Source organism: Nematostella vectensis, chromosome 11 (assembly GCF_932526225.1).
Source record: "Nematostella vectensis chromosome 11, jaNemVect1.1, whole genome shotgun sequence".
Taxonomy (NCBI): domain Eukaryota; kingdom Metazoa; phylum Cnidaria; class Anthozoa; order Actiniaria; family Edwardsiidae; genus Nematostella; species Nematostella vectensis.
In genome coordinates, this window is record NC_064044.1 from 4671114 (window position 1) to 4806746 (window position 135633).

At 42.7% G+C, this 135633-nt stretch overlaps 10 protein-coding genes, 1 long non-coding RNA gene and 1 pseudogene across 13 annotated transcripts in view; 7 read left to right on the top strand and 5 right to left on the bottom strand.

Annotated features, from left to right (window-relative positions):
• Positions 1–5063, bottom strand: part of LOC116612661 — a 7817-nt gene extending 2754 nt beyond the window's left edge. Inside the window, exons 1-5 of one of the 2 annotated variants that reach the window (XR_007314207.1) lie at positions 4774–5063; positions 3785–3959; positions 3220–3436; positions 2873–2965; positions 83–158 (exon numbers count right to left, since the gene is read on the bottom strand). This is a non-coding gene — a long non-coding RNA (uncharacterized LOC116612661). Of the gene's footprint in view, positions 1–82; positions 159–2872; positions 2966–3219; positions 3437–3784; positions 3960–4186; positions 4595–4773 lie in introns of those variants that run through there. The other variant, XR_007314206.1, reaches the window with a different exon arrangement.
• Positions 5064–19513: 14450 nt separating this feature from the next.
• LOC125573769 lies at positions 19514–20545 on the top strand. Its single transcript, XM_048734534.1, has one exon. It carries the CDS (start codon positions 19514–19516, stop codon positions 20543–20545), a length of 1032 nt encoding a protein of 343 aa, XP_048590491.1.
• Positions 20546–24172: 3627 nt separating this feature from the next.
• On the top strand, positions 24173–25710 carry LOC5501216 (annotated as a pseudogene).
• A 13940-nt stretch (positions 25711–39650) lies between these two features.
• LOC125573627 (collagen alpha-2(I) chain-like) lies at positions 39651–41629 on the top strand. Its single transcript, XM_048734254.1, has 4 exons — positions 39651–39863; positions 40103–40300; positions 41048–41308; positions 41399–41629. The coding sequence occupies exons 1-4, from the start codon at positions 39758–39760 to the stop codon at positions 41557–41559; spliced, it is 726 nt and encodes a 241-aa protein (XP_048590211.1). The 5' UTR covers positions 39651–39757; the 3' UTR covers positions 41560–41629.
• On the top strand, positions 41429–45027 carry LOC5501217 (collagen alpha-2(I) chain). The gene is made up of 7 exons (XM_048734253.1): positions 41429–41939; positions 42369–42611; positions 42885–42920; positions 43132–43203; positions 43312–43347; positions 43421–43456; positions 44688–45027. Exons 1-7 carry the CDS (start codon positions 41567–41569, stop codon positions 44939–44941), a joined length of 1050 nt encoding a protein of 349 aa, XP_048590210.1. The 5' UTR covers positions 41429–41566; the 3' UTR covers positions 44942–45027.
• A 328-nt stretch (positions 45028–45355) lies between these two features.
• On the bottom strand, positions 45356–54109 carry LOC5501215 (hypoxia-inducible factor 1-alpha inhibitor). Its single transcript, XM_048734251.1, has 9 exons — positions 53890–54109; positions 52061–52174; positions 50258–50406; positions 49690–49956; positions 48635–48826; positions 48184–48279; positions 46974–47110; positions 46224–46530; positions 45356–45694 (listed from the first exon to the last, which is right to left on the bottom strand). The coding sequence occupies exons 2-9, from the start codon at positions 52161–52163 to the stop codon at positions 45626–45628; spliced, it is 1320 nt and encodes a 439-aa protein (XP_048590208.1). The 5' UTR covers positions 52164–52174; positions 53890–54109; the 3' UTR covers positions 45356–45625.
• Positions 54110–60085: 5976 nt separating this feature from the next.
• Positions 60086–80495, top strand: LOC5501214. Its single transcript, XM_048734108.1, has 19 exons — positions 60086–61013; positions 62440–63229; positions 64922–65178; positions 65544–65705; positions 66918–67028; positions 67812–67953; positions 68378–68520; positions 69496–69665; positions 69733–69864; positions 72286–72477; positions 73050–73170; positions 73719–73979; positions 74539–74678; positions 75102–75320; positions 75737–75857; positions 77621–77754; positions 78607–78967; positions 79392–79541; positions 79858–80495. Exons 1-19 carry the CDS (start codon positions 60504–60506, stop codon positions 80071–80073), a joined length of 4332 nt encoding a protein of 1443 aa, XP_048590065.1. The 5' UTR covers positions 60086–60503; the 3' UTR covers positions 80074–80495.
• An 841-nt stretch (positions 80496–81336) lies between these two features.
• Positions 81337–83814, top strand: LOC116609371. The gene is made up of 2 exons (XM_032370201.2): positions 81337–81766; positions 83435–83814. Exons 1-2 carry the CDS (start codon positions 81559–81561, stop codon positions 83638–83640), a joined length of 414 nt encoding a protein of 137 aa, XP_032226092.1. The 5' UTR covers positions 81337–81558; the 3' UTR covers positions 83641–83814.
• A 168-nt stretch (positions 83815–83982) lies between these two features.
• Positions 83983–88145, top strand: LOC5501904 (epidermal retinol dehydrogenase 2). The gene is made up of 4 exons (XM_001623106.3): positions 83983–84521; positions 84878–85122; positions 87369–87494; positions 87796–88145. Exons 1-4 carry the CDS (start codon positions 84069–84071, stop codon positions 87887–87889), a joined length of 918 nt encoding a protein of 305 aa, XP_001623156.2. The 5' UTR covers positions 83983–84068; the 3' UTR covers positions 87890–88145.
• Positions 88146–97669: 9524 nt separating this feature from the next.
• Positions 97670–100053, bottom strand: LOC5501905 (growth/differentiation factor 6-A). Its single transcript, XM_001623107.3, has 2 exons — positions 99457–100053; positions 97670–99282 (listed from the first exon to the last, which is right to left on the bottom strand). The coding sequence occupies exons 1-2, from the start codon at positions 99773–99775 to the stop codon at positions 98294–98296; spliced, it is 1308 nt and encodes a 435-aa protein (XP_001623157.2). The 5' UTR covers positions 99776–100053; the 3' UTR covers positions 97670–98293.
• A 13833-nt stretch (positions 100054–113886) lies between these two features.
• Positions 113887–120769, bottom strand: LOC5501906 (graves disease carrier protein homolog). 2 transcript variants are annotated; one of them, XR_004292921.2, is made up of 8 exons: positions 120469–120769; positions 119501–119593; positions 118269–118328; positions 118021–118094; positions 116276–116519; positions 115530–115686; positions 114195–114956; positions 113887–114090 (listed from the first exon to the last, which is right to left on the bottom strand). XR_004292921.2 is itself a non-coding variant. In XM_001623108.3 (7 exons), exons 1-7 carry the CDS (start codon positions 120512–120514, stop codon positions 114731–114733), a joined length of 900 nt encoding a protein of 299 aa, XP_001623158.3. In that variant the 5' UTR covers positions 120515–120769; the 3' UTR covers positions 113887–114730. The 2 variants fall into 2 exon arrangements, 1 of the variants encoding a protein (XP_001623158.3); XM_001623108.3 differs by having other exon boundaries at positions 113887–114956.
• A 14780-nt stretch (positions 120770–135549) lies between these two features.
• LOC5501376 (galactosylgalactosylxylosylprotein 3-beta-glucuronosyltransferase 3) overlaps positions 135550–135633 on the bottom strand; it is a 7326-nt gene continuing 7242 nt past the window's right edge. Inside the window, exon 5 of the mRNA XM_048734277.1 lies at positions 135550–135633. This exon is cut by the window's right edge and continues 119 nt beyond it. The gene's annotated coding sequence lies outside the window, so the exon portion shown is untranslated.

Consider the following 135633-nt stretch of genomic DNA (forward strand, 5'->3'; position numbering starts at 1 on the left):
CTGAAAGAGAAGCCCCTCGATATCGAATAAATATAAAGTTTAACACAGTTTAACGCAGTCACCAGAGCAATTACCTACATACCTTTTAAACACAGGAGTAATTGCACCACTACCTCATTATTGATCTCCGTTACTCTCGGGCTTTTGGCCTCGGACATCTGCAAGATCAGTTAGACAACACTATTGTTATTAATCTCTGTTGCTTTTGGGCTTTTGGCCACGGACATCTGCAAGATCAGTTAGACAACACTATTGTTATTGATCTCCGATGCTCTCGGGCTTTTTGGCCACGGACATCTGCAAGATCAGTTAGACAACCCTATTGTTATTAATCTCTGTTGCTTTTGGGCTTTTGGCCACGGACATCTGCAAGATCAGTTAGACAACACTATTGTTATTGATCTCCGATGCTCTCGGGCTTTTTGGCCACGGACATCTGCAAGATCAGTTAGACAACACTATTGTTATTAATCTCTGTTGCTTTTGGGCTTTTGGCCACGGACATCTGCAAGATCAGTTAGACAACACTATTGTTATTGATCTCCGATGCTCTCGGGCTTTTTGGCCACGGACATCTGCAAGATCAGTTAGACAACCCTATTGTTATTAATCTCTGTTGCTTTTGGGCTTTTGGCCACGGACATCTGCAAGATCAGTTAGACAACACTATTGTTATTGATCTCCGATGCTCTCGGGCTTTTTGGCCACGGACATCTGCAAGATCAGTTAGACAACCCTATTGTTATTAATCTCTGTTGCTTTTGGGCTTTTGGCCACGGACATCTGCAAGATCAGTTAGACAACACTATTGTTATTGATCTCCGATGCTCTCGGGCTTTTTGGCCACGGACATCTCTTTTAATCTTTATCTTTAATTGACTTTGCCCACGGAGAAAAAAAATACACATACATAATACGTTATACATGAGAAACAGAACATAAATACATACAATAACGAAAGGGCAGGGTATCCGCCACAGCTAGGCCAATTACGGCGGACCCGAGTTTAAAATGTGTAAAAGTTACAAGGTCACAAAAACTAAATTAGAAACAACATGAAATTTGGTGCGTTAGCACCCTGGCCCGATTGCAGGTGAGGCAGACAGATTTCCATGAGCGCGGATCCTCTGGATCGTAAGTTATCGAAAGAGCATTTAAGTAGTAATTTAATAAAGCGCGCTTGAAAGAAGCATGGTCAGAGTAGCTAGAACTATTTAACAAATTAGTGAGAGTGTTCCATATTCTTGTACAACGGTTTAAATATGATTTTTGAAAAGCAGAAGTTTTGCATTTGCGAGCGAAGAATTGTGGTGCGCTTGAGTTTGTAGATGATCTAGTAGGACGGACTGAGCGAACTTTGGGAACAATTGATGGATTAATATTGACAAGCCCATTTATGATTTTATAAAAGTATGACATGTCCAAATATTCGTGCCAATACAATAGTGGCAATAATTTAAGTTGAATAAGTCTTTCTTTGTATGTTTGGCTGCATCTAAATGGGAGTCCTAACATGTACTTGCTAGCTCGTCTTTGGATTCTTTCAACTCGTCTAATCAGGTCCTTTGTCTGCGGTGCCCACAGTTGTGTTGCGTATCCTAGGTGAGGACGTACTAGGGCGAGATACATCGATCTTCTTATGTTGGTTTTCTTTATGGATCTTGAGTGTCTTCTAACGAACCCCAGCGTCCTGTTGGCCTTACTACATGCCTCGTCAACTTGCTTAGTCCAAGAGAGGTCGTCTGACATCCAGACGCCGAGATCCTTCTCCGTCTCAGTGCAGGCTAAAGGCAAACCGCCAAGCGAATATGTTTTGAGAACTGGTTTACGCTTTCGCGAAACCCGCATGACTTTGCTCTTTGTTTGATTAAATGTCATGCCTGTCGATGCCGCCCAGCCATTTAGACTGTTCAGGTCAGATTGTAACACATCCGTGTCGTCCGCCGAGTTGATAACATTAAAGACCTTAGTGTCGTCTGCAAATGTCGCAACACTGCATGAGCAAACTGAATCTGGCAAGTCATTTGCGAAGAGGACGAACAGTATAGGACCGAGAATTGACCCTTGCGGGACGCCGGAAGTCACAGGTTGACATGTTGAGACCCCCCCTGGAATAGCTACGCGTTGGCTCCGATTGGTGATATATGATGTAAACCACTTCAACAGATTTCCGCCAAAACCATATTGGACTAGTTTCCGTGTTAGCATACGGTGGCTTACTCTATCGAAAGCCTTTGACATATCAAGGTATACAACATCAATTTGGTTCCCATTGTCTAAGTGAGAGCCAATAGTGTCAAGGACTTCCACCAGCTGGGTGACACAAGAGCGGCCTGCAATAAACCCATGTTGACACCTCTGGATGAGGCAGTGCACCCTCTCTCTTATCTTATTAAATACACAACGTTCCATAATTTTCGACACAACAGACAAGAGTGATATCGGTCTGTAATTTTCAACTTGTTGAGCAGAGTCTTTCTTGTAAACAGGAACGATATGAGCAATTTTCCATTCAGAAGGAAATTTGCCAAGCATCTGCAAGATCAGTTAGACAACCCTATTGTTATTGATCTCCGTTGCTCTCGGGCTTTTGGCCTCGGACATCTGCAAGATCAGTTAGACAACACTATTGTTATTGATCTCCGATGCTCTCGGGCTTTTGGCCTCGGACATCTGCAAGATCAGTTAGACAACACTATTGTTATTGACCTTCGTTGCTCTCGGGCTTTTGGCCACGGATATCTGCAAGATCTGTTACAAACATTCAAGATTACATACATCCAAGATTAGTTTTTCCTTTACAAGATTTTCTTTCACTTCATCTCACTAACATTCAATTTTTTATGTGAGAAAACATTGTTCTCAAACAAACCTTGGGAGATGCACTCGCTGGCTTTAACAAACTCATATCGCAAGAACAGCTTCATTTCTGACAACCAGTGGGTCATTATTTATTCAACTGAAACTAAAAAAAAAAAAAAAATTCAGTCATCAATAGCACTTAAGGGTTTCATTAGGCCCCGGTGGCCGGTGGAAGCGCCGGCTATTTTCCACCTAGCCCCGGCTACTTTTTTAGTCGAACTAAGAAGATAAAATAACTTCCACTCCCTTCTTATCAATCTCCACCACCTACTCTGAAAATTAATGAAAGCCCTGGCACTTATTATAACATATCTTTATATCATTACTTTTGTTAGTATTGTTGTGATGAATTCTTACTTGACTGATTAACACCAGCCTGGTCATGGCTGGAGGCTCTTGAGTACAAGGCCCTGTGGATGTTGTGGGAAGCCTCGAATCCCTGGTTCGAATATTTGGCGAAAGAACGGTGCTGTCGGAACAACATAGCACTATGTTCCACTGTCAAATGGCCATAGTCACCAGTTCCTAGACGTCCTCGGAAAAGGTGACGTAAATGCAGTCCCCACAGCTTGCACTGCAATAAAAAAAACCCAGCAATTTCAAAATGTCGTTATCCAGATTACATATTGAGACAACCTTATTGAAGCTGATCTTGATTAAAAGGCTCGTTCAGGATTATAAAACGAGACAATCCACATTGTCAGTGAATTTTTTTTCACTACAAACTCTTCAAACAATTGATAAAATGCACCTTAATATCATACACATCAATGTTATCATCTTCGTCTTCATCGAACGTCTGCTCTCTCATGACAGTCGCTAGCTCCACCCATCCAAGAATTGATTAACACCAAAACTTAAAAAAAAATCTTAAGGCCTGTGAAAATGACATTGATTTTCCAGCAGTGATAAGTGCACACACCGAGTGAAAATTTCCGAACTGAATATCAGCAGCAAGCTTGGTGGTTGTGTTTTCAAACGTTTCTTGGATAATAGAGAAGGGAGGTTGGACTGTTCTGCCTTCAGGTATTTCTCCTCAACATCCTGTAGCATGAGTGTCCAGGTAGCATGCTCTTCTTCTAGAAATGTTCTCAAAACTGAAAGAAACAAATTATGAAGAAATTATCCTAGGACAAAAGCTTCATACAATCTTTCATATCCTTTTAGTTTTTGTTATCAAGAAAATCCACTGAAAAAAAGTGCATAAAATTTATATACACCTATTTTAATTGACTTTTTTCACTACATAGGGACAACATCCTGTACATATTAGAAGTATATTTAACGTAAATTATGATTCAGTTAATAATACATAATTATGTACCAGGATGATCCAATAACTGGATTTCATCTTGGTGTGTGCCATGATCTCTCTGGAATTTACCACTGTGTAAAATACTCTCAAGGTACTGAAAAAAAACTATAATTATTTTCATTATTTTACTTGAAAAGAAGTAAAGAATAAACATAAAAGTGGTTATTATAAAAGTGTTTATTATAAAAAGTGGATATTATTACTATTATCTAATGAAGGTTTTACACATCTTGTAGATAGGCTACTTGATTGAGGACAACATCTTGACTCCTGAGAATGACATAACTGTGATGTTGTTCTTGGTGACAGCAGTCGTCTGGCCCTTGTTAAAGCTGCATTGTCACCAGTTTATTTCCGGTCGATTACGTAACGATATCCGATGATTTTAAACGGAATTTTTTTTTTTAAATATTGAAAGCGGTGTGTTTATTGGAAGTTTGTTTCAGGATGTGATTGATAATTTAGAGCGGATGGCCTGTTTAATATCTCGGATTTTAATATATTCTTTTGTCTTTTAACGGTTGAGGTTTCCGTTGGACCTCCGGAAGTAAACTGGTGACAATGCGGCTTTAAGCTTGACTTTGAGCCTGTCATACTTCCTGGTATTTTCAGGGCCAAAGTCAGCCAATGCCTCATTACAGTGCTCCAGGGTTCCACACTTGTAGGCGTAGAGCCCAAGGGATCTAAGGAGTTGCTCTGTATTTCGCATCTCACAGTGGAGGGCACAAAGGCATATGCTTGTGAGTTTCTTCATCAATTAGGAATTCAAGGTCATCACGGATACCAGTCAACCTAAAAAATGTATATTGGCAACCAGCAAAGATGTGTGAAACAATTCAACTGAACTTTTATTAAAGTGATCATGTAAGCATTAAGTGATTGACTATAGTGACTGTATATAGTGATTGTACTGAACTGAATGTGATTTTACTCAAACAGTAAAACCAGGAACAAAATGTTCCTATATAGTTTTGAGAAGAAAAATATTGCAGCATAACAGTAGATCCTTATTTACTTTTGCAAAACAGAGGTGTTAGACATGTTGCATATTAAATAAAACAGAACATACTTTCCAATGTTTGCTTTGGATGCAAGACAGCTCAGGCACACTTCCTGAAAATCTCCAGCCATGTGATCTTTGCAAGCCTAAAATAAAACCACTAAGAATTAAAGATATTAACAGCCGTTAACAGCCTCAGCAACATCAATAGTGCTTTGTAGTCCAATGTAACTGAAAGGGAAACAGTGACATTAAGTGTGTGTTTGTGTGTCTGTGAGTAGGCATATGCGTGTGTAATTCATTTACTTAATGAATAATAGTGTACAGTATATATCTGTTTACCTTTAAAGCTGATGCTGTACTTGACTCCATCAACAGTAAGTCCTGCATCTTTGATTTCTTTTTTTTCCCTATTTAGTCTTGACAAGAGCTTTTTTACCTCAATCCTTAATTATTTAAAAAAAAATTGCATTAGATCCATTCTAAAAGTAATGACCACAGAGTTCATAATCCTGCTTGATGGATGGATGGATTTAGGTTTCAGCAATTCTCAAGTGACCTACAAATTTTAAATTCTTTGGAAAGGCTATCATTTTAATAGATCTGCACAACTTTTAATAGAATAATTCACTAATTGTTTCTTTGTTATTAACTATGGAATGCTTGACTTATACCTTTTCTCAGCACAGTTTGCAATTGCAAGTGGATAAACAGAGAGGGCACTCTGGTGTCCAGCTTTAGTAGCCCATTGACTCCTGGCTTTTTTGGAGCTGAATTTACAAAAAACAGACTGAAAACAGATACCTCCCCCCCTATTCTGAGTTTTATACAGCCCGTCAAAGTCAAACACAGCTGCACCTAGTCAGCGGTATCCAAGCTTTCCAACAGTGCTTTGCGGTCCCCACTTTTAATCCCTCGTCGATGTGCTGAAGCCAGCACAAGTTGATGGTTGCTTGTATTTTTCATCAAAAATACAGCTATGAGCATATTAGGAGAGTGTCTCAGGACATCATGAAGTCTTTTGGGGCATAATTGAGTGCTTTGCTTATGGATATTTGCAAGCAAAGGTGGATTCATGATGATTTTTTCTTGTTTGGCTTTGCCCGGATGAGAAAATAATTTTCTAATGAATCACCACAGCTCTCCTAAATGCTGTCTTTTCTGAAACCAAATTGATTCCAAAATTGTTTACACTGCTATTCTGGGTCTGTATGGCCTGGAATTGATTCGTTTGGCTTCGGGGTGAAAAGACTTATAAAAACCCATCTGACTTTGGGGAGAGGAGTGTTGACTGGCCCTCCCCTCGTGAATTTTCCCCTGGGTCTCCCAGAATGCTTTGCAATACGTAAAGATATTTTCGTGGATGTACAATCCTTCAAGGAATGGACATTGTGTTTTGAGGCCAAGGAAATGTACCTGGAGGATCAGAATAAAGGTATCTATTTGTGTCTTGAGCTGTGTTTGCTGATTTCTCTCCCTTGTGTGGTATTTTGAGCGTTTTATTGAGAGGGGTGATTCTGCTTTTCTCTCCTTGTTCGATTTGAGATTTGTCAAAGAACCTGTGCTATTATTTGGCTTAAGAGTAGATGGCAACACCTTGGTTGGATGCATATCTGCAAGACCATTTATCCCTTAGACTGATGCCTGAGTATCTTCATCTTGTTGTGTTTATTTTGAATTTATGAATTTTTTGGGTTGTGGGTACTTCCCAAAGCCGGTACAGGCCGGTTGAGGGGTCAATGTGGTAGGGATCATTGGGACTATTCCTAGTGATACTTAGTCCCAACTACAATTATGGAAGGGGAAGTTATGTAAAGGGAAAGAAGTTATGTAAGGGGAAAAATTTAAAATAACAGAAAAAATAAAATAAGTACCTGCTAGAGGCCTGCCATCCAGCTTCAAATTCTATCTGTCATCAGTCATACGTCACTACGGAGTAACATGAGAAGCACGCGCGCTTGCTTATCGAGCCATTGTACGCTCGCTTTCACAGCAGCCACACGCCTACCTGATCGCAGATCAACTACTTCAAAAAATTCTACATCTACTTCAACTATTACCTTTGGTAATCGTGAGTACTTCGGGGCTAACAACCAATCCATTGTGTTTTGATATTCTTTATACTAACTAATCGTCACTTGTTCTATATATTTTTAGTACCTTACTAAAACATGTCGAACAAAGCTGAAAATGCCTCCCTTGAGCACATGCTCGAAGATGAGGCTAGCGGTCCATCGGAAACCCACACGGCATCACCGATGCAAACTGAACCCCACCGGGGTAATGGCGAAAGCCACGAGGTACTCCGTACAACGGCCATCGCAGTTCTAAACCACATGGGAACGAACCACTCTCCAGAACTTAACCTATTGGGGAAGACTATTTGGGAGTGGTGTATAACTAGAGGCATATGGCTTAGGGATCGCTAACTGCCTCGCAGACCGGGAATCTAGAACCAAAATACGGCAAACAGGGTGGATGCTCAATACAAATCTAGTGTCATTTGCACTTTCTGAGCTGGAATTCAGCCCTAACATTGATCTATTTGCCAGTAGGCTTAATAAACAATTCACTCGTTATGTGTCGTTCACACCCGACCCGGGAGCGCTAGCAGTAGACATGTTTACACTGACGCTATCATTGAAATTCTATGCGTTTCCACCCTTTAGTGTGATCAGCACTTTTCTGCAGAAAGTCCAACAGGACCACGCAACGGGAATCTGTCTTGTCCCCGACTGGCCGACACAGGCTTGGTACCCGAAAGTCAAGACCATGTGTCTCAAGCAACCGATCACCCTCGGCCCACAGAGGAACATGCTGTCATTGCCGGGTCACCCTCACGAGATACACCCGCTGCACAAGTCCCTTCGCCTGCTGGTCTGCCTCTTATCCGGCAAACACTAGAAGGTAACGAGCTAGGAAAGGAGACTATCGATATCATTATGGCGTCCTGGAGGACGGGCACGTGTAAACAATACAATGTGTATTTACAGCGTTGGTTGGCATTTTGCAAAGATAACGCAATCTCATTGGAACGCGCAACAGTGCAAGATGGGCTAGCTTTCCTCACACGGCTATACCATGAGGGTCTGGGCTATAGTGCTATTAACACAGCCCGGTCCGCGTTATCTACAGTCATAACCACTATCAACGGCACCTTCGGTGAACATCCCCTAGTGACACGTTTCCTGAAAGGTATTTTCGAGCTGAGGCCTTCGCTGCCTAGGTATAAACATATCTGGGACATAGGGGTAGTGTTTCGGTATCTTCGATCTATGCCGCCCCATATGGAACTATCACTTAAGGAACTGACCAAGAAACTCACAACTCTCTTGGCGATATTAACAGTTCAACGACGATGTCAAACTCTAGTTAAACTTGACACTCAATACATGCAAATTATGGATAAAAAGATCGTGTTCACAATTAGGGAGACTCTAAGAACTTCAAGACCAGGAAAGCACATACAACCAATAGAGCTTCACGCTTATGAGGCCGATAATAGATTATGCCCTGTTACACTTATAAATAGCTACGTTCAGCGTACGCAAACATTACGAGGTCAACACACGGCCCTACTGATTAGTCACGCAAAGCCGCACAACCCTGTCACGAATGCCACTGTCGCCAGATGGGTTAAATCTACACTACAAGACAGTGGGATTGACACGAACGTATTTTCTGCGCACAGTAGCAGAACTGCAGCCGCATCTTGTAGCGCTAGTGCAGGGTTACCCTTGCAAGATATTCTGAAAGCAGGGGCCTGGTCAACAGAATTGACATACGCTAGATTTTACAATAAGCCTGTTGAACCCCTTAACATTGGGAACGAATTTCTACAACAGTTAAATATGAACAATTAATTTCTACTTCACCTTAGAGTATTTTATAGGGGAATGCTATAGCATCTCATTGGTATTTGTTATTATTGCTAAATTATCACATTGTACGCACATACTTGTGTTGTTTCGTGGTGCAATTGTTCTGATATGGATACTCGTTATACCACGCATTTTGTGGTTGACAAGCTATTTGGCAGATTTTGTCCCCACGATGCACTTACTGGCTCTCGCGCTCTTTAAAGTCTCATGTTACTCCGTAGTGACGTATGACTGATGACAGATAGAATTCTAAAATTAAACGAGACTTACCTGTAAGTCGAAGTTTGATCCCAATCAAACTTCGACTTACAGGTAAGTCTCGTTGAATTTGAGAATTAAATTCTATGTTTGTCGGGATGTTGGCATGGAGACGGCATTCTCTGATGGCCCATACCAGAATCATCTCAAGTGAAGCTCCATAGCCACGCACACCTTTAACTCAACTTTAAACAACTGGCGTGTTACAGAAAACACAAGCTGTTTTTGGGCTCGGATTTCGTTGTTTGTAAGGAGAATGTCTACATCAGTTGATTTCTGACAAGAAAATAAACAATTGCCAATCTTACTTAAAAGAACTAAAAATATTCTGAGCTTGAAATTTACTAAAAGCAACCAAATGCTTACCCCACTTTTACCAATACATAGGTAGCTGAGCACAGTCTGCCAGCAACGATCTGGGAGTTTCGTCGATAGTTTGACCAGCAACTGGACCCAGTCAGGCACTTTCATGGTGGAATTGTATTTTTCCAGCACATCCTCATCAAGGATTTCGGCAAATCCTTTCCGCGGCTCTTTCTTCTCACATACAACGTTTGGATCAATTGGACTTTAGGGCCACCAGGTATTGGCATTATAAATAAAAGGTATCTGGTATACCCGATGAATTTGGTGTAGATTAAAACAGTTACATTTCATCGGGCAAAAGTAATAGATGTCGGGTAACAGAAAATATAAATACCCGATGTAGCGTTATCGGGTAAAACAAAATATAAATACCCGATGAAGCGTTATCGGGTAAAACAAAATATAAATACCCGGTAAAGCGTTATCAGGTTATCGGGTAAAACAAAATATAAATACCCGATGTAGCGTTATCGGGTAAAACAAAATATAAATACCCGATGAAGCGTTATCGGGTAAAACAAAATATAAATACCCGGTAAAGCGTTATCAGGTTATCGGGTAAAACAAAATATAAATACCCGATGTAGCGTTATCGGGTAAAACAAAATATAAATACCCGATGTAGCGTTATCGGGTAAAACAAAATATAAATACCCGGTAAAGCGTTATCAGGTTATCGGGTAAAACAAAATATAAATACCCGATGAAGCGTTATCAGGTTATCGGGTAAAACAAAATATAAATACCCGATGAAGCGTTATCGGGTAAAACAAAATATAAATACCCGGTAAAGCGTTATCGGGTAAAACAAAATATAAATACCCGATGAAGCGTTATCGGGTAAAACAAAATATAAATACCCGGTAAAGCGTTATCGGGTAAAAGAAAATATAAATACCCGGTAAAGCGTTATCAGGTTATCGGGTAAAACAAAATATAAATACCCGATGAAGCGTTATCGGGTAAAACAAAATATTTTTACACTTCCGTTCACTTTAAAACAACCGGAAGTGCGTTGCTCTGGCAGGATAATGTGTTCATCAGCAAGGCAAAACGGATTATCTATCGGCTATCGCCTACGTTTGTTTTTTCAACCTCGCACTTACTTTTGATCGTATCCGAGTTCATATACTTATGCAGTTGTAATACATCTAGCTCTCAAAATAGGGGGGAAGTTCAAATACATACGGCAAAATACTTTTTATTCACTTTGTCTCGATTATGACTATTCCACGTTAAATTGATAAACTATAGATATATTTCTACGAGGACAAGAAAGCACCCTTTACAAAAATGTAGAGTTATTTTTTCATGTAGTTTTCTTGAAAAATAGCTCGTTTTGGGATCAGGGCAGATCTAGGGGTGGGCTGAGCGAGTCGCGGCCCCACTATTTTTTACCTAATTGTCCTAATCGTCCGTCCGTCCGTCCGTCCGTCCGTCCGTCCGTCCGTCCGTCCGTCCGTCCATCCATCCATCCATCCATCCATCCATCCATCCATCCATCCATCCACGCAGACCCCATTAAGAGTGTACAGTCGTGCCGTGGAAAGAAACGGTCCACGCGGACCCCATAAGAGCGTACACACATACGCCGCAAACGGTAGACGCGGACCCAATAAAAAAGTACACACGTATTTCACAAACGGTCGACGCGGACCCAATAAAAAAGTACACACAGACCCAGCAAACGGTAGACGCGGACCCAATAAAAAAGTACACACGTACCCAGCAAACGTGGCCCCCGGCACAGGAGGAACGGGCAACACTCCTGTTGTTGGGGTTTTAAAGTTGCCTACTAGAGTTGATGTATTCTCGGAAGGCAAAGTGTATGCGAGAAAAAGTTACAGGCAATAGATTCTGGAGTAGATTACATCAGGGCATTGAAATGTTTTCCTTTGGCGCAATAGTTAAAGTTACAGGCAATAGATTCTGGAGTAGATTACATCAGGGCATTGAAATGTTTTCCTTTGGCGCAACGGATTGGGAAGAGAGCGCAACGGATTGGGAAGAGAGCTGTTGAGAGATGGAAAGTTCGGATCCGAATGATCTAAAAAAGTGGGATATCAGTGAGAATAACAGTCCATAATTATGGACCTGATGAAGTATGTGAGACAGTCTGAGAGGTAGGTTGATGGTGAGAATGATGTGAGTGGGGCTGACTTGGGCAAGAAAGAACACTTGTAGATTCGCAATTTGTAATAATCGTCGCAATTTGTCATACCTGTCGCAATTTTAATAAAATTGACGGAATTTGTTATAACTGATGAAATTGTGAAATTCTATGAACAGGCATAATGAATAACATTTGCATAATCTTCTATGATATTTTTCTTGTTTAATTTTTGTTAGTGCCTCGAAATTCTCAGGCGAGTACACAGGGGGGAGCGCAGGGTGCGCGCGAAACCCCCCCCCCCCCCCCCCTGGCAGCTAAAAAGTGGGTCATTTCTTATAAAGGAATCTTCAAATACTATTCTGGTCTGATTCTGGTCAGAATTATGGAGTACACCTGTATATTATGATGATACAAAGCCATGGAAAAGAACACCAAAACCTTTATAGAGATTATGCAGATCCCATCCATTGACATCTTAAGCCAGCTAAAAGGAGAACCAAACAATTTCCAGGCCCTGATGGGATCCAAGGGTTCAGATTAAAGCGTTTTACGAACTTGCGAGCCTTAATTCCTGCACCCAGGCAGGACAAGTACCAGAATGGTAGTCGAGGGGAGACCAATCCACATCATGAAGGAAAAGAACAAAGGAGTTTTGGTTGGGAACATCGCCTGCCTCAACCTCCGTCTGGGGAAACTCTTAACTGGCATCTTTGCAGAAAGGGTCCACGATACCTTTCTGTAAACAACCTTTTGCATGATCAACAAAAAGTTTGCCGCGAAAGCGCTAGAGGTACGAAGGACCATCTTTCTGTATAAAAGCTGTTTTGAAGAGCAATGAACGAAGGAAGACAAATCTATGCATGGAATGGGTGGAGATTTAACAAAGCTTATGAATTTGCTACCCACTCTTGGGTAGTTAAGTGCCTAGGAATAGGTGAGCATGCCCGGGAGAGGGACTTCGAGAAAAACAGACGGGGATGCTCGACAGCAAAATCAGTTTTAACCCTAAGGGATAGTGGCATTAAGGGCGTGGTAAACAAAACTTCTTACCCCTAAGAGATAGCACATTGGGTAGGAATTTTTAACCCTAAAAACAATGCCCGTTTTAATTCGCTGACGTACCCTGTATTCTATGTTACCGACAATAAAGCCGGAAGTATCAACCGATCAGATGACTTGTGGTTTATTGTAGAATACGTTTCGAGCGGAAGGGCCACTATTTTGTGAGACACCCTAAAAGATAGCAGCATCGGAAAAAATCCTAAAACACCCCCCCAAGAGATAGCATAGAAGACAGGTCGATCTCCTCCGTCTACTTTTCTGGAGAGCCCCCCCCCCCCCACCGGAGAGCATGCCCACTTGGAAAACTAATTTGTATACCAACAACCAACTTACTGGATCAGTCAGTATAAAAAGAAGTATTTTCCAAGGTGATTCTTTCTCGCCACTTCTTTTTGTCATCACCATGTTTACAATGGTGAGCTCATAAATGATTTCTCTCCTTTTTTTATGCATTTTAATGTTCCTCTTCACAGTTCTTGATCCCCTTAGACAGATTAGGGAGGATCGGATGGGGATCCAGGACACCGTTGTCGCGTAATCCTCCCCTTTCTTTGCGGCGTTTAGCTAGGCCAGCCTACTATGGTACCTCTCACATTCCTCGCCCATTCCTCCGGTGGTGGTGAACACTAATAGGGTGAAAGTTCCAGTTTTCATGGTTGAGGTGGGGGGATCCAGGTGGGATATGGTCCTTGTGGATCCGTCCTTGTTAGAGGCATTTTGTTTTTACCCGATAACGCTTCATCGGGTATTTATATTTACTTTTACCCGATGACGCTTTATCGGGTATTTATATTTTCTTTTACCCGATAACCTGATAACGCTTTATCGGGTATTTATATTTTGTTTTACCCGATAACGCTTTATCGGGTATTTATATTTTGTTTTACCCGATAACCTGATAACGCTTTATCGGGTATTTGTATTTTGTTTTACCCGATAACGCTTTATCGGGTATTTATATTTTCTTTTACCCGATAACGCTTCATCGGGTATTTGTATTTTGTTTTACCCGATAACGCTTCATCGGGTATTTATATTTTCGTTACCCGATAACCTGATAACGCTTTATCGGGTATTTGTATTTTGTTTTACCCGATAACGCTTCATCGGGTATTTATATTTTGTTTTACCCGATAACCTGATAACGCTTTATCGGGTATTTATATTTTGTTTTACCCGATAACGCTTTACCGGGTATTTATATTTTCTTTTACCCGATAACGCTTCATCGGGTATTTATATTTTGTTTTACCCGATAACCTGATAACGCTTTATCGGGTATTTATATTTTGTTTTACCCGATAACGCTTTACCGGGTATTTATATTTACTTTTACCCGATAACGCTTCATCGGGTATTTATATTTTGTTTTACCCGATAACCAGATAACGCTTTATCGGGTATTTGTATTTTGTTTTACCCGATAACGCTTCATCGGGTATTTATATTTACTTTTACCCGATAACGCTTCATCGGGTATTTATATTTTGTTTTACCCGATAACCTGATAACGCTTTACCAGGTATTTATATTTGAAATAACTTTTACCCGATGAAATGTTACCGGGTATTATGCTTTTAATCTACTCCAAATTCATCGGGTATTAATAACCTTTACCAGATACCTTTTATTTATACCTGGTGGCCCTAAAGTCCAATTGATCCCAACGTTTAATGTTGTAGAAATAGCTTCCTTTATGAAAGGCCGCTGGTCCTCGTCATGAAGAAAGCTATTTCCAAACAGCTGACCGAGCGCTTCTCCGCTCTGAGTAAAATCTCTCTTGAGCTGCTGAAACAACACCGATGACGCGCCTTTGGCGCGCTTTGCGCTCTGACGCGGCCCAGCGCTATTTAGATTCTCAATATCTTGGAAACTCCTCGAGGCGAAACACCGTTTAAGATTACCCACGGAAGTTGCTGGTGGAGTTAAGGGCGAGGGTGATATCGGCTGCAGTTCACTCTCCTCGTACTTGACTCCCGCCAAATCGCGATCTTGATCAAGGGGAGTCAAATTCGATTTATTTAGTAGCTTTCTAGCAGCTTCTAGAATTCCAAAGGCGACATCAGTTTCTTTTGGGTGTTTCTTCATCCTGATTATTCAGTGGCTCGTCTTGGTGCTCGTGGTCCGAACCAATCGGTGGGAATTTGCGCGCCATTTTCTTGCCTCAGTTCGTCGAGGCTCAGCTCGACAAAATCCCTATTTAAATACGTTCGGTTTTCTTCCATCGAAAGAAAATCATGAACTCTATAGCAGATATCGACATTGATTGCGTACCACGCATTTGATGCATCGAGCGAATCGCTGTAAACTAAGATCTTAAACTAAGATCGGGTCGCTTCCCGCTCTCCTTCGCCATGGACGAACTCGAAACTTCGAATTTGGCGCGGAACCACAATATTTATACGGATATTTCATATTAACTATTTAGGATTACTGTCACACACACTGGGTTCACTCTCTGTCATTATACAAGTAACAGATGCCGCTTCTTGGAGTAAAGCAAAGTACAAAACAGAAGTGCTTACTGAAAGAGGTTTTAATTGGATAAGGATCGTTGCAACCTTGAAACTGATACCCCGCTCACGCTGAGTCGTTCAGAGCGCTAAACAATCACTTTTCGTGGACGTTGTAACATAATTTCTATACTTATATGTCGATCGTTCTTAAATATTTTACCTTTTACCTATTATTTTTAACTCTTCATTTATGCTCCAACCGACAGAATCTTATAGTAAGACTCCAATTTCATTATTATTGATTCAATATTGAGAACTCTTTTGTTAACATAATGCATGTAATGTCCCTGAACAAATATAGACAAGTACTGTATATAAGGAACCACTTATAATCATTATAGTACGAACTCTGAGCTCAGAATAAACCACGTTGTGAACCACTTGGTTGCCCGTGTCCTCCCTCCCGCGTAGCAGTTTGAGCTAGTTCACCCCTATAGCAATTGGTGGTAGAATTCCGGGTACCGACAGGTATTTCTTACCAGTCGCTACACTTTACAAAATGTAGATCATTTTACTGGGCACAGTGCGCAAAGTAAGCAGAAAAACCTCTTATCTTCTTTTATCACAAGAAATGTCTTGTCGGTCATTTTTAAAAACACTCATCCTAAAAACGTCATCTTGCCGAGGCTACCTTGAATTCTTAACTTATACGTTTACGAAATAAAATGCTATAATATGATATGTTATGAAAATGTATGATACGATATAATAAATGAAAGATTACATGCCCTTCCCATACCCACCCCCTATTATGTACAACACATTTCATGATGGTTTTGCTTGGTGTTTCTGTTGACACACCTACTAGTGGTCAAAGCGTGACTGGCCAGTGCGCGCGCATATCTCATGTAATCTCTCAGTCAGTAACAGATCTGTAGAGTTACAATCAAACATCTACTTATAGGTAAGTTTCCTTTAATTTTTAAATTTTCGCGCCACGCGCACGCAACACGTTTGACTATCAGCGACAAAGGTGTTTAACAGACTGGTATATTCAAAGGTCTGTAAAAATCGGGGATTATGGGAAATCGGGCGTATTTGGTAATAGAGATTATTCTAGCAGAGGATAATATATAAGACATCGATGAACTAACCGTTTTAGAGGATATCGGTTTTATTCCTTCAGATGCACTTAAAAGTAGATGATTGGAATCATTTAGTTTGCTGATTTGTATGCTGATTGTACGTTTTTTTGCGAAAATAATTCATCATACTTTTTAAAAATTCCCGGTAATAAACCTGTTATACGCAGGACCCCCTTTCAGTATCTATCCGCCCATTTTTGTAGTAGTTACGCCATCTGAAATCGCACAATATAAAAACCCCTGGGACTTGTTTTTTTAATGTATCTAAGAATTTTAAATATTTTCAAATATTATTTTCCGTTTAATTCCATCATTTATTATTCTTTCCATTTTTATTTGTTTATCCCTTTCTAATTTCTTACAAAATCGTATTTAAAGAAGTCTTAATCTCATAATATTTTCAAGGTATTTTGGAGTTTACTGAAGCCCCGAAGTAACCCGTAAAGTTTCTTGAAGGCATGGAGACCCAAAACTTCGTAGTGATTTTTCGATCTCGTTTTCAGATCCCACGTTCCTTGTCGCTGGCTCTAAGGTACGTGGGGCTCTGGGAAGGAGACTGAGCCCGTATTTTTACAATAATCATTTTTTTCTTTACTGTTTGCAATTCCCTTCTATAAGCATTAACATGTTTACAGTCTAATTGTCTATCCCAATAACATGCTTAACAATGTATTGCATTGTAACGTATTACATTGCAACGTATTGCATCAAGGATTTTGTGAGAAGTGGGGGGGAGGGTGGGGAGAGATTGCGCCGGCATAGGTATCCTGTGCATCCTCCATGTACCTATGTACGAGCCTGTATCATTTATGCGCCATAGGTGAAGAAAGAAAACACCCAGACAGGGAGACCATGAACCTGGGATACACCCAGACAGGGAGACCATGCAGATGGGATACACCCAGACAGGAAGACCATGCAGATGGGATACACCCAGACAGGGTGACCATGCAAATGGGATACACCCAGACAGGGAAACCATGCAGATGCGATACACCCAGTTAGGGAGACCATGCAGATGGGATACACACAGACAGGGTGACCATGCCGATGTGATACACCCAGACAGGGAGACCATGTAGATGGGATACACCCAGACAGGGAGACCATGCAGATGGGATACACCACCCAGACAGGGTGACCATGCAAATGGGATACACCCAGACAGGGAAACCATGCAGATGGAATACACCCAGACAGAAAGACCATGCAGATGGGATACACTCAGACAGGGAGACCATGTAGATGGGATACGAGGTTTGCCTCTTCAATTTTTAACAAGCTATTTTATGCACCGGAAGCAGTATGTTCAGTTGGAGGAAACTGTTTTATCAGCGCAACAAATAACCTGTGGTATTCCTCAGGGTAGCTTGTTAGGACCGATCCTCTTTCTAATCTATATTAATGATATGCCTAGCTGCACCGATACTTTGACTTTTCGAATTTTTGCTGACGACACTAACGTGTTTGCGTCTGCAAGTGATCTCAGAACCTTAGAAAAGCTCATGAACAGAGAATTAGGAAAAGTCAAGGATTGGTGCGACATTAATAAACTATCCATCAACTTAATTAAAATTAATTTATGATAATCAAATCAGTTAGGAAAAAAGATGACGCGGTAGATATGAAAATCGGTAGTCAACCTCTAGAGCGTAAGAAATATATTAAATATTTAGGAGTGCTACTAGATGAGACAGTCTCCTTCAAGCACCACATCTCCTACGTATGTACACGAATCTCTAGAAATAACGGTATCCTCGCGAAACTCAGACACTTTTGATCTCTCATGCAAATGAAACAAATTTACTATAGTTTCATCTTTCCATATATATCCTATGCAATTTTAGCCTGGGGCAGTGCTTATCAAACACACATTAAAAAAGTACAAACTAAGCAAAACCACACAATAGGACATATTTTCTTTGCAAAGACTTTTGGTACTGATACAGATAGTGCATTGCCCCTGTCTTTAAATTACAAGCACTGAAATTCATTCACCTCTGGCATAAGGGACTTCTGCCTTATTCCTTCTCTAATTATTTTAATTATGCAAGCGGAATCCATGGTTACAATACAAGATATGCCTCTAGGAAAAATTTATACAAAAGTAAAGTACGAACAAACTCCGGTAAACAAACTTTAGAATATGTTGCAACAGATGTTTGGGCTGATCTCCGCACTGAGTTGAAAGAGCTTTTAAGCTCTTTGTAAGTATTAAAATACTTACAAATTTCAAAGTACTTTGAAGCGTCATTTACTGGATGAGTAATACTAGGTCACGACTTTTTTACTCTAAATAATTATCTGCGTTACGCAGTTTAGCAGATAATTGTTTTCTGCACGATCCACCTGAATATGATAGTTATTTAATCTTTATTATTTTCATTTTGTTTGTTTATTCTAGTTACGTAATATTTCGCATGTGTCAGGCTATATAAGCTACGGCGCTTATGCATTCGTTCCTTCGATTCGTGAACTACATGCACACTGTACGCCACTGTCACCCCCCCCCCCCCCCCCTCCTTCGCGGTTCTTTTGAATTAATGCTATTTTATTTTTTATCCTCCTATATTATCTAGTGTGGAGAAATAGGTAATTCAATTAAGAATGCAGGAAGCCCACGATTCTTCCACCAGCTTACCAGCAGCCCAAGTCAGGCAGTACCTTTGGCTCCAGTTCTCCCGCCGGTCCTCACGCTTAACTATTGGTCGCGACGATGAAGCTGTTAAGGATGACACCAAAGAAGTTGAGTTCGTGCAAATGCTTTCATTAATGCGAGATGAGTTTTGTGGTGGTAACGGAAACGCTAATGTTAAAGGGCGGTTGAAGCACGCTATTAGTTTTTGGTCCGATACTTTGAATGCCAGAGATTTTGTTATTCGTATGATAGCAGAAGGCTATAGGCTTCTGTGACAAGTTGCGTGACAGAGCACGTGCTCAGAACGTGACCCTGGACCCTCGTAGATTGTGCAAGACTCATGGCTCGTTTCACCGTTGAATAAACGTCTACAAAACTTCTTATTATCCTCTTCTTACATGGTAGCAGCGGTTAACTATGGCCTCAGGATATGTCTTACCGCCGCCGGCGCCGCTGGAGATACACAATAGCAATGCTGCTGACAAATGGAAGCGATTTGTGCTCGCTTGGAAAAACTACTCGTTGGCGACTGGGTTGAACGAGAAAGCTGAAGCCGTACAAGTAGCTACGTTGCTAACAGTTATCGGTGAAGAGGCGAGAGAAGTCTACTCGACATTTACCCTGACCGAAGGAGAGACAGACAAGATAGAGCCTGTCATAAAGAAATTCGCCGAGTACTGTCAACCAAGAAAGAACGTGCCGTTCGAAAGATTCCGTTTCAACCAGCGAATGCAAGAGCCTGGAGAGTCCTACGAGCACTATAGAACAGCGCTGAGAAAATTGGCCGAGTCCTGCGAGTTTGATACGATTACGCCAGACGAAATACTTCGAGATCGGTTGTTATTTGGAATACATGACACGAAGGTCAGAGAAAGGTTGTTACGCGAGTCCAAATTAACACTAGCGAAAACAGATGAAATTTGCCGAGCGGCTGAGAGTATGCTTGCTCAGATGAAAATAGTCAAAGATACATCTGAGACAGACGTCAATGCCGTGAGTAAATTCGAGTCGAAGAAACCCAACATCAAAAATTATCGGCGAAAGCAACGAGGTCAAGGCAAACAATGTGACAACTGTGGATACCAACATATGGCAAATCCGGAATCGTGTCCCGCACGAGGAAAGGACTGCCGGAAGTGCGGAGCGAAAAATCACTTTGCCAATAGATGCAAACAGGAAGTCAAGGCTACCGAAGTCGAAGAAACAGATATGTATCCTGAGGAGACATATCAAACGGAGGAAGTATTGGCCGTCTGGTTGGATGATTCGCAGCTGGTCACATTTCAATCAGAGTCTGGAAGTTTCATCCGTTTCCAACCTGATACTGGTGCACAATGCAATGTGTTGCCAGTGCACATATACAAGCAGGCGTGTAACGACCACAAGCTAGTAAAAGTGAAACCCGTGCAAACGTCCTTAGTGGCGTATGGGGGATCAAAGATCCCATGAAATCCGCCCGATTCTGGGGCGTAAGGCATGCCTAGGCATGAACATTATACAGTACAATGACAACGACCAGTTTCACAAACCGCAGACAGATGGAGCGACAGTGTTCACCGTTGACCCCAAACCAGGAGCTGCACTAACAAGAGAAGAAATATTGGCTAAGTTCCCAGCAGTGTTCAGTGACGGGGTTGGCAAACTTGATGGAGAATACACCATCAGACTAGACACAAACGCTCAACCAGTACAACACGCACCACGTAGAGTTGCAGTAGCCCTAAGACCCCAGCTCAAGAAAACCTTGAATGATCTAGTGGACAAAGAGATAATAGCACCGGTGACCACACCCACCTCGTGGATCAGCTCTATGGTAGTAGTTCCCAAGAAAGATGGAAAACTGCGAATATGCCTAGACCCAAAGGATCTCAACAAAGCCATCCAGAGTGAAAACTATCCCCTACCAACCATAGAAGAGGTTGCAACACGATTACACGGTGCCAAGGTGTTCACGTTGTTGGATGTCCGCAACGGTTTCTGGCACGTCCAGCTAGAGGAAGAGTCGACCTATCTAACAACTTTCCATACACCGTTTGGCCGATACCGATGGAAGAGAATGCCTTTCGGGATCTCCTCAGCACCAGAAGTGTTTCAAAGAAAGATGCATGAATTTGCCGAAGGTCTGACTGGAACCGAAGTTGTTGCTGATGATTTCCTGGTAGTGGGCTATGGCGAGAGCTACGAGGAGGCAACGGCGGATCACGACAGGAACCTCCTGGCATTCCTAAACCGTTGTGATCAACGGGACATACACCTGAATCCCGACAAGATGAGACTTAGGAAATCAGAGTTACTCTTCATTGGCCACATAGCAACTGACAAGGGACTTAAAGTCGACCCTGCTAAAGTGCGAGCAATGGTGGACATGCCCTCACCGACCGACAAGCTTGGGGTACAGCGTCTGTTAGGCCTAGCCCAATACCTTGCAAAGTTCCTGCCCCAGCTGTCAGACATCACAAAGCCGCTGAGGGATCTCACACAGAGCGACGTGCAGTTCATCTGGGATGATGCGCAACAGTCTGCGTTTGAAAAGCTAAAGGATGCCGTTACAGTCACTCCAGTATTGCGGTACTACACCTAGACGAGGAGATTACACTTCAGTGCGATGCGTCGCAGAGCGGATTGGGTGCCGCATTACTACAGAATGGCCAACCAGTAGCCTACGCATCACGTGCACTCACGCCCGCTGAGACGCGTTATGCACAGATTGAGAAGGAGCTGCTCGCGATTGTCTTTGCGTGTGACCGTTTCCATACGTACGTCTACGGCCGCGAAGTCGTCAACATCGAGACTGATCACAAGCCTTTGGAACCAATCTTCATCAAACCTCTGGCGACTGCTCCGAAACGCCTACAACGAATGCTGCTGAGTCTGCAGAGTTACAGTCTCAATGTGAAGTACAAGAAAGGCAAAGATCTTTACTTGGCTGACACCCTAAGCAGAGCTTACCTACCCGAAGTCAACGCCTGGGAGTTTACCAGGGAGCTGGAGGAGATTGACCATCGATCATGGATGCCAGTGAGAGAAGAGACTTGGCAGCAACTCAAAAATGCAGCAGTAGATGATGCGGTGCAACAAAACCTTCGAGAGGTTATAAAGAGAGGTTGGCCAGAGAGCAAAACAGACCTGCCGGAGTGCGTGCATCCTTACTTTGATATTCGAGACGAGCTAACTGTCCAAGAAGAACTCATCTTTAAAGGCCAACAGTTGGTGGTTCCTAGAGCCCTGAGGAAGGAGCTTATGGAAAAGACACACTCATCCCACATCGGTATAGAAGGCTGCATAAGACGAGCAAGAGACACGTTTTTCTGGCCGCGGATGACTGTCGAGTTGAAGGAGTACATCACAAAATGCGAAGTATGTTTGACTCATCGCAGTGGCCAACGAAAGGAGCCAATTCTCCAACATGAGTTTGTCGCTCGACCTTGGGGAAAGGTCTCAGCTGACCTCTGTGAGCTCGACAACCGAACACTGCTAGTGGTCAGTGACTACTTCAGCAACTACATAGAAGTGGCCCGGCTTAACACAGTGACGTCACGAGCAATAATAAAGGAGCTGAAGGCAATATTTGCCAGGTTTGGCATCCCAGACACCCTTATAACCGACAATGGACCGCAGTTCGCATCAGCGGAGTTTAGTGTATTTGCCAAGACCTGGATGTTCGAACACAAGACGTCATCCCCAAGATATGTCCAAGCAAATGGGAAAGCGGAAAATGCTGTACAGACAGTAAAGAGGCTGTCTAAAAAATGCAAGACATCCGGGGGGTCAGAATTCCAAGCACTTCTCGACTGGCGGAATACTCCGACTGCTGGAATCGGAACTAGCCCGGCCCAGCGCCTTTTCGGACGTCGATGCAAAACACTTCTCCCTGTGGCTGGTTCCCTACTACAGCCTAGCTACAACACTGAAGAGGACACCAGGAAGTTGATAGGTACCAAGCAACGCCAGAAGTTTTATTACGATAAGCACAGCAAGCCCCTGGAGCCCATCGCTGTCGGCGAAACTGTGCGCATGAAGCTACCAGGACAAGACACGTGGACGCCTGGTACGTGTTTAGGTCAAGCCGGACCTAGGAACTACAACGTCGAGACTGAAGGTACCACCTACCGACGAAACCGCCGACAGTTGATCAGCACTGGAGAAACAAACAGCCAAGTACCTGATGTTCTGGAATCACCAGAACCCGATGATGCTCAGCAGCAACCCAGCCAGGTTGCCCTGCCACCAGATTCTTCACAGGCTATAACAAGGCCTCGGCGGGAGGTGAAGCCTCCTGCATGGCTCAAAGACTATGTGCCAAAATAACATTGAAACTGTTAGGACACTGAACATTAGTAATAATCCATCGTATGATTTTAGTTGTAAAATTTCGATTTTTACCCTTTGATTATTATAATGTTGTTTTAACCAACCGTTAGCGTTACTGTTAAAAGAGGGAAGATGTGACAAGTTGCGTGACAGAGCACGTGCTCAGAACGTGACCCTGGACCCTCGTAGATTGTGCAAGACTCATGGCTCGTTTCACCGTTGAATAAACGTCTACAAAACTTCTTATTATCCTCTTCTTACAGCTTCCTTTTGCAGAGTATCCAGTTAAGTGCTACCTAAAGAATAATAGATCTTCTCTGTTACATACGGAATTTGTCAAAGATGCCATTTCAGAACTACTCGCCAAGAACCGTATTACAGAGCATGCTGATCCCCCTTTTTGTGTTAACCCATTAACAGTCGCAGAGGGTAAGAAGCTTCGTTTGGTTATTGTCTTGAGGAACGTTAACTCTTATCTAATGAAGGTTAAATTTCAATACGAAGACCTGAGATCATTGTCGCAAGTTTTGGAACAGAACGATTGGTTTTTTACATGGGACTTAAAATCCGGATATCACCACGTCGATATTCACCCAGACCACCACAGATATCTAGGCTTTGCTTGGGATTTCGACGGTTGCACTAGATATTTCACCTACTCCGTTCTTCCGTTCGGCCTTGCTAGCGCCTGTTTTTGCTTCACTAAGCTAATGCGTCCATTGCTTAATCGTTGGCGTTCTATGGGACAGCCATGTTTTGTTTGTTTATCTTGATGACGGATTTTCTAGTTCCCCAGTTTGGAATCGGCCAAAGAAGCAAGTCAAATTCATCAGAAAGATCTCAATTCCTCAGGCTTATTATGTAATTTCGAGTCTCATTTCCGACCCATGCAGATTGGCGAATGGCTTGGTTTTACCATTAACACCATCGCCATGGAATTTTCCATTCCCTCGAAGAAAGTTGTTAAACTTAAGAGCCTTCTCGACCGAGCCATTACCGATGAGCATTCAACATTTAGAGAGTTAGCGCGTATAGCCGGTACAATTATTTCAGATGCCATTTCTGTCGGTCCTATTTCTAGGCTTTCACTAGACAAATGTACCTTGCTGTAGAATTACGGTATGGATTGGACTGCACTCTTTCATTTTCCGCTACACTTTTGGAAGAGTCGAGGTTTTGGTATTGTAACATTGATATTTTTAATGGCTACGCTATTCGTTACCCTAGTTTGAATTTGGCAATAGTGTTCTGCGACGCCAGCGATGTAGCGTTTGGCGGATATATTGCTCCTTTAAGAGGATCGCACATTGTTAGCGGCATGTTTACCGGTATTGAAAGTCGAGGTAGTTCTACGTTCAGGGAAATGAAAGCTATCTATTACGTCTTGTCTTCACAAATTGAATCTCTACGGAACAAACAGATAATTACAGATAACCAATCGGCGGCAAGGATAGTTACCTTTGGCAGCACCAAGCCTCATCTTCAGTCCATCACGCTAGAAATTTTCAAGCTATGTTTCATGCACGGAATCTCGTTACAGTCTCAATGGATCCCTAGGTCTTCCAACGATACAGCTGATCAACTCAGCAGATTTATAGACTACGATGACTGGTCTAATCCAGCTGTATTTCGTCTTCTAAACATCAAGTGGGGTCCTTACACCATTGACAGATTCGCTACCCATTACAATGCACAGCTTTCCCGTTTCAATTCTAAATTTGCTGCTCCCGGTTCATGTAAAGTTGACGCATTTACACAAGAATGGTCAGGTGAAAACAACTGGATTTGTCCCCCAGTTCACTTAATCGTTCAGTCCATCAGAGCACTGTCTTCGTCCCAGGGTTATGGTACTGTGATTATCCCTGAATGGCCCTCGAGCTACTTTTGGCCATTTTTGCATTCTAGCCCTACCCTATTTGAGTCCTTCGTTTTGGAGTCTTTCCGATTTCCGCGCATTCCTGACTTAATTCTGCAGGGTCCCGGACAGAGTCAGATTTACAAGTCGCGCCCTTCTGTGTTCTCTGGCTGCCATATTTTTTTTCCATGCTAGCTTTGCGCGTAGATTTTAGGTGAGAATTGTTTTAGTTATTTTTGCGTATGCCAAGAAGTTAGCACCTGAATTGTTATTTGCATAATGCAAGCATATTTACAAAATGCTTGAAGTCGAGCCTCTAGTTTGAAGCGTGCTCGTATTTTGTGAGGTATTTCACGTAATTCGCCTTTGGAGAGTAGATATATATGAATTTGCTGTTTAGCATTGTTTTGGTATTTATTATAGGGGTGTATTAATATTGTGATGAGATTCAGCCCCTTCTGTTTTCACCAATGACAGCTTACTTGTGTTGTTTTCAGGTCTACCTGAAAAAGGGTATCTGGAAAGAGGCCTTACATTTAGATCAACCATTTTTTGATTTAGTACCACAACTAAAAGATCTACAGTTGTCTTCTAGAGCAGCCTTAACCGTGAACAAGTACAAAACTGGATGGGATCATTGGATAGCTTGGGCTGATCGTAGTATGTTGATCACCCCTACCGGCCAACCCTTTGCATGTTGCTCTCTACCTGACTGATAGCATAAGATGGGGCCACCACATGGCTGGGATAGACAGTCCTACTGACCACACCTTCGTCTAGTCTACACTGGAAGGAGCAAAGAGAAAGCTTGCCCGCCCTATCAGTCCTAAGGAGCCACTTACCCCTGAGCAAGTGCACAGCATTGCCAATCATTACATAAGTAGCACTAGTCTAGCTCACATTAGATTTCTTTTTGTAGTTCTTGTTGGTTATGCTGTTTTTTTTTGCGCATTAGCGAGATTCTAAATTTAAGACCTAAAGACATCTCTGTTTCCGGTGATTGCATGTCATTGACTATTCCAAAGAGAAAGAACGATCAATATAGAGAAGGCCGTACTTCTATACTAGTTAGAATTAGTAATTCAACTTGCCCTTTGTCAGCTTCTGAGCGACTTTTACCATCAGATTCCTCTGATGAAGCTCCTATATTGAGGCGTATTGTTAGATCTAAAACAGGCGAGAATTTCCACCGTTCAAAATCGATATTTTACTCTACTATGAGAGTAGAATTTCAGAAATACATCGCCCCTTTTGTTGATGATGTCACTAAATATTGTACGCATAGTATAAAGTCGGGAGCTGCTTCTAATCCAGCATGTCGGAATGTTAGTAGTGACTTGTTAGATCTTCATGCTGGCTGGCGCTCCTCAGCTACCAAGTTTAGGTACATTAAATTTCGCAAAGAAGATCGATTGGGGTTGTCAAAAGCGATCTCACTTCAGTGATTTGCTTTGTTATATATCAGCATTATTTTTTTATCTTGTCGGGGGATCTGGAGTTGTCTTGGCCCGACCCTGGTTTCCTGTGAATTTCGTCCTTTATAAAGGTTTTTTCAGGCCTCCCTGACAATCCAGTAATTTTCCATTTTTCACCATTTATTAAAGTTCGTTATAGTAATATTGTATTTGTCTATTTCATGAATTTTCTAGTAAGCTTGTACATAGTTGTTATTATAACTTTTGCGTATTATAAACAGTGTTGCGTTATGATCACACACGAACCATAACCACGATAAGTATATTTGTTTATGTTTGTTTAATATTTCGAGGTAAGTGCAGAATAGAACTCTCCTAATTCCTTACTGATTTCTCCTCTCCTCACAGTTCTATCAACAATAAATATTTAACTGGAATCCGGCTCGGAAACTACTTGTTATTCCGGATTCCAGACTCAATGTACTATAATTCTTATTTTCCCTTTGATTATTAACTCAAACTGTGTAAAGTACAGAGTGAATAAAGTTATTATTATTATTCATATGTATTTTAAGCATGTCAACATTCTTGAAATTCGCAAAATTGTTATTGATCGTTTCTTGATGAATAAGCGTGTTTGAACGAGTTTTGTTTGATATTTAGTACTTAACTTATAAAAAAAGAATTATGAAAGAAACAACTTACGAAAGTCCATACTTTTTTTCTTGACCTGCAAACAGAGGCTTTCTTTTATTACCCTGCAAAGAAAGGCCCTGCTAACAGAAGCTTTTCCCTTGTGTTTCTCTGACTTTAAAAGTCGCAGCTTTGGCTATCCGCTCTTTCAGCACAAATTCAAACAAATAACGCGAAAACCCAGAGACGCGAATCTTCAAGTACTAGAACACGGAGAATTAAAAGCTTTGCTAGCATTTTACTTGTTTTGTAAACTAACAACTTGAATTGGAATGAACCGTAGAAGATCGATTGACGTCAGTGACGAAGGCGCATGCGCACGCTCAACCCACATCGAAGACTTTTCTGTAAAAAGTAGCTTACATATATACTTTACGGCTATAACACGTAATGACCGTAGCGGTCACAGGTTGATGACAAGGCTCTATTATAGTACTGAGCTTTAACCGGAAGTTGGTCACCGGAAGTTTACAGGAAGGTCTAAAAATTGCTGTGTTTGCGAAAGCACAAAAAGTTTACGGATGATCGATCCGACGATCGAGTGACACAGAAGTCCCTCCAATAACGAGTTAAAAAGCTCAAAATGTAATTGTTATGTATGTTATCGATTGATGTTACCATGGAGATAGCGTGCTTGCCCGGAGAGAGCACGCCGAATTTGTAGAGCTCGGTTGTTGAAAGTAAAAGCTAGTGTTGTGTTCAGAGTAGCGCTCGGAATTGTGTCTTCAGGACTTGACAGTAATAGCAACAACAACAATATAAAAGCTTTATTCAGTTAAAATAAATGTACCTATCATATTGATTAAGATTCCCCTAATCTACTGTTGTACTGTACTTATCATAACACTGTTTTTACGTTTACCTACCTTAATCACACCATTCGCGTCTGGGTAACTCTGCCACTGATCTCCCGTGAGACTGTATTCCACAGTGTACTCAACCCGTACCATCGCGCGAAAGCTGTCAATATGCTAATATGCTTTGCATGGGTTTAGTCGGAAATCATGAATCACACTCCGGTTAGCTCTCCTCTTCGAAAAAAGAAAACAACTGTTCAATTTCAATCACCTAAAACGTCACTAAAAAGATTGAACAACAAACGCAGCAAAGACGAGTTTTGTCTTGTTTGTGGGATTAATTTCAAGACATCTGGGCAGGCGAGTTTCTTCGATGTAAATATCGCACAGTTGGATTCGAAGAAAATGTTACAAAACTTTTTGGTAAACTTAGATCAGCTATTCCCAGAAGAAAATATATGCAAAACCTGTAAACAGAAGATTGACTCGTTAGTCAAAAGAGAGAAAATTCTGAATGAAGATAAGGCATTGAATGGCTTCTTTTATAATTCGTCGCGTGATATTTCTACGGAGGACGCCGTTTCGAATGCGGGCTTATTATCCCGCAGCGGATATACGTTTCATGCATGCGCTAGTCATTGTGGGCTCAAATAGTGGCCAGTAATTAATGAACGGAGCATGCGCTCTGGATCTCGTCCACGATCAAACGAACTTGCGACCCATGGCAGAGGTATCTTTTCCACGCGAACGCCAGCCAAGCGAAATACAGAGAAAAGAGGCCTCTGCTAGCAGGGAACTACGAAATCTACTGTGACTGTCACGTTTGTACATAGAACGAGTCTATATGTGATAATATATAGATTTAGAAAAGCGGAGCCAGCATAAACACCTTTTGTGTTGACTGATCAAAGGTATTATTGGGGGGATCTAGGATCCTGCTCTCTACTGAGATTTATTTATTGTACCAACCAATTGTACCAACCAATTTAAATTATGCAGTACATCAACGTTAACAAACACAATTCCTGGTGTGGATATGGCTGTCAAAGTTGTCAAGAGTCTAATGGTAAATTCTTATGTCCCATCATAGAAGTTCCATTATGAATATCTTTTTTTAATCAAAACAATACTCCCACAAGCTTTGCCCTTGTGCAGAAAATGTCATGGATGTAACAGCATTCCAAAGATTCGAAATAATATATTTAGACTGTTTAGATGCCATACTGTGATTTTTATGTATTGATTTAGTGGCAATTCTCTCCTTCATTGGACCGAATATTCAGAAAAATGTCTGGAAATTAAAATCCAAAAATATATCTCCTTTCATGCATTACATATTGGTGCACCCAACTTCACCATATAGTGGCCTTGTTGTTGGTGGCCTACTCCCAAATGAATGCAATGAAGAAAAAACAGATTGAAAATGCTAACTTCTAATTTCAAACGAAACCCTTTCATTGATCTATGTTTGGGGTAGAGAGGAATCAAAGAATATCAATTGACTAAAAAATAATCGACGGGAGAGGAGATAAAAAGTGAATTGACTCAACTTGAAAGGTTTGGTGAAAAAAATATAACAGTAATGAAAATAATTTGATTGAGCTTTTTTGACATCTCCCCTTTCCCATTATCTTAACCCTTTCACCACCACAGGCCTCTAAAGAGGCCATGTCTTTGCTATCCAAGCTATGTGAACAGAATTCTATTATTGAAAAAGAACAAGGTTGTTGCTAGTGTTATAAAGTTTAAGTATCTTGCCCTAAAAAACTCTTCCCCTTAACACATTGACCCCTCAACCGGCCTGTACCGGCTTTTGGAAGTACCTAGAACCCCAAAAATTCATAAATGCAAAATAAACACAACAAGATGAAGATACTCAGGCATCAGTCTAAGGGATAAATGGTCTTGCATATATGCATCCAACCAAGGTGTTGGCATCTACTCTTAAGCCAAATAATAGCACAGGTTCTTTGACAAATCTCAATTCGAACAAGGAGAGAAAAGCAGAATCACCCCTCTCAATAAAACGCTCAAAATACCACACAAGGGAGAGAGATCAGCAAACACAGCTCAAGACACAAATAGATACCTTTATTCTAATCCTCCAGGTCCATTTCCATGGCCTCAAAACACAATGTCCACTCCTTGAAGGATTGTACAACCACGAAGATGTCTTTACGTATTGCAAAGCATTCTGGGAGATCCAGGGGAAAATTCACGAGGGGAGGGGCAGTCAACACTCCTCTCCCCAAAGTCAGATGGTTTTTTTTATAAGTCTTTTCACCCCGAAACCAAAGAAATCAATTCCAGGTCATACAGACCCAGAATAGCAGTGTAAACAATTTTGGAATCAATTTGGTTTCAGAAAAGACAGCATTTAGGAGAGCTGTGGTGATTCATTAGAAAATTATTTTCTCATCCAGGCAAAGCCAAACAAGAAAAAATCATCATGAATCCACCTTTGCTTGCAAATATCCATAAGCAAAGCACTCAATTATGCCCCAAAAGACTTCATTATGTCCTGAGACACTCTCCTAATTTGCTCATAGCTATATTTTTGATGAAAATAAGCAACCTTCAACTTGTGCTGGCTTCAGCACAACGACGAGGGATTAAAAGTGGGGACTGCAAAGCACTGTTGGAAAGCTTGGATACCGCTGACTAGGTGCAGCTGTGTTTGACTTTTACGGGCTGTATAAAGCTCAGAATAGGAGGGGAGGTATCTGTTTTCAGTCTGTAAATTTTGTAAATTCAGCTAAAAAAAAGCCAGGAGTCAATGGGTTAATAAAAGTTCCATTAATGTACATTTGTAAAGCTACATTCTGACAAGCTTTGTTCTTGCGAAGAACAATGGATGAAACAGGATTTCAAAGATGGAATATAGTGTCAGACACAATTTTAGATAAGATGTAATGCTGAAGATTTAATGTACCATTTTAAGTGGTGATTTTCCATCCCCATGGGAATTAATATCTACAAATATACATCCAGTAATGCATTATATTTTGGGGTTTTGAGAAACCCTGGATCTAACTATTCCAATGAAATAAATATAAACATCTAAAATAAATGTAATGGGCAAGAGACTTGGAAAGAAAATCCTAAAAAGAAAATATAAGTGAAAGTTATAAATGAAAATTTCTAATTTAAAAATCAAATCTGTTCATTAATTTATTTTTGGTGTAGAGGGGAAATAGTAAAGAGCATCAATTGCATAAAAATAGTCAACAGGGAGAAGAAAAAGGAAGAAAATATAATAACAATAATGTGATAATTATATACTTACTTTACTTATATACAGTACTTTTCTAAAATATCCCCTTTCCCATTATCTTTAGGTTGATAGAAAACTATTTTCTTTACAGATTTATTATTTAAAAAGCAAAAGTTTGTTTTTAGTTCTATATTATATAAGTATCTTGTTCTAAAAAAAAAACCTATGAGTGTGTACTGCTGAATCACATAGTAATGAACTAGTCATTTGCACCCCCTCCCTTATGGTCCTGCAGAAGTCAGGGGTTAATGGGGGTTTTAGACCACTTTTTAACCATAATATTTCAAGAGGGGTGGTGGTATTGACTGTTTTTGACTCTTAACTTGGAAACAGGCTTTTATTAAAGTTTAATCCCCCTCCCTTCCCTGGGACCATGGGTGTGGGGGTATCAAATGACTAGTGAATAAGAACATCCTACTGTTCTCTTCAAGACATGATTTTTAATTCTCATGTCTTCCAGTCTTTAGCATTCATCTTGGCCCTCAGGTAGTTCCTGGTTCATTAAAGAGTGAAAACAATTATTTATTATTTCTTTCTAAACAATCTTTTTATCAAGCCATTTATAATCTAACTAATTTTCCACAACTATTTGAAAAAAAATAAACACATGAGATGCAAGATGCAGACAATAACAACAATACATATTGAAAATAGGGTTTTTTTGATCCTCGGTAAGGAAAATTTCTCTTGTAAGTTGAAAAAGCTGCTGTATCTTCTAAGGATATGTATCTTCTTAGGACTAAGAGCACAGGATATAAAGACAAGAACGGTCTTCTTTAGCAGTATTTGACAAATGCAACACGATATTGGTTAGCCTTAATGAAATATCTCAACACAATCAATCTGCCCTGAAGAAGTCTTATTAAAGACGAATTCCAGTTTTTGTTGTATCGTATTTTATTCAACAAAATCAAGAATATAGATAAAACGAAGAATGTCAAAACAAAACCTGTTATGCTCAAATAATTTGAGTATTTAGTCGCCATTTCGGGGCCGAGTGGGGCCTGGGAGTCGCGCGGCTGACTGACTGACTGGCTGACTGGCTGGCTGGCGAGTGACACCACAGGGTACCCGCGCGATGACCACAAAAACCAAGTCGCATACCTATACCATATTTCTATGCCTATGGGGCTACGCGCGCGGCCTGCGGCCGCGCTCAGCTCCGCTATTATCTGATATTATCAAGTCATGAGATGCAATAATCAAGGTTCAACACAGCAGTTCTAAAGTTATAGTATCTGATGTATATCAGTAATTAGCTGGACTTTCTGTTTAAATCTTGTGATATTATCTGATATTATCAAGTCATGAGATGCAATTATCTAGGTTCAACATGGCAGTTCTAAGGGTATAAGATCTGATAAGTATCAGAAATTAGATTTGTGAGCTTTGTTATAATATCGACTAAATATCTGATACTAGAACCCTGTGAAAGAATATCTGATTTATATCCGATTTTAGATGAGTGATAAATATCGTATAAATATCAAAGTGCCAGAAAAGTTCGATATCGCGCCTTTTTTATGCTTTTGATACTTCGGTAGGGGCATACTCGCAACACTACCAAGAGGCCATTTTTAATATCTAAGCTTTTTAGCAACTTGGGTTTTACAAGGACATGCTCTATAAGTTGATAACTGCTTGTATTTTATTTTCTGCACAAACAACGACAAAAGTGTGATTGAAAATCAATTGATGAACGAGTGGAAGGTATCTGGTACTGAATCGCAAGAAGATTCCAACATATTATTTAGATACTGACCAAAAAGGAACAAAAAAATGTCAGCAACGCAAACTGTTGTCAGTGGGGCTCTTATATAAGCAAAAAATTGGATCAGTATAAAGGGTCCTCTAATAAGTTCACATCTCTGTTGTTGTTATTTCCATAAACATTGTATTGGTTGGCAGATGTGAACTATAGGCCCTTGCATAAAAAGATAACTGTTTTGTTTAAGCTTATTTACCAATACTGTAGCATTATGGTATTTCTAAATAAAATCTATACATGTTAAAGTCAGGGAATATGTTTTTTTCTTAATCTACAGGCCAGTGTTCAGTTAACATCATTTTACTCTGACCATGTCCAGATAGCTGGTTGATAAACTATTGTTTATCAACCACGAAATGTCTCCTTTTACATGATTTACCGAAATCCTTGTCTTTCTTTTTTCTCATTATTAAGTTACACTCGCTGGTTGATAAACTGTTGTTTATCAACCAGCAAATATATCAAGGAGTTGGAGAAATAAATGTGACAAACTTGAACAGCTCAGCTTATATACATTTAACTCATTTTTTTAATTCTTGATGGATGGGAGTGGTCCATGCATTTTGTAACCTTATAAGTGCTTAAAAGCACTAAAAACATTTTTTTCTGTTTTTCCTGCTTTTCTTTGATACTGCACATCTCTTTTCTGACAACTTTCATGTCCAGTTGTTCTATTAGGATATTATGATCCACTAGTCAGGGCTTCTGGAATTACGCGGAAAAAAACTTAAAATTACGCGGGATTCTTGGCTAAATTACGCGTTAAATTACGCGGGATTTTGCAATACATTTTTCTTTAAAAATCAAAATTTTGCGGGATTCTTTACTGAATTACGCGCTAAATTACACGGAATATCAACTGTTACGCCCAAACAACATGTTGTACCGAAGGAAAGCACGAAATAACTTGAAAAGGTTAATTTTTTGCGTGAAAATAACTTAGGCGAGTTTTCATTGGCTCCTAGCCACCAGCCAATTAAAAAAAGTATTTTATTATTAGTCCTAGGCCTTCGCGGTTTAGCAAAGAACGCCTAGTCATTTTATTTGTTTTCGGAAATTCAGTTCGAAATATCGCACTCTTACGAAGAATATCTCTCTTTTTTCACGAGAAATAGAGGTAACAACCCTAAAAGAACACATCAGCTGTGCAATTAAATGTTTTGTCTTTCAAAATTTAGCCAAATTACGCGGGATTACGCGCAAATTTGTGGATTACGCGCAAATTTGTGGATTACGCGGATTACGTGGAAAAAGCCTAATCACGCGCTTCCGCACAAGCGCGTAATTCCAGAAGCCCTGACTAGTGTGGGGACCCCTTAGGGATAACAGAGATGGAATAATTTTTTAATACCCCATAAGGGATAGCGATTGGTAGGATTTTATAACCTAAAAGATAGTGATCACCCCTGTCTACAACATTTTTTTCATCGAAAGTACTTATGTCACAATTCAAGCTCACATAATAAGTTTATACGATGTGAAGACACACAGTCATTCGGGGTCGAAGGATACGCTCAAACCTAGTTCCCGTTAATTATTACCAATAAAAAGAGTTTAATTATTTATTTGTTCTAAAAACGTTTTTTTAGATGTTGTTATGGGAGACAAGACGCAGATGTATTATTCCCAGAACCAAGCCAAGAAGATCAGCGGCAGAGACTCAAGCATCTGTCACGCAACTCCCGTCACGTGACGGGACATTTTCACTTTCCAACTACTGAAGCCTGAAGCACCTGAACTCTAACTTTAGCTAGCTAATGATGATAGACAACCTGCACTAACTTTGATCACATAACATTTTGGGTGCCAAAGTAGCGCGCACTCCGGCTGTTGGCGCGAATTAACAACAAAAAAGCAGCTTATCCAGCTCTTACGGATCAGCCAGAAGGTTTTCGTGTGTCAGATTTATTTATTTTTGATTTTCGTATGTCTTTCCCTGCGATTATCACGGCTAGCGCGTCGGCGTTGTTCGTTCGCCAGCGATATAAGCAGCTCGGAGTGCGTCACACTTCTGATTCTTCCAGTAAGTTTCTTGCTCTGATTCTCCTCGTGAATTTTTTTAATGCTCCTCATAAATTTATCTTGTTCTAATGTTCTCTGTAAATTTACCTTGGTCTGTTGGTACGAGAAGCATCAGAGAGCATGGTAAATTTACGAAAAGCATCAGAGAGCATGGTAAATTTACGAAAAGCATCAGAGAGCATGGTAAATTTACGGACTGAGAGCGTGGTAAATTTACGGAGAGCCTCAGAGAAAATTGTAAATTTACTGAGAACACCAGCGAGCGTGGTAAATTTACGGAGAGCCTCAGAGAGCATAGTAAATTTACGGAGAGTATCGAATAGAACGGTAAATTTACGGATAGCATCAGAGAGCGTGTTAATTTTACGAAGAGCACAGAGAGCATGGTAACTTTACGGAGAGCATCAGAGAACATTGTAAATTCACGGGGAGCATCAGAGAGCATAGTTAATTTACGGAGAGCATCGCAGAGTATTTGTGGGTGCTTTTTTTTGGAGTAGCAAGGATAAAATGTATATAAATAGTATGTATACATTATGGTCTTCTTGAATAAAAGTTGATAAAGTAGAACATGTCCACTTTGAGTCAATGGTTTTATATAACAAACCCTTCAAGCGGTCGATAAGTCCGTTATGCTTAATATAGATATCAAGCGGTGAATACACGTCATCAAATTAACTACATAGCTACAGAAAAGACCGTATTCAACCAGGTCAAGAGACTGCAAGTAATCGTCCATTTCGTCGACAAGTTTCGTCCAGTTATTCGCAGATTGTCGAAATGGACCATGATTAAACAGAATGAGACTATTTTTGATCTCGAAAAAGTCCAAATGGACCATAGAATGGTTATATCCGTGCTTTTTTGAAATAAGCGTATCGGTAAAAAAATGACAACTCTGGATAGAGTAAATTAAGAAAACTCCCGTAAAAGCCTAGGCGTACTAGCAGATTATTTCTCGTAAATGACCAGATCTTATATCAAGGTACAAATACCGCTAACCACAAATTTAGAAAAAAGGCCGAAAAAGGCAAATGATGCATGTTTTTCTATATCATTTTATACCGTTACTAAGAAAATAACACGTAAGTGCAAAAGTGCAGATTTTGATTTTATGTTAATGCAATTTTTTGCTAATCAAACCTTGTCAAGAGTTCAGAAAATATTTCTGACTTTTTCCTTTTAAACCTTTTTCCTTATTTAAAAATAAGTTGATAATTTTTTCTCTGGCTTTTCCTTGGATTTCTATCTCCTTAAAAAGGCACGATATCGCTAATTATTCTCTCGTCTCTAACAGAAATGTAGAAGCCTAAAATTACTGGTAGTTTTTCCATTTCGCGGTAACGAAGAAAACAAGAAAACGGTTCCGGTCTACTTTTGGCAATTCACCTTCCTCCGTAACAACAAGACACTCGGTGGTTTGCGCGCTTTTTGGGTCTCGGAAAGATGGACGCCCTCGACTTAAGGAGAACAAAAATGTTGTAATAAGCCTTTTTTAAAAGGCTTTAAAAAAGGCTTTTATTTTTTTTTAAATTGGTACCTGTTTCTTTGAGGCTTTTATAGGAGTTTAAAAACGCCAATAAAACTCACCAAGAAACAGGTACCAATTTTTAGCACTCAGTTGATCCTCTGGACGCAGTGTAGAGCTCTTTGCTTCCATTTACAACGGTATATAACACATGCAGCTGCTGCATCGCATATACAATATAATGACGTATAATAGACTTGTTATGTTATAGTCAAATTCGTTGTCTCGTTTGGGAATAGCGCGTAGTGAATCAGCCGTCTAAACCAATATTCGATTGTTTTTTGACTGTCCCGTTATAAGCCATTTGACTTCACACAGGTAGATAAGTGATTGGTTACGGCGGTATGATTTACTACGCGCTATTCCCAGACGAGAAATGGAATGATTAAGAATTTCTCTCGATCGCGCAACAAAGAGTTCGGCTATAATCGTTGATTTTTTGGGTATATTGTATGAAAAATGCTGTTATAAACTTGAGGCACGAGATATTCTTAGTGACTCTCAGGCTGTATAAAAAAAACTCTTATAAAAAAGGACCACAGACATCAATAAATAATAATTGCTGTCGCGCTGTAGAGCTTGGCTAAGTTTATTCAAAGGCTGAAGCCACGGAGGGGAGAACCTGATTTTCAGCCGATCAAAAAAATACATGGAAGGGGGATGAAAATCAGAGTAGAGGGTGGGAAATAAGCAATTGTTCTAGGTCTCGGGGAGGGTTACCCACCCTGATAACTTCACAACGTGGTTATTTTTCATGTTAAAAACGGAGGAGCCACAAGGATTCGGGATCCGCTTGGCCTTAGAAGCTGTGTCTTATGGGACATGAAAACATGCGTTTTATTATATCGCTTCTCTCCAACACGTCATCCAAACGGAATTCAGCAACAGAGCGGCGGAACAGTCTTGAATTTGAGAATATCACAAATTCAATGTGCCCAAAGCGACTATCCTACATGTGCACTACTGTGGTGGCGTGGAGATGCACTCCAACCGCAACTGATAGTTCCCTCTAGCTCCCTATTGTATGCCAACGATTGAGCGCGCGTTCTGAGCGGTCGATTGCTGGCCCGCGGGGAAATACGGGAATCTTTCTTTAAAAAACAAAACAACAAGAAGACGCAAGAAAGTATATTCTAGAAAACAGGAATAGAAACCCCTTTAAAAAAGAGATGTCATCAAGTAATTAGCTACAATCAAAGTAATTAGCTACGTTTCTTACATTATGTAAACAGACCAGGCCTCTCAGTATCTTGCTCGTTCATACGGCAAGGGTCGAACACTGGACGATCGAAAAATCGAGCCTACGTCTATCCCTGAATGACTTGCTTTAGAAATTTGACCGCAAACATAAAAAAAACAGGCCCTTGGAATGTTAAAAAATGACCCACGTCATACGAAACGCACCGAAATCTTAGTGTCTGCAGACGAATTGCCAAAAGTGGACAGTGACTTTTTCCTTGTTTTCTTCGTTACCGCGAAATGGAAAAACTATATTGCTATTAATAGATTCCTACGACTCCAGCACGTATATATTACCAAATTTAATAAGAACCATATATTTTTCTTTGTCAAAGCAGAAAAAAACGAATAAGAAGAATATACATTTTAAGGCAAAACTGTGTGTGTGTGTGTGTGGGGGGGGGGGGGGGGGGGGGGCGGATGAAAAAAAGCGTATAAAAAAGAGTATAGGATCGAAGAGGAAACCTACTGTGTATATTTTAAATGTGTTTCAATACGATACTTTCGGGGCTGAGATCTTTTGACGCTAATGTTTATACAACAAATAGAATACAAACAAGCGGAACAGTTCTTCACTTTTACTGTCATCATACTCTTATACTCACAATTGAGCGAGGAGAAAATTTCCCCGAAATTTCTATCTTTTATTTTTTGGTGAAGACCAACGAGCATTGACTACTGGAGAAAAGTGCTAGTATGCGAGATTTTCCATATACGAAAACCTTAAACATTTCTCTTTTTAATTTTGATGGAAATAAAATACACTTGAGAGCTGCCGAATTTTGTGCTATCGATTAATCACGAAAATTTGAGCTAACAATGGCCTGTTACGGGATATGAAACCAAACATGGTTTTCTTTGCAAATCACCAGCATCATTGCGCTGACGAGAAAATAATGAGAAATAACTGCAAATAAAGTCAGGGTCGTAGCGGATGTGGCGCACTTCGGGCCCGTCCTCCCAACATTTCAAAAGATGATTATTCGGCAATGAACAGTAGGGACGGGGCTATGCCCCCTTCTTTATAAATCTGTATTGTGCCACCCCTCCCCCCCCCCCCCCTCCTCAATCTTTCGAGGTCTGCTACAGCTTTAAAAGTTTATCCTCCATCGATACCTATGTGTGTACAATTAATTTTCGGGTCATCACTGAGTGAAATCTCAGGCTTACCAAAGAAAAGATTATTTTAAAGAGATTGTATTTATACTTTCCTTTGGAGAATGCGTTTAATTCACTTATAGCCCGAACCTCAATAAGGGAACGAAAAACTAGTTATCTAAAAGATTGCAGTTGTGTCTAATACGGTTTTCTGGAGTTGGATTTGTCGAGAGTAATGATATACAGAAAAGTATTAGAAACACAGAAACCATAAAAGATTTAATTGATGGGGAATATTATAGTCCTGCGGCTAACAGGAAAACTCCTTGGAATTTTTTAAAATGTAAATAAATAGTTATTGTTTCTGATTACGCTCAGTTGTGAGTGTTTCAAAGGGAAGTTTGCGATACCATTAAGAAACACGAAAAATCACGATAATCACTCCCACTCCTTCGCGCGCAATTCTGATGGGCCACTTAAGGATATCGGTCTCCGTTGCACTATCAATCAAACTCAGCGTATAAATAGAAGCCATTCTTGACTATTACCACACACTCGCTCAAGCTGGTCACAAGAAGACGGGTTAGGCGACGAGTTACGAGCACGAGTTAGAGACGAGTAGACGAGTGAGAGACGAGAAGCCTTAGATTACGCTTTAAAAATGAGGCGTTTGATTGTCTTGGCGACACTGTTGGTAGTGCTAGCAATATTGCTCGAAGATCATGGCGCGGAAGGACTATTTGGTCGGCGAAGGAGGCGAAGTTCAGGTAGGTACTGCAAATAGGCAAAAACGGCATATAATATGAAATGGTTTATACTTAAAAATAATTATTTGTTTGGTTACAAAAGAACATCTCTGCCTTAGACAAATTGATTTTTTTTTACTGTTTTTATGACTTCTATTATCTCCTACATTATTGTCTTCTTTTGGGTCTGTTTCATAATGTTATATAAATTCAAGGCCGAACATGTATTTTTAGTTGATTCACCATTTTCTGTATTACAGGAGCCCGCGGTCCCCCAGGTCCAAGAGGGCCTCGTGGTTATAGGGGCTTTCCAGGGCCACGGGGACTTCGCGGCTATACCGGCGCTAGGGGCCTCAAGGGAGCTCGGGGATACCAAGGCTTGCGAGGACTGCCTGGTCAGCGTGGATATCGCGGGCTCAAGGGCGCAAAGGGACAACGGGGCTTGCGAGGCCTCACGGGTAAGTGCCATTGACCGGATATAATTTGGTAGGTTTATGATTTTGCTTGTTTCCCTTCAGATTTTATTCATATTTCAGCTTTAAGTTTTTGGTTTTTGATATCTATCTTTGCATCGAACTCAAAATCTGCAAAACTCAAACTTGGAGTGAATCGAAATCTGACATCGCCCTATGATAACTATGAAGTTAATCTGCGCCCTATGATAACTATGAAGTTAATCTGCGCCCTATGATAACTATGAAGTTAATCTGCGCCCTATGATAACTATGAAGTTAATCTGCGCCCTATGATAACTATGAAGTTAATCTGCGCCCTATGATAACTATGAAGTTAATCTGCGCCCTATGATAACTATGAAGTTAATCTGCGCCCTATGATAACTATGAAGTTAATCTGCGCCCTATGATAACTATGAAGTTAATCTGCGCCCTTTCACCTTTGTTCTAGTCGCTTTGAGGAGCTACCAAGCCCAGCATTGTATTCCATTGCACATCCCAGTTCTTGATCCTTGAATTGAAATATATTAGAGGCAAAAGTACTATCACTATCACATAAGACATAGTATTAGGCATTAGATCACAAAGGGATGGGGGGGTGGGGAATTCATTATCTAATTATTTTTCATTATCTAATTATTTTTCATTATCTAATTATTTTTCGTTATCTAATTATTTTTCATTATCTAATTATTTTTCATTATCTAATTATTTTTCTTATGTCAATAATCAACGATTCTCTCTTCCCAGGCGCCACCGGTAAACAAGGACCGAGAGGATGGACTGGGGCTCGTGGTCCCAAGGGCATTCGTGGTCTCAGGGGATTGAAAGGACCAATAGGACCACGAGGCTTGAAAGGATCCCGAGGGTTCATGGGACCCAGAGGATTAAGGGGCCTCAAGGGGACTACAGGGTCACGTGGCTACAGGGGGCTGAAAGGGAGTCGAGGCTTAACAGGCCCACAAGGGAAGACTGGGGCGAGAGGACCACAGGGACTCCGAGGATACCGAGGTAAGCAGGGATAGCAAACAGGAAACAGTCGCATCCATTCCTTATTATGTTTGCCGCCACCATTAACAAATCATTGTATTTCTGTGTTAGGGTTTACCGGAAAGCCTGGGCTCACAGGACCACGTGGTCTAAAGGGCGCCAGAGGAGCTACTGGGCCCAGGGGCTATACTGGTAGAACAGGGCTTCGCGGGGGTACCAGGCAAATCGGGTCGAAACGGCACTCCTGGGAAGAATGGCAGACCAGGCGCTAAAGGAGCCATGGGACCAAGAGGATACATGGGCCTCACAGGGTCCAAAGGTGCCAGAGGAGCTAGAGGTAAACAGGGCCTTCGCGGTGCTACTGGAGGTCCCGGACGAAATGGTGTCCCAGGAAGACCTGGTTCTAAAGGCAAGACTGGAGCCAGGGGAGCAACTGGACCCAGAGGTCTGAGGGGCCTGCGTGGACCACAGGGAAACCAAGGGTTGCGAGGGTTGAAAGGAAGTAGAGGCGTACAAGGACGACCTGGTAAAAATGGTGCCAAGGGAAGGAATGGTGCCCCTGGCAGGACTGGCGCTAGGGGAAAGATTGGACCGCGTGGTTTCACGGGACTGAAGGGAGCCAAGGGCGTAAGAGGAGCCACTGGACTCAGAGGTGTGTGACGATGCTGTCACGTGACACAGCAGTTGCGTACTGTATAGCCTATTACCCTGAGGATAGCCTATTAACAAGGGGTTAGGGGGGGGGGCAAACTCAGAAGCTGGTAAACCTAAGCCTGGGAGGGAAATAGCCTGGTAACCGATGTAGACTACTTGTGTTCTTTCTTAATATTTCCATTACGTTACACAACAGAACAATTATAAATTTTGTTGTTGTCATCCTCAGGGAACTTTCTGTGTCCCCGATCTCCGCGACGCCCTGGGTCCCCGATGATGTGTTGTTGTTAAAACTAAGGAATTCCGTCCATTTATAATTTTCATTTAAAATGAATTATTGAATCACTTTTGCAAGAGCAATACTTTTGCTTCAACCACTGGGCTGAGGAATCTTGTTTTGTTTCTATTCTTGTTCTTTAATTTGCAGGACCTCAAGGACCGCGAGGCTTCACAGGAAAACAGGGCCTTCGCGGCGTACCTGGGCGAACCGGGAAAACTGGTGCAAATGGCAAGCCTGGGCTAAGGGGCCCTCAAGGACTAAGGGGCCTTAAAGGCAAGACTGGAGCAACAGGACCACGAGGACTCAGGGGGCTGAAAGGAAGCCGCGGCTGGACAGGACCTAGAGGGAAGACTGGGGCGACGGGACCACAGGGGCTTCGTGGATACCGAGGTAAAACGATAGAATCAGTTTTTCGATAAGACCTTTATAAAACTTTAATACTTCTAACATTAAAGCAACATGATATATGTGTGATCCTGTCTTAAGGTATCTCATTTATGTGTGATCCCCTCGTAGGGCATTTGATTATATGATTGATTCATCATAAACTATCTGACTGCGTGTTCCTGGGTTTATGATATGTACGTGATATTGTGGGTAGGGTGTATGATATATGTTTGATCCTGTAGTAAGGTGTCTGATATTTGCATGGTCTTGTCGTAGGTTATACTGGTGCAAGAGGATCACCAGGAAAAACTGGTGAGTAATATAAAATGAATGGACTCCTTATAACATTTCTTTTCATGTCGTGAAAGCACAGATTTTGAAACGTGTTGGCCAATGATGATGATATATGAAGCCCACATTAAAAATCATGAAAAGCTGTAAAAGAACATCAGATGAAAAAAATTGATTTGGAAAAATAAATATATCAAACTCGAAATCACAAGAGCAATGCATTGTTTTCCAGGCAAAACCGGCCAAAAAGGCGCACAGGGAGCCCGCGGTACTCAAGGTGTAAGGGGACCTAGGGGCTACAGAGGTGAGTAAATATCAAAATAACTAAAAAAGATTACGCATAGTCACGTGACAAGCTGGATACACATTACGCTCGTTGTGGCTCTTCGCTAACTACATTGGATTATTTCAGGGTTTACAGGCGCGCGGGGACTGACGGGACGTAGAGGTGAGTCTCTATCACGTCAAACGTGCATATATGTGCATCTTTTGCGTGACTGACTCATATTTCTCGTCTCTAGGCCCTCAGGGTTTGCGCGGACCACAGGGAGCCAAAGGTACCAAATTATTTATGTGTTCTGAATACCATTCTTTTTATGGTTTTGCTTAGTTTATAATTTAAAGTGTTGTGGGCTTAGTGAAACATAGGTACGCAGGGCGTGCGGGAAGCTATTTGCGGAACGCTGCTGTGTCACGCGTGATTGAGATTGATTGGCTGTTGAAGAAACTTACCCTGGAAATTCTAGTCTGCCCCCCCCCCCCCCCGACTGAACAAATTTCCCTGCATAGTTGATTTGTACCTCATCTCATGGTTCTAGGAATCATACCTAGACATTTTTTTCTGTTCAAGTAATAACGTCCCAGATAATGTTATACATATTATGAGTACGAAACTAAGAAAACAAAAACTTTTTGATGGTTTCAAAGTAATTTCACAAGCATTTAATCTCCCCTCCCTATCCAAGTACAATAAAAATACTTCCTTTTCAATAGCCTGAGATTTTACAAGTACGATCCTCCGGCGTTTATTTTTCCGTCGATTTTGTGCCATCAAAATAAAAAGATGACTCGGTGACGCGACGTACAAACAGCTGATTGGACGCTCCCAAAAAAATACACACACACAGTTGAAAGCGCTGACAACAATGTCAACGTCCATCAATCGTAAATGCCCTATTTTGGAGGCTGGATTTTTTTTCTCAATAAAATGCTAAGTAATTTAAGGGACATGACGGAAAAACCTGGAAAACGCGCAATTCCAGATAGAGAGAGAAGACACAATTTCTTACAATGGCTATAGGTTCCTTGTATTACAGACTGATTTTCAAAACACAAATAACGTAAGGCAGAAGTGCACATAACCAGATTTTGGCTTTTTAAGATAATTTTTCCTTGATCATCATTGCCCTGTGTATCAGTTCAGGGACGGAAAGCTCAAATTTCAATGACACTTTACAAAAAGTCGCATCAATTTAAAAAAGTCGCATTTGATATTTTGTTTGCTATAAGCTACTAAGTACTCAGACAAATTATCCACCTTATTCGATGTGAAATGGGCTTATTTGAAGCGTCACGTCATGGTTTTCCGTCATGTCTATTTAAGGCGGATATCAACAATTCAAATCTAGCAAAAAGGGATTTATAAACTCCAATACTATACACACAAAAATTCCCCAGTATCTTGATATAAAAGAAAGGGGGCTGAAAGTCAATGGCTCCGAAAATCTCTTCTTTCCGTTAAAAAAGAAACCTGAAAAAAACTGCTGTTTGAACACCTTCTTGTGATAGGAGCCCAAGGTCTCCGCGGCCTTTCTGCATATCCCCAAGGCCTGCAATGCATCTCGTACCCGTCAAAGACCCATTACGTCACGTGTCCACGAGTTGATCACATGCTGACTTCGTGCCACTGCAGGCGCAAGACTAATAGGGGTTGCTCTCGTATCTATGACGTCGTCGGAGGGCGCAAGTGCAAGTGCGCATGCACAAAGGCTACCGCTATCGCTAGGTGCTGCAGGCTCGTGATGCTGAGGAAACCACAGTAAAGATAACAAAAAGTAAAAGAAGATTTTATTTGAAGTGTAATCTTGTAGTAAGAGAGAATGTAATAAATAGTCAAAGGCATTGTAAACAGCGTACTGTTTTTTTTCATCTCCAGCTGTGTTATTATCCCTTTTCCTTGTACCAATGTACATTATCCTCTTAATGAAAAAAGTGTGGCTTACAATGGAAGAGAACCACAATTATAGCAACTCAAACATTTGAATAATATTACTTTTGCTGGCATGAAAAAAAATCGACCTTGGCAGCCACCAAAAAGTGGGTCATTTTAAATGCTGAGCTTTTCCATAGGCTATGACTGCTACCCCACCCCCCTCCCCCCATCAGCTAATCCTGCGCCTGAGATGATTCAGTAACCTTTTGCTATCCGTGTCATGATTTAAGGCACAGCACAGGCAAAGCGTTCTTGTACTTTTATTTCTGTCAAAATATAATATTTTTCATATTCTTGGTGTATAACCCTCTTGATGTCAGCCTATTACGGAAAGTAATATATCATCTAGAAGGTTCGTTAATCAAGACTGACAACAACAAAACCTACTTTCGTATGCACAGCTTGAGTCTCTAACTTCATTTCCTCCATAGCTTCTCCTATCCTTCTTTCTCTGATTGTCTATTCTATCATTTAATTTAATTTAATTATTTTTTTTATATTTTTTACTGAAAATTCATCCGTCATTTTTCCGATCGAGAAAGTCGAATCTTCCACTGAGCATTTCATCCAATAATTGACGAACCTAAAAACAAAATAAAGCTAAATGTGAATTTGGGGGCCTAATTGTGCATGGTCATTTTATTTTTATTTTTTTTAGACTTTCGCTGGAAAAGTTTGTCTGTTTTCAACAAAAAGGCGTTTACATAATGAAATATTTGGTTGCATGTTCCAGAAGGCATTTTTGATAAATCAAGTTATCAAAATCGAAGTTTTATGTTTGAATATAGTAACAAGACCTTCGAAAGGGTCCTGGAACTTTAGTTGTCCGAATACATCATCAAGAGTTTTCTATTTTTCTCATCTAGCGCAACAACAAAAGCGAACATTGGAAGGTCCACATACAGGCCACCACACAGTTTATACACCTATTTCAATTAAGATTGCACTCGGAGAACTTGCGTATCATAACCCGCAGTGCTTCATGGGTATCAAGTAAATAAGCAATTAAGCGTAAATAAAATCAAGGTGTCAAGCTGTATAATTCTTGTTTATGTTCTTATGAACTTCAGATAGGTGTAAATAGCAACCACAAACTATTTAGCCATTCTAACCTTGGAATGGTCAGCGGTAGCTTTGAACAGTGACATCTCCACCTGCCGCCTCAGTCTCAAGTACTCCGCAGCGGTCAGCGGTTTTACATCAGTATCTGATTGGTTCTTCAGGTTTTCAGAACTAGATAATCTAGTGTTATGTGAAGCAATGTCTTGCTCGCTCGCTTTCCCAGTTGACTCTTTGTCTGTATTCGCACCATGCGTTTCGATGTTGTCTATTTCTAGGTCATTCTCGTTCTCTCGGTCGCTCGGAAGTTCGTCTGTTTTGTTACGAGGCTCAAACCAGAAGTTCACCGATATAGTCATGCTGTCATCAACATCATAAAAGATGAAACATCAGGATCATGTGACATCAAGCTTCCTTACATTGATGTGACATCTTACAACAATCATTATTATCGCCATCGCCATCGCCATCGCCATCGCCATCGCCATCGCCATCGCCATCGCCATCGCCATCGCCATCGCCATCGCCATCGCCATCGCCATCGCCATCGCCATCGCCATCGCCATCGCCATCGCCATCGCCATCGCCATCGCCATCGCCATCGCCATCGCCATCGCCATCGCCATCGCCATCGCCATCGCCATCGCCATCGCCATCGCCATCGCCATCGCCATCGCCATCGCCATCGCCATCGCCATCGCCATCGCCATCGCCATTGCCATCGCCATCGCCATCGCCATCACCACCATCATCATCATAATGTGGTTTTTAAATGCAAAGAATAATTGACACGCTTCACTCACTTGTTTTTCTCGCTTTCGATGTAATGCCACCAAAAGCTCGGTATGTAAAGTACCTCCCCAGACTCCAGAACGGTCTCCATACCCGTGATGTCCTGGAACCGAGGAAACCGCGCGAAATCAGGCTCATCAAAATTTACCTGAAATGACATAATTTAAAGAGATTTGACATAACAAAATGCAGAATTGTCTTGGTGTGGTATAGTCAGTCACGTCATGGTTTATACATGTTTTACTTTGCTTGTAGCACTGGGATGCACTGCCCGGGACCGGGGTAATGTATTCGCATCATATCAAACATATTTCCCACGGATAGTTTCCTTCGTATGTATTGCCTTCTATGGACATTGATGGCCATATTTAGAAGAGCTAAAGCTTAATATCCAGAAAACACTGTGAAAAATGCTGATCCCTGTCAATTTGAGACTCGCGGCAAGAATTTGTCAAGATAAACTTTATCGCTTGGTCAAATCTTTATCTCAATAATCTTGAAAAGTCCCCAGGTCTTCAAGAGATTGACCGAGCGGGTTTGAAGGTCACCCAAATGTTGATATGTAAAGTTTCTTTACTGAATACTGCATAGATTAGCTTACATTACTAGATGAGCGTAGTGAATGTACAGCATAGATTTGTACCATTACTAAATGCAGGCGCGTACACGGGGGGGGGGTGTATATATTACTGTGTAAGTTCATTTATTGTATACACACTCTCGAGGATTGACTATCCAACAGTCTCACTAGCAAAGGTCTCATGCGTAATCGACACAATTTGGGATCGCGCTAGCCCGTTCGCAGCTTTAGGTCTAACATGGATCTAAACTGTGGTTTAAAGCACTTCGCTCGAGTCGCACAGCAGTTCATTGCTGATGAAGTCTACTTGGGGAAAAAACCGGCTATACCATGCTGATGATTTCTGATAAGGACGAAACAGCTGTCCATGGTTGCCGAACTGCACGGGTAATAACTGCCCAAGCTTCCTATCTTTGCCCGACTGGTGCCAATGTGTGTATACTAGTTTACTTTTAAAGTCAATTTCTATTGATCTCAAAGGATCATCAAATACTTAACTTTTCTCATATCACACCTAAAACGCGCCTGGAATGAGTCTAGTTGTACATGCGCTCGATGCGCAAGACATGGAATGCAACCGGGTGTGTATTTCCCCTTAGACGTATTGAGTGTTATAAGTCTAAACATATTTGCTGGGTTACCTGTGTCTGTCGGTCGTGGGGATGCGCCACCGGAAATGGATAGAGTGACCGGAAGTGCTCAGGACTGAATAAAATAACCCTTTTGTATCCAGAGACCTGCCAAACATACAAATTCAAAGAAAAGTTTTAAACCTTTAAAATAGTCGTAAACATAAAACATGTCAAACATGTGTTCAAAACTCTTCGTCTTAGTGCTCTATCGGGGCGAGACTGGGTCAAGCAGGCGTGAATTTTTTTGGCAAAAAGAAACGAGTGTTCCTCGGGCCAATTCAAAATAGATGCCACAAAAAACAAAGAAAAACAAGATTCCCTGCAAGTTTAAATGACATTTCACCATTCAGATACCATTTAGCGGACAAAAAAGAAGCAAGAAAATGGTATGCCAACTCTTTGTAAGACCTTGATATGGCCTCAAAAAAGTCGCAATTGATTTGATTTGCATTGTGATCACCTGTACATAAAAGTTCTCTAGAATGTCGTAATGAGTCGGAGTGACCACATCGCGCATGCCCACAAGGAGCAGGTTGACGACCTCCGTACCCCACCCCTGACGTTTCACCATGTTTAGTAGCCACGGGTAGTCAAACGAGTTGATGTCGTGCTCCATTGACGCGCTCATGCCCTCGGTGATGGCCAGCGGTGACTAGGGACAACACGGAATGGACAATTAAATACGATCATTTGTTATTCCTTTGAAAATATAGGGGATATAGGGTTTTATTTGAAAATCTTAAAAAAATTAAAATAACCATCCACGATTGAAGTCTGACACTTTATCAATGATATTTGATTAAAAGGTTCTTAGTTACTTGCTTGAATTAGCTGATGGAAATGGATTCTTTGAATCAATCGGTCAAGTGCGGGAGCTTAAATATGGCGGCATGATTGGCTCTTTAATATTGCGCGGTGGAACATGCTAAATAAGATCGAGTGCTTAACTCAACTGTGTAGACTAAAATAATTAAAATGGATTGGAATTTGAACTGTCCAAACAAAACCTGATCCATCACTACTACATGAGTTACGCCCTCTTGTTCTCATTTCCATAAGGGGTGATGGTAGGGAGAGGTGTGACTGTTAGATCTGATTGGAGACAACACAGAATGGACGACTAGATTTCTTCTCCTTTTTTGCATATCAATCAATGGCTGTCGTTTTTTTAATGGTCTAAAAGAGTCTGGGGCGGGCATGCGGGAGACCTGTGATATTCTAAAAGGTCAGGGACTAGGCTTCATTTCCAAGATGACTGCCGGCATATCGTCGTAATTATCACGAATTCCGCAAGTTTACGTGGAAATTCTCGACTTACAAAGTTCTAGAGCGATAAAAAAGCGAAAAACTAATTGAAGCGGACTCCAAAATATGGTATGTAATGCCTAACAAGGAAATGACAAAGCGAGCTAGAAAAACGTCAGTTTTAAAAACAAGATTGACTGATATGGGGGAGGGTGGGGGGGCGAAGGGGTGTACGGGAGTAGATTGTATGCAAAGAAGTGCCTGGCGTACCTGGAAATACGACCTGGTCCCGTTATCAGACGTTTCCATTTCTTTGACCATTTCCATGAACTCCTGAAACCCTACAAGTTTGCGTACATGTGGTGGCTTCCACTTGGCGTAATCACCAGAGATCCTATCCTCTTCATAGAAAAGAAAGCGTCGGTTGCGTGACACATATGTGGGGTGCCCCTTGTCACGCAAGTTCTCAAGGAGGTAGTCAATGCTCCATTTTAGAGCGGGATTCGCGAACGTACAGTTGAGAAGAATAACAGGCGTCTAGAAAACAATGAACAGGGAGGAGTGGATAATACAAAGAACCCGTCGATTTATCAATATAATCACCCCCTGGATCGGCCCTTGGGAACACCCCTTTGACCCTGAAACAGGGGGAGAGGGACTGGGAGAGAACCGCTCCTTGAGGGGGGTGCCTTCTCTTCGAACGGAAATTTTCAAAGTATGTTTTGTTCTTTACCCCCTCGAGAACAAACGGATAAATGGTACAGCGTTGCAAAAGGTCTACCTACACACCGCTTTTAACCTGCTAAACATGTTAATGTTTCTTTACTCTCTTACTTACACCATTATCGATGGCAGCTAACGCGTCTGGGTCATCACATTGCATTCTGGGTATGGGGTTTACTGGGAAAGTGTAGATACCTTGGAAGCGCGGATCGTACTTGTGGGGGGACCCCCTGGTGGTAAATTGCTCTGTCGCCGTGTGGCACTCTTGATTAATAAGAAAATTTGAATACAGTATAAGAGTTAAAACCGCATTGTCACCAGTTTACTTCCGGAGGCCCGACGGAAACCTCAACCGTTAAAAAACAAAAGAATCTATTAAAATCCGATATATTAAACACGCCATCCGCTCTAAATCATCAATCACATCCTCAAAGAAACTTCCAATAAACACACTGCCTTCAATATTTTGAAATATTTTTCGCGTTTTCCGTTAAAAATCAATATATTGTTACGTAATCGACCGGAAGTAAACTGGTGAAAAGAGATAGTTCAGCCCTCTTTTTTGCATGTTCTCGCGCCAGTCGTCATACATTCACAACTAGATTTCGTTGAGTTCGGACCTCTGTTACATTGCGAGAAGCAAAAGCCTAAAAATTAACTACGATAGCTAACTATGATAACTAACTACGATAACTCTAAAGTATTTGAAGTCTTTGAAGTCCATTCGTTAGCAAATATCTAGTAAAAAGCTAGCTCAAATTTTTCTAAAGCACGCCACTTGTTGGCGGAATTATTTTCCGATATTCAGTTCGTTTTCGGATGCACTATTGTTAATTTATTGCGTGTTCATTAATAAGATAAATGCCCTGAATGTTTAGATTGTTTACTGGGATTTGCATGCTATAAAAGGTGACATCCCTCATAAAGATATTGACTCGACTCTGAGCAAGGCTCTATTTTGAGCGTGATTCGTACGATTCTCGTGCCTTTGCTTTTTCTGTTTCAGAGCCTTGCTTTTTCTATTACTGTTTTGCTTGTTCAATTACTTTAGTTCAAAAAGCATTTTAAATATTTTGCTACCCTCCCCCTACCCCCCCTGATATTGTATGACGGTGCCAATGTGGTCGACTACGGCAGAAAACAATAAGATATTACAATATATACAATATTCAGGATTCAATAGCAGCACGTGAAAATGCCTTCTGTCTAATAAATTCGAGCCGTTTTCACTAATTTTTACGGTCGACATTAAGACTCCACTGTCAATCCAGTCAATCAAGGACGCGCACGTTTGCTCAGTTAACTTCTTTGACTACGTTCGCTTCCGTGAATGTAATGCCCTTCGTTTATTTTCATCTGTTTTTGCTCCTAATGTCCATTGCAACTATATCGGAATTAATTGTCATGCGCGAACACACAAAGACGCAACCGCAAACATGCATACTACCAAAAACATGTGGTGAGACATGTTGCGCACTACATGTTTCTGGAGAAATGTCGCCTAGTTTAGCCAGGCCTTATAAGTGCTCAATTGTAAACTAGTTTCTGTAATGATAACTAACATACTTCCAAAGAAACAAAAATAAGAATTCGGTGAACACAGGTAGCAGACCCTATCGTCGCTAGACCGTGAAGACTTTGTGTTCTCGCGTCGTGGTTTGGAGGAGAACGGCTGAAATGTACCAAGCAGCGCATTTCTACGTGCTGTTTAGAATTTCCGATCCATTCCCATTTCCATTCATTTGGGGAAGCCAATGCCATATTTTCGATTAAATAAGGTAAATAAAGTATCAAACTTTGTTTTCTAGATTTTTATTTTGAGATTTTATCAAATCATGTGCCTTCCAATACTAAATAAAAAAATAACAAAGGTGTGGCTGACAACGGCTCTTTAATGATTTTAGATCACACAACTTACCTTGATTCTGTGAATAAAGTGAGCAGTGGTCTTCTGCGAATGCTCGGCAAACCATAATTACACACATCACGATAACTTGGAAAACGTTTATCACCATCATCATGACCAGTCGATCTAGTTTTAAAAATAACGCGCGCGACAAATTAAAGAGATGATAATCGAGAAATGCCAATATAGATTTGTCGATTTTTTACATCTACAAAATGCATAAATCTACATGTTTAATAAAAAGAAAAAATTCACGATTAAAAAGAGGAAAATTCATGAATTATAGGCATTCTATTTCAGCTGCTTGTTTTTTTTACCCTTCCGAGATAATCAATTTCTCCCTCGTATCTTTCGCAGTTTGGGGTAAACAGTGGGTTAAACATTATAAGGTGTCTGTGTCGCCTACTCAAAACATCAAGGCCGTAGCTAGAAAACTCTTTTGCAGGGGGGGGGGAGGGGTGCATCGGGGGCAAATTCCTGCTTTTCAAGGGGGAAACTGTCCCCCCCCTCGCTACCTCTAGCCCTGAACATTACTTATCTTTTGCAAACCTTTCATAAATCCGATTCCTCGGAGATTTCAAATGTTCTTGGAGATGGCATGTGTAGGTGTAATTGCTAGCATTTGCTCAATTCATTAATTTTTTCCCTTTTTTTTCGTTTTTTCAATTAAGCCGACAAAAGCATGCTCATCAACATAGAAAACAAAATGTTAATGCAAAAGGACCTGCTTTGGAGAATTGTAATAATGACACAAATGGAAAAGCTTGAAAAACGCGTTTGTTTTAATTATTGCAATTTGTGTTATTGAAAATCGCCAAATTCGTGGGCGTCCTGTTTTTCAAGCATGCTCAATACTTTAGCAGATTGCTGATTGTAATTCAGCACTTCATTAATTAAGCTATTATCTGGGAAAGATAACGAAATCGCTAACTCCAAGACCTATAAATTTTCGCCCGCGATAAAATTTTACTTTTTTTTACACTTTTTTCATTTTCTTTTTTACTGCATAGCGTGATATGATTTCTTAATTCATCCATCCTTGAAATGACATTCTTATCCTCAATTATCTCTCATTTGATCAGCAATCTTGCCCATACAGGATCCCTTTAGTTTTACCAAAAAAGAACTGGAAATCGATTTGACAGGTTTCCCAGTAGAGTATACCGTCTTTGCAGATAATCCTATTCACTTGTAAATAATTAAATCAGCTATTCAAATTCTCATTTATTCTTCAAATCCCGTGCTTTATGTACCTCATATTACGTTAGTATTCTTCAAGATGTAGGTTTCTTTATCGTAATAATATTTTTTAGAGATATGTTGAATTTGGCTCCTTTTTTTCATTTTTTTTTTCATTCCCTGAGGTCAGGTTTGCTCAAAACAAATTAAATGATCCCCCGTTAAATGGCCCGGTGTATTAAATCATGTTTATAGTGTAGTCTTTTTTTCCTTTATGAAATTATATAAACACCAAACTCCCATTCAAATCCTAAAATAACTTTTATGTAATATAACTCCTGGACTAAAGACTCTCTGAATGACATTTTATATAAGAAATACTTTTGGATTATCTTGACATTTGAATATGCGATAGCTGGGAACGGGAAATTATTAAAAAGCGTGCAATACCAAACTCATAAAGATATGTAGATTTAGAAACTATAACAAATGTTAAACTGTATATTTGGATAAATAAACTATGAAGGCACTCTTTTCAAAGTCTATTTAGCCCCAAAATTGGATTTATTTAGAGGTATTATTAGAAACAGTTGTCAAAAAAGACTCGTCGTGAAAGAGAGGAGAAATATTGTTATCGTTAGCACCATCGCCATTATACTCACCTAGATTCTTACAGTTAGCTGTGTTCGGGTGTTGAAGCTTTGCTTTGTTATTAGTTTCTCGCAGGTCACCGCTTCACTTATTCAGGAAGTTATGTTTTCAAGGACTGAGAGTTTAAAAGCTCTGACTTCGTATATACTGATTGCCGATGAAGCCTGGGTACTAGATCCATCTGGTATGCTTCCGTTGTCCTTTTGTCTCAAAGACAAACAATTTGAAAACCTTCACGATGAAGTTGAGATGGCTATCATTAACATGACAAGCTCGAAAATAGATGACTTGGACATTTTATATATTTGCTTGGTAGACATTTTGTCTATTGACATTTAGAGTATAGTTTTTTGTGGTCATTTAAGTACGGCTTTGTTGTTTTTAAGATGGACTTCCGCTATCTTTATTTCTCTTCAAGTCGTGGTGATGTCGAGAAAATGTGAAATCTCTAGCTTATCGATTCAATCAGAAATCAGGTAGTGTCGCCGCCATCTTGTCACTACCTAGCAGCGATGAGGAGGCTCTGGTAACTATTCGCAGCAAAGTCTATTACATCTTTTTGTTAAAATGCGCATTTTGTCATTTACTTAAAGTAAAACCTTGTTTTTTTAAACTGAAACCTTCAAAAATTTGAAAGTGATTGAATTTGGATGGAAGATATCTTTATAATCTTTTCACTTCTTCATTTATAAAACATAGGAAAAATTAGAATTAAGGAAGTAGTTTCAATAATTTCCAAAAAGAAAAAAATTTGGTTGTAGACTGATGTCAAAGCTGTCTGTATAAGAAATAATACTATAGCAGTAATATCTGCAAAAGATTAAAATTTCGGAACAACCTTAGGGCATATTATATATCGCGGCATGAGTGTTCTTTCGCTCGCCAAATCGTCATATTGAAGTTCCATTGTACCATATCGTACCGTAAAATGCCATTAAACAAATTTATAACCTAATAATTATATGTTCTGCCCTGTGTGCGCGTGAGATATTTTTATGTGAGATGTTTCCCTCATAAAACATTCTGTTTTACCGACGTTCTTTCCATTTCGCTATGAGTTCTTTATAACATTGGTTTGCTTTCATAAAAGCCAGTTTATACAGATTGTCAGTTGGGGGTTAAAAATAAATTTGACTCGAACATGTCACGACTGCATCATGTTTTACCCATTTGACCATGAGTGCATCTAACAATGAGAAGAGGAAGTCGGGGCAAACAGGTGTACCCCAGAGCTCCATCAGCCGCGCAGTCAGAGGTGGATATCACATTATGAAATTATGAATCATGATCGCAGACGTGATGTCTTTCGTTGATGTTACCGAATTTAAAGGGGCAGCGTCATGGTACTGCGCATGTCTGGAGTCAGTGTTTATTGTAGGATTTTAATTGTCTACAACAGTTGAACTTTAGACTGCCAATGTTAAAATAATATGCAATATTTAATAATAATAAACTTTGTTTATTGACAGTTTGTGGTCACTTCCTTTGAAGTGGCCCACATGTACCAAAGGCTCATAAGTCAATATTAGAATTTGACTGAAATTTATTCTATTCGAAAAAAATGTATGTAAAAATTAATATGCAGGACACCGCAAGAAAGTACTTCTCATTTCCTATCTGTTTTCTTATCTGTTTTGTAGATCGTGCACTTTCTCTCATCCGGGGGTATATGTGATCTGGCGTGTCTCCCTGTTTTAATGGCCAAATTGTGGTTGCTAAGCCTCAATTTTGTGAGAGCAACCCTGTGTTGTATATTAGAGACATTGTTATTATTACCTTATTTTTTAATAATCATATATTACAGCGGCGTAGTAAGGATTTTTAACAGGAGGGGGTCCAAAAGGTCATTTCAAGGCATTTTTTCCTGCAGTTTAGATAATGTCTCATACATTTACTGTATTTTTGGCTGCTAGAAGGGGGGGGGCGGGCCCCCTGGGCCACCCCCCTGGCTACGCCCCTGGATTGCTAGATAAGTAGAAAAAGGACTCAATATTGGCTCCAACTACTCACTTTGATAGATATCACAGGCATTTCTTTTAGTAGCCCTTTAATAGTTTGGTGTACTTACAAGCTGATATGTGTCATTGTAATGGGTTTTCTGATGTTGTTTCTTTGAAACAGTAATGCACTATAGTAACAAATATTGAAACAAATGTTTTCTTTTATTGTAGTTTCTTTTATTGAAAGTGGAATTTTGTTCTGGTGTTCTTACATTGGCGATGTTCAGATGTTCTTAAACTCAGTATATAGATAACCCCAGTGGCAGATCTAGGATTTTGAAAAGGGGGGTGACTTTTTTGACAGGCTGTCTTGTTTTTTTTTAAAGATTTTAAGGAATATATATTTCATGTTACAAAATCGTCTACAAAATTTCGAGAATACATTTATTTTTCCTGTTTATGAAAATCACGTTACTTATTGAAGTTTTGAATAAGTAGAGAACCAAAAGCATAACAGCTCCTCTTACTACGGACTTTACTGGAGGAACACTTAGAAAAGAAGATAACGCCATCCGCCATGGTTGCGCTGCAATAAAACGCCTACAGACCTCCATTCTGTCGATCGACACTATTACGTATCCTATCGTGCAACCAAGCAAATTTTGCGAAAATCTTCCAGTTTTCGCTTTCTATTTTCGGGTGCAAGTGCATAAATCACAACACAATTTAAAAGGAATTCTGTCGGCGGGTTGTCAAAAAAACTTGAAAAGCACATATTGCGTGCTATATGCCAGGCGGTGGCAAACGACTTTATTCAGTGAATAAAGGTAGCATCCTTTCGGCGTCTGGTGCTGGGTTAGCTATTCCCACATAACCTCCTACGAGCTCATTTATGAACTCATATGTCTATGCCCGCGGCAGTTGGTTGAAATCTAATTTTTTGCCAGGAATTCTTGTATCGCTGTTGCTAAAGCTTTGCCAGTGGGGCATGTTGATAAGTTCCTCGCAGCTTCAGTTTGCTTATCCACTCTACTATGTGCTAGCATGAATTTTCCGGTTGCACTCCGTCTAGCAAGTGGTAAGGGGGAGGGCTCTCCATAAAAGTAGACGATATGGTGATCGCCCTATCTTTTAGGGCATTAAATTCAACCAACTGCTATAAAATTCTTACGCTTTTACTATCCATAAGGGGGTCTCATCGGTCTCACAGTGATTTTAGGGCTTTGGATTAGAAATTGCTTTGACCAAACCCAAATGCTATCTTTTAGTGTTAAAAAATAATGCTGGAAAGTGCTTTTCTGTTCCGCAAGTCAAAACATTCTGATTCAAAATGCATGCCTTGTTTCGCCTAGTGCAGTTGCCTGGCTTTCTGTCACGAACATTGTCTGTTTTTTGTCCAGTGAATAGTATTGCGATACATCCAATTCGGCCATAACAATTTGCAACGATTTATCTTTTTATGTTTATACGCTTTTTTTTTCGCCCAAAAGGGGGGTGACATGTCACCCCCGTCACCACCCCTGGATCCGCCACTACCCTGAAGTGTTAGAAGAGACTAATTACACAATCATGTAAATTGTTTCAAATTGTTAATAAATGACACTGAAACTTACACTGTGTTCAGCTGTTGGTGTTTGTTAGTGCCCTGATGGAGACAAAATTATCGGCTCACCCATAGGCACAGTGTAAGTTTCAGCGCCTTTTATTAACAATTTCATACAGATTTCTAGTACTACTTTTCCCCATATAATTACTGTACCCACTGATCACCTATGATCTTGGGTTTCCCTTTGGGCAATTGTTTTCTAAATGATCACACGCCATCGTAGCTATTTGACCGCACGGTCGCAGCCGATCGCAAAGCTGGTGTTTCCATAATAAGCTCACGCTGCAGGCCACGTAAGATTTTTTTGGAAAAAAAAGATTAGGGGGCACAGCCACGCCTCTTCTGGTCATTTCATTACAATTTTTGAAAATATTGGGGGGGGGGGAGCACATGCCCCCAGTGCCCCACCCCCTGCTACGGCCCTGCATGGCCGCACGATTTGTTTGCTACGCACTATTGAATGACTTGAATGACCTACGTTATCATGTGCCCAAAAATTGCTAGAATACAAACCACGGGCTATAGTGTAACTTTTGTCCAAAGTGATGTCTGATGCTTAAATGTGGACTTTAAAAGCACACTAGCATACACACATTGGCACCAGTCGGGCCAAGACGGGACGCTGGTGCCAATGTGTGTATGCTAGTGTGCTTCTAAAGTTCACATTCGTCTGATGCTTGTTAGTGTTGAATACATCACGCATTCCTGTATTTGCCTTGTTTTCTCTCCTATTGAGCTCACTGCGCTTACGATCTTTCATACGACACGCTTGGTAACCGCCGTCGGCCGCTGACTGGTGAATTAGTAGCCTCGACCACCAGCGGCGGCGTGTGTGTGTGTTGGGGGGGGGGGGGGGGAGTGGGGAGGCGGCGCTGGTGATCGAGCTCATCATTTACCAGGCGGCGGAGGCTTACCCAGCGCGTCGTCGTAAGCGCAGTGAGCTTACCCTGGTTACCAGGCTTCGGGCTTCGTGGCGATAACGAAATCATTGTTGCCGCGAAGCTCGGAGCCTCTGGTACCCAGGCTCGGTATAGGAACGAAACAAAGGCAAATAATACAGTAAGGCAAATGCAGTAGGGGTGCGTGTTTTATTCAACAATAACAAGCATTAGACATTAGACATCACTTTGGACTAAAGTTATACAGAACACGTGATACAGAACACGTGAACAGACAAGTTAGGGTTTGAGAAAAACCGGGGAGTCCTAGGTTGAGGGCCGGAGAAAAAAACTTGACTGGGAGCAAGGGCGGTAGGAACAGAGTTTGTTAGGGTAAAATTCTGATAACTTTTCTTAGTCGCACAGATTTCGGCAAGCGCGTGGAATTGAATGTTTTTTCTCGCTTGTAATACACAATAAACACCTTTCTCGACTGTGTTATTGTAGGAGATAAAATTAGGGCCGTAGCAGGGGGTGGGGAACTGGTTGCACTCCCCCCCCCAACCTTTTCAAAAATTATATGGAAACGACCAGTAGGGGCGTTGCTGTGGCCCCCATTGTTTTGTTAACTTTCATTGTTTTGTTAACTTTCATTGTTTTGTTAACTTTCATTGTTTTGTTAACTTTCATTGTTTTGTTAACTTTCATTGTTTTGTTAACTTTCATTGTTTTGTTAACTTTCATTGTTTTGTTAACTTTCATTGTTTTGTTAACTTTCATTGTTTTGTTAACTTTCATTGTTTTGTTAACTTTCTGTATCGTGCCCTACCCCCCCCCCCCCCCCCAATAATCCGAGTCCTACTACCTATGCTACGGCTATGAAAATTCAAATGTTACTAAAGTGACGATTTTATAGTTTATAAAAGCACAAAAAAACTTCAATTTCAACAACAAGAATTTAATCAGATTCTCTTGCCATTTCTCAACAAATATACAATAGTTTGAGCTCAGTAGTTTGACCTGCCGAGACAGGGCAAAAAATGGCAAAATTTAAATTGTAAGGTTGTGTTAGCTTACATTTTGATTATATTTTGCCTAGAGGTTCCTTTCATAAAATAAAACAAAATAAGCTTTAGTATTTTTTGGTAGATGATCTTGAGATATGATTGAGCAAAGTTGCCATAGACTTTGAAAAAAGCAGCAATTTCGCCCAAATTGGGCAATTTCAGACAAATCAAGAGTCTTACATTTTGCAAAATCTCAAGAACGGATTATCTACCAAAAAATAATAAAGCCTATTTTGTTTTATATTACACAAGGAACACAACCTTACAATTTGAACTGTGCCATATTTTGCTCCTTTCAACTGCCGATATTAGCAGCATGAAGAAAATTGGTGCCGCTAAAATTACGATTTTATAGTGGACATAGACAACGGAAAACATTCAATGCCTACAAAAAAGCTCAATTCAGATTTGCCTGCACTTTCTCAACAAATATAAAATACTTTGAACTTACATAGGCTGACAATTTACTGGGTTATTTGAATAAAGTGAAAACTGCGAAAGTAATAAAAACTATTTTCATAAAATTCAAGTTGCACAATTCATTAATATAATTACTTTGCGGATAAGGGAGCTTGAGGCTTTTATAACAGCACTTTTATTATTTTAGCTCTTTATTTTGCCATGTTTATGTCAAAGGTGCTAGGCAACCCAAGATTTGTTTGGCTAGCTACACAGGTATCCCGGCCATGTGACCTCGTATGACGTCACGACCCCCGACACCTAAAAAAAAAATGCGACTTTTTGATGTATTTCTAACCAGCAAGATCCGGACAAATTGACTTTAAAATGCTTGGATTCTACTCCTGTGTGAGCATTCACTAAGTGAGGGCCCTAGACTCCATTGAATGTAACCGTAGATCGCAGCCAAGACAAGAAATCGGTGGTATTTGACTTGGAATCAAATCGAAGTTGTGCAAACTTTGCAAGCTGCATGTTAATAATTGAATTTCTACGGCAAAAAGCGCTTCCGTTGAGCTCATTTATTGCCCTTGCTGTACTAAGGTTCGACAGAAGAAAGCTATGCTATAGATTATAAGACAGACAACAAACCTGAGACACTGAAAACATCAGATCGCGAGGGTGCGAAAAAGAACCCGAAGTTACATCCAAGAATAAGAAATCAAAAGGCATAACATGGTGAAAAAAGGGAAGAAGAAATCATATAACGTCGAAGATGCAGAAAAAGAGTCTGACATTCCTAAGAAGGGTAAAGGAAAGGTGAAGAAATTAGCGAGTTTAGACGGCGAAGGGGCTTCTACCGGCGCTTCTAATCATGGCTCGGAAGAGAAGACTATTGGACTCGGACACGAAGAAGAACAAAACATCGTTAAAGATCCTGAAACTAGTGATTCTGTTAATCCAGAGAATGTTATTGAGGTCCTGGATGCCGAAATCGGAGAGAAACCTGAGGAAAACATGTCTAGAGAGGGAACCAAGGAGAAAATAGGGAGCAAGCGAAAGGTTCGCCGCAAAAGTAAGAAAGATTCCGTAAAGGAGAATGTGCAAACGGGAGACAGTTTACCGGAAGAACCAGAGGAAGCAGATGGGAAGGAAGCTAGGAGAAGGCCTACATTGACTGAATTGAGAGCTGGAAGCATAGAGGAAGGGGATAAAGATGGACCAGAAACTCTCCTAGAAGAAGAGGTAAACTATTGCAGATTTGTTGTTGTATTGTCAAGTGGAAGAAAGTGTTAATGGTCCCCCCCCCCATTCACAGGCCCCATCCCCCTAAACACATCTGCCAACCACCCCCCCTTTACACTTATCCCTCAATCGTATAATAACTCCATTTATTTGATTTTAAAGTACCTTAAAAATTCATCACCTGAAATTATTTAGTCCTAGAGACCTGGGGCGGATACAGGGGGTGGATATCCACCCCCCTTTTTGAGTAAAAAAAAAAAAAAAAAAATGAAAAGTCCCTTTGTTTGAAGAAAATAAATGTCTGAGGGTTTGGGGGTACTGTCCATGTACCTTCGCCTGATTGGGGGTACTGTCCATGTACCTTCGCCTGCTTGACTTTGCTGATGCAACAAATCCTTGAATTTAGCATGAAGTATTGTTAGATCTATGTGACCTACCAAGAACCACTGGGTCAGTTATAAGCCGTCTATCCGGCCATTATCCACCCCCCATTTTGAGGTTCTTGGTCCGCCCCTGGGGACATTTATACCTTTATTTTTAAGGCCTATCCCCACCATGCCTGCTGTATGCCAAATTGTATTCGTTTCCAATAACTGACCAATTAGAATCATTTTCCAGAAAATTTTCCCGTCAGTAACATGGTGTCGCTAGAGAGAGTATTTGAAATGGTTTCCTTTAAATTCAATATTTTTTTATTCCTTTAAGCAACAAGATTTCTTTCATTATTCCCATTCACAGTCACAAAGGCAGGTCAAGACTAAAACTTCACTTTCAAAATTATTTTTGGTGAATGTCAATCAACAGGTTTCCATGGAGAATAAAGAGCCCTGTCACATAATAAACCCTTGAAATGCTAACTCTAAAGTGACCATTTTATTTTTGACATGGTAAATGTTTACCAAATTGGCTTTGAGGAAGAGTTTTTTTAAGAGACTGGTAACTTTAAGCATGAGTGAAACCAGCAGCAGTAGCCAGGATTTTTAACAGGAGGGGGCCCAAAAGGCCATTTCAAGGCATTTTCCCCTATATTTTAGATGATGTCTCATACATTTACTGCATTTTTTGGCTGCTATATAAAGGGGGGGATCCGGGGCCACCCCCTGGCTACGCCCCTGGAAACACTCATTCATGAGCAAAAGCAAAGACTCGCTCGATTGAGCATTTGTTTGAGCAAATATTTTTTATTCAACCCTGAGACCTGTTTATTATAGTTCATTGAAATAATTGTGCCATGTCTTCACTTGAAGTTGCCAAGAAGAGTTTGAGCTCTAAACATTTGATTGAGCATTTGTTTGAGCAAATATTTTTTATTCAACCCTGAGACCTGTTTATTATAGTTCATTGGAATAATTGTGTCATGTCTTCACTTGAAGTTGCCAAGAAGCTTAGCAAAATTTTTATTCTGTATTTTGTGTTACTCTCTTAGGGTTTGGCTGCTGTTGAGGATGCCAAGGCAGCAGATCAACCTGCCGAACAACGTGCTGATGAAACGGACACTAAAGAGACTAAAGTAGATGTTGGTCTAGAGCGTAAGATCTCTCGTGACCGACTCACATCAATTAAAGTCCCCACCACTGATGCCAAAGATCAGGTTTCTGTGCCCTTACCTGTAGAGGAAGAAAAAGGTGGAGAACTGGAGGAAGTTGAGGTGCAGAAAGATGCCAAAGCCTCTGAAGAAGAAACTGCTGTTGTTGATGTAGAGGGTGTTGAAGAGGATAAAGTTGAGGGTGTTGCAAAGGTTCAAGATGAGGTCGAAGAGCAGAAAGAAGTCAAAGCCTCTGAAGAAGAAACTGCTGTTGTTGATGTAGAGGGTGTTGAAGAAGATAAAGTTGAGGGTGTTGAAAAGGTTCAAGATGAGGTCGAAGAGCAAAAAGAAGAAGTCAAAGCCACTGAAAAAGAAATGGCTGTTGTTGACGTTGAGGGTGCCTCGGAAGATAAAGTTGAGGGTGATGTTGTGGCGCAAGATAAGCAGGATGACTTACCAGCTGAGGTTGCCGTTGAGTTGCCCCAGGAGGGTGAGGATGCAGCTGATGGTAAAGTGGAGGAATCTAATGTTACCAAGGATGAAGATGTTGCAAAACCTGAAGCTTTTGTAGAGTATGAAGTAGACGATGAGCTGCCATGGGCCATGTACAGATCTCTTGATCCACCTCAGGGAAAGACCCCCATTGAGGAGGATGATGACTGGCCAAAATCTGATGAGGAAGAGGATTACGGTGAGTCTGGACAAATTATAATTATATTATCAAGACACCTTGATAATATGATATGGCAAGGAACCAAAAGATGGTTTTGTTACAGATCAAAAATATTGTTGAATCAAGATTATTTCGAATGTATGGTTGGTGGTGGGACCAGAAACCTGGTCTTACGCGCTTGTGCGGAAGCGCGTAGTTTGGCTTTCTCCGCGTAATCCACAAATTGCCGTGTAATCCCATGTAATTTGGCTAAATTTTAAAAGACAAAACATTTAAGTGCACAGCTGATGTCTTCTTTTACGGTTTCGTTCTTTGCTGAACCGTGAAGGCCTAGGACTAATAATAAAATAATTTTTTTAATTGGCTGGTGGCTAGGAGCCAATGAAAACTCGCCAAAGAAATTTTCGCGCAAAAAATACACCTTTTCAAGTATTTCGTGCTTTCCTTCGGTACAAAATGAAGTTTGGGTGTAACGGTTGATATTCTGTGTAATTTAGCGCATAATTCAGTAAAGAATCCTGCAAGATTTTGATTTTTAAAGAAAAATGTATTGCCAAATCCCGCGTAATTTAGCATGTAATGATTAATTTTCCACGTAATTTAGCGCGTAATTTAGCAAAGAATCCTTTGTAATTTTGAGTTTTTTTCCGCGTAATTCCAGAAGCCCTGTCTATATTGTAATGCAAGATATAAATTTATAGACAGGCCTCTGGAATTATGCACTAATGGGAAAATGCTAGCCTCGTTTTCTGGATTCTATTGGCTGAGCGGCTTGTCGGTTAATGACGTCACTTTTGATATGCCGCCAGACCTGAAGCAAAACACTCAAAATCAGGATATTGGCATGTCTTTGGGCTTGTATGGAGCTGGGTTGAGATGTCTATGGCTTATAAGGGAAACTGTTTTATGAGCATTTAAGCATAAAATCAATTGAGTATAGTACATACTCACTGCTACTGAGATTTTTTACTTCATCTGAGCCTGGTTTTGGTAGATTCTCCAAGTGACAGAGTACTGTATATTTTGCGAGTCCGGAACACACAGGTCTTATTCGTGAAGTATTTGTTGTTTAACCCCACCGCTAGATATCGTGTATATAACAAGCGATCTAATAATAGCTTACATATAATATTTGCTAAATAATAATATATTCAAATTCGAAGGGTTAAAGTCACAGCTTTGGCTTTTTGGAAAGATAAGTCCTTTAGTGTTTTGCCAGGCATCGGGGATAGCCTATCGCAGAGAATATTTAACAACAGAGGGCTGTCACGAGATGCAGGAACCAGGCTAGTAAAATGCATAAATTCCCTCTCAGCACATAAATCACAAAATTCTGAAAAAAATGCATAATAGTGCATAATTTAACAACAACAACAAAAAAACACTTTAAAGAAATAAAGGCTAGTTTTGCCATACATCAAAATGTCTAGCTTTTTGTCCATTTTTTCGGCCTTATTTGTAAAATGATGAAAACACAAGATTTTAAAACTGTTTGAGTTTAGCAAATTTCATTTTTTGTATTTCTTTTTGATTTCCATTGCTATTAAAGCATATCTTCCATATTACCAAAACTTCTGGTTTATAACTGTTATTTTAGCTCATGGATAATTTTGAAAAATGGTTTGTATCTTTATTATAATATTAATTAAATTATTTTAGCATCACTCTCCTCAAAATCAGATTCCTTATTTGTCCTATGTCTATTCCCAGATGCACCAGAAAACCCTGATCTCTCAGACATTGATGAAGTCATGGGAAAGCTTGATGGTGGTGAAACAGAACTAGAAACTACTTCCCCACCACCTCCTGTTATTAAACCAGAGGAGAAAGAACCACAGACCAGGAGGATCCAGGAATTGAAGCAGGGTCTTGCAGAAGAACCAATCTTGGAGTACATAGAGGAGTTTGAGAAGAAAATGCAAGAGGAAATTGTGATGATTGGGCAGATATCGCTTGAAGAGATTCAGGTGGGTGTCTGTGTGTGTCCATCCAGGTGTTTATCTGTCTGTTCATTCGTCCATCTGTTTGTCTGTACAGGGCTGACAATTGCATCTTTAACTAATTTTGCTTTACAAAAATCCCACCATTTGTTTTTTATTTGATAATATTTTATAATGTGTATGTATTTGTACGATTGTATTTGGCCCTTCTATAATAAGTCTGTTCATGACCTTATTTTCAACCCTTTTGTTTCCTAGGACCCTGTAGGAGCATAAATTTCGTCCGTTTTTTGTCCTTATTCCCAACCAATAGTAGTGTTTCCATGACAATAGGCAATAGGACAATAGTGTAAACTTTGTCTGTTTATGTCCTAATTTCCAACCTTTCTAAGGATGAGGAACGTCACTTGCGCGATGAGCACATCGCCTTCCAGCAACAACAGGCTAAGGTACAGAGACAACGTCTTGAGGAGATCATGGAGCGCATGGAGGAAGCCAAGAAAACTGTCATGCATAAGCTGAAAGAGCGTCGCAAGCAACTGCAGAGTAGAGAGGTGAACGCAAAAGAACAAAAACACATAACTATTCCACATCCCCAATACTCTTTAACAATGACTGCCTTCTTTAGCCAAAAGTTTAGTATTAACCGCTTGATGTATAAATAATGTGTTGCCATTGATAGTTGCATATGTACATTGTTCATTGTATATAGGAGAGATATTTACAGAATGTTTGAGAAATTTAAGTACAATTAATGAATTAAAAACATGAACAAAATTAAAAAGCACCTGCTTCTGTGTCCACAAAAACCCAAATAAAATTTTGTCTGACAACACAGATTTTCATGTTTGTTTAAGATGAGGAAGTTTTTCTGTGCAAGTACAGTTATTAACTGGTTCAAATTCAGAAGTCCAACTAATCATCTATGATTGTTGAAGTATTTGTTGTTGTCTTTCTCAAACCTTCTTATGAGGGAGGAAGCTACATTAGTTACTGTATCCATTTTTTTTATCTGTAAAATAAATCTTTGACTTTTACCTATTGTACAATTTGTACAATGCTTATGGTTTTACTAAAAACATTTTGAAACAAAGTACAGGAACTTGTGATTAAATTTCTAGCAACAACAATGTACTTTCCCAATAATTGTTGTTTTGGAAAGAAAGTGCTCAAAATTTGTTCTTGAAAATACAAATTTTAAAAGAGTATATTTTTTTACATTAAATGAGAAAAAAGTCACCTACAGAACCTGTTTTGGATGGTTGTTATTTTTTTGCAAATGCTGATAGTAAAATTTGATTATCTCTTGTCAATACAAAAACACATTTATCTGACTTCCAAGTATTATTCTGTAGGACATATAATTACTGAAGACAGAAATTTGATCTGATAGCCCAGAATATGTCATCTAAGACATCAAACCCCAAACATCAGCAGTATTTTTTTAACTGGCGAAATTGAAAATGTCAATGACAGTAATGCATTTCAGCTGTTTCGAATTTTTTTTTATTCATAAGTATTTATTAGCTGCAGACTTGCCATAATAGCACTGAATATTAAACAATAAAAATGCTGTAGAACTTGCCAATTGAATTCAAGGTACAGTACAGTGTAACTTAAAATTGTAACACTTAAAACCAAATTGTAAAATTGATACCCATGAAATAGGTAACCCAGTCTCTAGATATAACACATAACATTTAACTACTCTACTATTTGTATTGCATTTTTGTGTCTTGTGTTAAATATGCCATTGTTTGCTTTAGGAGCATATTATGCAGCAGGATCGACTTATTCAGAACAGAATTCACCGAGCATTCAGACGTGCTGAGGGGCAGCTGTTGAAAGCACTGAAAGCTCGCAAAGGAGAAGTCAAGGTTGGTCTATTTTACAGGTTTCCTTGACTAAAAGATGTGAAAGTAAAAATAGTATATCTAAAAAAAACTTATTTTTTGATGCGCTTTTATGGTAGGATTTTGTTTAATAAAAGTTTCAGCAGCAGTAGAGAAAGTTCTAAACTCTAAGCGTTTATTATTGATTCATACATATTTCTTTATGATCTACTGTATTCTATCACTGTCCAAATTGAAGTACAGTAATTGTAATGCATTTTCAATCCATGTACAGTAATGCTTTTTCAACCCTTTTTTTCGGCCCTGATAAAAATCATTGTGAGTTTAAATGAAGTGCCATTTATTTTTTTGGCTCAGGCGTCTCTGAATGAAAATAGGTTGATATTTCTCAGTAGTAATGCGTTAGTTTCTAAGTGAAGTTAGGCTTTATTTACACCCATTTTCAGTCACATGTACGATTGCTTTAGTTTCCTAGATGCAACTGTTTTTGTGGATGCCAATCAACCGGATACCAAGGGAACCGCAAGCTGTCAACTCTTCCGCATTAGGCGAACGTTTGCGTTTATTCACTCGAGATTGCTTCGATTTTGTATACAATTTACCACTTTGAAAAACGGTAGATAACAAAGGTCGATTCAGTATGAAGACCCTCAAATTTTATTTCCCGATTTAGATACACAATCTCACATGTAACGATAGTTACAGTTCAAAAAGTTTTTTCTTGAAAGTTTGTTTTGATATTGTTGTTATTGGGTTGGCTGTTATTGGTCTCTCTTGTTTTTACAAACCATGTGAAACTATTTTTAGACGATGTATGGTGACCTAATGCTTGCCGACGGGCAATATGGAGGCAGCAAAGGGCGTCGCTGGAAAGTTGATTGGAACAGAACACCCCAACCCATCCAGATTAAGCTGAAGTGCCTTAGGGGTGTCAAGGACAAGCTGCCAGGTAAAGTCACGAAGGAAAGACTATGAGGGTGCGGGGGATAATCTACTAGTGCTTTTTCCCTGTTTGTTACTAACTGTTCACTTTGCGATGTTGGGCTTCTGTTCTTTCTGTGTTTGCCTGTTTATTTCCCGGGAGAAAAGAATGAATGAAACAAATAAGGCTGAGTGTGCGTTCGGCAACTGAAAACTGTGATTAGGGAAATAATCAACACCTACACAGACCACTCAGTTATTTTACAGCATGTAGTTTTTCTAGTCATACCACCTAGTTATTCTACAGCTTGTCTGTAGTTTTTCTAGTTGTACCACCTAGTTATTCTACAGCTTGTCTTTATAGTTGTTTTCTAGTTTTACCACCTAGTTATTCTACAGCTTGTCTTTATAGTTGTTTCCTAGTCGTGCCATAACTGTGATCGTCTTTGCAGCTGGTCGATATGTGCTGATGGTTTCTCTCTATGACCGCCTTGGTGGCCATGTTCTTAAGTGGTCCAGCCTGAAGGGACAGCAGTGGGGCGGGGCCACCCTTCCCCTACACCATGACGGCGACTTCTTCAACATTGAAATCAAGGTATACCTAAACAAAAACTTATCTCCACTGGAGAGAAAGACTGTATTTTGATAAACGCTTGCTCGAAGAGTAATTTTCTTGTTATTTCCAACCATACAGGTCTATATCACGACCCTTAATCTTAAATTAAATATTGTGGTTAAATGAATGGCTCTCGATGAGCGTAATGGATTGAAAATAGTGCTTGAAAGTTTCGGTACAGGATGCACTGTTTACTCATGCAGTATATAATCAATTTCATGGGGAATCTGCTCCTTTCTATTTATCGATCTTAAATTAGGGATTAGGGGATTTTGCGTTGTTCTGTTTAACTTTTTTTTTCTTATTCTTTCAAGCGCCTCATAAAAATCCCAGTTATGACTTTCGTGTGTGTATTTACATTCTATCAGGGAACTTGAAGAAAGCCAATCACTCCATCAAAAGAATCACTCCAATCACTCCACTAAAAGAATCTATTCAAGATATTTTCGATCAAATATCATTAATAAGAATCAGACTTCAATGGTGGATGGTAATTTTGAAGTTTTCTCACAAATGAACCACTGTTCATTCACAACCAATATTCAATTTTAAACAATAACAAAGAAAGGGTTGATTGCCATTTTTAAACAAATACGTTTATTAATGACAGACAGTAACCTGGAGTAAAAGTGTTTTGTGTCCGATGCTATCGTGTCACTAGCAGGGTAAACTGCGTTGTGGAGCAGATGTGTCGTCTTTTCATTGGTTCGGGCCTAAAACCTTACAGAAAAAAAAAACGTTTAACTCCCGGTCTCCGTCCGTCGTTCATAAACGTGTTTGCTTCAGTTTCAAATTCGTGTACTGTATATCCATTGGAGCAGGTGCTTGTGTAACAAAAGGTTTCTTGCTGTTCAACAACCATTAATCAAGAATTGACAATTCTTTTTTTATTTAGAAAGTGCGAGGCAACAGTCAGATAAGGGTGATTAAATTACTGGTTATTTTAATTTCCAGATCGACCAAAGTGTATTTACAGTGTGTCCAGCAAAACCTGATGTGCGTCCAGGGATGATCCTGGTGTTTGAACTGTTTGTTCTCCGTGGTAGCATCACGGCAACAGATAGGGTGGTCGGATGGGGCTGCTTTCCAATCTGTGACGGAGAATTCAACATAGTGGAGGGAAAGTAAGTGGTTAGATAATGTTTGCTGTGTTTGACAGTCATTTGCTTATCTGGTCTCTACCCACCTCAGGTACAAAGCACCATTTTTGCGTGGCGACATGGATCCTAGTATTGACAAACACGAGCGCATTGAAGAGTTACTGGCACAAGACCTGGAAAACTGGCTCTGCAACATGTACTTTGAGGTGGTGAAACTGCCAAGGTATGTCTTCATCCCAGGAGGGCCTACTCAGTTATGGGAGGAGGGGGAGTGGGGGACGAGGGAGGGAGGGAGGGGGGCCTATTCAGTTATAGGAGAAAACCTGGACAAATTTTGGAGCTTAGGCGAGAACCCGTAACTAGCAGTCTGGACTTCTACCTGGCGTACTAGCGTCAAGCTCATAGCTGTCTCAATGTTTTCAGGTGTTATTATAACTGTCATGTCTCTATGTTTCCATTTCATGTTTCCATCTCATAGCGGTTGCTTCTCTATGTTTCCATCTAATAGCTGTTGCTTCTCTATGTTTCCATCTCATAGCTGTTGCATCTTTATGTTTCCACTTCATATATCTCCATCTCATAGCTGTTGCGTCTCTATGTTTACATTTCATAGCGGTCGCTTCTCTTTGTTTTTATCTCATTCAGGGCTTCTGGAATTACGCGCTTGTGCGGAAGCGCGTAATTTGGCTTTTTCCGCGTAATCCACAAATTTCCACGTAATCCCGCGCAATTTGTCTAAATTTTGAAAGAAAAAAACATTTAATTGCACAGCTGATGTGTTTTTTTAGGGTTCTTACCTCTATTTCTCGTAAAAAAGGGGAGATATTCTTCGTAAGAGTGCGATATTTTACCCTGGGTTCCAGAGGCTGAACATCCGCTTTTCGCTTCGATCGAAAAATCTCTCGTTTCGCTCGAAAAATCTCGGTTCGCTTGAAAAACTCTCGGAGCCTCTGGTCTCCAGGGTAGCGATATTTCGAACTGAAATTCGAAAAACAAATAAAATGACTAGGCGTTCTTTGCTAAACCGCGAAAGCCTAGGACTAATAATAAAATACCTTTTTTAATTGGCTGGTGGCTTGGAGCCAATGAAAACTTGCCTAAGATATTTTCACGCAAAAAATTAACCTTTTCAAGTTTTTTCGTGCTTTCCTTTCGTACAAAATGTAGTTTGGGCGTAACAGTTTATATTCCGTGTAATTTAGCGCGTAATTCAGCACAAAATTTTGATATTTAAAGAAAAATGTATTGCAAAATCCCGCGTTATTTAGCGCGTAATGATTGATTTTCCGTGTAATTTAGCGCGTAATTTAGCAAAAAATCCCACGTAATTTTGAGTTTTTTTCCGCATAATTCCAGAAGCCCTGCAATAGTGGTTGCTCCTCTACGTTTCCATCTCATAGCTGTTGCGTCTCTATGTTTACATGTGATAGCGGTCGCTTCTCTTTGTTTTTATCTCATAGTGGTTGCTTCTCTACGTTTCCACTTCATAGCTGTTGCGTCTCTATGTTTACATTTTATAGCCGTCGCTTCTCTTTGTTTTTATCTATAGTGGTTGCTTCTCTACGTTTCAATCTCATAGCTGTTGCGTCTCTATGTTTACATTTCATAGCGGTCGCTTTTCTTTGTTTTTATCTCATAGTGGTTGCTTCTCTACGTTTCCACTTCATAGCTGTTGCGTCTCTATGTTTACATTTCATAGCGGTCGCTTCTCTTTGTTTTTATCTCATAGTGGTTGCTTCTCTACGTTTCCACTTCATAGCTGTTGCGTCTCTATGTTTACATTTCATAGCGGTCGCTTCTCTTTGTTTTTATCTCATAGTGGTTGCTTCTCTACATTTCCACTTCATAGCTGTTGCGTCTCTATGTTTACATTTCATAGCGGTCGCTTCTCTTTGTTTTTATCTCATAGTGGTTGCTTCTCTACGTTTCCACTTCATAGCTGTTGCGTCTCTATGTTTACATTTCATAGCGGTCGCTTCTCTTTGTTTTTATCTCATAGTGGTTGCTTCTCTACGTTTCCACTTCATAGCTGTTGCGTCTCTATGTTTACATTTTATAGCCGTCGCTTCTCTTTGTTTTTATCTATAGTGGTTGCTCCTCTACGTTTCCATCTCATAGCTGTTGCGTCTCTATGTTTACATTTCATAGCGGTCGCTTCTCTTTGTTTTTATCTCATAGTGGTTGCTTCTCTACGTTTCCACTTCATAGCTGTTGCGTCTCTATGTTTACATTTTATAGCCGTCGCTTCTCTTTGTTTTTATCTAAAGTGGTTGCTCCTCTACGTTTCCATCTCATAGCTGTTGCGTCTCTATGTTTACATTTCATAGCGGTCGCTTCTCTTTGTTTTTATCTCATAGTGGTTGCTTCTCTACGTTTCCACTTCATAGCTGTTGCGTCTCTATGTTTACATTTTATAGCCGTCGCTTCTCTTTGTTTTTATCTCATAGTGGTTGCTTCTCTACGTTTCCATCTCATAGCTGTTGCGTATCTATGTTTACATTTTATAGCGGTCGCTTCTCTTTGTTTTTATCTCATAGCTGTTGCGTCTCTATGTTTTAACTTCATATGTTTCCATCTCATAGCGGTCGCGTCTCTTCTTTTTCAGGTACATAGCTGTTGACTCTGTTTGTTCCCATGTTTTCAGGTACATGGCTGGCCAGAAGGAATATGAGGTGGAGCTGCAGTTCTCGTCAGGTTTGGTTGGTTATCCTGCTCGCACCAACACAGGGGAGGAGTTCATAGACGGCGAGGAACCCATCTACGGGTCACGGGCTGACCTGAAGAGCATTGCATCGCCTAACAGCAGCAGACGGGCTAGCCGGATTAGTATGATGGGGTGAGTGAAGGCTTGTTATATAGCAGACGGGCTAGCGGATGAGTATGATGGAGCGAGTGGCTTGTAATATAGCAGACGGGCTAGGCGGATGAGTATGATGGAGCGAGTGGCTTGTAATATAGCAGACGGGCTAGGCGGATGAGTATGATGAAGTGAGCGAAGGCTTGTTATATAGCAGACGGGCTAGCGGATGAGTATGATGGAGCGAGTGGCTTGTAATATAGCAGACGGGCTAGGCGGATTAGTATGATGGAGTGAGTGAAGGCTTGTTATAAAGCAGACGGGCTGGACGGGCTAGGCCATCTGAGCATTGGCATGTTCTTGAAATTCAGTGAAATCTCAGGCTCATTTAGTATTTTAATGAATTGGGGTTCCTGTGGCGAGTCCCTCTTTTCACTTATCCAGGCCCCCACTCTTTCTTGATTACGCAACAGGAAGCCCGAAATGAAACAAAGCCTTTTCCCACTAGAGACGCCTGCGGAGGAAGGCTGAACATTCTTATAAAAAGGTTCTTATAAAAAAGAGTGTAAAGCGCTCATGCGATACTAATTATGATGCGTTTATGGAAATAGCGGTTCTAGTTTCCTTGGGAGCTCCATGGATGTGAAGGGCGGAGAGGACAAAGCAAAGGGATCCACGGTAGACTTCCAGGTTGAGGTTCCGGATATGGCCACCATGGCGAAACGCAAACAGGTAAATGAAAACCAGCAGTCTCCCTGACGCGCATGCCCCACGAATGTATTACTTACTTCAAATTCACACGTTTTACTCCATGCTTGGCATTTTTGGATTGGAAATTTCTTCTTTATTTCACGTTCACCATGCGTTTGCAAAGGTCAACATGCATGGTGGACCGGTTTCCAGATGTTTTTTTAACGTGAAGGCTTGCAACTTTTTGCAACTTTGTTTTTACCAAATTACAACATTTTGAGCTCTTTTAACAAGATTTTTAGCTACAACCTTGAATTAAAAAAAGTTGCACAAATTGCAAGATTTCTGTAATAATATTTCCTGAAAACGTCCTATTTCGTTGATTGTCTCTATTATAGTTATCTTCGTCGATGTAAGTTTATTATAGTCAAGAAGGTTTTTAATGAATGTGGCTTTCTTTCAATTTGATAAATTTCGTACAAGTTTATATCGCGTTTTGCTGATTATGCATCAACGGCCTTCCCACTCCTTACGAACTTAAGCGCGCAAGCAGATCATCCCGCCTTAATCTTCTTTTTAAACCTTTACAGTCCTTATTTGTCCCTGGCGATCTCGATGTTGCCAAACTCCGCCGTTCATCTGTTATATCCCAGTCACAACGGCGCATGTCAGCTGTGTCCTCCAATCGGCGCATGTCACGGCCTATGACAGTGCACATGTCACGCAAGGTGATGGAAGCCGAGGCCTCGAGTGATGGGTCTGGGACCGACTACTCCGATGATGAGGTGTTGATGTTGAAGAAGGATGATGGCTTTAAGCCAGTCAAGGGTCAGCCCGGCATGTTCTATAAGGTTTGTGAACTCAGAGAAAACGGGGAAAACGGGTATATTTTAGGAGGTTTGTAAAATCAGCCCGACATGTTCTATAATGTTTGTTCCTTGAGAGAAAATGGAAATATTTTAGGAGGTTTGTAAAATCAGCATAAGGTCCACCCAGTTTGTGGACTCAAAGAAAACGGGGATATTTAAGAAGGTCCGTAAATTCTTGTTTTAGCGCCAAAAATCGAATAGGCACACCTTCTCAAAATCATCATCGCACTATATCAGTAGGTCTCTTAGGGATGTTACAAAAACTCGCCTTGTAAGGTTGCACATTATGGAGCATCTCCAAAATTAATAAACCAAAAACGCTCTATGCGAGGCGCTCAATCACCATAGATAGCCCGGTACTCCTTGCTTAAGTTTCCATGGGGTCTAAGAGGAAACAAAGAGCGAGTAAAGAGTATGGCCACGCGAAGAATGGGGAGAAGGGGGGGGGGCTGTCACTCCCTGTATAAACCCCCCGTCCACCCCCCTTCACCCTCACACACACCACCTCAAAAGTAAAGCAAATGTCATTCAATGTAAACAGAAACACCATAACAACCCGGTGGATATCTACGCCAAGAAGATGTTCACCCTTCTTCCCAAGACCCCAGTGCTCACAAAACGGAGGAGAAAGAAGAAGCTGACCCATCTTGAGGAGCTTGACGAACACTCGTTCTCTGTCAAGTAAGTGGTCTACTTACTGAGGTATGACTCTGTTGAAATGAATAGAGAAATGATCTAGGTTTAGCTTTATGGTCAACTTACCAAGTTCTGAACCAGTCGAAATTAATTTGAAAATGCATCAGGTCTAGCATCACTGTGTGAACAAGACTCTTCAATCCTCCAATCATCTTGGGTTTTAGCTTGAAGTCGGATGGTTGCCACCTAAAAAAAACTTGAGAATACGACTTTTTTATTGCATTTCTTTTCTCTCTCTGGATTTGCTACTACAATTTATCATCCCCTAAAAAGTGCAAAGCCCCCGGCTACTGTATTTTGGACACCCTTTATACGAGATCCACTTTCTCGAGTCTCAATTTGAAGTTTTCATCCACATTAAGATAAAAACTGAATGAAAATGAAAATCCTCAATTTGTAACATTCTAGGAAGCCTTGGTCGAACAAGGGGCACATTCATCACAGGGGCCGAGAGAAGATGCAGTATGTGGGACGTCAGATGATGGCCGAGCTGGGCCTGTCACAGTGGCGGTCTCGGGAGTTCTGGGCCATGATGCTGATGATCGCTATCACGTGGTGGATACGGCTGTACGCACACTATGGCGGTCAGTGGTTGTACCTCACAGCGCTAAGGATACCCATCAACAAGTGAGTGTATTGTAGTTTCTCTACAAAAAGAGCCCGCCAAGTTCGAATCCTCTTGGATTTCCTTCACACATGAGTACGCCCCCCCCCCCCCCCCCCCTACAAAATAATGATAATAGAAAAAAAATAATAATAAACCAATAAATGAAAATAATATAATATAAATAATAAAAAACTTGAAACTTTCATTGAACCTCTCTTTCCTTAACTGTGAATTCTTTCTACATGCAAGTACTTTACAATTTAACCCCGATAACCTACTTCTTTTGTATTATCGCATTTAACGTGTCGCCAGTTATGCTAGAGCTGTTTGCACGGGGTTTTAGCCATCTTGTTAAGGAGCGAAGCGCTGTTTTGGATGATCATTTTTTTATATTACTTGTGTGTCGGTAGGTTTGATCTTATTTATGTGTCTGTAGGTTTGAGTTCTTGCCTTACTCTGTCAACCTGAACTACCAGAACACTCTACTGCACACAGAAGAGGAGATAGCGCTCGTCATAATGGGACCCTTCTCCAATATTATCATCTTCTGTATACAGGTATTACAATAGAAATTAAATGTGTTTGTTTGGGGCAAATTATACCATCGCGAGATACGAACAAATGCTTCACATTGACTGTCTTTACTCATCAGTGTGTGGATAGTATGCGCACTATTCCACGTAGTTACGAACAAATGCTTCACATTGACTGTCTTTACTCATCAGTGTGTGGATAGTATACGCACTATTTCACGTAATTACGAACAAATGCTTCACATTGACTGTCTTTACTCATCAGTGTGTGGATAGTATACGCACTATTCCACGTAGTTACGAACAAATGCTTCACATTGACTGTCTTTACTCATCAGTGTGTGGATAGTATACGCACTATTCCACGTAGTTACGAACAAATGCTTCACATTGACTGTCTTTACTCATCAGTGTGTGGAAAGTATACGCACTATTCCACGTAGTTACGAACAAATGCTTCACATTGACTGTCTTTACTCATCAGTGTGTGGATAGTATACGCACTATTCCACGTAGTTACGAACAAATGCTTCACATTGACTGTCTTTACTCATCAGTGTGTGGATAGTATACGCACTATTCCACGTAGTTACGAACAAATGCTTCACATTGACTGTCTTTACTCATCAGTGTGTGGATAGTATACGCACTATTCCACGTAGTTACGAACAAATGCTTCACATTGACTGTCTTTACTCATCAGTGTGTGGATAGTATACGCACTATTCCACGTAGTTACGAACAAATGCTTCACATTGACTGTCTTTACTCATCAGTGTGTGGATAGTATACGCACTATTCCACGTAGTTACGAACAAATGCTTCACATTGACTGTCTTTACTCATCAGTGTGTGGATAGTATACGCACTATTACACGTAGTTACGAACAAATGCTTCACATTGACTGTCTTTACTCATCAGTGTGTGGATAGTATACGCACTATTCCACGTAGTTTATGATGCAATCATGAGTGTGCAAGCATTGTCACTGGGCCAGCGGTTCATTCACGTCTCTCAAGTGAAATGTGGTGAGAAACGAGGCCCACAGCTTGACATCTTTGTTCTAGAAGACGAGTGATTCACAGTCCCGAATAGAGAAGGCGGGGTTTTACACCTCAGAAAATCCCAAGTTGACCTGACCTGGGTTAGATCTGGTCCTCTTGCCTCTAAGTTAAAACCCGTATCGACCGTATCACCGAGCTTTCCTGCCACTCTCATATAGTACACATAAAACCACAGAGACGAGGTTACACATTTATGCTCGCTGTAGCCTCACACCACAGTCACTTCCCCTTTTACGGACATTCTCGAGTTGTAAATTTAGTGTCCGTAATGGCAAGAGACTTTAATAACTGTGGGATACTTTTCTGTCATTTCTTATTATCTTACTCGCGTCGGGGATTGTATTCTATCCGTGATAATGAGGTGCCGTTGTCCGATATAGCGGGGTTTCCCTAATATGAGAATTGATTGTCGTAAGGTGCCCGTAAAAGCGAGGTTTAGTAATAGCAGGGTGTCCATAGGTGAGAGATGACCAGGGCCTTGATATATGCGTTATTCTTACCGGGGCGTCAGGCCCTTATATAACTGGATGGGGCTGTTTCTTGTGGGTTTATAATCAAGATGGGGTTACAGTGTGGTATTGAGAGTTTAGGATTATACTAGTAGTGATTAGCTGGAGGTAAATAACGAATAGGATAAATCGTTTGGATAAGGAGCTATGGTATCTTACTTTGGAGGAACCTGTTAATTATAATCACATGCATTCTCTTCTTTTGTGCTTTAGATTATCACGGCATGGGCGATCCAGAGCCTGTTCGGGATCTTCCCAAACATCTTTTCCCGGTTCATCATGGCGTTTGGCATCAACACTTTGATAGACCCTTTCTGGATCGTCATAGTGGACGCAGCCCTCTTGAGGTACGCACCGCGCCATATTGCGTGACAGTGTAAACATTTTGCGTTACAGTGCGTCGCGTGACAGTGCTTTCATGAGGCGTGACAGTACGGTGATATTGCGTTACAGTGTGGTCATGTTGCGTTACAATGCGGTCATGTGGCGTGACAGTGCGGTCGTGTGGCGTGACAGGGTTGTCACGTTGCGTTACAATGTGGTCATATTGCGTTACAGTGCGGCCATGTGGCATAATAGGGTAATCTTGCGTGACGTGATGTGCCTGTGATTGTGTGACTGTGGGGTCATATGACATGACAGTCGGGATAAGCATGTATGTGAATGTTGCTATATTGCTTAACGTGATATCGTGTTGCGCTTGCGATTGCGTTCCAGAAATTAGTTTTCGTCGATCCCCTCTTAATCTAGATCATCCCCTGCACGTCGACGGGTATGCTCTTATGAGCAGCGGAAACTATATGGTACCCACCTGTCTTACTATAGGTAGCTGAATATAGGAGGGGATCTCCCCAGGCAACGCGAGAATTATTATTTCATATCGATCCTCCTTTTATGTAGTCACCTAGATGTCGGGTGGGGGGTGGTGGGGATCTCGTAGGCAACGCGAGAATCATGATTTTTTTATCGATTCTCTCTCACTGTACTGCCCTGGGTTCCAGAGGCTGAATATCCGCTTTCCCAGCATACTAGGGGGCGGGGGTTCAAATGGGCTGGCGGCGTAAAAATCTCGCTTCGCTCGGAAAACTCTCGGAGCCTCTGGTTTCGAGGGTAACACTGTGCGTACCTGAATATAGGAGGGGATCTCCCCGGAGGCAACGCAAGAATCATGATTTCATATCGATCCTCTCTCCCTGTAGGTACCTGAATATCGGAGGGGATGTCCCCATAGGCGATGCGTTCAAGCTCTACTGGCATTTTGACCGCTACGAGAAAAATGGCGCCGTCGGCATCGTCCTCACCCTCTTCTTATACATCGTCACTCTCTTCACCTCATCCACAATCCTTTACATGTACTTCCTACGTCTCCATAACAACGGGCGCTTGATGGACGTCTATCACCGTCTCCATGCCGACGAGGACAACTTCCTGATTCCGTACGACTTGGAGGTGTCCAACGAGGAGTTGAACTTCATCTGCAAGAAGGCGGAGCAGTGGAGGGGGGAGGAGGGGGAGCGGAGGAAGACGGCGGTGTATGACTACATATGGGAGGAGGAACAGGTACAGGAGCATCTCAAACATAAGATAACGCCCCATTTGCCTATGAAATAGAAATGATGATGAAGCTGATTATGACGATCTTTATGATGATAATGATAATGATGATGATAAAATGGATGGCGATGATTATGATGGATGAAGTTGATGATGATGATCTTTATGATGATAATAATAATGATGAAATCGATGACGATGATTATTATGATGATGACAATGATAACTTTGATGATGAGGATGAAATCGACGACCGTGAAGATAAAGCTGGTGATGACGTTTATGATGATTGTGAAATTAATGACGATTATTTTGATGATGATTTCTAATTTCTCTATAGCTTTAACACTTGAATATCTCCCCCTGCGCACACTCCTAGCTACACACCTTTGCTTTTGAACACACAAGCTAAGCACATTATAATCTCTAGGTGGACGAGTCAGAGATGGCTGGCGCCAATCACAAGAAGACCGGACACCGTGAGATCACCACCCACGTGTCCATCCACACTCTCCACCTTGATGGGCTTAGAGAGCTGTACAGACACTTCCTCAGGCTGCCGGACGGCGCTATCGTGGAGGTATGCGAGTGAGCCTTAGAAGGGGGGGGGGGGGGAGGGGGACTTAAGGGAGGGGGGTTGGGTTCAGGGAGCTGTACAAACACTTCCTCGGGCTGCTTGTCGGCGCTATTGTGGAGGTATGCGAGCGTGCTTAGGAGCCGTAGAAGGGGGGAGGGGGAGGGACTTACGGGAGGGGAGCGAGGGGCGTTTTGCTCAGGAAGCTGGACAGACACAACAGGTAGTCTGACGTCACAGGGAAACCAGGCCCCACACTTCCAACGGCTTTCTAACAGCAACATTTGATCTGTCCCTTGAAACACCATATTTTCGCCCGCAGGTATTCAACGAGATGGGTCTAGCGGGTATGGACGAAGGGGTCAAACAAGCCCTGATCAAAGGAACAAGCTACCAGGGGATGGATAATACTGCTGCCTCACGGACGAGCCTGCGATCACGCATGCGCTCTCCATCAATGACAAGTGATACTTCGTTCACTCGTCCCTCTGTCATGCTAAAAGTTCCTAAGACCGCTATGGCGCCACTACCGGTTTAATTGTGCGTTACACAAGTAGAAAGGACAGTTAATTAACTTAACTTATTACGGGCCCTGTCGGGGGAAGGGGTGGGGGGAGCGATTGTCCGTATTGCATTGCTCGTCTTTTGGCTGGAGAGGTTTTAATGAACGGTTGTCCCATTGTAAATAATGTAGATATGAATCTTTGTTAAATCATACTTGCTGTTCAAGTCAGAACGGCTAATGCATAACAGTGGTGTAGTAAAATATAAAAACTCTACACCCTAAAGCCATAAACATATCTCGAAGAGGCAGCATCGTAAGATGAAAATCTTTTTTTAATAGACTTCTCCTTTTACGCTTTTTTTTAACAGTTTATCTAGTTGGTTTCCTTTTTCCAGTTTTATTCCTGGCGCACGATTTCTTATTTTTACTTTTATTAAGATGGACTGACATGACGGAAAAACATGACATGACGCTTCAAATAAGCCCATTTCACATCTAATAAGGCGGAAAACTTCTCTTAGTACTTAGTGAGTAATAGCCAACAAAATATCAAGTGCGACTTTTTTTAAATTGATGCGACTTTTTGTAAAGTGCCATTGAAATTTGAGCTTTTCGTCCCCGAGCCCATAGAGCCCATACATAGCGCGAGAATGATCAAGAAAAAAATATTTTTAAAAGCCAAAAACTGGGAATGTGCATTTCGGCCTCACGTTATTTGTGTTTTGAAAATCATTTCGGAATACAAGGGACCAATGGCTATTGTAAGACATCGTGTCTTTATCTATCTCGAATTGCGCACTTCCATGTTTTTCCGTCATGTCAGATGGACTAATATGGCTAAATTTCACTTTTTAATCTAATGTCTATCATATGATTTTATAGTTATTTATGTTTTAGTCATGTAGATATCAAAAGGAAAGACTCCTTTATTTAAAAGATGTTAGCTAGCGTGTTAGCTGAAACGAATAGTGACCTCATAAACGTTCCTTATATGGCAGTGTTCTCGTGCATCGGTATTTTTATACATATTTTAGTTATATTTTTATACTTTATACATCAAGCCACTATTACATATATGAGCAAAATATCAACAAACGGTCTATGTTCTGTTTAGACGTTGTTTATTCTTATCCATTTTAACCAGACATGCCTTGAACTAGTTATGGTAGAACCAAATCTCGGTCCCAGGGCCTTTCTTATTTCTGCGCACGCGTCGCCGCTGGCTTAAAGGTTCACAGGCTCCGGAAGAAAGCAAAGGATTGTGCGCGCACGACGTTCATGTTTCGTCATGTCGCTGAGACCTTAGCGGAATTATATCGTTCGAGGTCTTGATTGATAAGGTTGAAAAAATCTTATCATTTATTTTACCAAAGAAATCACAACCTCTTTTTCTGATAATAGCCCTTTGAATCGTGGTAGAAACCATTGCGCGCGCCCTTAAAAGTGACGTCACAAACATTCCCGCCAAGAACAAATCACATGACCTATTGTGCGCACTAAACGCGAAAGAAAACAAAAATGGCAGAGCTTCCGGTGGTCGGCTGGAAGCAATTCCTCTGCGACGCAAAGCACAAATTAGCTAAGTCCCTCGGGTTGGGTTCAGACAGAATGGATAAGTACAGAATCGCGCCGGAAGTGGAAGAAAACAAGAAAGACCCAGAGGGGGCAGCTGAAACAACCGTGCGGCGACCACGACAGCAGCCGTTTGATGCAGGAGGACTGTGGGGTGGGTAGTGTTCGCTGTGTGTGTGATTTTCTTTAGCTCATTAGTTGTAGAGCCTCGTGCAAATAGCCCCAATATCGGCACGAATTTCTGGCAGCGCCTTGATTCAGCTGACAAGACGAGGGATGGTCAGCGAGCTACTTCCGCGAAGCAGCCTACCCCAAAAAACTTGAATAACAATACTTGCTGTTTTTGCCATGGTGTTGAAAACAGCGCACTATGACGATACACAAACACAGCAAGATCACGGTGCACGAACACTGTATGATCATGGTACACGAATACTGTACGACCACGGTACACAAACACTACGATCACGGTGCACGAACACTGTATGATCATGGTACACGAATACTGTACGATCACGGTACACGAAAACTGTACGATCACGGTGCACGAACACTGTATGATCATGGTACACGAATACTGTACGATCACGGTACACGAATACTGTACGATCACGGTACACGAACACTGTACGATCACGATACGCGAAAACTGCACGGTCATCACGGTACACGAACACTGTACGCTCACGATACGCGAAAACTGCACGGTCATCACGGTACACGAATACTGCACGATCACGAACACTTTACGATCACGATACGCGAAAACTGCACGGTCATCACGGTACACGAACAATGCAGATTACGGTACACGAACAAGGCATGATCACGGTACTTCACTTTAATAAATTGCGCTACCTATTGTACAATATGTCAGTGCGCAGCGCAGAGCCGAGTCTAAAGCCCAGCGTGGAAGGCCTCTGGGCAGCCTCTCATGTCAATTACAGGCAGTAGAAGGTTGTTCCAAAGTCTCAGTGCCTGGGGCAAAAAACAATATATATGTCAGTTCTAGCGTTAGGAATAGTATAGAATTCAGAGTGTTGAGTGCGGGGCAAGGCGCGAGACGGTTTCCTCAGATCTTCGAGTGGCAGGATAGAGGCATTATTTAGGCCACTGTTTAGAAGCACCAATGATGAGGTGCGCCTGCGGTCTTCGAGTGGCTGCCAACCCAGTTTGGAAAGGTGGCGCGTCATTGAGCCGGGTTCGAAGGAGAAGTAGTCTGCCGTAACAAAGCGTGCTGCGCGCCTCTGGGCTATTTCGATTCCGACGATGAGTTTGCTGGTATGCGGGTCCCAGATAGCACTTGCATATTCCAACAGCGGCCTAACGAGGCCAACGTTTGTGTCACAAAAGTACATGTACACGAACACGGTACACGAACTAGGCACGATCACGCTACACGAACACTCTACGATCACGATACGCCAAAACTGCACGATCACGGTACACGAACACGGTACACGAACAACACATGATAAACGACCACTGTACGATCACGGTACACGAACTAGGCACCATCACGGTACACGAACAAGGCACGAGCACTGTACGATCATGGTACATGAACAAGGCATGACCACAGTACACGAACACGGTGCACGAAGTAGGCACGATACACGAGCACTGTACATTCACGGTACACAAGCACCAGTAGCGGATCTAGGAGGAGTGTTTAGGGGGTTTAAACCCCCCTTCCCCCTTTGGGATGCCAGAAAGCCATATGTAACAGAAAAAGTACAGATTTGTACTAATTGGAGAGAACAGACCTGACCTGTTGACCACGCCGATCGCTTATACATGTGACTTACTTTGCAAATTCCAGTGCAAAACCTTGATGATTGTACTGACTGGACAGACGAACTATGTTCGCTGGAGCAGATTATACTAGAGGACGAACAAAGTACGGAGCCGACCAACACGACACCACGCCATGGGGACACCGCTATCAACACGGAAAACTCACAAGAGGAGGCGCAATGCATGACGGGAGACTGCGCGCGCACCCGTGAAACGCCCGAAAACGTGTGAACTGTTTGTTTGTGTACTTTTGTACATTTCTTGTTTCCTAAAACCGTTGATATACCCCGTGTTTCATAGTACCATATATTAGGTATAAACAGACAACTTGCAATGGATACATATATAAATAAAGATTTATTTGGTCAGTGTTCACATCGAGAAAATAAACAACACTTAAGAATACGCGGTGTTTGCATTTCATTTTTTTCTGCATGGCGCTCGTTTTCCCAGACCAAAGTCTGGGTTCTCTTTGAACACGGGGAGATCGCTTAAGGTCTTTTGAAGGTTGATCAAGGGCAGACTCGTTTTGACGCCAGAACAACCAATCAAAACAAAGATCAAAGATTCTGCGCAGGTTTATAAAATTCGACACTCGCTGAACTTTGAACAAACGTCACGGAAGCTCTGGGTTTGTCGCTAAATTTTCCTATTTCACGATGGCTAACCTAGTTCTAGAGACACTTCAACTACTTGCAACCTTATTTCTACATTATGTAATTGCGTTCGCACGCCTTTTTGTACCTGTTCCGCGAAAATCTATCCAAGATGAAATCGTCCTTATCACGGGAGCTGGAAGCGGAATTGGGAAAGGAATGGCGATTGAGTTCGCGAAAATTGGGGCTAAAATTGTCTGTGTGGATATCAACAAACAAGCGAATGACCAGACAGTGGAGGTAATTAAGAGTTTGAATCAGAAAGCGTTCGGTTACAAGTGCGACTGTAGTAGTCGGGAAGATATCTACCGGGTTGCCGATATTGTGAAGAGAGAAGTTGGCGAAGTGACAATCTTGGTAAATAACGCAGGAATCGTCAGCGGGAAAAAGTTTCTGGATACCGAAGATTGGATGATTCAGAAAACCATGGAAGTCAACACGATGGCCCACTTCTGGGTAAGTTATTTTTATGTGGTTGTTTTTTACGTACAGTACATGTGGGCTTCAACTCCCCTCCTTCGTAAAAAGATGAGAAACCGAACCCCCCCCCCCCCCCACTCCCCCTCTAAAAAGTCTTCTGAATAATACCCATCTATAAAAGCGTATTCTCAATAGAAAAGACGTTCATTAAATAAACAAAATATTCGCATTTCATTTGTGTTGCGCTGGTGCTTGTGTTTGAGTTTGTTTTTGCTCTTGCATCCTAGTGAGAACCAAACTAAATATAACCTTTAGATAGCATAGCCCATTGTTGTATTCTCCTGTTGCAGATTCTCGCCCTCAATCCTGACTACATTGTGTTTACATTGCAGACTGTCAAGTCCTTCCTGCCAAGTATGCTGGCCAAAAACCATGGCCACGTGGTTAATATCGCATCCTCAGCCGGTTTTTTTGGTGTCCCTGGAATGTGTGATTACTGTTCCTCTAAGTTTGGTGCTGTCGGCTTTGATGAGTCCCTTAGAATGGAGTTGTCCTCCTTAGGGAAAACTGGCGTGAAGACAACTGTTGTTTGCCCTTATTACATCAATACTGGCATGTTCGATGGAGTGAAAACTAGGTATGGGACCATCTCTACAAGTATGCTTACATTAAATATTATCTGTCAATATTCTTTGTTATCCTAGGACAATACCCAGTATACTACATCAAGCTTTCATCAGCTGATTTAACACATTGACCCCTCAACCGGCCTGTACCGGCTTTGGGAAGTACCCACAGCCCAAAAAATTCATAAATGCAAATTAAACACATTAAGATGAAGATACTCAGGCATCTGTCTAAGGGATAAATGGTCTTGAAGATATGCATCCAACCAAGGTGTTGGCAACTACTCTTAAGCCAAATAATAGCACAGGTTCTTTGACAAATTTCAAATCAAACAAGGAAAGAAAAGCAGAATAACCCCTCTCAATAAAACGCTCAAAATACAACACAAGGGAGAGAGATCAGCAAACACAGCTCAAGACACAAATAGATACCGTTATTCTGATCCTCCAGGTTCATTTCCATGGCCTCAAAACACAATATCCACTCCTTGAAGGCTTGTAAAACCACAAAGATGCCTTTACGGATTGCAAAGCATTCTGGGAGATCCAGGGAAAAATTCACGAGGGGAGGGCCAGTCAACACTCCTCTCCCCAAAGTCAGATGTTTTTTTTTAAGTCTTTTCACCCCGAAGCCAAACAAATCAATTCCAGGTCATACAGACCCAGAATAGCAGTGTAAACAATTTTGGAATCATTTTGGTTTCAGGAAAGACAGCATTTAGGAGAGCTGTGGTGATTCATTAGAAAATTATTTTCTCATCCAGGCAAAGCCAAACAAGAAAAAATCATCATGAATCCACCTTTGCTTGCAAATATCCATAAACAAAGCACTCAGTTATGCCCCAAAAGACTTCATGATGTCCTGAAACACTCTCCTAATATGCTCATAGCTGTATTTTTGATGAAAAATACAAGCAACCATCAACTTGTGCTGGCTTCAGCACAACGACGAGGGATTAAAAGTAGGGACCGCAAAGCACTGTTGGAAGACTTGGATACCACTGACTAGGTGCAGCTGTGTTTGACTTTGACGGGCTGTATAAAACTCAGAATAGGGTGGGAGGTATCTGTTTTCAATCTGTTTTTTTGTAAATTCAGCTCAAAAATAGCCAAGAGTCAATGGGTTAAGGAAGTGCATGCTTTTGGCAAATTAGGCTTTGATTTTGGATTGTTATTTTAAGATTCCATCACAAGATGTATCTTCCAATGGATAATGAATAGAATCAAAAAGCATAAACTGTCAAACAATGGATAATGAATACAATGACAAAGATCCCTAAGATTGATCCCTAAGTGACTGACTAGTCTATTTTCTCGGGACTTATGACTTTGTCACATTTGTATGTTTTCTCTATTGCAACTTGTCATGCAATAGAATAATTACAAGCTGCACGCCCATTTTCTTACTTGTGACATCCCCTTTGCAACTTATTTTTCTAGAACTCACTTCTTCTTTCTGCAACAAATTTCTCAAAGTCACAGAAAAAAACCTCTTATGTGACATGGCATTTGTGACTTTTGAAATTAATTCTTTGTGAGACAAGTTGCAGGCCCTTACCCAGGATTTGGGGTGTGAAATCCGAAAAAGTGGACCTAATTTTTCCAGGGGGGGGGGGGGATGAGTTCTCTAATAAAAGTCTGACTACCCCAGAGAAAACAACAATGGGATTTTTTTATGCCTTTGCAGTATCTTCACGGGACGTTTATTGTCGAATTTGGCTACGTACCAGAGTGATCTAGTTTATGCTTTACAGTTTTGTCTATTGAAAACCTAAAGTAGACATTCGGCCGTTCTGGGCACCCCCAGCACCCCCCTGGGTATGGGCTTAAGTTGCCCCTGAAAAGTGCATGTGTGAACAGGGCTTAAGAGATGCCTGTCCTAAAATAATGTTATCTATAATTAGTAAGTCACTTATGATTATGTCAAAGGATCTTTTACTACATGGAACCTGCACTTTAGGATACTGGTTCAAACATATATTTTTTAATGTGCATATCATAGAAATAAATAAAATATAAATTTAATTTTCATTGTCATGATTGCCATATAAGGCCTATGAAAAGAAAAGAACCTAATTTGCCAAAATTATTGGCAAATTCCTCAGTACATATATAAGAAACTATTTAGCAAAACTTGAAATTATGTACTACGCTCTTATTTCGGATTTGTACTTATTCTAGTATTCAGAAATTTTATAACAAAATGATTAAATAGAAAATGTCGAAGAGTTCATAACGACATCATTTGCAATTACAGGTTTCCATTGTTGTTGCCAATCCTCGACCCTGACTGGGTGGTGAAGGAGATTGTGGATGCTGTACTCAGGAACAAAGAAGTCCTCATCCTGCCAAAGATTCTTTCTTTCTTCCTTGTTATAAAATGGTAAGTGGCTGACTGCATGAAAGTGGTCTTTTCTTGAATCACCAAATTTACTTGAAGGAACCCCTCTATTCAGTAAATCTCAACAAATGAGGTTTGACAGTCTCCTGCACTTTTGTCGTTAGCGCCTGAAAATAAGTGGTGAGGAATTTCAGACTGTTTTGCAGGAGACAATCGGGGTTACCAGTTATTCCTCAATTCTCTTCTCCTTGAGTATTGCACTAAACAGTTTCATAATATTATATAAGGATTTAAGGATTCTTTATGTTTTGTTCTGAGTCCATTTCTATTATTCTTCTCATAGGATTATTCCAAGCTCTTCGTATGTACTTCTTGCTAATTATTTTGGCATAAGCAACTCGATGGAGAGTTTCCGCGGCCGTGCCAAGAAAGACTAGGTTGGATTGGTCAGTACATAACAAAGTTGCAATAACTAAAGAAAAATGTCAGAGGTCAGCCCTCTTATAACCCAAATGTACAAGGTTTGAAAGTCTTTCAAGTTCTAATTGAATATAGAAATGTTTAAATATAGAGTCATTTTTTGAGTTCAGAGTTTAATGCAGTTCCAAACAGGGTTCTCCTTTTTTTGGTAGCCTTGTAACAAATAATTTTACTACTGTTTCACTCCCTTAAATAAAAATGAAATTGACATAACAATAAGTATTCCATAATTCCTGCATTGTGAAAGTGCACTAGTGCGCTTTGTTGATTTGCTCCCAGCCTTGGGTAAGAATCTGCAGGTCGACCCACCCACCCATCCCCCATGACGTTATGCAATGCACACCCCCTCCATATGTCTTTTTTTTTTTCATAAGTATATAGGAAGAAGAAATATAATACTGTCATGATAGTTACATCTCTGTGTAGAGCTTTTCATCTTTGGCTGAAAAATGTATTGGTCCTTATATGCCATGTCCAGAGTGACTTTGCCTTGATCATAGTGACTTTGCCACAATCTTAGGGACTTTGTCATAGCCTGCGTATGTAGCTGGTGGTTATGTTGAGTTTTGTGCGACCATTCAAAACAGACTACTCAACCAGCTATGCAGGCTATCTTTGCCACAATCATAGTGGCTACCTTGGTCATAATGACTTTACCTTGTGTAAAGAGACTTTGCAACGATAATATTGACTTTGCTTCAGTCATAGTGACTTTGCCACGGCATAATGACTTTGCCAAGGTCATAATGACTTTGCCTTGGCCATAGAGACTTTGCAACGATAATATTGACTTAAGTCAAAGTGACTTTGCACGGTCATAGTGACTTTGCCATGGTCGTTATAGCTTTTCCTTGGCCAAAGTGACTTTGCCTTGGATAAAGAGACTTAGCAACAATGATATTGACTTTGCTTTCATCATAGTGACTTTGCAACGGTCATAGTGACTTTGCCTTGGTCATAATGACTTTGCCTTGGTCATTACCGACTTTGCTATGGTCATATTGACTTTGCCATGGTCAAAGTTTATTTCTGGCTACATGGACCTGTTTGTTGTTTATTTTCTTGTGTAACTAACAGTGTTTCTGTAGTTGCTTTTACTGGTTGTCGCCCTGCAGTTATTAGCTCTTGCTTTCGCAACTTTGCTGCTTTTTCTGCTTCTGCTGTTTTCGTTGTTTTTCTCTACAGGCGCTTACCCAGGACTGCCATGTCAGACATGGAAAAACCATATAAAAACAATATTTTGGCGCTTCAGGCTGATATTTGGTTCTTATATAAAGTGTAATAATCTGCCAAATCAGCCTGTAAGCGTTTTTTAAAAAGTAAATAGAATAAGCTTTTTCAGGAAATATGTGATCTGAAGTACTTTGTTTTAATATTTTGTTACATGTAATTGGTGGAACTTTTACGATGCGAGCAACGAAAAGTAGTGTTTTGATCTCTGATATTTTCTCATATAAGAACAACTTTCATTTTTCTAGGCTCGATTTCAAATCCGGCGGTAGGCCTTATAGTCATTTTGCGGGCTTACAGAAAAGAGCTGGAATTCGAGCCTATCATTTTTCAGGTTGGATGTATTCTTATATAAATGGTACTTTATTCCCTAAAATCAGGCGTGGGTGCTGTAGACCCACTTGTTCTTATACGCGTGTTCTTTACTGTGTCATTGCCTAAAATGACTCTGCTTTTATGGCAAAAGGACCCGATTTCTTGAATCTTTTTAAAAGTTTTTCAATCTTTTTTTTACCCAGTGTCTGACCTCACTTCCTGTATGTGTGATCTCAAGGGTGTTTTTGGATGTGACTTCGCATAAAACTGCCACTGGACGTGCCTCCGTCCTCTTGCTTGTTTTTCGCCAAGAATTTGACAAGTAGCTTCCTATTCCAACGTAATAACTTGGATAAGCGCCTCGTATAAGAAGAAAAATATGAATAAATGGACCCTGGCTACCAGAGGCTCGAGCTTTTTACTCTTTTATTTTCACGCCGATCTTGGCAAGAGGAGTTTTTGCTAGAATAGGCGCCTCGTCTAGAATGAAAAAAAATATATGAATTAGCTCCTCGCCTAAACCGTGGTGCCCTTTACGACTCTGATGACGAGGGCACTTTACATTAGAAGAAAAGTAACGAACTTTTTTTTTTCGGAGCACATTCAACCCATAACCCCAATCTACTATTAACGCGAGCATTGAAGGCGCGAGCATGCTATCCTCCATTATGAGGACGTTACTCTGCGGCATTTTCAATTATTCGGCGTTTTTGGACGACCCACAGTGACCGAGTCATTAGCGCGTGCCGCCAGATCGTTACAAAATAATTGCGGCGTCATTACGGGGTAATTACCTTTCAAACGCTCACTTAGTCGTTAACTGTGGCCCATTGACTTGTTGTTATGCGTAATAGCGCCCGCCAAATTAACCTCAAATATCAAAATAGATTATTAGATTTTTAGAGCGTGGCGACCTCTTGTAAAGCTAAGATTTGAGGCTAAAGTGAGGTTCAATCTTGAAGTGTCTTCCTCGAAGACAGCGCAGTCTTTCTTGCTCGAAAAATTCTGTGAAACCTATTTCTCTTGCTCAATAAACTATGTGAAGATGCATTCTTTCCTGCTCGAAAATTTATGTGAAAACAGGCTTTCTTGTCCGAAAACACAGTATTTTAATGCTTAATAAATTATGTGAAAATAATTTATTAAAAATACCGCTCAGCAGGTATTTATCGCACAAATTTGTTGCTGGAAGCGCTTCAACGAAACATCAATACCATCAAACAGCCAAAATGTGCCGAATGGTATAGGTTCATGCAAACCTATCTACAACGCTGGCTCAACGGCGAAATGATCGAATATTATTTTTGAGCGCTAGCATCATTTATTTTACATGTATGTGCATTATTAGGGCACAAATAAGCGATAAGTAATTGAATAATTATTTTAGGATATTGTTTGTCATAAAGGGCTTATTGTTTGTACGGAGGCGCTAACGTTTGTAAGAAGCACGCAAATGACTTTCGCAAAATACTATTGTTTGCACTTGCTGTAATAAAAGTGTTAATGAATGTTTCGTTCACTGTATTGATTGCGAGTTCTCGTATTATTGATATTTTGTTTGTGTTATTGTTATGTATCAACGCGCAAATGAAAATACATTTTTTATTCCTGGTTGTCGAATAATGTAAATGAATGTGAAGAAAATGCAATTGTGTTCACTCAATTATGAAAAGCAAATTATGAAAAGCAAAGTAATGAAAAGCAAAAGGTGTACTACCAATAGTGAAATTTGTTTTTGGATAATGGATCTTGCGTTCACTGAAGAAATACGCGCACATTTTATTCGCATAAGTCTTTAAGTTAACTTTGACTTGCAGTATCTATTTTCTGCTAAAAACAATAAAGTAAACTAGCTCAATTGCATGTCTTGGAAATTCAGCCGGATTCGCTGAAGGATTCGTGAGCAAGCTAAGTCTATAGTGAACAATAAGCTTTTGCGCTTAAATGGGATAAATTTAAAAAAATCAAACTTTGAATTTGTTTGCACAAGTCAACACTGATTTATGAGTCTCTGACAATGCGCATATAAGCTCCTGCAAACAGCAACGCAAGAGATTTTAATTTGATTATAAACCATGCTAGTGAACATCCATTACACGGAATCTTATCCCTATTTTTATTCTTTATAACGGCCATTACAACGTTTCTAAGTATGTAACGGAATTTTGCAATCGCCGCTAGAGGCTTGCTTTCCGTTTTTGTTTGTTTATGTGTTTTATTCGCAAGATACTTTAATTACTGATTAATACGGAGGCATTTTTCCATGTGCTGAGCGGTTTCTATGTTTATTGTAAGGTATATGAAATGCCGTTCGTTTGTTTGCCTAAACAGAGAACCTAACGCAACATTGGCGGCGACGGCAAGGAGAACGTGACCAAAAAATGCTTTAGCGCTTATCTTTCATGGACCGTACGCAAATAGAACGACGATGCTAGAACACACACAAAAAAAAAACTGAAAAAAGCCAAACATGAAATACACCGTGAAATGAACTCTGTCTGATACATTTCAGCCGTTTTCCACAAACGATGACGTAAAGCGAGGACAAAGAAGACTTCTATTTATTGGCAAGCGTAGAAATAAGTTTCTACTGTTTCAGGTTCATTACATTTTTGGGACTATACAAACGAGTTAATTTTATCAAAACTTGTTTTGAATTGGGCGTTTATGATAGCGGAGAACGGAGAACATCATGAAGTCTTTACGAACAAACTTGACAACTCTAAAGGGATAAATTTTATATTTTCCCATCCCCACCTGCTTCTCTACACAAATTTCTGTGTTTGTTTCTTTTTCTTCTTTTGCGGAAGCCGAGGATCCAGTCCCCTATCCAGCTACCCACTGCTAGGGAAATAACGCCCCCCCCCCCCCCCCCCCTCCCCCACCCACCCGCGAACGAAACAGAAAAATGTTTACCAGAAAGACAACGATTTAGTGTCTAGTGAATTCTGACGCTTTAAAAACGATATTTGATTGAAAGCATCTCGGTTACTATTTGAATTAGCCAATTGAAACAGATGCTTTCTTGGTATCTTACGGTAGAGCCTAAAAAAATTGGCGGCATAATTACCGTTCTTAGGGCAAAGTTCATAGAATATCCCGCTCGGCAGTGTTGTGTATTTAACGACTGCCTAATTGCCTGTCCACTTGCTGGGTAAATCTCTGTGGTTTTAACTTCATCGTTTCCGCTAAACTCTAGGACTCATGCATCGCTGCTGTGATTTGTGTCAAAGGCTCTGGGTGAAACCTGCAGTGATTAAATATTACAAGTGGTCGCCAAAAGGTCGTTTTAGAACTTCCTGTTTTAAAGAAATCCCCTCATTTGGTAGAAGTCGGCGATAAGTGATGCCGCGACGGCTTGCTGTCCTCTCGTATCCCCAAAGTGGTAAAAAAACAAGGCGTGGAGGATGAAAGAAGCGCACCCATACCAAACAATTTTGTTTTTGTAACGGGGCGTCGTTACAAACCATATTTGGAGTTTTAAATCGGGAGCTATTTGGGAGCCCCCCTTCAATTATGCTATTTATTTTCTTATCCGCTTTTAATGTCCTAAAAATGTACTTAAACGGTTGTCTTAATTTCGATTTTTTTGCCCCGCCGCACCTCAAAAGAGGTCTGGACGCTAGATTGCCACAGGTTTCCCGCGCACAATTTATCTCCAGACTCTTAGATGAATTTGATTGGTTTTCCCTCTCCTCCAACAATGTACATCCCCCGCCCCCTTCTACACACATCCTCTAGCAGTAAGCAGCAAAGAGCTAATCTTGTTTAACTTGCCTGACATTCTAACATATCAAACAGTTTTGTTCCGTCGTTTTTCATATTTAGATATTTCATGAAATATTCGGAAATTCGCATTTGTTTTCGCTTTTTAACCTCACCGAACAATGTCGAGAAATCTCACGTGATCTAAAAGGGATTCCTTTTGCTGCTACGTTTGCTGGCCGACATATTGAAAAAATGGGTCTGAAAGCTGTCGACGACAGCTGGTAATGGAAAAAATATATTTTTTCACATATGACACTGATATAGTATCAAGCCAGTTGAGAATCCTAAATTTCACCTTTAAATGGCGTGCCTTTCTCCTCCTAATAAGGCCAAAACTTCAGTTAATCGACCCTTATTTGGAAATTTGAAAAGTGTTTTAACATCGAGATTAAAATGGCGCCAAAAAACATGACAGACTCAAGGAGACCAAATTTTGATGCTATAAACATGACCCTAACGAGACTGCCTTTTGCTCTTCCCATCGCTTTCTCATTGCATCACTAGTACCCACTTTACGGGTCAAATGTATAACTTCATCAGGGTTATAACAAATGCTCGGGTGTTGACGTGTTAAAAAATAGTGAACTTTGGTTACTAAGAGGTTTATTTTTCTGATCAAGGATCAAGTGATCTTTCGGCGCTGTTTTTGAGAAAAGCACATATACACGCGACTGCTTGAGATTTGTAGGAAAAGGTTTTGAAATGTGACGCGCAATACTCGCGTCTCCAAGTTATTTCTTTTATAAAATTTGTCAAGTAGAAGCGGGTATCTATAAATGCCTGTAAAAGAATTAGGGATCGCGACCGTTTGATCTCTGATGGGGAGAAAACTGATGATTGCCCTGCTCTTTGCTCGTTGTGTTGCTCGATACTGGGCCTTTTATCCAATACTCGCTCGAAATTCTGGAGATTTTAGCTTGCTCGAGTTTTCTGGGGGGATTTTCGTAACCCCTTCAGGTATCAAATGTTCGAGCCCTAATATTTTTGTGGAGTGGAGTGAATGCGTAGGTACTGGTAGCCCTCTTGGATACTACCAGGCTGTACAGTCGAATGATATCAACTGTCAGCGATGATCCCATTCTGACGCATTTTGAATTAATCGGTATTATTTTATCATAAACTCTCGCGATATTTAGTAGGCACATTAACAACATCTGCTCAAAAGATCCTACTCAATCAATGAAAAAGGGGAGGCGCCATTAGGTAGGAAAGCATTATGTATATTTTTAATCTAGCTTTCATCTTATTTTGCCTTTCCTCATTCAGAAAGCTACAACAAATGAAATGCAAAAGAATGACATAACAAAGAAAATTAATTAATAAAACCTTCAAGTCTTAGCCAAGATTTCGTATCTTCTTGTAGTTTTAATTAAGATAACTTTTTTATTTGTTCTCACATTTTTTCGCTAGTGCTCGCCCGCTGGCTCTGGTGAGCTTAGGATAACTGTCAGGTAAGCTTAAACTTTACAGACTCGCCGATACTATTTTTCATTCTCAACGCGCCTCGCATTTTATCAATTTATTGTGTCTATTGAATATCATGTTATATTGATGAATCTTATTTTGAATGCTGATAATCTTTTTTTGAAAAAAAAAAATACTACAAATGTGATTTTATTATTTGAAACTGAAGAATCAAAATTGATGGATTGAAAGCTAGATGAGGATGTTGAAAGGAAGAGGGGATGGAGAAGGGAGGAAGGAGACAGGGATAAAATGTATGAAACAATTTCTTTTTTAGAACAAAAAAAACCTCGTCTGTTAGATATTGGTTTACATTTCCTGTATCACACTATATCAGGATTATATTCTTATCTTAGTATTTTGTGTTTCAATTTATCACACCCTTTTCACATGGAACTGCAAACCACTCTAAATCACACGGACGATTATAGCTAGGATTTGCTGTGGGGGATAGAGGGTGTAGTGGTTATATGTGTTGTGAAAATATGTCTGGCATTACTTGAATAAGATAAGACACCCCGTTTTTGGGGGGTAGGGGTGCGGGGGTGGGGGCGCGATCAACATTAGGGACCTTAAGCAAGGACGACTCGAAGACGGCTAGGACAACGAGATGGATGTGTCCGCGCTTGGCGATCAATTCCAATGTAGTTGCAATAAAATAAGCAAAACATTATAGTCAGCCTAAGTTCAAACGTCGTATTATCCATGAGCCTTTTCAATGCAAATGCATGCAAACGAATCGAGTCGATTGTTTTATCTTCATCTGCACGCATGTGCATTGAATACAGCTCATGGGTAATGTGACGTTTGAACTTATTCTCAGAGACATAAAAATAAAATAAGGGTATTATTTATACGGTAGTGAACGTAGTTAGAGGAGTTTAAAGTGCAACGTACGCGTCCTCGATTGACGTCATGATTGGAAAACGGCTGAATTTTATAAACATGAACGCATTTTCACGTGCTGGTATTGAATTCTTAATCAAATTCCATTGTTTTCTGCCGTCGTTGTCCACGTCGTTGCTTTAGGTTGCTGATGATGATGCTGGAAGATCTTGATTTATATAATTCGTGAGACTCTGTAGACGGTGCAGTCCATCTTGCATCACAGGGAGATAATCTCGCTAGAGTGTCGATATTCTCAACCCTATTTTCTCAACAACAGCTGAGCTCATTCACGAGTTTATTAAGTATAAGCTTACAGAACGCAGCAGTTAAGTTTAGTGACCGACCATATGATATGATAGCCCTGGTAGAAATATATTTTATATTTTCTGTTCCATCATATATACACCTATTTCAATAAAGGCTGTCAGTGATTTGGCAAATAACGATTGGCAAATGGCACTTCTACGATCGAGAGTAACCATGCGTCTCGAAGAATTTGGATAAACCAAAACAACTATCCATTATAGGTTACCAATTCTTGGCTTTGACATTTTTTTGCTGGGCTTTATTTAACACCTTTAATTTTACGAATAATTAGTACCCATAAGCCATTTAGCATTTGCCATTCGCAATTTGCACTGACAACCGAACCTTTTGTGAAATAGGTGTATATTATATTCGTTACCAATCCGACGTCAGTATCAAAATGGTTAGTCCAATTCATGTGTAGCCAGTATTTGTTGGACGCGGGGGTGCAGCCATAGATATCATATGGAAAAAGTATACTATTTGACAGCCCCAGAAATGACCCAATTGGGTTCACGCCTGCTAGTCCATTTACGTATAGGCCCACGGGTCGCACGGGATTCTTCGTTCACAAGTTTATTTACGTATAATAGGCCCACGGAACGCACGAACACTTTCACGAGTTTCTATTTTGAATACATCAGCATGTACCCATCAAACGTTAGCGCTGAAATCCTCTTGTCAACACCGGCATTCCTCGAAGGGATCAAGCTCATGTCAGTCGGCCCCCCGTCCGGGATAAACTGTCAACAAACGAGGCCGAGTATTATAAACTGCAGCCATCGTGAGAGTTGAAGCCGGCAAGAAGGCGTTATTACTAAGGTTAGACGTGCACTCAACGCGAAGCTGAGCCAAAAATAACGGTACAATAAAACAGACGGGGACGTCTCGTTTGGATTTTAGACAGAGCGCCCGTCTTAGGTGATGTACGTTCTATTTGGGCCTTGAAAGGACAGAGCGGGAAGGTCCAAAAATAATCGCTTGTCACTAAAAATAAAATCTTGAGAAAAAAAAAACGGGAGTGCTGGGCAAGAAGCCCCAGAATGTTTTGTCTCTGAAAAGAGTGCGTAGAAACAGCCAAAATCTTTTTGACATTTTCAGAGAGAATGTCCAAAACATTTCTGAAGATAGATGAAACTAAGGCTTAGACAAAACAAGATTAATCCACCTCAATTGAAATTAAACATGACGTTTTGGCGGCTTTTTCGCACGCTATTGATTAATTAGCCGATGATGGGAAGGCAGTATTTGCGCACAAACACCAAAGCAAGTGCGCTCAACAGTGAGTAAATATGTCCCGGGCGACAAACAGTGGAAGTTTGGCAAATAGCTTATAATCACGTTACTCGATTTCTGTTGAAAGTATTTATAGCTGATTAGATTTAAACTCATAGCATTTCCTGTATGGCTATAGCTACATGACGTCTTTATTTGCTCGCTTGATTATTTCCCATAGCATGAGTGAGAGGTTGGGATTGTGTTTGTCAATGTTTGTGCTGATTCTTTGGACAAATAAGCGCGCTAGTTGACGATTGAAAAGGCCGCATGCGACGACAATTGGTCCGATATGCTGCGGAGTGTAAACTTTGTTAGCATGAGGCCTAACACTCGGCTAATGAGAGTAATCCACGCACACAAAACAGAAACGTAATACCTTTTTTGCGATGGCGCGGGTGCGTTGATCCTAGTTTGGGGCAAAGAAGTCAATTTAGTTACAAGGGCCCCTAGGGCGTTCTAAAGCAAAAATGACTTGCCTCCCCTGCAGCTACATCATCAAAAAACCTGCCCTTTAATACGATTAAAACACCGCTAACAACTCGAGTATCAATTTAGAGTTAATTCTGATTAAATTCTCTGTAAATACGTTTGGTTTTGCGCTGTCGCAGCGCTGAATGTTTCAGATTCTTGGCGCGTTTCTATGCGTTTCGTGTTCTGTAGAGGTATAGGTCGGTGTTTGGTCGACCGAGTGATGACGTCTCAGCGCGCTTTGGCTCTCGGCGGCGCGTGGTGATCACTGAGAGTCCTGTCGACGAGTCATCGGCTAACCCGGCACAGATACGTCCAATACTATCGTTGACATATGTTTCCTGTTCAGCTCTCTAGAATCAAGACCCTTGTATTGAGAAATACGCCGAGTACTTACACGACTCACAAATAATCCAGCCCACTTCCCGGACTTCCAATTGGCGCGATCCGCGATTCTCGTCCCTTCTTCCGTTACGTCGTGTTTAGTCTATTGCTGGTTTCCGCACAGATTCAAAACATCGCCTTGTTATAATGTCATGTATTTCACTTGTGCGTGAGAACAAGCGTAGCCCGATGCTCTCTGCTCCACCTCATTTTGGAGTTTTCAAGTCGGAGACGAACCCCCAAACTCCTGTGTCGCCCCCTTAACTGCATCCACATCTCTCCACAACCATGTCCTTGTAGTTCTTATAAACAACGTTATTGCTTCCATCCTCAGTATACAAGATACTTATAGGGCTTAGTTCATTGGGCGTACAACACGCCTTTGGAGCAATACTAGGATCTAGACTGTTCACTATCGTCTGTACTGTCGCATGATTGGTAGGGCGCAAGTAGTTATCAATCGGATATTTACACTCCCCTTCGCATAAGTACGCGTCATACCCCTGCGGAGCGATGATCCAATCACTCCAACCCAAAAGCCGAAAATCCACGTACATTCTTTTTCGTCTGCATTTGCGCTTTTCTCGCTGTCTCCGTGACTTTTTCCGTCGCTTTCTACTAGTGTCTATGGCGCTAGCTACCGCTTTTGGGATATTCCGATTGACGCTTCGCTTAGCTCGGGTCGTTCTCGGAGGTGAGTTTTCCTGCGTTTCGTAATAATCCCTTACGTGGTTTTGACCACCTATAGGTCTGCCCAAGTCCCCATCACGCGTCCCCTCCTCGCTTTTCATCTTCCCGTCATCCGCGAAGAGTACGAGAAGGGCCCTTTGGTCGTGCACACGGAACTCCTTCGAGAAACCCATCCTCACAGGAGCAATGAGCTTCCCGCTTGTTAACGACATCACCTTTAGTATCAGAAAACAAACATTTTTCCTCGATTCTCTCAATCTTTGTACTGCTTTCGTTACGGACATCACAAACCAGCGCTTGTCAGTGTCAGTGATGTCAAACACGAACGAATCCAGCATCTCTAGTCCAGCGCTCCCGTAAAATGAACTCCGCGTGTTTTTGGCGTAGATGCCGGCTCTGTACGCAGTCCCGTGTTCAATCACGACCTCGTTATCCGTATTTGTGGGTATCCTTAGCAATCTTAACTCCGCGGAGACCAGTTTCTCTGAGTATGGGATGTTTGAAGTGTTAAACACGTAGAGCTGATCTTTAAGCTCGAGTACTGACTTGTCAAGCGACTCTGAAACAATGATCACAAATAAACCGTTAGATGCGCATCGCTGCACGATCAGCCCTAGAAACCTACTTAAACATTACAGCAAGGTAAACACACAGCAAAAGTGCGCGAAAGAGTCTATTGTCACCTATAATAAGCCACTGAGAGCCTTGCGGAAAAAAGGTTATTTAGCCTGACCTTGATCGACAACTCCGCGAACTGTGTTTACGAATGCGTGTCGAGACTTTCTCGCTTTGTTGCGGTCCATTTTGCGTGAGAGAGTTCTATACAACTCCAACATAAAACTATGGGGCCTGACTCGACGGCGATGCACCCGTGGCATCTCACTCAAACCCAGTACATTTAACATGTGTTTTTGAGTCAACTCCAGCGCCCTCTTTCTCAGTAAAGGTCTATGTAATGCTTCCCATTTGCTATCCAAGTTTTGTGGTTTGTAACTTTGGATGAAAATCCGAGTGAAACAGATAACGCTGAATGCCCTAAACCACGCTTGCATTTTGACAGTTTGTCCACACTAAAGTCCCACGCTCCCACGATCACAGCAGAGTGTAATGTCCTCACGCAGCTGTGTAATAGCGGCTTTGCTGTAGCGATTAACACAGTCGAGTGAGCCAGTGGGGCTCTCTTTTTGTCTTGTAATTAAGGCTACAGACACCATCCGCCCATAATAACAATACAAATCTTTCCCTCTCCTAATTGCTTGTCGTCCGGTGTGTCTCTTGATGACTACTAAAAACTATCCGCTCCTCACTCGCATCTACAGGTATATATGTGACTACCTGAAACCTGATCTAAAGAAATTAAAAAGCGGGTTTATGATTGGCGGAAAAGCGTCACGATAGCCGGGTAAAGCCTCAAGGGCTTCAGTATGGAGAGTGGCTATTGTGTCCTTGTGTAATGTTGTTTGTTAAAGTTGAGCGCTACTCAAGAGGGCCTATTCTTCCGCTATGAATACCAACAGATATTAACATAAATTCGAGCTAATATTTACAACTTGTTCAGGTGACGATCTTGGACGAGGGCTATTCTCGAAAATTGACGCATAACAGAGAGACGAGAACTTGTCAATTTTTGCATAGCTCACATTTCTGGCGAAAAGTCGGTTTGAGAATTGCCGGAAGAAGACCAACGTTTCCGATAGTAATAGACCCCACCGATTTGCTTCAAATGGTCTTTGTCTCAAAACTCTATACCAGATGTAAAAGCTTAGCTTACTGCGTCGATTTAGAGGGTTAGGAGACAAGTATTATAAAACAAGCAGATTTTTCTGCTATATAATTAAAGAATTAGGACAGGAAGTTAGAGCTAAAGTAATTAGGTAATACCCTCACCTTTAATAACACGGACAACCACGTAATTTGTGTAATTGCAGTTTGCTAATCCTTTGGAAAAGAACCGTTGATCCCTTGTTCCAAGTGCTCAAGAGAAGACTTGATCGCAGTTCTCATTCAGATCAACTCCAGGACCACAAATAGAATTTCATTTCTGTATTCTGAGCGAGATGATTCAATGTGAATTTTCGGAGCAGCTTTTGAAAGCTGATCCAGCACATGGATTATTCTAGAGATCGTTTGACAAGGCACCTTAAATCTTAGAGTAAAGAAAAAAAAACTAGTTGTCTTTATTCAACATTAGCACGCACTGAATGGTCAAGGAAAAATTCACCTAAATTTCATGGGAAGTTTCGATTAATGCCACACACAGACGGAAATATCTCGAGCCACAGAAAACCACTAAATTATGTTAAAGGGAATCCGCAGTATCATAAATTTCCCACGATTTATTTATTATTATTATTTTGTTGCTTTATGTTGACCATACACAAAGTGTTTATCAAAGATTCATAAAGGGATTGCTTTCTTGGCGGGGATGCCGCAGGAAAAATAAGTTTTTCACAGCTAGTTAATCAAAAAGTTTGACACTTAGGGAAGTTGTGAAACCGTCGTATTGAATGATACGGAAGCTGACTTGTCTGTTAATATTTATGAACCAAGGAATGTTGTGAAGGAACTAGTTTTATTGTTTCTCAAGGGCCGTATTCCCCACCCCCTCCCCCCGGATACAAATAGCATGAAAGATTAAAAGAAAAAGGATAAGTAAAGTACATGACCGGAGAAGGGGAGATCGTGTCATCAGGTTTTTAAGGCATACCGCGTCCTATAAGTTGGTAAGTTTACTCACTCCATCAAGTTAAATATAATGTTATAGTTGTTTTCTTGAGCGCGATCTGAATTCTCGATGGTATTCGATATCAAAGCTGAATTCAATGAAAACAGGTTTTTTTTTGCGACAGGAAAATTTGATCCCCTCTCGGCAAAACGCATAAAACTCAATCGTAGAACGAGGACGAATGGGAGACGAATCTCTCTCTAAAAACCTGACTTTAGTTGTCACATGCTCCCATGCTCAAGGGGGAGGGGTAACATAGTAAGAAAGCAAATGGCGTCTCCATCTATAAGAAGTCCTGGGTAGGCCTGTTAATATCCTCCTGAATATACACAGAACCACGAGTTGTGCAGTTGTACCTTCGTAATTTTCCATCCAATCTGCCAAATTATGATAAATGGTTTCAAAAAGGGTGCGAACTTTAATTATTTTGCCCTCGCCCTAAGCCAATTACCACATCATTTTTTTACTCAAATTAATCTTGTTACTATAGTGAGATCCTGTGGTGGCCATCAGGAATGGATCTTTTCGAAAATTCCGAGCAATCGATAAATAACAATTGCATTCTCCCACGAAACTGCTCGAATGGAGCGAAGACTATCACTCGAAAAAGATCGACCCTAGAAAGTAAGAGGGCCCCCGAATGGCATTTGGCGAGCACTTGCGAGCTTGCGGGCACCCCGTTTTTTATGCGAGACCGAGCATTTTTAGTTGTTGAATAAATCGAACAGCGAGCACATCAAAAAATTCAATGCGAGCAACGCGGAAAAAATTGCCCTAAGAGGGTGTCTTGAAATAATTTTATAACCTAAAAGATATACCTGTTTTCTTCCTGTTCGATTAAAAAGGTTACCAACAGGTTAGCAGAACTTGTCCCATACTTGACGTGGACAAGATAACAGCTTGTATTCCTTGAGAGTGTTTTGTCGTCGTGTTAGACCTCACAAGAAATTGTTTTCGTATTCTGCGAATTCAGACAAGAGTTATGGGTCTACGAGCCATTGAAACTTGAATCAGTGCCACAGTTCTTAGAACATAGGCTGACAGGTTCATTTTCGGTTGTGGTTGACTACACTTACGTCAAATTTTCAGTTGAGACTGGACCGTGTTTATTTTGAAGCATTTTAAGGCTGTATATGTTCATAGAAATGTTCCTCAATTTCATTGCATAAAAAATATAATACCTAATGAAGTACCAGTAAGAGTACGTACACAATGGTTGATATTTGAACAAAATTAAATTCTGTATTTTAGAAGGCATCAGACTAACAAAGCAATATTTTGCTGCTCTCTGGCACTATGTTCTTTGAAATTTGGTGAATGACGTTAGGGTGGATGACGTTCTTATAAAACAAAGGTGAACGGTATACGTTCCCAGTGAACAATTCATAATAAAAAATAAATTTATTTGTGCATCTTTAGTACGTATAACGTACTATCGGTGTTTGTTGCTGCTTGCTTCTATCTGTCTATGCCTCTATACTTCTGACGCAAAACACGCAAAAGACTTTACCTGATGCACGAGGGATCTTTATTTTCATGATGACAAGATTATTTGGGATGTAAGGTCAAGAGTATTACAGACTACATAGAGGCCGTTTACAAATCCTCTTCCAGAAACAACAGAGCAGGGAGATAAAGTCAAAACAGACATATGTTATGTCACAAAGGGTTTTTAGTACCTCAAAAATTGCAAGAAGTTCTCATTAAAATTATATATCTTTATAATATGGTGTCCTTAACGGTCGAGAGGAGTTAAAAATAACTTTAGGATAGCACAATTCGAGCACAGTTAATTATAGTAAAAAATCTTTGAATATAAAGGTATGGACACCTCTTCACAAACCTTACAAACCTCACTAACAGTGCGCCTGGGGGGATGCTGAAGCTACTGTCGCTTGCTGTTTATTTTGCCGAACATTTAAAAACGCTATGAAAAGGATTGTTCAAATCAAAATCTAATGTTACCCATTTTTGGAAGCATGATTGTACGATTAAAAAAATGACTAAAAATCTAAATGTTGTGGGGTCACCCATGCATCCCAAATCAAGATTCCATAACATCAATATCTTTTCACACAAAAAAACAAAGTTTTACATGCATTTGTTTTTTCATATATAAATAAATTACCCCCCCCCCCCCCCAACCCCAAATTTGTCGTATAATCCATTTAGTTATAATTACATGCAAAAAAAAAAAAACAACTTCCGCAACGCTCAAAAATAGTGCGAGTGTGTGGATGGGGGTGGCGAAAATTGTTTACTTATTTAATGGGTAACGATTGTCATATTCGTATCTGTTTTTGATAAACAAGCAAATAAACATCCTCTTCCTCGCCATCTCAAGTTCATCAAAACAGACAATACAATCGAAAAACACACTGATAACGCGCTCTAATTTGTCTCCGGTTGTCTTTTCCAAGAGTGCACCATTTCTGGATGTTGTTTTTGGCGCAATAGCTCAAAGGACGCCTCTCAGCATATCGTTTCCGAATGGTAGCCATTAACCTGATTGAAACTCGCCTTGTCTGGCTTATCTCAAGTAGGGGGGCTTGTAAAAACTAGAAAAGCTATAGCGTTGATCATAGCCATCAATAACAAATTTTCATAAGTGCGTCATGTGATTCGTAAAATAGCTTAAGAGCGAAAAAATAGGGACGGTTAGGAAGGACAACGAAACAAAAAAATGTGCTCTTAAAAGAACTTTGTTTCTAGTACGTAACACAAGGAAATAATCTGAGATGGCACAAGAGGAGAGAGAGAGTGAGAGAGAGAGAGAGAGAGAGAGAGAGAGAGAGAGAGAGAGAGAGAGAGAGAGAGAGAGAGAGAGAGAGAGAGAGAGAGAGAGAGAGAGAGAGAGAGAGAGAGAGAGAGAGAGAGAGAGAGAGAGAGAGAGAGAGAGGGGGAGAGAGAGAGAGAGAGCGATGACATGCGATAGACATGTCATACGTCCCTTCATCATCAACTCTCACTTAGGGTTCTTGGCGCGCTTTTAGAGAGCCCGGTGTATTTTAACCGCCACGGGTAGTGCTGTATTGGTGCATTGTTGGGCGAGAAATGTCTTTAAGAAGGAGGATCAGATATGACGAGTGCTAATGGTTAGGTAAATTGATAAGTGAGGGAGAAATGTCTCTCTTTGAACTAATGTCCGCCAACATGTACGTTTGTGCAGGCTTATTTCCATATGAGGAGAGGGAGGGACAATCAGTGCAAAAGTGAGCATATAGCCATTAATCAAGCCTGATTACTTTTCCAAATGGAGTTGTCAAGTTTGTCCAAAGCGTATAGACATTCATGAGTTCGATGTTATCCCCCGGACACTTTAAAGAAAATTAACAAGTGTTCATCGACTTGTCAGGAAATCGAATTACACTTCTCGCGCTTTTTAAGGGGTACTCTAAAATTTAATGTCATTCCATTCACAAGGAATGTCTGAAAGCTTGTCGAGGCATTACAAGAATGTGACAGTTAAGGTAATCTAACTCGATTTCCAATTTGTTTGGGATATTTGTTTATCAAATCTTTCTCTTAAGTTCGTTTCTGCCTGTGGGCTAGTGAACAATAAGACATAATGAAAAAACTTCGAAGTCGGGGTAGTCCCCTGGTTCACGGGGTTGTCTGGCTCGTATGCGCATGCGCGTACGTTCTCTTCTAGCGTCCATGCTTAGTCTCATCACTGATTTGCCCGTAGGTTTCTAGACATTTGATTTAGCGCAGTAGGCACACGAAACGCAGCTCCCCTTTGCCGAAGAAAACGGTATTAGTTCCAATAGATAAATCGACAAATACTTTATTTTCTAGCATCAATTGCTTAAGTACATTCTTCTTATAAGAGTTCTGGCTCCGAAGAGCCTTTGTGGAGACGCATGACGTTTGCGAGGCCGTCCATTCGCACAGCCCGAAAAATCAGGGATAAAATGGAACCACAAAAATATGCGCCTAGGGTAAACAGTGGTGTAGTATTCGTAATATTGAGGGCGCGAAGACATTGAAATCTGGACTATGGATTGTCCGGAGACGTAAGAGTTATTCTTATTTTGTTTTATCTTACTGCTTTTGACGTTTTGTTTTTTTTAGTTTGACAGTGGCTGGTTGATACTCCCAGAAGTGTAGAATATTAAAAAAAAATAAAACATCTTCCTCACAGCCATGAAAAGCCACGCCATCATGTAAGCCTTTAGCTTTGAGCTCCAGGGTACGAAAGCTTCAGCGCGTTAAACGACAGCTTGGAATATTTTCTAGAACGCAATAAAATCGGTCGCGGGCGTAATTTTCGTGGCCATAGCAATGTGAGGAATTCGCGCGAATGTGCATTTTACATGTTTACGTGCTTGATATAGACACCCCCTCTGCCCCCTCGTAGTTCGTATCGATATCTGAGATTCCTTACATCATTACCAGCGCTCATATTTATGTGAGCAAGTTGCAATACAAGAGGTTTTGTCATCACGCTTAATGAACTGACGATAGATCTCACTCTCTTCCGCACGCGAGACAAATCATCAACTCAATTGATCTCCCTAAATACCCCATAGCTCGCAAGCCTAAAAAAAGCTATAAAGTTTGCTCTAGCACTCTAATGTGCTAAATTTAGACACATTGCTTTTTCTGTTGAAACATATCCTCCGTGCGTTTGCGGCGGATCTTAAACCGAGCGAAACGTGAAAACACATGCAATAAAACTGTTGTTTTGTTTCGCTCGGCCCTTGTTGTTATCGAAGCTTAGAACAGCTTATGCCCAACCACGTACTAATACCAAAAAATTGTATTAAGGTCAAGAAAGTTTAGCTATAACAGAAATAATAATCCCCTCTTTTTATAAAATCATTTGTCTTGTTCTTTCACCCAGTGGACTGTTCCCCGGAAGATAAAGTCATGGGGTTGTGGCAAAATTGTTATTTTCTAATAGCTCTGGGCTATAAAGCAGGCAAGTCAATGCATTGAGAAATTTCTGCAGTGCTAAACATAGTTATTATTAATATAATCCACTTGAAGGAGTCAAACCATGAGATCTTTTTAGCAGGGGTCGGCATAAAGAGCCAACGCAATGGTTTGACAAGTCTGGATTTCCTTGCCTTAATTCTTTGGATGTTTTCGTGTATATATTAAGGGGGTAATTATGTGTTGAGTCGCGAGCCTACTGACGACAGCTATTCTCTTGTAAAGCGACATCGAACTCTATCGCTTTATTATTTCCATACCGAAGGGTGTGAACCCTTGCATTGACCCTCTTGTACTGGTATTGATACAAGGTTGTGTTACCTTGCAACACCTAGATCTCATTGATTGATTCAAGTTGAACGAGGACTCTTTCCTTGCGTTTGAAATATGCTGCGAACATCGCCCTGGCTTGTATCAATCAAAATCATTTTAGAGTTTTCATTGGTCAGCATTGAAATGGTTTCAAATCAAACGCCACCTCATAAAGCGTTGATCAAACAAAAATCACCAAATGTAAATCCCGTTAGTTTCAAAACGGTAAACTTAGACCCGGAAAACACAAGAGGGTGTTATAGGTATAAGATAGCTTAGCGATAATTATGAAAACACAAAATTTGTTGTTGGAATTTTCAGTTTCCGCTTTAAGACCATAAAATCTTCTAGAAGGATCTGATGTTTTAAGTCTTTTGTATCAGACATATAGTCCAGCGACAGCATCGACAAATTAAACACGGTATCATTTTTATCGGGTTGGTATTTTTTTTTAAAGGGTCTAATGTAGAGGAAAAAAGGCGCAACTCGAAGTGTAGACAGAGAGAAGGAGAGGGGAGGAGCGCAACGCCGGAGAGTAGAGTATAACAGAGGGAAGGAGAGGAGAGGTGCGCAACGTGGAGAGTAGAGTATAACAGAGGGAGGAGAGGAGAGGTGGCAACGCGGAGAGTAGAGTATAACAGAGGGAGGAGAGTAGAGGTGCGCAACGCGGAGAGTAGAGTATAACAGAGGGAAGAAGAGGAGAGCTGCGCAACGCGGAGAGTAGAGTATAACAGAGGGAAGGAGAGGAGAGGTGCGCAATGCGGACAGTAGAGTATAACAGAGGGAGGAGAGGAGAGGAGAGGTGCGCAACGCGGAGAGTAGAGTATAACAGAGGCAGGAGAGGAGAGGTGCGCAACGCGAAGAGTAGAGTATAACAGAGGGAAGGAGAGGAGAGGTGCGCAACGCGGAGAGTAGAGTATAACAGAGGGGAGGAGAGGAGAGGTGCGCAACGTGGAGAGTAGAGTATAACAGAGGGGGGGAGAGGTGCGCAACGCGGAGAATAGAGTATTACAGAGGGAAGGTCAGGAGAGATGCACAACGCGGAGAGTAGAGTATAACAGAGGGAAGGAGAGGAGAGGTGCGTAACGCAGAAAGTAGAGTATAACAGAGGGAAGGAGAGGAGAGGTGCGCAACACGGAGAGTAGAGTATAACAGAGGGAGGAGAGGGGCGTAACGCGGAAAGTAGAGTATAACAGAGGGAAGGAGAGGAGAGGTGCGCAACGCGGAGAGTAGAGTATAACAGAGGGAGGAGAGGGGCGTAACGCGGAAAGTAGAGTATAACAGAGGGAAGGAGAGGAGAGGTGCGTAACGCGGAGAGTAGAGTATAACAGAGGGGAGGAGAGGAGAGGTGCGCAACGTGGAGAGTAGAGTATAACAGAGGGGGGGAGAGGTGCGCAACGCGGAGAATAGAGTATTACAGAGGGAAGGTCAGGAGAGGTGCACAACGCGGAGAGTAGAGTATAACAGAGGGAAGGAGAGGAAAGGTGCGTAACGCGGAAAGTAGAGTATAACAGAGGAGAGGAGAGGAGAGGTGCGCAACGCGGAGAGTAGAGTATAACAGAGGGAAGGAGAGGAGAGGTGCGCAACGCGGAGAGTAGAGTATAACAGAGGGAGGAGAGGGGCGTAACGCGGAAAGTAGAGTATAACAGAGGGAAGGAGAGGTGCGCAACGCGGAGAGTAGAGTATAACAGAGGGAGGAGAGGGGCGTAACGCGGAAAGTAGAGTATAACAGAGGGAAGGAGAGGAGAGGTGCGCAACGCGGAGAGTAGAGTATAACACAGGGGAGGAGAGGAGAGGTGCGCAACGCGGAGAGTAGAGTATAACAGAGGGAAGGAGAGGAGAGGTGCGCAACGCGGAGAGTAGAGTATAACAGAGGGAGGAGAGGAGAGGTGCGCAACGCGGAGAGTAGAGTATAACACAGGGGAGGAGAGGAGAGGTGCGCAACGCGGAGAGTAGAGTATAACACAGGGGAGGAGAGGAGAGGTGCGCAACGCGGAGAGTAGAGTATAACAGAGGGAAGGAGAGGAGAGGTGCGCAACGCGGAGAGTAGAGTATAACAGAGGGAGAAGAGGTGCGTAACGCGGAAAGTAGAGTATAACAGAGGGAAGGAGAGGAGAGGTGCGCAACGCGGAGAGTAGAGTATAACAGAGGGAGGAGAGGAGAAGTGCGCAACGCGGAGAGTAGAGTATAACAGAGGGAAGGAGAGGAGAGGTGCGCAACGCCGAGAGTAGAGTATAACAGAGGGAAGGAGAGGTGCGCAACGCGGAGAGTATAGTATAACAGAGGGAAGGAGAGGAAAGGTGCGTAACGCGGAGAGTAGAGTATAACAGAGGGAAGGAGAGGAGAGGTGCGCAACGCGGAGAGTAGAGTATAACAGAGGGAAGGAGAGGTGCGAAACGCGGAGAGTATAGTATAACAGAGGGAAGGAGAGGAAAGGTGCGTAACGCGGGGAGTAGAGTATAACAGAGGGAAGGAGAGGAGAGGTGCGCAACGCGGAGGGTAGAGTATAACAGAGGGAAGGAGAGGAGAGGTGCGCAACGCGGAGGGTAGAGTATAACAGAGGGAAGGAGAGGAGAGGTGCGCAACGCGGAGATAAGAGTAGAGGGAAGGAGAGGTGCGCAACGCGGAGAGTGGAGTATAACAGAGGGAAGGAGAGGAGAGGTGCGCAACGCGGAGAGTAGAGTATAACAGAGGGGAGGAGAGGAGAGGTGCACAACGCGGAGATAAGAGTAGAGGGAAGGAGAGGTGCGCAACGCGGAGAGTAGAGTATAACAGAGGGAAGGAGAGGAGAGGTGCGCAACGCGGAGGGTAGAGTATAACAGAGGGAAGGAGAGGTGCGCAACGCGGAGAGTAGAGTATAACAGAGGGAAGGAGAGGAGAGGAGCACAACGCGGAGATAAGAGTAGAGGGAAGGAGAGGTGCGCAACGCGGAGAGTAGAGTATAACAGAGGGGAGGAGAGGAGAGGTGCGCAACGCGGAGAGTAGAGTATAACACAGGGGAGGAGAGGAGAGGTGCGCAACGCGGAGAGTAGAGTATAACAGAGGGAAGGAGAGGAGAGGTGCGCAACGCGGAGAGTAGAGTATAACAGAGGGAGGAGAGGAGAGGTGCGCAACGCGGAGAGTAGAGTATAACAGAGGGAAGGAGAGGTGCGCAACGCGGAGAGTAGAGTATAACAGAGGGAAGGAGAGGAGAGGTGCGCAACGCGGAGGGTAGAGTATAACAGAGGGAAGGAGAGGTGCGCAACGCGGAGAGTAGAGTATAACAGAGGGAAGGAGAGGTGCGTAACGCGGAAAGTAGAGTATAACAGAGGGAAGGAGAGGAGAGGTGCGCAACGCGGAGAGTAGAGTATAACAGAGGGAGGAGAGGAGAAGTGCGCAACGCGGAGAGTAGAGTATAACAGAGGGAAGGAGAGGAGAGGTGCGCAACGCCGAGAGTAGAGTATAACAGAGGGAAGGAGAGGTGCGCAACGCGGAGAGTATAGTATAACAGAGGGAAGGAGAGGAAAGGTGCGTAACGCGGAGAGTAGAGTATAACAGAGGGAAGGAGAGGAGAGGTGCGCAACGCGGAGAGTAGAGTATAACAGAGGGAAGGAGAGGTGCGAAACGCGGAGAGTATAGTATAACAGAGGGAAGGAGAGGAAAGGTGCGTAACGCGGGGAGTAGAGTATAACAGAGGGAAGGAGAGGAGAGGTGCGCAACGCGGAGGGTAGAGTATAACAGAGGGAAGGAGAGGAGAGGTGCGCAACGCGGAGATAAGAGTAGAGGGAAGGAGAGGTGCGCAACGCGGAGAGTGGAGTATAACAGAGGGAAGGAGAGGAGAGGTGCGCAACGCGGAGAGTAGAGTATAACAGAGGGGAGGAGAGGAGAGGTGCACAACGCGGAGATAAGAGTAGAGGGAAGGAGAGGTGCGCAACGCGGAGAGTAGAGTATAACAGAGGGAAGGAGAGGAGAGGTGCGCAACGCGGAGGGTAGAGTATAACAGAGGGAAGGAGAGGTGCGCAACGCGGAGAGTAGAGTATAACAGAGGGAAGGAGAGGTGCGCAACGCGGAGAGTATAGTATAACAGAGGGAAGGAGAGGAAAGGTGCGTAACGCGGAGAGTAGAGTATAACAGAGGGAAGGAGAGGAGAGGTGCGCAACGCGGAGATAAGAGTAGAGGGAAGGAGAGGTGCGAAACGCGGAGAGTATAGTATAACAGAGGGAAGGAGAGGAAAGGTGCGTAACGCGGAGAGTAGAGTATAACAGAGGGAAGGAGAGGAGAGGTGCGCAACGCGGAGAGTAGAGTATAACAGAGGGGAGGAGAGGAGAGGTGCACAACGCGGAGATAAGAGTAGAGGGAAGGAGAGGTGCGCAACGCGGAGAGTAGAGTATAACAGAGGGAAGGAGAGGAGAGGTGCGCAACGCGGAGGGTAGAGTATAACAGAGGGAAGGAGAGGTGCGCAACGCGGAGAGTAGAGTATAACAGAGGGAAGGAGAGGAGAGGTGCACAACGCGGAGATAAGAGTAGAGGGAAGGAGAGGTGCGCAACGCGGAGAGTAGAGTATAACAGAGGGAAGGAGAGGTGCACAACGCGGAGATAAGAGTAGAGGGAAGGAGAGGTGCGCAACGCGGAGGGTGGAGTATAACAGAGGGAGGAGAGGAGAAGTGCGCAACGCGGAGAGTAGAGTATAACAGAGGGAAGGAGAGGAGAGGTGCGCAACGCCGAGAGTAGAGTATAACAGAGGGAAGGAGAGGTGCGCAACGCGGAGAGTATAGTATAACAGAGGGAAGGAGAGGAAAGGTGCGTAACGCGGAGAGTAGAGTATAACAGAGGGAAGGAGAGGAGAGGTGCGCAACGCGGAGAGTAGAGTATAACAGAGGGAAGGAGAGGTGCGAAACGCGGAGAGTATAGTATAACAGAGGGAAGGAGAGGAAAGGTGCGTAACGCGGGGAGTAGAGTATAACAGAGGGAAGGAGAGGAGAGGTGCACAACGCGGAGATAAGAGTAGAGGGAAGGAGAGGTGCGCAACGCGGAGAGTAGAGTATAACAGAGGGAAGGAGAGGAGAGGTGCGCAACGCGGAGGGTAGAGTATAACAGAGGGAAGGAGAGGTGCGCAACGCGGAGAGTAGAGTATAACAGAGGGAAGGAGAGGAGAGGTGCACAACGCGGAGATAAGAGTAGAGGGAAGGAGAGGTGCGCAACGCGGAGAGTAGAGTATAACAGAGGGAAGGAGAGGTGCACAACGCGGAGATAAGAGTAGAGGGAAGGAGAGGTGCGCAACGCGGAGAGTGGAGTATAACAGAGGGAGGAGAGGAGGGGTGCGCAACGCGAACAAACTCGGTTTATTGGCTTGTCATAACCAGCACCGCTACAAAAACTGCACAAATACGATAATTCAATCTTTCATCACACGCGCTTTCTTCCTTCCGGAACCTTTAAAGTAATAATTATATATAAACACGCGGTAACACAGGACGCTACAAGTCCAATCTAATCTGGTAGTCATGTTATTTGTATAGAAGTCTTGCTGTATGGATCAGGGAATTCCTCAAAGAAGCTCACAGACTTTTTAAGTAAGCCTGCTCTTGAAGTTCTCTTAGCGTCAGGGAAAGGAGCACATCTAGAGCAAGCAGTCTGGTTCAAATACGGAAGCTGTATGCTATTGCTGTTTTCAATAAAGTGAAGATCTCTATCTATAAATGAAAATGCAGACCTAGGCTTTTCAATTGTCATTTGTTTTTTCAGTGCTACGAAGTTTAAGGGTTTTGAATAAGAAATTTGAAAAAGTGCTTTAGTACTGTTCCTTATGCTTGGAAGCCTCAAGGATTTGCTGGTCGAATTTTGAGACTGAATTTTCAATGTCCTTAAAAATCGTCGGGATTTCCTAGTGACAAGTCTATACCTGTTTGATGTACAACCTCTCCAGAGATTCGTTTTTGCGCCGCCAGAATTATTCGCTTGTTCTTCTAGTCCAAGAAGTTGAATGAGCCTCACGAGGGTCTCCTGGGCTTGGTCAACACTGCCAAGATCAATGACCTCTGGTTTGGTTTCCTCTGGTACGAAAAGCTCGGAAATTTGACCAGGTACGGCAGTGGTACCCTGCTTTCTACCGAATAAGACCTCAGACTTTGCTCGTCGCTTTCTCTCGAGGTTAGGCGGTAATGCCTTTTCTAGTTTTTCTTTTGAGTTGCTCCGTTTTGATGGCGTTTGTTTGGTAACAGTAGACGAAGCGCTGGATTTGACTCCTGGGTTCAATACTGAACGACTTAGTTTCTTCATGGCAATGATCTTTGCGTTTCATAGAATTTTTCTTGACTTCTTGACGATTTGCACCTGCTCCTATCAAACGATTACCACTTTCATCTAAAAAGACGTGAAGTTCGGGCAAGTGATTCTACAGATCTTTCGGATAGCTGCCACTATCGCAAATAGACCATAGAATTTCGACACCAAACGAAATTAACGCAATTAGTCGCCATGGTAACCCGGGATGCTTAAATGGCTCTTTAAAAAGCTGGCCCTGGAACAAAGACGGTAATCTGGTGGTATTATACCCAAGAATAATACGTTAGAAATGATACCGTAAACAACTTTTGGCTGACACCCAATTCTTGCCGAGGAAGAGGTTGATATATATGAGGGTGTCATGGGAGTAAAAATAATTCAACAACAAAAGCCTTGCCTTGTGATTCGACGGTCAAAATAGCTATCTGAGTATAAGTGATCCTCACAAGCATACTAATCCATTATCTTAAGTTTTATTGTTTGCGTACTAGTCTAGAATAGGGTATAGAAATTAACAGGTCCTAATACCCTAAAACAAACAAGCTGGCACGTTTCGGAACTAAATCGCTGATTTTAAAATCATTCTCGCCGGCGTCCTATATTGAAATTTATTCGTTTTCAAAAAACAAATAAATGTGAAACGACAGGAAATTGAAACCTCTGTTTCACGCAGAACTATTTCTTAGTAAATTTTCTTCCCTCAAGGTATCTGGCTGGTAATTAGGTTTTTAATCAGGCAAAATACTGAAAAAAAAACTCGCTGGCTGTATATTTTCGCGCATGCGCATGCAATTAAGACTAGACTTTTTCTTTCTGGCGATAAGCCAGAATGCCGCCCGCAAAGAGAGCGCCGGAGGTCTGGACTGCCTAGCCCCAGGAGTTTATTCTGGAGAGTGGGTTATCGGTGCAGTATAACCATAACAATGCGTTCAAAAACGTTTATTCGCAAATATCGTGCATATTATATTCATTGTAATCTGTATAATTCTGTATTTTTTTTACAACTGACCAGCAGCGGTAAAAAATCACTATACGTTATAACATATTGGTTTTAAAGCGAGATATGACTAGCTAGAGTGACCATGTTTTTGCACTGAAACAAGTTAAACTTTCCCCTGGTCCCAGAGCCTCGAGCGTTTCTCTATTCAGTGGCCAGCGAGGTTCGCTGACCACTAAAGAGACGCACGAGGCTCTGGGACCAGGGTATTTAAACTTAGCCTTAGGCCCTGAACAAACGTCGTAATTTCCATGAGCCGTATTCAATGCAAATGCATGCAAATGAAGACAAAACAGTGCTTCTGGCTCATTTGCATTACTTGGAATTAAATATGGCGGTGGAAAGTACGGCGTTCAAAAGAAAGAAAGAAAGGTTTCACGGGAGCAAGCAAGCGTGAGCCAGCACACTGCTTGTCAGTATATTGTGCGATTCCAAAAAAATGTACCTCGACCCCCCCCTCCCCTCTAAAAAAAAAGAAAAAAAACTATATTGGAGCACTTCTAAGGGGGTTAGGTAATTATCTCCCAATCTACCATCACAGAACCTCAAAGTACATAGGTGATACAGACAAGAACCAATTAGTCCAAAGCTGGACGTTGCTATCAAAGATTCTTGGCACAATATCCTGGGCCAGCGAACAATGAACAGAATACCTAAGATGGAAGAGACCCATACATACATACGTACACTGGAACTCGGGCTGGACAAGATCTCTTGCCTGCGTTGTTGAGTCTACCTGACTTCTTTTCAATTTTTAACAGCTGAATTGACTCATTGCCGATTAAGAAATTGTTTTGTAACTTCATAAACTCCAAACATGATGGCCACTTGGGGACAAACCCTTAAGTAGTTGATTGACAGTCCACGGTACAGGCCCCGTCTGATGCCATCATCCTTGTACACATTGACAAGGGTGTTGATGCAAGTGTTGTACTTATGGCCATCCGGTACCGCACCTGCTAGCTGCATCCTCCGCCGTACCACATCCAGAGGGTAACTGTTGGTAAAGATAGGAATAGCCTTTAGACAGCCGGATCTAGGGGTTGGCCATTTCATGGGGGTTCAGCCATTTCATCCATTTATTGGGAATGCAATGAAATACACACAAAGTTAGCTAGTTTGTCTTCATATTGTCTGTATGTAGTTAAACCATCAAAAAAGAAGGCAGACAGACAGAGAGATGAATAGACAGGCAGATACAGACAGACAGTCAATCAAATAAGGAGACAGACAGACAGATAGATGAATGGATAGAAAAATGGGTGGACAGACACAGACAGACAAGACAGGCAGACTGACAGATGGAATGATAGACAGATGGGCAAAGAGACAGCTAAGTATAAAACTGATCCTCAGATGGACAGAAACAATTATAACCTAGAAAATATGGTACACCAAAAACTGGTATTCGACTCTGCCAAATTACCGTCTTCAGGGCAGACACAAATACAGAAAATATGGAATACCTTCATTTAGACAGATTTGGCCGATAAACCATAATACAGACATTTTCTTTCCCACAGCAGTACAGTTCTTTGCACAGATTCACATAACTGTATTGAATACTCACGCAATAGTTTGAGACACTGCACCTGCCACGCCTCCACATACAAAACCACCGATAATGGAGAGCTCTGGACATAATGTATCAGGGTTTGTATTGGTAAATGCTATCCTGGTCTCTAAGAAGTAGGCCTTCATTGTCTCAAACATATAGAACCCAATGCCTAAAAGAAAGGGTATGTTAGAAACTCTATTACAAGCTACAGTATATGAGCAGCCACTTACTGTAAAGAACACCTATCACACCACCATTTTATGCTTCCCCTAAATGAGGAGTCACACAAAGCATCCATTTCCATCGGCTTATTCAAGCGTGTAACCAAGATATTTTTAATAAAATATTGTCAATAACTTATCAGACTTCATTCGTAGATGGTTATTTTGGATTTCCCTGTGAATAAACTGTTGTACTTTCCATGATAAACAATAACAAAGTAGTGGTTGATCAGCATTCTTTTAAGACCAAAAAAGGTGGTAGTATATTAGAGGTTCATCGATAGGTAAAAAAGCATTTTAAAAGGAATCTTTTTATCCTTATAATGTAGGATATTTTGAATAATATTTTGACACCTTACACAGTCCCCCCCAAAATTGCAAGAGATATGATACATATTACAACAAATCTTAAAGGAATACCAACTGCTGGTGATACTTTTGAATGATAAAAAAAAGGTTCTCAACAGAGCTTTGGTGCTTATTCAAGGTGTTTATTCTATATGTTAACATGGTGATAGAAAATACATTACTACTTACCCATTGCTGGTACAATTGTCAATAAAGTCGGAACAAAGCCCTTGTACAAGGCCTTTGGGCCACCTTCTTTCACCGATATGCAGCGTATTGTCTGGGTAATAGTGGTGTAGCCTTGGTCTTGGGCAACTTGGAAGGCCAGGCGGGATCGAACCATATCTAAAGGGTAGGTGCACGCACATGCTGTCATGCCGGCTAGAGAACCCGCTACGAGTTTATTTATCGCTGGGGAACTTGTTTGCAAGACCTGAAAGTGGGGTAAAATCTTAGTATATATTACCGTATGAGTGAACATATATGTCCTATAACACATAAAGGACCCAGACAACATAAACAACAACAACAAAATGTGCGTCTTTGTGAGAGTTTATTAATTGCTGGGGAACTTCTCTGTATGAGTGGCATACTGAAATAGGAACATACTCTTAGTAAATTACAGAATAAAATTTGTAATTTAAATAAAAAAAAGTTATGGGTCCAGTGACAAAATCTGGATGACATCAACTTTACTGAAATTGCCTGATAAGAGTACAACGTATGATCTTTCCCACTTTGGGATATTTGTCCTTCATTGAACATATGGTTCCTCAGACTACATTGCAGAAAAGTTAGCCTATCCCCTTAATAAATGTGATGAAATCAGGTTGTATAATAAATATTATATATAATATAATATCCTATAATAAACATTATTTATCGGTACAAGAACTAATGGGAAATACAAATGTTTTCTATGTCTTCCATTATCAAAAAGGCTCTTGGCCTATAAAATAATGGAAAAAATTATCTTGTCCACAAGTGCCTGAACAGCCTATAAATTAGAGGTTCATTCAGCTTTGTCAGTACTTTTTGACCAACAAAATAATAGATATTTGAGCAGTTCTTTGTTATAGACATTACATCTGGAATACATTTTTCAATTTTCATCTTGTCATATCTTCATCGCATTTAGGTGTTTAAACTATACTTTTTTTTAGTTGTGTTGCAATTACTTTTTGGTAAAACACTAGATTGACTGGACTAATGGTTTGATGTCAAGAGGCCAGCGTTTTAATTCCATCGTATCCTGAACACAGAGCGCCTAAAAATTATCTTTGATGAGCCTTGAAGTTTGTGGCCGGTATGATTTACAACGCCGACTTTCAAACTCGCGCGAAAATGGCTCCAAAGTATGAGCCAATTTCTTAACAATTTGCGCGAATTCGACTTGATTTGTCAATGTCTACAAGCATTTGCAAGCATTTCGGTACTGCGGTAGTCTGCGGTAGGAACACCTGGAAAAGGCTCATTGATTATTTAGTTCTCGATTCTCTAAGACCTGAAAACGTCATAACTTGAATACAAAATATAAGAATTACATAACTTTGTGTCTAAAATCCAACTTCTACTTCAAAAACAACTCGACTGATTAGAATTTGGTCATAAACCGGGAGGCGGTGAGATTTGATAAAAAAGCGGGAGTCTCCTGGTAAAACCAGGGGAAGTTGGCAGGCATGGTTTATGCTTGAAATGTTGTGTGTTACAAAGAGAATTCCAGGTTGTGAGACCTTTTTCTCAAGTCAATAAACCTTGGCGGTCTAGTTGTTTGGTGCCCCCCCCCCCCCTCTGAATGTGCATCAGAGAAAAATAATTTGAATTCATAAACATTAGACATAAGAAAGTACAAATGTAAAAAAAAATTTTTCAGAAATGTTAATTTCCATTTTTTGGTTTCTCATGTGTTGCTCATCTATTATTGCCTGACTCACCTTTGAATAGTGTTCATATGACAAGAACTGGACTGCACCATAGGGGAATGTCCGCAGCATCATTGCTCCATTTCCTGAAAACAGAAACACTGCAAATGAAAATACAGTATGTGGTGCCAAATTTTCATAAAGGGGCTTGACACAAATTCCAACATCATAAAGATTCCACATCATACAAGCTTGAATGATGGAAAGCCAGGAGCTATAAAAAATGCAAGCAAGTAGAGAAAGAAAACAACTAAGTATACCTTTAAAGTATGCAAGAAGTCCCTCATTGTGGTAAATGGCCCTGAAAGCTGTCAACACCTCTGAGGAATAAAAAGATATAGCTAGTGAATCATCTAAAAACAAGTAGATCAGGGGTCAAAGTTACTGTAGCAACCAAGTAGTCACATTTGCAATTCAATTTTTTTTCAAAATATGACTTTAAAATATTTAATTTGGCAGCAAACAAGCTACCAGATAAGACTTTGAGTGCCTAATAATCGTGTATTTTATGACACGTTACAGGAAATAATAAGATTTACATTTAAATTGGGTAGTAAAATGCATAAACATGATCCAAACTATGCAAAGCTAATCTGGGAATCTGTGTAAGTATACATTACATAGTGCATACTTAAGTTCTACATTACATACTTTAGCTATGTGATTAAATTCCAACTAGAAGTTTTAGCACAGTAGTGAAGCTTTGATTTACTGAGACAGAAATTTTATGCAAAAGGTGTAAAATCTTGTAATCTTTGTATAAAAATAACACTTCATGACTGCTATGAAGAGATACCACTATATTAGCCTGACTTTTTCACTAAGAAAAATAATCTCCCTAGGATGCATTAAATGAAGAAAACAGGGCCATCTTATACACTGTCATAATGAACAGGGCAGCAGTTTTAATAGTACTACTGTGTTGCATATGGGAAAATGTAGACAATAATAGACAGACAAGCTGGAGAAAAAAATTCACTAGTCTACTGCAGAGGCTTGAAGGCAGAAGTACTATGTTTAACGGAGTGTTCATTAATGACACCCAGGGGGGGAGGGAAGATTTTTACTTTCAGAGCCCCCCTTTCATTGTAAACATTTTCTTGGTGCCCCCCCCCCCCCCCCTCCCCCTTATAGAACTCCAAAAACTTATTTTTCCCTTAGAGGACCTTTTTTTTGGAGCCCCCCCTTTTGGTAGTTAAAAATTTTTTGGAGCCTCTCCCCCTCAATATCTTTCCTCCCCCCCCACCCTCAGTGTATTTAATGAACACTCCCTTAGGCCTCTATGTAAAAAATTTTGAGCATTAGCCCTTCAGTGGAAAAAAAAATTGCTCTTATGAAGGGCTAATACAGTACTTTCAAAGTCAGCAGAACCAGTCTGTTTTCACAGAGGCTTTTAAAAAACATTCCATCACAACCTTGTATTGATTGATTCCTAGAAATTCGATCTATTTTTTGAATAGAGGCTGGCTAAGACACAGGTATATTTACTTACTCATGCCCTTGTAGTGTCGGTTGTTTGCCTGAAGCAGGATTTTCAGCCTTTCTAATGGAGCCATTGTTGTTCTTGCACAACATGTTGAAAGCCCTAGGAAATAATCCAACATTAAAAATGTGGAACCTTACAAGTTCTTTCAGCCAAAGATGGGAAAGATCTCAATTTTCTTTCTTGGGTATTATCACATCAAAATTATCCACAATTCAGCATAGAAACGCATAGTACAGTGTTTCCTTTACCTACCAATAAGGACCAAGTTATTCCCAAGTTTGGCGAACCAACTTATAGAGTAATCAAAAGGCGTAACACGTCTGTATAAAATGTACTTCCTAATAACCAAGGGAGCTTTTCAGATTGAAGAGTTTAAATAGAAAATAAGGCTGAACCATAGAGTTAATAAATGAGCTATAATTATAACATTTCCAGCCTCGCACCTCAGAAGTTATCCAATGGTCGAGAACAGAGCAGTTTCGTAGGCGCATTTACTATGAATAATGTGTTCATAAAGCCTTTTCAAACCCTTTATCACTTTGCCTTTCCTAGAATATTGCTAAGGTACTTGACGAGGGCATAGGAAATCCATTTTATCAACAAAACAAAATGAATACGTAAGCAAAGTACTTAGATTCTAAGTAAGTTAACTTAAGCAATATCAAAATTAAATCCGAGGAGCCGAATTCATTTTCCGCTAGAAAACTTTTCGTGATCTTAGGATTTCTCCATACTTAACCACTAACCATTCTGCCAAAATCATACCATAACAGTGAATAGAAAATGAAAGAATCTATATAAGTAAGCTTAAATAAACTTTCGAGTCTTAGGCCCAACGTTCTGTTCACTACATGTTAACGTTTACGCGTTGTTGTTGCGCTGTTGTTGTTGCAGCACGAATTGATTAATCATGCGAAAAACCCATCACATATAATAAGACAAAGAAATAAAATATGTTGAAACAATATTCCCACCTCCAGCAATAATACTAGTGACAACTGAGGCAGTTTCTCGCTCCATTTCGTCGTTTTCTTCCACAGGACAAGGTTCAACTAGTTCGGTGTATGTTGGGATCGAACCCCCTTCCTTCGAGACCTGGACGAGATTTTTAGCCACCGTTGTGATCTTTAAAGCAAATATAGTCTTGAAAACCTTATATATTGTGCTTGGGATAAGCGAAGGTCTCGTAAATGCTACATTTTTAGCAGATCTAAGAGGGTTCGGTAGTTTCCATGTTGATGATTTGGAACCTTCTCCGGCTTTAACCGAGTTCTAGTAAAAGTACTGGCTAACCAGCCAATCAGAGAGAAGCTTGTACGCATGAATACACCAATCACAGCATGGTCAATAGTGGGGTTTCTTGTCCAAAGTAACGCAAGGGCGGTAGGAACAGAGTTTTTTTAGGCTTTGTTGATGTGAACCAGTCGATTACGGCTTTAGTGCTTTTCCATTGGTGAAAGTTACGTTTTGTTGCGATGGTGGTGTTGATGCGGTCGAGGATGCTTTTGCTGTTCATGCCATTTCGGACTTGGTAGGGTTGATGAGTCTGCAGGTCGGTTTATTAGCGAAGTTCGGTTTGTGGTCTTCGAGTGTTATAAATGCTTGTTTGTTGGCGGTGGTGTTCATTCTATCGTCGATTCCTAGTTTTGTCGCGATGGGGGGGGGGGGGGGGGGGGGGCGGGGGGTTTCAGTGAAACGGCCTGGGAGGCGCGGATCGCCCCTCCGGGCCTCCCAGCCCCGTCTCTATATATCAGGCAGGTAATGCTTCACGTACATAAACAATCGGCAAAAGCTAATGTAGGCCAAATCGATGTCACGTACATAAACAATCGGCAAAAGCTAATGTAGGCCAAATCGGTTTCACGTACATAAGCTTTTCATGTAGGCCAAATCGATTTCGCGTACATGAATAATTAATTAGGGCTGCAGGCCGGTGGGCGTTTCGCGTGCATGAATAATTAATTAGGGCTGCAGACCGGTGGGCGTTTCGCGTGCATGAATAATTAATTAGGCGTTGGACTTGCAAACGATGTCAAACACAGGCTGCTTAAACCGCTCGTACCGGAGAAAGTGTGGACAGAGGAAGTCGACCCTTTGCTGCCGGGACGGCGGCAAGGGGGCCCGGAGGGCTTAGACCCCGAGGAGTACTATTCTCTTTTCGTCGGCGGCGCTCATCTTCGGTTCCCAAGCGTGGATGCCACTCTTCGGGGCCGAGACATAAGCGCCGGTGTTTACCAGGAGATTCTCGATAGCATGCCTGACAAAGAGGCGCCCGCCGTACTGGCAGGGCTGGTCCAGTACATCCTGGACGAGGACATCCCCGACGATGTCAAACACAAGCTGCTTAAGCTGCTCGTACCGGTGAGACTGTGGACAGAGGAAGTCGACCCTCTGCTGCCGGGACGGCGGCAAGAGGGCCCAGACCCCGAGTAGTACTACTCTCGCTTCGTCGGCGGCGCCAGTGTTTACCAGGAGATACGAAATCTTGGTGGAACAGGTGTCATTGCTCTAAAGCCGGTTGTGCGGGGGCCTGATATTAAAGACAACGGCTCGGTGTGGTGGGTCTCGCACGAGCGAGAGTCTCTGCGGGCGAACGCAGTGCTTCCGCTGGTGCTCGAGATGGTAGACCCCGACCGGCGTTACATACTCTTTACGGTCGTTGGTAAGGCCCCCGCAGAGCCATTGGCGCCAATCACAGAGGAGGAGGGTCGCTCGGAGCACAAGATAGGTGGGTCGTTAGTCAAAAGGGGGGGCCAAATCGCAGTCGGCGCCCTGGAAGGCATCGATGTGGGTATTCGGGAGAAAGGGCGAGAGTACCTCGTCTACGTGAGATACGAGCTTCGCCCTTTACCTGAGCGAAATGGTGAGCCTGGGCCGATGTTTGTGCGAGAGGGGAGCGACGCCTTCACTAACTGTGTTGTGAGCTATGTTGCCGACTTTTTAAGGAATCGCGGCACCTCGCGCTCCCTTGGTCTAACCAAGACACGAGGCAAGATCCTCGAGCGATTCGACAAGAAGCTGGCCACTACGGGATGCACCAAAGAAGACCTCTTTGAAATGGAAAAGAAGCTCGGGATAAAGCTGGTAGCCGTGGACGCCCTGGGCAACGTCCTGTGGGACTCGGGGAAGTACGAGAGGGGGTACACACAAATCCGCATCCCTTGCCACAATAAACACGCATGGGCGGAGCTTCTGAACCACTGAACTGAACCACCTGCGATCGCGAGCGTCCACGGCCTAGACTTCGAGGCTGAGAGGGAGCTTCGTTCGTTATGTCAGGGGGAGGCAGCGCCTCGCGCTACCAGTGCCGCCACAAAAGCGCGCGAGGCGAAAGTGCGAGAGGTGCTCATTCGCTTTATAAACAGGGCGATCCCCAGAAGCACGAGGGTCTGGCTGTGTGGGCGTATTATAGTCACGCACGAAGGCAAACTGTACCGATCGGGACAAGACAGATGGGCTATCGACAGGGCGTTTACAGACGAGACTGGCCATGATCCTCAATGGCTCCCTGATGATCACCCAGCCTACCAAGAGTACACCGAAGCTACGCACTCGATGGGCGGCGCAGTAGGGTATCGCTTCAAGAAGTGGACCCAAAGAGAGAACATCAGGCCAACGCCTCTTAAATACAGGGGCGTCTGGCGAGCGGCGCAGGTTGAGTCCAAAGTGTGAAATAGCATGGAAAACTTAGGGGCGCAGCCTCATGCGCACATCGACATGCGTGCGGCGTACCTAGGATGTGAGGACAGCGTCTTCGGCGGCGCCTCGGACGCCATTGATTTGGTACGGAAATACGGTTCCCCTACGAACGTGTATCGTATCGCGGATGTTGCGGGACGGCCATAGAGCGAGGTCCTTCAACTGACCGGGGCCATTCAGCTGACCGAGTGGGGGTTCTCTGATGCCTGCCACCCCTACACTTCCGGGAGGGTAGGGCAGCACTTGGAACAAAACGAGGGCTGGATCACCACGCCAGAGCTCAAGGACCTGCTAGACTCGGGTGACCTCGCCATGGCCGCGGCGAGGGAGGTGTTGTATAGCGTCGGAAAAAAAGACTCCATCAAGTTCCCCCACTCCAGCCCCGGCGGCGAAGACCCGCAGGGTCGAGATCTCGCTGACCGTTTCGTAGGCAAGTGCGCCATGGCGACCAGTCCTCGATCGTAGCCGCGACCGTGAAGAAGCCGCGTATCTGACAAACCTCCTTGCGGGCACCGACCACTTACTTATCTTCGAGCATGCCGACGGGGCTCATCTGATCCAATACAAAGACGGTGTCCGGCGCTCACAATGGTATCATATCAGGGCCTTCGTCTTGGCGTACACAAACATAGCGTTGCGACGCATGTTGAGGCGGATTCCTCGCGAAGACGTCCTCCGAGTGTGCACAGATGCCATATACGCAAAGGCGGTGCCCAGTGGTGTGAAGCTCGTGGAGCGAAATCCGAGGTATGGAGAGTGGCGCCACAAGAGGCCTGGGTACGAGTGGCGACCCGAAGCGGTTTGGGGTCCGAAGAGGTCGGGGTGCTTGGCTAGGGAGCCAAGCACTGCACCGAGTCTGCCGTGCGATCTAGTGGCCGCAACCTCTGCGAGGATGTATCTAGCCGGCCAGGGAGGATCGGGGAAGACCGAGTGGGCGGTGAGCATGTTCCGCGGCCGTAACGTTGTGGTGCTCACCCCCGAGAACGACCTCGCCCACGACCATCGCAACAACCCGCGCCTCGCGGTGAAGGCTCAAACCTACCACCACTACCTCTGCATACCAGCGGAGAAGCCGATAGAGGAGTGGAGACCTTCCGAGCTGGGGCACAAACTCGACCGTCTCGCAGAAGTAATCATCATTGACGAGTGCTGTAAGGTACAGACTAAAGTGCTACGCGCCATCCTAGGGTATCTCGCCACGCGGCCGTGTCAGGTAGTGTGTTGTGGCGACTATGGACAGGTCCCGCCCTGGGGAGATAAAAAGGGGCCTCACGATATGCTCAAGGAGTGGGCACAAGGGAACATCCGCTGGTTCGATTCCGACTACCGCTGCCTGTGTGAAGACTGCAGAAAGCCGTACAGTACATGCGACTGCGGCTCTGCCGCGCCCTCCTCCAGGCTCCACGACATAAAGGGCCGGATTTGGTGTCAGCCAGACTCCCAACAGCTTGAGGTGTTTCGAGAGGAGTGGGGTGGGGTGGCGTTCGACGCGGCGGCCGAGCAGGCCCACCCAAGCGATATGTGGGTGTGCTCGACCAACAAGATGGGGGCCCTTGTTCAGCAGCGATTGGTAGAGCACCACAGGAAAAACTACCCCCGATTGCCAGCAACCATCCGCTTTGATCCCGAACCTAGCGTCGCGCATCGTTATCGCAAGCAAAGGCGGCCGGTGCCCGTGCCAGGCAAAAGGGGCAAGAAGGTCGACGCGTACAAAGGCACGGTAGTCGAGGTCCCTCTCGGCGTGGTCCTTAACGGGCTTCCCCTCGAGTGGAAATACGCGGGCTGGGGGACAGTCCACCGGGTGCAGGGCAAGACTATCCAGACTCCAAGACGTTTGTTTATCATAGACCACAGCTTAGAGGACTGGATCACGAATAGTCCGCGTGATCCCCCCCGATGACACCCCCGGTGTCTTGGTTCCCACAGGGCTGCAGGCTACGCCCAGTGAAGAGCTCATTATAGCGCGAATCAAGCGATACGCTATAGACGACAGGCAAAAGGGTCGCACAAAGTACACGGGGCCGCACCACGTTCTGACGGTGGACCACGTACTCGGCATGATTGCTGACGCGGAAAAGAAGTGCACGCTCTGTTGCACTCAGCTTCTGCTTCAGGGGTACACTAAGAGTCATCCCCAATGCTTCATTATCGACCGGCGGGACGACAGTCAGGGTCACTACAAGTGGAATGTCAGACCCACGTGCCTCAGCTGCAATAGAAGGCACAAGCGCTGATCACGCTAGCGCGATCAGCAGATTTTTTCGATCGCGCTGGAGTCACGCTACGCAACTGCGAACGCGTAAAGCCGTGCTTAGAGTACGCCGTGTAATACAACACTGGCTGTCCGGGCTCCATGATCCTCTTTAGTATTGGGTACGCCTTGCTTGTCCACCACGGGTCCGTCGCCCGCCGTCGGCCCTTGTCCGGAAGGTCTTCCTCGTTTACGGCGATGTACACCTCCGTTCCGACCTCTAAGGGGACCTCTAAGGGAGGCTTTTCGGCTTTGAGAGGCACGCGCCTCAGCTTTATGGCGTCCTCAAGCGCAAAGCCAGTCATGCGAGTCTTCGTTGCGTTTATGTCCGAGATGACGGTTGGCAAAGCAGTAACCCACTCGCGGTTTGTCTTGCCGGATGCAAGCTCTTTCGAGTACTGCGCACGAAATAGGCGCTGCGCCAGCCAGCGATGGAAAGACTCGGCGAAAGTTTGGCTCCTGTGGTGCCCTGGCTCAGCCCGCCGGACCTCCACCCCGTGGTCTGTTAGGAGCTTTGTGGTGGCACCCTTGAACTCCGTGCCGTCATCAACCATGAGGACTTTAGGCCATGTGAGAGGTCCCTCTGCATAGATGCCAGCGAGTTCGCGGGAGACGACGGCCGCGGTCTTAGTCCTCAGTGGGCGGGCGGCTTTTATCGTGAAGCAACGTCAACGACAGTCAGGGCATACTTGTACCCGCGGTCGGTTGGCAAGAATAGCAGGTCCGACTGGTGGATACGGTTTGGTATCTGCTCCGAGAAGTGGGCGTAGGTAGTCGGAGGAGGAGGCGTCTGTGTGTAGCCCCCGACGGGCTGTGAGCTTACCCACTTGCGCACTCGATCTATGGAGGCTGAGCCCTTGGGAAGTTTGGCATGCAGAGCGGTCACTCCCTGGAAGCCGCCTCTGGCGTAGTATATAGGACGAAGGAACGCATCGAGTTCTTCGTCGGACATGCGCTTGCCGTTCCGGCGGGTCATTACGTGCGTATACGTATACGTACGCCGAAGGCGTGCGCGATGCGTTGCAACCGCATGTATCAGTCTCCAACAGGTGGATGCCGTCTGCTACGCCTTCGGCGTACGTATACGCGCAGCATGGAAAAAGGGCGCCTAGACGCCGGAACGCGTTTCGACGGCAGCTGCATCACAGCAAGCGGCTAGCTGCGTAGCCGATGGCGAGAGCGCCGGCGCCTATGTACGCCAACTCGGCGTTCTTCTGCGTTTTGCTGGGGACGTAGTAGTCGGACAGCTTGGGGGCCCGCATTGACTCCAGGGAGGTCTGGTTGTAGAGTTTGAGCACGTAGTCGGTGTCGTTGAAGTTCTGCTTTGCGAGGGACCCTCTCTCGCGACTTTGAGCTTGCCAATCGAGGATTTTTTGTCGCCGCTGTTGGTAGCGTCCATAGTCTTGTTGGTATTTCTCTAGGGCCTTGTCGTGCCTCTCCTTCTCAGCTAAGGCGGGGCTCTCATCGTTCAACAGGAACTTTGCGAGGTAGTTGCCACCAACGAATGCAGTCGCGTTTAGGACGGCGCCGCCAACCAAAATCGCGATAGAGGCCATGTTTGTGCGAAGCACACTTCGCGTGCTGTGTGTATGCGCAAAGCGCGCACGAGTCTAATACACGGCCTACGCACGCCACAGTACACTACTACATGGGCAGGATCTTCTGGTCCTCAAGGTAACCCTTCAAAGCGACAGCACCTGCAACGGCGGCAGTCATTTTTGCGTAGTTCATGGCGTTCGCGGAGGGGTCTTTGGTGAAGTCCTCGCGTAAGACCTTGCGCTCGACCCAGCCGATACCGGCGACGAGGCCGGTTATGACTGCGGCGTCGGTGATGGTCTTTGTGATCTTGCTCTGCTGCGTCGTCGACATTTTATATGCGTACACGCGTATATGCACGTGCGGATATGGGTGGGGCCCTCGTGTCTAAATGTCTGCTTACTCCATGGACAACAGCCGAGATCCGGGAGCGCGAAGCGCTGTCGCCGGAACGCGCTCCTTGGTCTGCTGTGCGGCCGCCAGCGGTGGCCTCGCGGGAGGAGTCACGTTGTCGGCCGCTACGTGCGGGTCGGTAGCATGCGGATCGGTAGCTCGCTGGTTAACAGCTGGTGTGCGAGTGAACGCGGCAGCTAGCTCCCGACTACGTGTGTAGAGGCCGATTAGTGACACTAGAAGACCAGCGACCCCGATAACCGAGCTAGCCGACCAGGCAGAGTTGCTTTCCGGGACTGGTGTGTGTGCGATGCCAGCGCTTGCCGTTCCGGCGGCGGCATCGTCGGCGCGCAAGCCCTCGCGTCCCTGCGGCTCGCTCGGCCCCGGTGGCCCCGGGGTGCCTCTTTCGTCGCTCTGTTAATTCGGTTCCACTTTGCCAAGCGCCTTCCGGCTTCGACTCGTCCAGGGTGTTTAGGTCGGGTCGCGGGTGGTTCGGGGCTCGTGATTCTCTCCGCCAACGCCGAAGGCGTACGAGCAGGTTCTTGAGCAGGTTCCGCTGACGTTCCGGCAGGCTGGGCACTAGTACTTCCTTGAGGTTCCTCCATTTGTGTGTGTCTCGACACACACGCGGCGTCAACTACTTGGTACCAAGCGGTAGAAGAAGTGGCAAGCTTTCAAATGAACGTCTACTCTGGGATGGCAGACTCGCCACTGTCCGTGTGCCGTTCCGGCAGGCAAACCACAGGTGAGTCCGCGGCTGCTACCTCTTGTTGACACCGCGTGTCAGCGCTTGCCGTTCCGACGGTGTTCACATGACGTGCTATGTGTAACGCCCCGGCGGCTAAAGCCATCAAACGACCGCAGCGTAGAGACAGGCTTCCGCACAATGTGCGGAGCTCGTTGTTGATGATGTAGTCGGACACTAGGTCATTGTGAAGATCGACCACACTGTCTATCGGCAGCGCCATGCCTACTAGCTTGGTCGTAAGCTTCAGAAAGCTGTCTGCCAGGGCGTCTGTAGTCCGGCTGGCTAGAGCGGTCTCGTATCGCCTCTCGTACTTCCTCACCTCCTCGGCGCTCATGCGTTTGACGTCGTCGTGAGTCAGGGCCTTGCCTACCATTTCTCTCGACTTCCCCGAGGCTACTAGAATTGCGAGTTTCTCCCTCGCGTCTGCTATCTCAGTTTGCTCACCTCCGGTTGCCGTCCCGGTAGGATGCGTCGAGCAGTCCAACAACTCGACGGCCGGGAGGCCTGCGGCCCCCCCTCAAGAAGACTCTCAAAGTATCCGTCGCTTATCATGCCGTGGCTAAGGTGCATATACGTTATGCCCTAGGGCGGTGGTTACGGTTCAACTAGGGCGGTGGTATAAGGGTGACGCAAGCAAAACTCTGTAACTCCGAGAACTTTTTCCTCTTGAGGGCCTTCGGGTCCATACCGCCCCGGCGTATGTGCTCAGTATTGTATGGACTCTAGCTGTCCGTTCATAAGGTTCATTTGGGCGTCGGCCAACACAAACACGTGACAGTTTACGTTACCCGGGCCGCTTGCCGTGCGTTTTATCTCGAGGTGCACACCGTCGCAGGTATTGACCAATCGGAGACCGCCCCCATGGATAGCACTGTCGTCCGTCGTTCGAAGGTCGATCCACAGAGCAAACTTGTTATCGCCATAGAAAGACTCGGGGCCGATTGCCGGGGCGGCGGGCGCTCCGCTGTGCCCACCCGGGGAGGGGCGGACGAACCGCCTTTTCGCCTCCCTCCAGAAATCCGTGGGGCGCAGTCCCTGGCTGAAGACTTTGTTTGGCATGCCGTCGATTGTAACGCGAACGTCTCAGAACTCAGAGTCGCGAGCCCCTGCCGTGTATGGCTCCACAAAGAGGAGCAATAGACCACTTATAGACCTTCGCGGCAGGTTGACACTCTCGTTGATTATGCTGTCCGTCCCTTTGCTAATCACGAAGGTCTTGTGAAGGTTCACTTGCTCGTAGAAGAACGCTGTGCCGTTTTGGTAGGCGGCGGCTGCAGACCGGGCGAGGTTGTCGTCCCTTAGGCTTTCGTACTCCAGCTCTAGATTTTTGATGCCATAGGATAATTTGGTGGCATCGCTTCCGACTACTACCTGGTCAACCGCTGCGAACGTGATCTCGAAGAGCAGCGCCTCGGAGAGCGCCCTTGGGTACAGCACGCCGTGGTCCGTCAGCAGAGAATGGTCTAGCGGGATGGTGTACCTCGCCCCGTGGGCGGCGTTTAGAGCGTTCTCCTTGACGTTACTGGTCGCTTTATCGCCAGCCTTGGAGCGAAGCTTGCGCATGTTTTCTGACTGTATGCCCTGCTCCAGGCGGTCCTCTCTCTCGACCTTGGACAGGTAAAGCTCCTCATACGTCTTGAAGACGTCGTAGCGGTTGGTGTCCTGGAGAGTTTCTCCTGCAAACGTGATTTTCAGGCGGCTCACGAGATTTCGGCCGACGTTGTTCACGACCCGGTGAACAGTTCTCTCGGCTTTCAACCCCAGAGGAACTCTGGGTGTTCGCTGGGGGCCGAGTTTATCGCTGACTGACATCGTATACGTATATGTACTATATGCATATAAAGTACGAAGTCGCGTGGCTATGGTGCGGACTGTTAGACATGTCTAATATAGCATAGCACGAGTTATGCGCACGCATCATGGATGACGCTGACGTTGACATTGACGATACCTTGCCGGGTGCGTCCGCCGATCGCGGGGCGGGGGACGACGAGACGACGCCCCTTCTCCCCGACGATGGGGAGTCGATCCCAATGACGAGCACGTCGTCGCGTACGCATGCTGCACATAGCATAGCTTCGCGAAGCGCAACGCAAACGACCGCTGAAACCTCGTTCACCACAGGGGATGCAGCGACAAGACTCGGTCTCCTGTCCCTCAGGAAGGAATACCCAGACCTTAACGAGAATCTGATACGATTCCAGTCAGACTGGAAGGGAAAGACGCTAATACAGGTTCGCGACCTCAGAAACGGAGGTTGGACTAAACCAAGACGGCTGTTCAACGAGGACGGGGGCGTCCGACAGGACGTTGCGAAGCTGAGTGGCTTCAAGCTGGCGATGGGGCCCGTGGCAGAGGTCATCCAGGAAAACACAGAACGGGTCCAAAAGCTGCAAGGGGTGGTAGCCGCAGACAGGGAGACCATCGACGACCCTAACACGTCAGAGAGCCGCCGCCAAGAGGCCCGTGAGCGCAACGAGGAGAGGCTGTCCGAGATTGACGAACTAGAACGCGAAATCGGAGAGCTCGAGAACCAAAAGCCGCTAAGAGAGCGCATCAAAGCCATCTTCAAAAAGTACGGCTTTACCGTCACCGCTATCGGGTTGGCCGTAGCGACGACGATCACGGCCATTGTGACGTCGCTCGGCAAGTCGCTCTCCTCCGTGGCCAGAGGGGTCGGTAACGGGCTTAAGGCCATCGGGGAAAAGCTGGGCGAGCTTCTCCCCGGGCTAGTAGGCAGCATCGCGAACTTCGTGTTTAAGGCTGCAGGAGAAGCGGTGAAATTCCTTGGCGAAAATGCGTGGCTGCCCATTCTAGCCGTAGCCGCGTTCTTGGTTCGTCGAATGCAAAGCAGTCATCGGAACAAGTAATACGCCGCAGCCACCGCGAGTGCCGACAACCGCGCCTTGAGGGCGGTGTGGTCACTCTTTTCGCCCGACATGCTATGCGCAGCGGGGGCAGGGGCCGCGCCCTCTGCGTGCACTTTCGCAGGGGCGGTTTGCCGCCGGGACGGCACGCGGTCGATCCCGTGTTGCACCCTAGGATGCCCACCGGCCATGTTATGGGCACCGACTGGCTTTGTCTCGGTGTTGATCGCGTTTGCGCCGAGCGTCATGGAGTCCGTGACTTTCTGCAGCTTATTGTTGTAGCCAACGACGCTTTGCGTGTTTATCACCAGGTCGCTCGGCATCAGCCACACTCCTGGTGCGACCGCAAGACTCAGTCTCACCTTGGCCTCCTGCACGGCTAACTGGTACCTTGATCGCGTCTTCGAGCAGCTTCGTGAACTCCGCCGCGCCTCCATGACCGGCCCACCGGCCCCTGCGATAGAGGAACGGACGTTTACCTGCGCGCCAAGCACTGTGTAGACGAACGCCTCGACCGAGCGATCGAGTCTTCCTAGCCCTGCTTTTGTCAGCCCCTCACCTTTTGGAGGCGCAAACCAGCTATATTGCACGCCCCCGTGGTCGTCGTTGCGTATGTAACCCACTTGCTTCCCACTATTGTACGTCCCACCTTCGTTGCTAAACAGATTGAGGTGGCTCGGGTACTCGTCCGCCGCCGTGTCGTAGCCACGGATCACGTGCACGTTGCGATACCTCTCCCCCGGGTAGAACACAAACACATCGCCTAGCCCGTGGTTCCGCCCGCCTTTCCATCGGAAGTCCGGCTTACGCGGCAAACCGAACTCTATACATAGACGCTTGAAAGCGGCCTTCTTGTAGGGGTTACCTTTTTGCGTGAACGGGCTGTCGCCGGGCAGGGGGGCGCCGAGCTCGTAGAGCTCCGGGTGGTAAAGTAGACGTGAAACCTTAGAAAATACCCTGACGACAGAGGGGAGCGTGGCGAAAGTGGGGTCAGTTAGGGACACCCCACATCCGGCGGTTGCGCACCAGACCGCAATGTTGAGTTGCTGTGGCCAGTATCCATAGGAAGGCTCCGATAGCCACCGGCGAGACTCCTTGGCGGACTTGTGTGTGACTACCGTCTCTTTGAATATGTCTCGGACCCTAGTCGTGAATGATTTGTCCTCAGCCACGTGTATCTCCAGCTGCGTGAGTAGTGGGGTGATGTGTGAGGCCGTGCTCTCCACGGGGGTCGCGGGCGTGGCGTAGAGCAGCTTTTGCGCGAGGGTCAGAGACCTAGGGAAACTGGGTTTTTGACTTGTTCGGCTATAGCGTGTTTGATATGCTCGGCTATAGAGGCTCCCGCCGCCACTGCCGCCTTCTTCGTCTCCTCCTCCTTCCTTCGGGGAACCTCGTTCAGCATCTGCCAGCCTTCCCAATCCATGCTCAGCCCTATTAAACACGAAGGCGGGCTATGTTCAACACAATGGTGGTCCTGCATGCTGTGTTCACCGGAGGCGAACTGACGCTCTTCTTCGAGCAGCCGATAAGGCGCCCACGCGTCGTGGCGCTCCGGCAGTGCTCGCTGTTTAACATCTGGTATAATCTCGAGCGGGAGCATCAGATAACGACTATAGCCCCCCTCCCCCCATCGCTACTCTGCCAGCCGGGCACCAAACGGCCGAGTCCATCGTGGAGACGATCAACCGCGCTAAGAGCGATATTCTGACCGCGAAGCTAGATCCCCTCACCGGGAAGATCGTGCTCATGTCAGGTGGCATTGTGTTCCTGAACGCCGAGCTTTGCGCACTATTTGGCCTGGAGGCTAAAGACGATCAGATGGGGGCGCGGGGCCTCGCACTGCCCTTGGGGGAGCCCCCACTTAAGGTGACTTTGCCGAAAATAGAGGCCATCTACATCTTCTGCGACATCGTAGACCGCTCGCAGTGCCTCGCCTTAGACGAGCCTTCAAACGTTCTCGCTTGCCTAGAAACCCGCGGGAGGCCGCACGAGAAAGTCGTCTATGGGCCCGACATCCCCGTTTGTGTTGCAGCCTCTTCCTCTGAGTTTGTCTCGAGTATCCGAATATGGATCAGGGATGACCGCGGTAGACGGGTGGACTTTAAGGGCAAGCCTGTTCGCCTCGTATTAGAGCTAACCTAGGTCCGACATAACAAGCATGGCAAACAGCGACGTTAGCAGCGGTGGCATATACCCCCCGCTTCACAGTGTCTGCCCCCCGCAAACGCCTACCGCTCCGGCAAGCATCGGCGGCGACGCGCAAATCCACATGACGCCTACCGCTCCGGCAAGCATCGGCGGCGACGCTCAAACGCACATGACGCCTACCGCTCCGGCAAGCATCGGCGGCGACGTGCAAAGTTTCCGACTCCAGGTAATACGTGACACTCGGGCGGCTCTAGACAAGGAGATAACGCATTATCGACTGGTGCGGAAGAAGTATAAGGGCGCCTTTGCCGTTACCCATGCTGTGTCTGTGGCATCCGGCATCGCTGCAGGGGCGCTTTCCAGCGCCGGGCTGGGAGTCTCTTTGAGTGGGATAGGGGTTCTGATCGGCGCTCCGCTGGCAGGGGTCGCTGGGCTGGTCGGTGTCGTGGGCGCGGGCGCGGGGGTGGCCTCTAGGGGGTCTAACGAGCAAGGTGGCTAAACACGAAGACACGGTGGTTTTAGCGAAGAGTAAGAAAAACTCGATCAGCGAGCTGGTCTCTAAGGCTCTGCAAGACGGGCGTATCTCAGACGAAGAGTTTCGGCTAATACTTCGGGAAGAAAAATACGCGAGGAGTTCGGGAGCGAGGTGTTCGAGTAAAGCTCAGGTTTGAACGCCACGCCAGCGGCTTCGAATTTACGGCCGAAAAACGGTCATTCCGCGCTCCGTAGGTCGGCGGCCCTCCTCGTTTTCGCGGCCCTCCCCGACGCCATCGCTATTGCCCCAAAGAGTCGTGTACGCGAAACGCGCCCGGCCTACACCCTAATTATTCATGCACGCGAAACGCGCCCGGCCTACAGCCCTAATTAATTATTCATGCACGCGAAACGCCCACCGGCCTGCAGCCTTAATTAATTATTTATGTACGCGAAATCGATTTGGCCTACATGAAAAGCCCATGTACGTTTTGGCCTACATTAGCTTTTGCCGATTGTTTATGTACGTGAAATCGATTTAGCCTACATTAGCTTTTGCCGATTGTTTATGTACGTGAAGCATTACCTGCCTGATATATAGAGACGGGGCTGGGAGGCCCGGAGGGGCGATCCGCGCCTCCCAGGCCGTTTCACTGAAACCCCCCGGTCCCCCCCGCGATGTTTCTGTTTTCTTTGTGGAGACTACGCAAGCCATCCACAAAGAAAACAGAAACATCGCGACGAAAGTGGATATAACTACACGCTGCATTACGAACCAAACACCACAAACAAACGCAAGAACCGCCAGCTCAACAACATCATCTGGTACAACCCCCTTTTAGCAAGAACACAAGCACCAACATCGGCCACAGATTCCTCTCACTCATAGACAAGCACTTCCCTAAAGACCACAAACTCAGAAAAATCTTCGACCGGAACACAATCAAAATCAGTTATAGCTGCATGAGCAACACCAAGCAGATAATTGACAGCCACAAAAAACGCATAATCGCCTCATCAATAACAACCGAAGACTCCCCTACCTCCCATAATAATAATAATAATAATAACAAAACATGCAACTGCAGACAAAAGAACGCGTGCCCCCTTGACGGAAACTGCCAATCTACCAAGCTACTGTAACAAGAAAGGACACCACCACCACCACCTCCAAAACCTACGTAGGACTAACCGAGAACGAATTCAAGACAAGATATAGAAACCATACCGCCTCATTCCGACACGCTAAACACAGAAACTCGACCGAACTAAGCAAGTACTTATGGAGCCTTAAAGACAACGACATAGAACACATTATTTCATGGAAAATCCTGTCATCTCACTCCGCCTACAACAGCTCTAGCAAAAGATGTAATCTCTGCCTCAAAGAAAAACTTATCATTATCCGCCAACCCAAGCTATCAACTTTAAACAAGCGTAACGAGCTAGTGTCTTCGTGCCGCCACAGGAACAAAGCCTTGTTATGCAACAGCTGAACTATTCAATTTCATCATAACAGCCATTCAAATTTCGCGCTCTATTTTTATGTTAATTTTATACATAGATAGTATATAAGTGATGGTAGTAATATATTCTTAATAAATCTCCTGATGAGTGGGCAACCACGAAACAGGCTTGTAGAGATGAAACGGTAGTTCGCGTGTTTTTTTCCTACAAACCAAGATATATTTATATATATTTATATAAAAATGCATGAGAACAAATTGTGGACACAGGCGGCGACCAGAAACGAATTATTTTTTATGTGGCCCCATCACTAGCCTGCGTGCATCATGATTCAAAATTCTTGTTGTAAAACAATATATTACAGAATGCAATAAGAATTTTGAATCCTGATGCAGGTTGTATCGTGCTGTCCTTGAATGTAGAAGTAATTATTGTTTTTGACCAATAAAGTTGAAGAAAGCTAAAGCCCCACTCAGATGATCAATGTTTAATTTACAATTTTTAGTTAATTACTAAAAAACTCGTTATATAAGCATTCTATCGGCTAAAACAATAG

Bases quoted from the DNA above. Each gene is read 5' to 3' on its own strand.
- LOC5501905 (XM_001623107.3), bottom strand. From the start codon at position 99,775: ATGCAAGCGTGGTTTAGGGCATTCAGCGTTATCTGTTTCACTCGGATT. The intron at 99,283-99,456 runs GTCAGGCTAAAT...TCATTGTTTCAG, and splicing joins TCGCGGAGTTGTCGATCAAG to AGTCGCTTGACAAGTCAGTA.
- LOC5501904 (XM_001623106.3), top strand. From the start codon at position 84,069: ATGGCTAACCTAGTTCTAGAGACACTTCAACTACTTGCAACCTTATTT. The intron at 85,123-87,368 runs GTATGGGACCAT...TTGCAATTACAG, and splicing joins TTCGATGGAGTGAAAACTAG to GTTTCCATTGTTGTTGCCAA. The intron at 87,495-87,795 runs GTAAGTGGCTGA...TTCTTCTCATAG, and splicing joins TTCTTCCTTGTTATAAAATG to GATTATTCCAAGCTCTTCGT.
- LOC5501217 (XM_048734253.1), top strand. From the start codon at position 41,567: ATGGGACCAAGAGGATACATGGGCCTCACAGGGTCCAAAGGTGCCAGA. The intron at 41,940-42,368 runs GTGTGTGACGAT...TTTAATTTGCAG, and splicing joins AGGAGCCACTGGACTCAGAG to GACCTCAAGGACCGCGAGGC. The intron at 43,204-43,311 runs GTGAGTAAATAT...GGATTATTTCAG, and splicing joins GGGACCTAGGGGCTACAGAG to GGTTTACAGGCGCGCGGGGA.
- LOC5501215 (XM_048734251.1), bottom strand. From the start codon at position 52,163: ATGATGATGGTGATAAACGTTTTCCAAGTTATCGTGATGTGTGTAATT. The intron at 46,531-46,973 runs GTGAGTGAAGCG...TGTTGATGACAG, and splicing joins ATCGAAAGCGAGAAAAACAA to CATGACTATATCGGTGAACT. The intron at 45,695-46,223 runs GTTAGAATGGCT...TTTTGTTTTTAG, and splicing joins CTACCGCTGACCATTCCAAG to GTTCGTCAATTATTGGATGA.
- LOC125573627 (XM_048734254.1), top strand. From the start codon at position 39,758: ATGAGGCGTTTGATTGTCTTGGCGACACTGTTGGTAGTGCTAGCAATA. The intron at 39,864-40,102 runs GTAGGTACTGCA...TCTGTATTACAG, and splicing joins GCGAAGGAGGCGAAGTTCAG to GAGCCCGCGGTCCCCCAGGT. The intron at 41,309-41,398 runs GTAAGCAGGGAT...TTTCTGTGTTAG, and splicing joins GGGACTCCGAGGATACCGAG to GGTTTACCGGAAAGCCTGGG.
- LOC116609371 (XM_032370201.2), top strand. From the start codon at position 81,559: ATGGCAGAGCTTCCGGTGGTCGGCTGGAAGCAATTCCTCTGCGACGCA. The intron at 81,767-83,434 runs GTGGGTAGTGTT...TGCAAATTCCAG, and splicing joins TGATGCAGGAGGACTGTGGG to TGCAAAACCTTGATGATTGT.
- LOC5501214 (XM_048734108.1), top strand. From the start codon at position 60,504: ATGGTGAAAAAAGGGAAGAAGAAATCATATAACGTCGAAGATGCAGAA. The intron at 73,171-73,718 runs GTAAATGAAAAC...AAACCTTTACAG, and splicing joins CCATGGCGAAACGCAAACAG to TCCTTATTTGTCCCTGGCGA. The intron at 78,968-79,391 runs GTACAGGAGCAT...TATAATCTCTAG, and splicing joins ACATATGGGAGGAGGAACAG to GTGGACGAGTCAGAGATGGC.
- LOC5501906 (XM_001623108.3), bottom strand. From the start codon at position 120,514: ATGGAGCGAGAAACTGCCTCAGTTGTCACTAGTATTATTGCTGGAG. The intron at 116,520-118,020 runs GTGAGTCAGGCA...CCCCACTTTCAG, and splicing joins CATATGAACACTATTCAAAG to GTCTTGCAAACAAGTTCCCC. The intron at 115,687-116,275 runs GTAAGTAGTAAT...CCTTTCTTTTAG, and splicing joins GACAATTGTACCAGCAATGG to GCATTGGGTTCTATATGTTT.
- LOC125573769 (XM_048734534.1), top strand. From the start codon at position 19,514: ATGGCCTCAGGATATGTCTTACCGCCGCCGGCGCCGCTGGAGATACAC.